At 40.5% G+C, this 121,896-nt stretch overlaps 4 protein-coding genes across 5 annotated transcripts; all 4 read left to right on the forward strand.

The window, feature by feature from the left end:
• The first annotated feature begins 46,416 nt into the window (after positions 1–46,416).
• Positions 46,417–54,548, forward strand: LOC146547828 (interferon-induced protein 44-like). Its single transcript, XM_085265006.1, has 6 exons — positions 46,417–46,543; positions 51,750–51,783; positions 52,045–52,240; positions 52,443–52,595; positions 52,696–52,867; positions 54,538–54,548. Exons 1-6 carry the CDS (start codon positions 46,417–46,419, stop codon positions 54,546–54,548), a joined length of 693 nt encoding a protein of 230 aa, XP_085121132.1.
• Positions 50,332–117,910, forward strand: LOC146547829 (interferon-induced protein 44-like). Of its 2 annotated transcripts, XM_085265286.1 has the most exons (10): positions 50,332–50,373; positions 50,565–50,573; positions 113,067–113,101; positions 113,266–113,286; positions 114,077–114,110; positions 116,213–116,414; positions 116,613–116,765; positions 116,863–117,034; positions 117,123–117,223; positions 117,383–117,910. In XM_085265286.1, the coding sequence occupies exons 3-10, from the start codon at positions 113,074–113,076 to the stop codon at positions 117,554–117,556; spliced, it is 885 nt and encodes a 294-aa protein (XP_085121412.1). In that variant the 5' UTR covers positions 50,332–50,373; positions 50,565–50,573; positions 113,067–113,073; the 3' UTR covers positions 117,557–117,910. The 2 variants fall into 2 exon arrangements, with proteins under 2 accessions (XP_085121412.1, XP_085121411.1); XM_085265285.1 differs by lacking the exons at positions 50,332–50,373; positions 50,565–50,573 and adding an exon at positions 112,813–112,872 and having other exon boundaries at positions 113,059–113,101.
• LOC146547830 (interferon-induced protein 44-like) lies at positions 64,219–69,535 on the forward strand. Its single transcript, XM_085265457.1, has 9 exons — positions 64,219–64,288; positions 64,433–64,468; positions 65,225–65,257; positions 66,065–66,098; positions 67,785–67,980; positions 68,221–68,373; positions 68,453–68,624; positions 68,724–68,824; positions 69,037–69,535. Exons 2-9 carry the CDS (start codon positions 64,453–64,455, stop codon positions 69,214–69,216), a joined length of 885 nt encoding a protein of 294 aa, XP_085121583.1. The 5' UTR covers positions 64,219–64,288; positions 64,433–64,452; the 3' UTR covers positions 69,217–69,535.
• On the forward strand, positions 71,344–74,751 carry LOC146547831 (interferon-induced protein 44-like). The gene is made up of 9 exons (XM_085265287.1): positions 71,344–71,388; positions 71,574–71,620; positions 71,988–72,008; positions 72,544–72,577; positions 73,091–73,286; positions 73,510–73,662; positions 73,760–73,931; positions 74,024–74,124; positions 74,336–74,751. Exons 2-9 carry the CDS (start codon positions 71,581–71,583, stop codon positions 74,501–74,503), a joined length of 885 nt encoding a protein of 294 aa, XP_085121413.1. The 5' UTR covers positions 71,344–71,388; positions 71,574–71,580; the 3' UTR covers positions 74,504–74,751.
• Positions 117,911–121,896: the final 3,986 nt, after the last annotated feature.

The raw sequence follows: 121,896 nt of genomic DNA on the forward strand, positions 1-121,896 counted from the left end.
AAAAGTGACCCCCCCTCCCCCCCAACAGCTTTACTGGGTCATTGTAATACCCTGTTTGTATAGTAACAGAACAGTAACAGAAGCAGAACTTCAATTCATTCCAGAAGACAATGAAGCCTTTCAAGGCTCCTTCGCATTGTATATGTATGCACAGAAGGCCCAAGGCAGGAAAAACACTCGCCTTTTTCCATTGGGAGAAACATAACTGTGAATATACTGTACAGATGAGGAAAACCCCCTTGACCCTTCACCCTAGTGGCAGAAAAATTGGCAAAAAAGGATGAGAAGAACAGTAAGAAAAACCCAAACAAATAAAACACTTTGCATCATATACCTCATTAAAGGCAATGAAGTATAAAACGTTTCTGATTTCAGAAGCAATATGGTGAGTGTTTATAAAGTGTATATAAAAGATGGATGTAGCGTTCAAGTCTGAAAAGTGAAGCCGAAATGAAAGTGGCTTAAACCTGGATTCTTTCTAATGCCCCGCCGGAGGGGTTGGCTGGTGGTGAGCACAAAACCCATATGATTAAAAAACAATCAGATTGTATAGAACCTCACGTTCCCAATAACCTTACGGTCGCATTGACTAGCTACTAGTATTTTTCATTGCAACATCCTTTTCTTTTAGCTGCTCCCTTTAGGGGTCATCACAGCGGATCATCTTCTGTATCTCCACTCTATTTCTAGCATCCTCTTCAGACTTGTCCTCCTTCGCTACATAACAAATATTTGTTCTTTTTCTCCTGCCTGGCAGCTCCATCTGCAACATCTTTTGTCTAGTATATCCACTATCCCTCCTCTGCACATGTCCCTAACAAGCCATCTCAGCCTCTCTTGCCTCTCTGACTCAGTCTCCAAACTGCTCAACCTGAGCTGTCCCTGTGATCATGAAACCCTTCTCGTTCACTCTTCTTCATCTCCCCTGACATTCATCTCCACCCTGCCTGCACTCTTTTCTTCACCTTTAACTACAACTTTCTTTGCTTCTTTCTTGCAAGTTGAAGATAAAGCCACATTTGATTTAGGGCGGGCTACCTTGTGATTGGCAAGTCACTAATGAGCAGAGTGGAGTGTCCAGATGACTGGATGACATCGCAGAGGCTGTATATAAAGTCAGCGTGCCCCTGATGGGGCACATGAAGGGGACACTTGAACGCCAGTGATCTTTTCTCAGCCCTAACTTGAGGTGACCGACCCCATCGCTGCATTAAAATAGGCCTGATTCAGTAGTGAGGACAAAAATTACTTGATGGGCTCAAACACCGATGAAATCACTGTTGATGAACATGGTCCATACAAAAGAAAGAAAAGAGATAAAGGATCCTGAAATGTCATTGCTCCATCTACTTCCAGAATATCCAGAGTTTAACCCACTGGGACAAAAGCAGTATAGCAACACATTTGGCTAGAACTGTCAGTTACATATTCCAGAACTTAATTTATGTAAATCTGCTCCCTGCATTGTTCAGAGGAATCAGAAGCCAAATATTGCTTTGGATGTCACCAGCTGTCACAAACTCACCAGGGAGAAGACTACTAGTCTGTGATTGAGACTGCTGTTGTTCTACCGGTACGACTGATAAAACAGATTCAAAAATTACACCAACGGCTAGGCTAAGGTTGCTACAATCCATGACATGTAGGGTCGTAGGAAGTGCATCAGATAGTTGCAAACTCTTTTCCCTCCTGCTTCCCTCCCTCCCTCTCTCCCTCCTCAGAGCGGTAATCTGTCTGTCAGTGTGTTGCCAGTGGTTCTCTGTGGGCGGCTGTCTGTTTGAGGCTGTTTTAATTAATTTTCAATCAGAGCAAAGTAAATTCATTAAGCACTCACAGCTCTGTTTGAAGACACACAAACATGCGCACATACGCACACATTTCACAAGCATGTCCTGCTCGCAGAAGTGAGCATCAACATGAACCTATGAATGTGATATGCACTAATCATACTGTCTTTTTTTTTTTATGTGTGTACGCTGTCAAATAGCTACACGGCAATTAGAGTGAAGATTATTTGAGTTTAACAGGATGAATAAAAAAGACAAACAGCAATAAAACAATATCACGTCCGACAGGACAAACACAGCTCTAAAACGCGACTGCACTGACATTACACTGAACACAAGCTAAAAGAAAATAATATTTTGATATAGAAATTCAATATTATATCAAAGCACTTACACTGCAGGTGGAAAGAAAGGAAATAAATATATTTGAAATGTTATTATGTAAATGATGACATGACCATTCTGGTTGTTATATTCTATTCACGGCAAGCTCCACACAGCAGTTGTTATACCCAAACAGTCTGCAATATTACCTCATCTAACAATGAGCCTCAGTGTTGTGTGGTATGCAGAATTTGGATGGACAAAGTGTGTTTGTACCAAAGAATCAAAAATTGGTATAAATTGGTCCAATGTATTGCCCTCGAGTTCATCAGTTAAAACTATTTATTTGTTTTGAAAATGCTGTATTTCATACATATGTCAGATTTTTACATTCTTAGAGATTTATCTAGAAGGTCCAAACAAAATGAAGAAAATAACCACAGAGTACCATTCATCTTTGAGTAAATAACTTATTATGTTAAAAAAAACTCTATAAAACTCACTATATAAACTATTAATTGAATGAATTTGCAGAAAATGTACCATATTGTTGTTTTATTTTATTATATTAAATAATTATTTTATATAATGAGAAAAAAGGTAAGTAGTTAAGAAACTGCTGATCTACGAGTTTCCCGCACAACCATCATTAGGGTTTACAAAGAATGGCCGTTCTTGAGGTCAGAGGAGAATGGTCAAACTGCTTTGAGCTGATAGGAAGACAAGAATAACTCAATAAACACCATATGAAGAAGAGCACGTGACATCGGACCTTAAAGTAGATGTGCTACAGCAGCAGAAGACCACAATGGGTGTGACTCCTATCAGCTAAGAACAGGAAACTAAGGCTACAAGGACCTGGTAGAAACTGGTTGGACAATGGAAGACTGGAGAAACGTTTCCTGGTCTGATGAGTCTTGATTTCTGCAGTTTTCTGAGATTTGGTAGGGTCAGAATATGAAGCAGACAACATGAACGCAACTGCCTTACACTACTTCCTCAATAGTGTTTTTGAGAAGTTTCTACTATTTCTCTGATTGGTGTGTTTAATTTTTCACCCTGATGACGATGCTCTGTAACTGGTCATAAACAGTTAGTACAATGTTTGTGTAAATCTCCTTGAATTGAAGCTCTGCACTGTGTTTCATTTCATATCAGCTGCGGTGGTGTGCAGAGGCAAATTTACCCAAACTCTGTCATCATCCTATTACTTTTGGATCCAGATGCTAATCTGTACATCTTTAGTATTCTAACATCACGATTCCCCAGATTACTCAACCTAACATGCTTCATTCATTTTTCATATTTTATCATGTAAAGATTGAGAACAAACCTTTAATGGAGCCATTAACACAGTAGACATGAAATGAAACTCAAGATTTCCCATTATTTTACAGTGTACAAATCATCCAGTGTAAAACTGTTGGCGCAAACAAAAAGGCTTAATTACATCATCTAGCATATAACAGATCCAGTAACAGGGCCATATTTACATTCCAGAACTTCAGAACAGCTCGAACTAAACTTCCAGCGCTTGATGGAGATAAATGTGGAGACATGAAGGAATGTGCACAGGCAGACGGATGCAGAGTGTAGGTGGAAGGAGGCTGACGAAGGCTCGTTTGGTTTAAAAGGAGGATTTATCAGGCCTAATCTCTCAGCAAACCAAGCAGATCAATCTCCTCTTAACACATAGATACACACACTGGTGTGTATATTTAGCTCAGTAGCGCTCTCTCACTCTCGCTCGCTCTCTTTCTCTCCCCTTAACTGGGTTCTTGCTGGTAAAAGTGGCAGAGAGACAGAAAGAGAGAGAGAGAGGAAAAATGTTGTTGACCAAAAATGAGGAAGAAAGAACGACAGAGAGAGAAAGATAAAGAATGGTTTTGGAGAGAGAAAGAGAGCAAGAGAGGGAGAGACTTCTTAGAGGGCTAAAAGGATTAGCCCTCTCGTTTCTCCTGGATCACAATGTTTCCTGGGATATGTTTGATCAGCAGTTGTGTGTGTGTGTGTGTGTGAGGGAGAGAGAGAGAGAGAGAGAGATGTTTGCTCCGATATCAGCGCTGCCTCATCCTGATCCCATTACACGGCAATAAACAACAGCTACCAACATGCGGATTACCGAGTGTGAGAGAGCATGTGGAGATGTGTACGCAACACTTCTGGTTTTTGGCTGGACTCTTTTTTTTCTTCTTTTTTCAAAAATAATAATCCTTAGAGAACGACGGTCTGTGTGTGTCTCTCACAACCTATGCTTTGAGTAAATATTTGTGTCAGGGCCAGCATAAAATCATAAACTGAACCGTAAATCTGTGTTTGTATTTGCTTCTTGAAACGTATTCAGCAAATTTGAGAAGTCATTTTCCCCCTCATTAGGCTCTTGATCGGCATCTGTGGCTGTGGGTACGTTTAGATGCAGAATTCAAACTAAAGCAAAAAGGTGCACCACTCCTTTCGCTAGATTTATAAAGCCATGTGTGTGCACAGTTCACCATAATAAATCTCAAACATCATGAAGCATACCTTCAGCTCTGTGTCATGTGAAAATCTTGTGTTGCATTGTCTACGTCCTGTAAAAGAAGCATGTTTGCACGTTATCTTAAATATGCACAGCAAATATTCTCCAAGACTCATTTTAATGTTTCAAACTAGACCCCAAAGCACAGAGAGGATGTCAGATCATCACCTGTCACAAAACCGAAGAGGAAGAATGAAAAAAAGCATGACGCTGGTGGAAACAAGATACAATCTTATCTAGATTTACGTCAAAACATCCGCCCCGGCCTCCTCTTCAATAAGGCCGAACATCACGGTGCTACCTCGGCCTTTGCTTCAGTGTGACAACAGTCACTCTTTAAAGTCATGGTGCTACAAATGGGATGTTTTAAGCACTTGAAAAAAAACCCAAAAACCAAACAAATGATTGGGCTTTGGAGTATAGGTGGAAACAATAAGCTCTTCCAACATGATGACATTTGATTGTCAAGTAATACCTGGATGACTCATCATCCTGTGATCCGTTTTTGAGAATCTTGACTTTCTGCTGCTGTCCTTTGTGCACATTTGCGCTAAATGACAAACATAATCCAAACAAAAGCACGAAAGCCACTTAGCAGAAGGGACGTGAAACTGTAGGATCAGGCTGAATATTGAATTTACAGCAAAATCTTTGTTCTTTCACGTGTGTTAACCATTGTATAAAAAAAGAGAGATTAACAATTATTGCTGATGTTAAACAGTGGAACCAGTTTTCAGCTCACACTCTGATTTAAAGATATAATAATAGAAAAAAAGGTGAAAGCATGATATTACATGTTTAAAGATAAAGCCAATCGAGCACTGTTTTAAACCAATTTGTTTAATAGCTTTATAAACTTCATTAAAAAAAGGGGGGGGAAATTCCTTAAACCAACCCATTTATCCTCACGCTCCCTTCTTTTGCTCCTTCCTTTGCTCTTTTATTTCTATTCCTCCAAACTATCCCTCCTTCTCTCCCTCCCCCTCCATCCACCCCTATCCCTCCCATCACCTTTTTTTCTTACAGAAAATCTAAAAGGCTGACATGCAAATGGGGCTTATTAAATCCTATTAGGCCGTCTGTCACAAGCCAGCAGCGAGAGGGAGAGAGAGTGAAAGGGGGAGGGAGGGATAGAGAGAAGGAGCGAGAGACATTGCAATTAGAGGACGGGAGAAAGAGCGCTAAAAATTGTGTGTGAGTGCGTGTGTGTGTGTGTGTGTGTGTGTGGGGGGGGTGTTGGGGGTAAGAAAGTGAAGAAAGGATGGTTTTTACAAGTAGCTACAAGCTGTTTCCCTTCAGATATTTACTGTACATATAGATACATATATCTGAATACAGGCGAGTAAGATTTTTAGGATCATAGTTGCTCAACGTTTTTCATTTTTTGTGTGTCATTCCTCCTGAAAGCCTGTTTCCTGCCATGCAATCTATGACTTATATAATTCAAAGACATGTTTACTCCAAAATGATATCATAACTAATGATGCTATATACAAGCCCGTAGCTCAAACAGACCTATTCAAAACATAAATAAAATTAAACGTGATCTAAAATAGGCAGCTTTTCCCGTTTGAATGTGTCTCAGTTATTGTGCACATTCACACAGCTCTCAGTGGTAAAACGGAGAGGAGCAGGTACTGTTCATCCTTTGTGTCTGTATCACTGGAATCACTTTTGAAAAAAAGAACTCAAACCTTTTTCGTTTAAATCAAGCCTCTCAGCTCCCGTTTTACACATGAAAGCAGTTCTCCCGAAACGGAGACTTGCTTTCTTACTTCTAGACACGAAGGTGACAATAACAAAAACACACTTTTCTGCAGCAAGATAATTTTTCTAAATTAACACAATGTAACTGAGTATAAAATGTAGAAAGAGGAAAACGTAAAAAAAAGGAAGGACTATTTTTCATAGTTTTTCATATTTTTTAGGGGGGATATGCAGATGTGTATATATCAGCCATTCTGACAAAATAATGAGGTTTACAAAATAAGAAAAGCACTAATATGTTTTAATAGTATAGAGATGTGTCTTCCTGATACTTGAGAGGACATAGTGCTGCGCAATGCTGCAATTTTTGGTATCAATCCTGCAACAAGTAAATACAGGGCCATTTCTGTCAATACAAATAACATTACCAATACTTATAAACCCAACTTTCCAAAATAATTAGCTAACACAACAAAACACACCTATCATTTTTTTTGAGACCTGGAATGTAATTGTGCCAGTCTCTAAAGCACTTTGGATCAGCGTCTGTTTAAATGCGCTACAGGCCTTAAATAAAAGAAAGGCGACAGTCAACACAAAAAGTTTCAGACATTTTTTGTAGTTCAGCATCGACCCATTGTTATCAATACTGTCAATATTTGGATCAATCCGCTCACCTCTAGTAGAGTTATGCTTTCAGCTAGTGTGTTTGCTGCTGTGTGTTTGTTTGAATGACAGCGACTTTGGTTAAAATCATTTTTTTTTATAATTTCCTTTGGAAAACTGAGATGTGCAACTTTCTAAATAATTCATTTGAGCTTCAAGTTAAAACCTTCAAAATTAATTTGAGATTCACTACAAGGAATGCAATGTGGCTTCACCATATAGACATAATATGCCATCTATTAAATTAATGCTGGCTCAGTATGCATGTTATTGATTGCACAATGTGAAATAAGTTTCAACAGTCAGCTACAGTAATGTATTTTCAAAGTATAATGAGACGTGAGTGGAAGCCAATGGCTGCCCAGAAGAGGAGCGTCTAAGTAAGATTCAGGCATGGCAGACTTTTACCTATGAGATCCCGTTTTTGGGTCACTAGGACCCCTGCTGTAAAACTGCTCATAAAATCTTAACCTTATGATTCAAAGTCAAGTTGTTTGTACACTCATTCTGCAGCAAAGTGCTGTCTCAATTTGAGTCAGCTTTTAAAATGTTTTCAGACACACGGTAGTGTCTCAGTAGTTCTTTGGATATGGTTCAATAGTCCAAAAACTACCTCCTACTGTTCCTCTTTTTCCTAATCATTTTTCCTTGTGGAAGATGTTCTGAAGTCAAGGAGGGTGTAAGAGAGAATTTCTAAAGAGTTGGGAAAAGAAGATCTGTGGTGTCCAACTGCACTAATACTAAACTTCTTGATGTTCCTAACGCTGTTTCATGAAGGTCATAGAAACTAAAACATTTGAAAAGAGAAAAAAAGATGACTTCATTACAAAGATTGGAACAAAAAAACAATTAAAGAATAAAATGAAATAAGTCGATTTTCTCTAAACTTGATTTAGAGAGCTTGTATGAGTTGACATTCGTGAACTGCAACACTTTCTTACAACAGTGTAAAGTAAACAGTTTAGCTTTGGCTTTACCAGCCCGTTGCTGAAAATTCAAAACATATCAGCAGGTTATCTAAATGGAAAACACACTTAGGACCGTTTTCAAGATCTGTACCACTTTGCCACCTCTGATCATTTTCATGAATAGTTGAGTGCCGGTTGCTTCAGTGCATCCTGCTTCTGGGTCACTTCACTCAGTTAGCAAAACAGACTATTCAGTCGAACCTTCTGCCTTGGTAGTTTACCTTTCCTTAAACCCCTGCATATGTTTTAACCTTGTTTTGAACAGTCTGCTGGACTAGTGATATTATAACAAGCAGCAATCAGCTTAAGGATCTCTCACAATCCACACTTCAAGAGCAACTCTTACTTACATTGTAGTGTACGAGTTTAAGACGCAGATTGTCTTGACAGCGAAAATTTTTTGTCCAGTTTTCTGAGATCAATTAGACATCTACACAAATCACCAAACGAAAAGAAGGGTGATCAAGAAAATGAGATGTAAAAAGACAAAACCCTTTGATGCAGCAGTCCCCAACCCCCGGGCCACGGACCGGTATCGTTTGGTACCGGGCCGCGATGAGGCTCAGGTGTGAAATGTATGGTTTTCAGGGTTTTTATCGGTTTTTAGCATTAATTTGTTATCATTTTTAGCGTTAACTTGGTTTTCCTGGGTCTTTTCCCATGTGTTGTGAATAAATCTTCTTTTTTTTCAGTACCGGTACTAGTTTTATTTTGTTGTATTTATCCGCAACACCTTAAAGGCCGGTCCGTGAAAATATTGTCGGGCATAAACCGGTCCGTGTCGCAAAAAGTTTGGGGACCGCTGCTTTAATGTATTTAACAGCTATAAATATGTTTGGTGCCAAGACCATCATAAACACAGCATAATGTGATGATCTTGAATTAGAAACTACTACTTTTGAATCTGTATACTTCTACTCCTAGATCAAATATGTGTCAGATATAAGGCCTGGGGGCCAAAATAGGGACTACAATCTGGCCAAAATGTGATTTTATTTATTTATTTATTTAGCTTTTAAGCTTTTGTTCATCATGACAACCTCCCCCATCACCAGTAGATGAACATTAAAATGAAAGAAAGTTCCAGTCTTTTCTTTACAATCTAGAAATCTCAGATTTTTACAGTGGACCCACAGTAAGAACACAATGTTCTGTCAATTAACAAAACCTCTGTTTTATAATTACAGGACATTTTGGGCAACAAACAAGCAAAACTTTTCCTGTAATTTTACACATTTATTTGTTACAGTTTAAGTCCAAAGAGTCGTGCTGATGGATGTCTTACATTTAATACAGCAGCATTTCTTTATCATGTCTAAAAAAGATAAGACCTACTGTTGAAATTGCATTTCTTTCACTTATCTTAAGATATCTCAGGAATGAAATGTGTAGTTAGACTTCTATACATTGACAGAAAAGGGGAGTTTGTCTGGTCTGGCTCGTATATGGCCCACAATGCAAAATTATTTTAACATCCCTGTCCTAGATGAACAGGGTGTCCAGATTTATAACAACTTTTACCTATTAGTTCAGCAGATAGGGTTAGTCTTTGATAAGGTCAGATTCTCAGCCCAAATCATTGTGTTATTCTTAGCTTAAACTACTCAATCCAACACCAGAAAGAAAATGTATTTCTCATAAGTCCTCACTGTGTGCTCTACATTTCTTTAAAAATTGGTTTATGTGGTATATTCATCTTTGAGGTACAGTAGCTATGATGATGATACATGAGTTATTATAACAATGACCAGGTCGAATTTTCACTTAGGATCATTGATAAAATTGTTTTCTTGTGATTGGGAATCTTGTTTATTAAAACAGCAGAATTCAACCTAAAAGGTTAAAGTGCATCATACAAAAAGTGTACTTTAACTCAGCTGTCTATTCTCGGTGCTTGACATTTCGATCCATTCTCCCCCCACATTGCTACTTTTCATGAACATCCTCCAACTTTCTTCTTAATCACGGCCCTCATTGTGTTTGTCTCTGCTCTGTTGGTGCCCATTTCATGTACGTGAGCAAAACACTTCATGTAATTTGCTGCGGGCAACATATTACAGGTTATTACTGTTCTCTTCCTCTCATCCCTCACTTCTCTCCTCCTCTCCTTTGCTGTGTCTTTGATTTTCTTTTTCAATGATGAAACAGAGAGGAAGAGGCTGCCTTTCTCCTGCCTGTCAATTATCCCTCGTCCGTTTCTCCGTCCAGCTTAATTGGCGTTTGGGAGACGCTAGCGTTGTCCCAGCGGGCTCAGCCAGGACAATGGAGGCCCATATAGCTGACCGGCCCTCGGCTCAGCCCAAATTGAATTGGAAATCTTCCATCTTCTCTTTAGCATAACAAAGAGGGTGCAGGGTTTTTAGACAAAGGGCCCGTTTTAATGGAGAAAATCAATCTCTAGGAGGAAGCAGCGGCATTGTCTCCCATCAGCTGTACAGGTGTGTCTCGCTCACAGCGGCCTTAATCAGAGGTGGCAGGGGAGAGATCTGGAAGCTACATCTCTGTCACTGCGTGGAAGACTGGCAGTCAGAGGCAAGGAGAGGAGGGAGGGAGGAAGAACAACATGTGTCTAAATAAAAAAAATCATATGGTGGTGGCACACAGCAAAAGTTAAAGGCTCATCCTATAGAGGGCGAATTTTAAAAAAGAGAGAAATTTTGGGTTTAGATTGTGATTGTGTGTTTTTCAGATGACCAATCAAAAATGCTCAAAAAGATTAGAAAAAAACACGTTTTAAAACGCACACAATTTCAAACCATCCCTGTGTAACAATTCATTGCATGAAAGTAATATTTTGGATTGCTTCAATAAATGTCACATGAAGCTTCCAAGGGGCTCAAGTGGTTGGCACTGATAGTTTCTGATATAGGTTTAGATACTGTGTGATACTGAACCATTGATTAGAAAAAAGAAAAACTTCTTTTTTTAGTGAAGTCACTTTAGCAGAAATCATCCACCAAGGTAAAACACTGGTATTACACATGCCTACAAGGGTCGCACTGAATCTGTCCCATGACACCACACCACTGTCAGAGAATTTAACCTTGACCCTTACTACACTTTCATACTAAACAGAATGAGTCAGTTTATTAGGGATCGACAGATCAATCCAAATATCGATAGTTTCAATAACAACTATGGTATTGGATCGATACTAGCAGAGTGATTTAGTGATCATTAAAATGTGTTCAGATTTTTCAGATTGATGATGATTCATCTCATGGCACACTGCTGTCCCCTACATAAGCTGCTTTTATAAGTTAAAAGTATTGGCGTCGTACTTTAGCCCCCAAACACTTATTTGTTTTGTTAAATGACATCAGTCTTTGAAACATCTGAGACTTATCTTGGTACTTTCATTAGAAAGCATGCTGTCTATATCTACTACATCACTGCAGCCATCAGCCGTGTGATGTCACGAGCACTGCAGTTTGTATGAAAGAGGATTAGGGCCACTGGGGGGAAAAAAGTGGGTACATATTTTTATCAGGATTCTCACACCGTGTCTGAGTGCTGCATTAACAGATCTTTGGTTCATTTTTAGCAGTAGCCACTGGTGTTAGTGGTTCCATCTTTGGAGAATTTTTGGGTGCTAGCTTTTTTGACACCTGCACTTTTTTAAATTGTTTTTGGTGAAAGTGTGTGTAGAGAGAGAGAGAGAAAAAAGCATATCAGTCAGTGTTAAAACAGTGAAGATGACACTTAAAAACTCTTAGCTTGATTAAACGCGAAGGACTTATTATAGAGATTACACTTGGCCTGTTCTCGAACAGCTTGAGGTTTGCGTTTGACTTGGTCCTAAATCCTTTGGTCGTGTTATTCCTACACACTAATAATTAGTTCTAACCACATGCGCTCTGAAAATCTTGCTCATTTATGTTATGCTTGCTTTAGCAGTATTTTAAGGCTCCATGAAACCTGGATGAATCTTAATGCAACATTCAAAGAGGTAGAGTCTATTCAAAAGCGGTTTATAAAAATCCACAGAGCTCAGCTGCTGGCCCGTCTTCTCTCAAAGGAGCCAAAATGGAAGATTTGGAGCCTCGTGGTTTTAGTGGCTGAGATTGTTGTCTCACTACAATGTTGAGAAGATATAAGTGAGAGCGGTGGACCGCCTCGAGCGGGTAGGATGCCGTGACAGATTACTTTCTTCCCTGCTGCGTTTGTCTTTCACATTGTCTTTCTTTGCACAGACCACAATAGAACTCGAGAAGGAGTCAGTCATTAGACAGTAGAGCGATCTGAAGGTTAGTTTAACCAGAAACACCCATTCCCCATTGGTGTATATGGTTTTCTTGGTGAATTAATTCATTTTGAAAATCTAAATCCGTAATTCACAACATGAACATCTTCACAAGTCTGATTATTGTCATCCAAAGGTGTCATATTCAAAAATATTCAATTTACTGCAAAAATCACATTTCACTAACTTGAATTATTAGCCATCATTCAGAGAAAAAGAAGTTTTTCCTGCTCTTATGGGTCAACACTAGACATCAGATATGATGGATTGCCTGTACATAAGGTGCTGGAGCTCGTTACATGACTATAATATATGTATCAAACATTAGGCTGCCCTCTTAAAAAGCTTCAGAGGTAAAAAGTCTGTGCCTGACGACTCGGCAGCAGCTACACAATGTTCACAACTCACACACATCGCACAGATTTGCATTACATTATTCAGTAATAGCAGACCTTCTGGATATTCGTGTTTTATACAGTAATACTCATGACTCATGCACTGATTGATTACTTAAACAGTATTACAGTGACACATTCACGCGCCCCATTTAAATACGTTAGGCAGCAACATCAAATTTAAGATTTAAGCGTCTGATTCTGTGAGACCAAACTGAGGCCTGTATGAAAGTTTTTTTGTTTTTGTTTTTTTTTTATGTGTTGGCTTAGACAATGAAGTCATGCCTTTTGCGTTAAAGTGCAATATGAAATGAATGACTTCATTGTTTGACTTTTTTTCCCCTGAATAATCTGCTTCAGCTAACTTAGGTTGTTCTCTCGGTTTCCTGTTTCCTGTCAGGGTCTCTCAGCCACTCCGTCGGTGCTGTTAAGGAGTAGTCTCTCAGGTCTGGGTGTTTTGATAAGGTGAGTGTTTGTGTTTATCTGCGCACTCCCAGCTCTGTGCATTACCATGAGAATGGTTTAAGCTCTCTGCTAATCCTCTGTGTCTCTGTTGTAATAAATGTCTTCATTCATACGCTGCAGTGGAGAGGGGACCGGAGTACACAGCTATGGCAAACATGTCACCTTGTTCTGACCCAAAACTGTGGCATCCAGCTTGGAACCACCCACAAAAAAAGAAAGAGGAAAAAATTTGGTGTAAAACATGTAACATGGGTCTTGTAACGAAAGGCAAAAGTTTATTTTTTGTCACGTTTTGGGGTTAAGACTTTTCCCATAATATCAATCATACAGTATTACTGAAAATAACATTATGGTCATTAGGTCCATACTAAAGACTGGACAGCTAGCCTTGGATTACCCACCATGACATCACCCATTGCACTCAAACCTCAACATTAGTCCTCATCATGTTATTTGTTTGGTAACACTTTAATTACATAGAAAAAAATGTCCTTAGGTGCAAGCCGTATTATAAGCAGAATTTAAATGTATTTTACATGAAATTACACTGTAATTATATTTACTTAAGGTTTTAACAGAAAACGAGTACATTTAAGTAGTGTGTAAGTAATATAGCAATTATATAGTGCAAAATTATTCAGGAAAGGAGATTATTGTTTAAGTAGTCATTTTAGGTACTGCATAAGTAACTTTAAGTACTCTGCAATTTCATGGTAATTTTGTAGAAAAACAAACATCCTACATCGTAAGTACACTGTACTTTTTCTTGTGTAACTTCCTGGTAAAATTACTTATGCACTACTTAACTGTACTTACAATGTAATCATTTCTTCTTTCCTGTAAAACACATGAAGATATTATTACTTGCACAGTACTTACATTTACTTACAGTATAATTACTTCTTTTGATAAACAAGTGCAGAGCTAATCTATCAGCAATGGTTAGCAAGTTCAGTTTTCAAGCAGCGTCCACAAACTGGAAGCGTTTAACACACAGATAGACATGTCTACTAATTAGTGCTAACACACTAATACTTGAGTTTGTCTCACCAGAACCAGACAGTATTACAGATGACGTCCCAACTGGTATTTCTTATATCTCATGTATAGATCACAGTAAAAACAGTTAAAGTTACGCTTGAACAGAACTTCCTTAGAGCACATTTTATTGCACAGAGTACATCATTAGTTTCAGAAGCTGAGGGACTTCCATTGAACTCTATTGGACAACTCAGGACATCAAGAACTGAGACTATAGCCAAATATTCTCTGCTGTTTTCACCTCTGTCACCGATGCAGATGGTAATGAAAAGGGTGATGAATTAAAACAAACAAAAAAAGCAAATGAAAATAAGAGGTCAGAAATGAAAGTAAAAGCAAAATCTGAAAACAATTCTGTCTTCTGGATGGAAAATTGGATGGTCTCTTAATGTGGCTAGACTCTGTGGTACCATGTGAGCTAAAAACTTAAGTACTTGGTGGAAGATTAATTCACACGATTTAAAATTTTCTGGTTTCATGCCCTTGCACATCTTATTAACAGCATGGATTCCATTTGAATAGTTTTATTTATTTATTTTTTGTCAGCGCTTAAAGACTCTACTGTAAATATAATTAATAAATAAGAGTACAGTATAAATACAAATGTGGATTTGCTCTTATTTCATTTAACATGATCCAACATACTCTTTTCCAGAAAGGGTATTCACTGTATGTGTGGGTGCATTTAGGAGGAGATAATTCAAGCTATTTCAAACCCCTCTAAAGCCTGAATGTTGTATAATCTCTGAGAATGGAAACCAAATTGAAACAAAATGAGGGTTTGATGCAAACACAGCCGCGAATGTACCGAGCAGCAAATGGAAAGCTTTCCTGGCTGCCATGATTATAGGGTGGGAGAGAAATGTGAGGTTCAAACCCTTTAGCTGACGCCTGAAAAAACTCAAATCTTCAGTGGGACTCGGCGTAATTAGTTATTTGGTCTTCATCAGCACTGTAAAATTGATATCTGCGCCTTCAGCCAATTACTTTTTAGGAAATGTCACAGATGCAACTGCGATTTTTTTGTATTTAAATAAGGTGTTTAAATATGTTTAAGAATCAATAGTCCAGCAAACACCAATTGCCCACATGGTTTTTCAGCGAGCTATTCTCGCTGTCCTTCCCTCTCTCCCTGCCTGTGTCTCCCTGGGGACCTCCCCCCCCCCCCTCGTCACCCACAGATTTCCTCACACAAAGCAGTCTATTAAAAAGCCTTTAGCGAGGCCATTCACTTGGTTTGCTTTTGCAGAGAGATGAGGAATGGGTTTAGGGTAAAGGTCAGAGTGCTGTGTGTGGGCTGTGTGTATATGTGTGGGTTTGTGGATGTTGATGTGGCATGTAAGGTCTAGGCCTTTGGGCCCTTTTCAGTGTCATACCCAAGGGGATTTAGTGTTAGTGCAAAATGTCCTGTAATTCCATATAATCTTTCACAAATACATACGTAAATATACTAATATTAGCAGTACTTTCACTATTGTGTTGCTTTTTTACTAATCACAAAACAATGTTTCTCAGGTGCAGTAGAGCCTGCACCACAGATGAAGGCTAAACAGGAAACAATCTAAAGGATCTAAAGGATTTGAAATTTAACTCTCCCTCTCTCTCACAGTAATAACAATTTTGTTTGTTCATCACCACAAAAGCAGGTGATCATACAGTATAGTCAGCAAACTCAAACATACATCATGTGGGTGTGTATTTAAACTGTAAACAGCAGCTGCCAGGATCCTCTTACACACTTGTATAGAGTCACGAGGAGATGGACAATTCAGCACCTCAAACCAGACGATATCATAGCAGGTTTCTCAATTTGAAAATCCAGAAATCCAAACCTGCTGCCGTGAGATCTGAATACAAACTGCAGATTTATAAAGTAAATCTGCATACAGGCGATGACTGAAGAAACCTGAAACCTGAGCCTTACAGTGAGGATAACTGGTGGGTCTGTTATGCGTTTATGCCTTTATGGTGGCATGGCTTCTAGCCTAATGATCAGAGGGTGAGCCTAACACTTCTTTCCTGATGGAAATGATCTCTTCCAATATGGAAAATGTCTCAGTCTACTGAACGTGAGGCTCACTGAACCATATCATGAGTTTGAAAAAACTGTAAATCATATAACCACATCATAACTAAACTAAACATGTCAGAGAGCATTACTGACTCCCGTAGAGTCAGTAAAGGTGCCCGAGAGCTTTTTAAGACCTTTATTTTGGTTTTTCCTTTAAAAAGGTTGGCCTTGTGACTTTTCCTGCATCGCCATATTCATATTGGTCCAGGATCAACACTACAGCTGACTGACCCTGTTGTTGTGATATCATAGCTTTGTAATGTGAGGAAAAAAGGGGAAAAATGCCTTTCTTTATATAAAAATCTCTTCTGGAACAAATTATCAGGACTTCAAGTGTTTTTTCTTTATTAATTTGTACAGCATTGTTTTTATTATATTGTACAAATTGTAGAGTATTGTACAATACAGTAAATATATTATCAAGTTAGGCTTCCAGTTAACCAGACTTAAGTTACTCGTGTTGGTTCGCTTGTGATAGTTTGTAATCGTCTTAGCTAACTTCTTGGCTAATGCTGACTGAGTGCTAAGATGACATCATAGGTCATTGGTTGTAATGTTGATCTTGGACTAAAATTATTACAATAATATAGAAACAACTCCAGCGTGGGGATGTCAGATAGTGCAAACGTTTTTTTTTTTGAAAGAAAAACAAAGTTGATCAATCAATCAATTATTTGTAATATAATGTGAAAAATTACTGTGGAGCAATTTCTTTTCATTTGATGGATAGCGGGAGTCTATAGACTTGTCTCATTGGTATACATAATGTTTCGAGCATTTCAAGCTAGGTGTTTTAGGCTCATTGTTGGAGATCATTTAAAACATGTTTGTGTTGCTTAAATTAATCCTCGGGTTGAATGATCTAGATCCTGAAAACAGAAACTGCTTTGTAAACGTTGGGATCTGCAAATTCATCTTATATCAGTGTGTCAAATCCTGCCAGTCTGTCAGAGGCTGCTGGTGTCTCAGTTTTACACAAAAGAGTCTTTAGGCATCAGTCCTGGAAACACCGTCAGTGAGAGTACTGGAAGTGAGGAGACTGTGTAGCCTTTTAAAGAGCTGTAGTGTCCACGTTAGAAGGTCAAAGGACTGCATCTAAATGTTAACATGTTTTTTGTTTCAGTTTTTCACCCTGATTTGTTTTTACTTGCCTTTTAAAACCTACCCTCTTTTTCAAGTCTGAATAAATGAGTTTGTTTGTTTTGGTGGGTGGTTATAGTATTATGCTTGTCAATCATTTACACCAAAAGTGTAAATGGGCAGCATTTAACACAACAGACTGAATGCTTGTGTCCTTTGCCAACAGTTTTTCAGATCACAATCAAAATAGTGGAAGGCCAAGAATAGAAAAGCTTCAGAGCAGAGGTCAGCATGACCGGAGGGAAAGAGTTCTAACCCAGTAAATAACAATATCCTAATTCGTGTATTTTTAATTAACGTTTGGAAGAGTAAATTTGGGTAACAGTTTCAATTAAAGGTGGGATTAAATTAAATTACAGGGGTCAGTTTGACCCAGAACATAAAAGACATCTATTTGATTTAACATAATAGCTAAGATAATATTGCCTGCGCAAGGAAACAGTGAAAGTGCTCATCGTTACCATCCTATATCAGTATTTGGAGGCAGTACAGCCTGTACACATTGGTCAATATCTTCATGCTTTAAGCACACTTTAGCAGTCATCCATTTGTTTAAGCAAATTCTGCAGTATTTTAAAATAATAAAAACAAAGTACTATAACTATTACTGTTCCTCACAACAACATTTTACAAAGCATTTACCAAAGCAGGCGTCCTTTTACTCTAAAAATCTGAAGGTTGTGAAGCTACAACTCTTGTCACTCCAGCAAACAAAAAAAACTGAGACTCTTAGAGCTGAGATCTAAGGTCATACAAGTCCAATCTGAGGATCAGCCTTTTCTATACCCAGAACACTTCTGTCAGATACTTTGCTAATAGCAAAGACCGGGACAGAGAAGCAAGCGTGAGATGTAGAGCAATACAAAGATGCTCTGAAACCCACAGTTAGCCTTTGCACTTCCCTCTGTTTGAAGAAGATGAAGGGATCTGTGGGGAGGAAGGTGAGATGGCAAACCTCTTGAATACCTTTGATGCTCAGACAGCAGCAGGAGATCAGAGAAGGGCAGATGGAGAAAAGGGAACAGAGGGAAGAGTAGCAACAGATTGCAAAGAGATGGGAGAGAAAGGAAACTTAGATGGAATGAGAGTAAGTGTTCCAGAGGAAGAGAGGCAGATAGAGATCCGTGGGAGCAATAACGTCAATGTCAGAGATATCCTTCCCTTCCTGTGTTAAGTGCACTGCTATTGGGGTATGTCAAAGCAGTGTATTTAGTTTGGGGTTGTGCTTTATGCCAAAACAAACTTGTGAAAGCTACATAATAGCACAGATCTCCATGCTGTCATGTGTGTGTGTTTACCACAATAAGTAGATTGTCTAGCCAACATGCATCTTTCTGTCCAGCAGCCAAATGGAAAATTACACCCTGGCACGGCTTCAGTACTGAACACACGCACGCGCGCGCACACACATCTGTGTGCATTTCTGCTGCTGTGAAGACTGCCAGTGAGCAAATTCCTTCCCGGACCCTAACCAAAAATAACTTTGGTCTCAACTGTGCTCTCACAACTAAGACAGGTACCAGTTTTTATAACAGTTTAATCACCTTTCAGGTTATCACAGTTGGCTTCTGTTAATTAACGTGAGCGTTAAAAGAAAATGTAGACAAGCAGAATTGCAGAAACTAAAAAACATTAAAAAAAACAAATTCTTTTTAGCTTGTTTTCTACTCCAAGCGGACATTTGTGCCAGATGTGGTGAAATATTATCAAAGTATCCTTGAGATATCACATCCACAAATTGAACTGACATGAGGTCAGAGTGACCTTGATCTAAATCACCGAAATTGAATCAGTTCTTCCTTGAGTCCAAATTAATGTTCGTGCCAGACTGGTTCTCTGGGTATGTGCACAGGATAGGATGGATGGGTGGACCGTCTCGGGCACAATGCTGTAAAAAAAATCTTTTTAAAAGTACAACCTGCCACTGTAGACGTGGTTAATCTTATTACAAGTGGACTATTGTCCAAGCTGCGGATGTCTGGCTGACTGTTAAAGAACAGGAAGATGCCACAGTGTGGTGTGTTTGCTGAGGTATTTGAATACTTTCTGAGTAAATGGAGATAAATGACACAGAGACAGGATAAAGTGATATTCAAACACACTCGAGATGATATGGATTACTGACCTTAAATGGAACACTAGCAGGTATTTTTGAATGATTTAGTCTCATTCAGATGCTATCTTGAATTTATGAGTTCATGTCAAGAGTTTGGCTGAGTTCCTCTCTTCTTCATTAGAATCTGGATAATTTAAGGAGATTAAATTTCAATCTAAAAAAAGGTTGCATTTTGTCAGAAATGTGTGTATTCGCAGCTTGCACGATGCACATAAACATCCAGAACACACACACACACACACACACACACACACACACACACACACACACACACACACACACACACACACACTTTTCTGCAAACACACACTTGTGGTTTGCAGCACAGGGACAAGAGATGGATGGGCAAATATTGAGCTGTGACAGAGTAAACAATGGCCTGGTTACCAGATGGCTGGACACACACACACACATATGCGCGCACACACACTTGACAGCGTCTATCAAAACTGAATAGCTGGTGGCTTGAAAGAAAAATATAGACACTGTAGGGAAGCCATAGAGAGAATGAGAGCTTAGATATCCTCAACCCATTTATCATCGTCTCACTGAAGCTCTGAAATCCTTCTCCACATCCATCCATATCCATATTCTCCCTTACCTAAACATCTCTATTTTTGCTTGTATTTCTTTCATTCCTAACCCAAATTCTGTGAGATTAAATGGAGAGCAGAGGGTTTATTAATAAACCATAAATCTAGCAACTCCTTATCTAAAATAAATTCTTGTGTGCTTGTCACAGATGCTGAATTCTGTAATAGCTTAATGCACGAGAAACTGGGTCCAACCTGACCAGGCTACAACTCTAAGTCGGCGTCCACACCAAAACCAATGTAACGAAATGTCTGGAGCTTTGTTAGCAGGGGATACTGTGAAGCAATGTGAGCGCAGATGGCCATATGTACTTCTAAATTTGTAAAGTACGAACAAAATGAGTTACATAGAAATTGGAATCTGACTAATCACCTTTAGCAATGCCAGACTGACAAACAGCAACATTGCACAATCAGAAAAAAAGTGTCACATAGATTTATCAGCAGGTTTCTTTGCAAACTGTAGCTAAGAGTGTGCTGATGATCAGTAATGAGGACAGCAACTTCCCTGCTGACGGTCTCAGCTTCAGCACCACGGTCAGCAACTCGCCTTCTTCTCTTACAATAATCACTTACCAGTTGTGTATTGAAGGAAAACATTTTTTTACTTATAGTTAGGGAGTAAACTTCTACAGATAATAGGCTCGTTGTCAAGTCGATGAGGTCACCTTGTATGTGTATAAAAACTTACCTGCTGATCACATTTCCTTTCATGTAACCATCATCATTCCCATCCTCCCTTACAACAAACAGTCTGTGCAGGTTTACGGTTGTAGTCTTGTGGTCAGTTTTGATGGTATTAGCATCTAGATGGATGGCAAAACCAATATGGTAGTGTTTTGCTCTCCTTAATAAAATCCAAGGATGCCCCCCCCAGAAAATTGATTATCCAACACATTACTTTTACAGCAAGTCTAAAATCTACTTTCTCAGCATACTTAATGCAGTTCCCACTGGAGAAACAGTGTAGTGCTATTCAGTTATGTATCATATTGTGTTATGAAATTGTATTAAATGTGATTTCATAACACATCTCAGGAGGATTTTACTGACTCAACCAGACCTTCAGTTCTGTTAAAAGAGCAATGCCTTAATTGGTGCAGCAGTACCGTTCAGGAGGTTTCAAACTGATTTAAGGACAAACGCCTATGGTTAGAAATTGTGTCATGCCACACACGAACTCCAGAGACACACAAAAACACACACATACACACACACACACACACCTGTCAGCTATTAAATATGCTGAACGTTTATCTTCCACAGGGCATTGGTCCAGCCCCATCATGAGCTGTATGGAGAGCAGTTTAATAGACCCCTGATTACAGAGCGCATCACCCTCCTGCTCACCCTCGATCTGGGCCTGTCCCACTGTTTTTACACCCCCCCCCCCCCCACCCACCCACCCCACCCTTCACATCTCCATTAATGAACTGACAGAAGCAAGGTCTTAAAGCCGTTTTCTTCCAAAAGATTTCATTCACCCACATTTTTCTTTTCCTTTCACAGAAAACGTGATTCACTCGGAGATTTGAGCTGTCATCGTTCTCTTGTTAAGTTGACTCTAGACTCCTGGATTCAAGTCGGTAGCACTTTCATATCTGTCCAATTTTTAATATGACAATGGAGTCTGCAGCTGGCTAGCTATCTTAGCATTCGGGCTTTCCCCAAATACAAATTTTGTCAGTGGAATCAGACTCAACAGTTCACTATGATTAACTTTCTTTTTAAATGTGTGGAACTGACAGAATAATTAGCTGGGCTTCATGTGTGTCATGCTAAATCATGCTAGTGCTTTGGCTGACCTAACATCCTATATATACATGATCTTACTTTTAAGCAGTTTAACTATGGCTGGTGCTGCTGATAGTTGCATAATGGTACATAAGCACATGCTTAACCTTGCTCAGACCTTTACCATTCAGGCCTGCATCGATGAGGGGGCCAGGCTGGGTGAGAGTATGTCTTAAAGTTGTATGAACTGGGCTTTTACATCATTTGCATACCTGCTACTCTGATTTTCCATATATAATTTTATATATATAAAGACTATGTTTACTAATACAGCTTATTTACCACTTCCCACAATACGAGACTTCACACACATTCCTGCCCACAACTCTCTGCCTCAGATTGCAGCTAAAGTTATAGGTTAGAGCATAAACAAATGCTCAACTTGAGAAACTTTATTCTTTATTCTAAACGTAGAAGCAGTGATATAACCAAGAAATAATTGACCAAACACACATTTCATGCAAAAGACAGAAATAAAACAGGATAAAATTCAAGAACAGTTAAGATACCAGGGAAAAACATCCCCCCAAAACAAAAGCTAATTATAAACTGGTAAAAAAGTACATAAAAAAACTAATTGATACACAAGGAATTATCAAATGACAGATGGCCAACAAGAGGGAGATGGAGAGAGAAAACATCACATGAAAACAAATATAAAAAGGTCTTTCGAATGGACTCGAGTGAAATCACAAATTTTGTCACCTTCTCTCCTTAAGCAGTCATTCCAAAGCCAAGGGCCACACAGCTGTATGGCACACATGTGGTCACATTGATCCTTCCTATAACTGACTTTAATTGGCTGTCCTACCAATGCAAAGACTGAGAACAGGGTAGATTCAAAGCAATAAAATCGGCACCTTTAGTTGTATCTTGTTTACTAAAACTAAGTACAGATAGCACTGCTTTGTAGGTAGTTGATGCACAAGCCTCATGAATGTGATGCTTTTGAGTCCGTCAAAGCTACAGGTGGTTGAATGGTGACCAGTCATTAAAGCGTTACCTTCATGAAACGCAGCAAACTGTGGATAACCAAGCGCCAAACTCCTCAGCTCAAGCAGATCCTTCGCCGCACAGCCGCCTGCCTGCACGTGCACACTCACAATTACCATATGCTGTTTTGTGCGTCTTTGTATTCGTGGTCCAACCTGTATAATAGGTGTCACATTAGCAAGACAACAAATCAAACCAACCTTCATTTCCCAGGCCTCTCCTCTGCTTCCACAGCTGTAGGCCTCTCTTTGTTGTCAGGGGAGTTTCTAATTAATATGATAAATAAGATGGCGGCTTCGACTCCCTGATGCTTTTTAATTGGAGGAAGCCTTGAATGGCACGCGGGCACGGGCAGAGATTAGCGGGTTATTTGTGAGTGTTTTTGTATGAGGAGGGGAGAGAGAATTTTTTGTCCGTGCAGTGATTTCCTGTTTCATTGTGATACCCGACTCAGTGCTTGTAACACACACACACACACACACACTCACACACAGAGACAGAGAATTTGAGAGACAGCTGACAGTCTGGTTGCATGAGTGGCCATGTTAGCGCTTCCTTACAATCAGAACCACATTCATATAGTTCCGCTTCCGCCATCAGCATCACACTATTTACTCATAGAGTTTTGGACCATCTGCAAGTGTGATGACACAGAAAAAGTACGTTTTATTAAGTCTAATGGAGAAAAAACAGTCCTGTGTCAATTTTGCACACTTTTTGAAATATAACCAACAACATCTGGGTTGGATATTTGAAACTTTACTTTAGTTTTTAGTCGTGATCTGCAGGGTTTGATGCAGTGCAGGATCCGTGTGTGTGTATATCCTGCATGGTATGCTATGCACCACCTACGGAACACAAGAAAAATCGGTCGAATATCTGACAGCTTTGCCTCAAGCGTCTACGTATCACCAGCCCACTCCTCTTCAACACACACACACACACACATGCAAACACACTCTGCACACACTGATCTCCTCATCCTCAGCTAATCCTGCTCCATCTAAATCAGAACAAACAGCCCGGAGGGGACAAACCGCTGTTGTTTTGCACCCATCTAATCCTTCTCTCCATCATTCTCATCTCCTTCTTATGTCTGACAAGGCTCCTCACCATGAGTGGAGATCAACGAAACCCAAGAATGGTGAAACAACCACGGCGATCCAAAAGGGGATTTAACTCCAGTTTCTCCAGGCCTATTTTGGTGTCGCGTGTCAAGACTCGACAACTAAGAAAATGTCTGGCTGGACAGTCAAAACCTCTCACTGTCTCCTTCTGAGAAATTAGAGCGTGGATCTCTCCAGAATAAATGCCACTTCCTGGCGCAGCTGATGGCATGAAGAAAGGAAAGAGAAAGGAGGAGAAGGGAAGAGGAGCAAGGAGAAAGCGATTGGAGATGAAGAGAGATTAAGGATGTGAGAGGAGATCAGGTGGAGAAAGCAGCAGGGTGGAGGGAACAAATTAGGAAAACATGGAGAAGGATTACTGAACGACATATATAGCCATAAGAGAGGAGGTGATAAAGACTGGACAAGAAGGTACTGGAGATGAAGAGCAGAGACAAATGAGACAGAGTGGGAGAAGAAATACAGGAAGAACAAATGAGATAATTGGATGAAAGAGAAAGGAAGGTGAAGCATAAGAAGGAATGGGAGAGAAAAGGGATGTATAAAATTAGGAGAAAAGGAAGAGAAAAGAGGTGACTGAATAAAGGAGAAGATACTATATATGTTCTATCTATCTATCTATCTATCTATCTATCTATATATATATATATATATATATATATATATATATATATATAACACCCAGCACGCCCCTGCGGGCGGTTTATCCTTCAAGCTCGGGTCCTCTACCAGAGGCCTGGGAGCTTGAGGGTCCTGTGCAGTATCTTAGCTGTTCCCAGGACTGCGCTCTTCTGGACAGAGATCTCCGATGTTGTTCCCGGGATCTGCTGGAGCCACTCGCCTAGCTTGGGAGTCACCGCACCTAGTGCTCCGATTACCACGGGGACCACCGTTACCTTCACCCTCCACATCCTCTCGAGCTCTTCTCTGAGCCCTTGGTATTTCTCCAGCTTCTCGTGTTCCTTCTTCCTGATATTGCTGTCATTCGGAACCGCTACATCGATCACTACGGCCGTCTTCTTCTGTTTGTCTACCACCACTATGTCCGGTTGGTTAGCCACCACCATTTTGTCCGTCTGTATCTGGAAGTCCCACAGGATCTTAGCTCGGTCATTCTCCACCACCCTTGGGGGCATCTCCCATTTTGACCTCGGGACTTCCAGGTTATACTCGGCACAGATGTTCCTGTACACTATGCCGGCCACTTGGTTATGGCGTTCCATGTATGCCTTGCCTGCTAGCATCTTGCTAGCATCTTGGAGCAGAGGATCGCAAGTTCGATTCCTGCCTGGGGCGTCTGTAATCCAGTAAGGGTCCTAAGGCTAGACCCCTACAGGCCTACCGCAGACATGAGCGAGACAGATAAATATGAAGGCATGCCGGCTCGGACGTCACCCGGATCAACAAGGTCCGCGTCAGGTGTTGAGGAACCAGGGCACCCTGACGAAAAGTAGGCTACTGGAACAAGAAGGCATCAGTGGGCAAGTAACCCCGGCGGAAGAGGCTACATGAATAGGATGAGGGACATATATATATATACAGACAAAAGGGAATAAGATAGAAAAGCAAGAAGGATGCAATGATGAAAGAAAACTTTAACACAAACCCTTCCAGGACATTCATCCAATGCTTTTAGTTTATACAAAGACATGAGTGTTTTTGAACTTAGTGCCACAGTGCAAACTCCCACATCCCCAATTTGGACAGAATTTTGAAAATGGCAAACCGGCAATTCTTCCTGTTGACGTTTCTAGCAGAAAGACTCCTACCATTTGCAGCACTGTGCAATATTCTTGAACATGAACAAACTGTCTCACAGAACTTCACAACAGCAGACAAAAACAGTTGAGCTGAGCAAGATGCTGCAGAGAGAAATGTAAGGCATGTTTGTGAAGCAGGGCTCTGTGCATGGCCTCTGAAACGTCCCCACATGGAAGCTAGCAGACAAATATTTCTACATATTCTGTGACATTAAAAAACAATTATTACTTATTGCTTGGTTAGGTTTAACTAACAAATCTACTCAGTGAGAATTAAGAAAAGATCGTGGTTTGGGTTAAGGTGCCACTTTCAGTCAGAAAAGATTTACCATGAAATCAAGATGAGGAGGCTTGCACTGAGATCTCCAGCTGCCTTACGGGGATGATCTGGGTTCCAACACTTGAAAGCAAACAAGGATCGTCTGCTTAGGTTCTTCAGACCGTACAAACGGTCGGTAGTTTTGGTGCAGAGGGAAGGAGGAGGGGCACGGCAGGAAAAACAATGGAGATTAAAAGAGATTAGTGAAAGAAAAATGATGGAGGTGGTGGTGTGAAAAGAGCGCAAGAAGAGCCAAAAAGTGAGGCGAGGCAAAGACAATGAACAGAAGAGCAGGAGGAACTCAAACAAGAGGAAGGGCAGAGATGAGAGATTAAAAAAACAAGAAAAGGTAAGAAGATACAAGATGTGGAGAGGAACTATAAAGAGGAGAGGAAACATGGAGATGAGAGGAAAAAGAACACACACACGCACACACACACACACACACACATGGAGTTGCCACTTTGCCACAGCAGCATTTAAAGCTGTAATGACAGGCCAGAGAGTGATAAGAGACTCTGAGTGGAGAGGCCACTATAGCTGCTCTCCTCTCCCTGCTAACAACTGTAATTATCCAAACTCCACACTCACTACTATTGATCTCTCCCTCCTCCTCCCCCAGCCTGAGAATGTGTGTGCCTATGTCTCTCTCTCTCTCTCTGACAGGGTGACAGCAGAGTGCGTCTCTCTCAGCACAAGAGTTGTTCACACCTGCTGCCGGTAGCTGTGGAGAGCAGCGACAAGGACTTGGACAAATACGTGACAGCCGCGAAAACACAAATATTGGTGCAGCTCCGATGTTCCCCTTCATGGTGTGTGTTAAGTATGAGCAGTGTGTGTGTGTGTGTGTGTGTGTGTGTGTGTGTGTGTATTTGTTTGTGTGCACTCTCATGTCTCTCACACCTGGTTTGAAGAACATAGCTACAGCTCAACAACAGTGTTGTGTGTATTGGTGTGTGTATGTTCATTTATTTAGAATGTACTCGCAAGGATAGAAAGCTTTGAAGTGGATAGTCCTTGCTTTTGAGTCTGCTTTTGTTTTAGTTGTTCATATTTCTTTATGTATAATAGTTTCCATACAAATAAAGGAGATCTTTCTGCTTCTACTGTAAGTTGTAGGATGAAGATTTGTTTTAATGTTACTGGACTACATAAGCAGGTATGTAAAAGCACTTGAACCGTATTCTCTTTTTTCATCCATGTGAGTCACAAAACTGTGGTCAAAATCATTTCAATCCAAATGCTTACGAGTTTTTCAACTTCTTTCGATAATATCACAAGACCATGTTTTGGAGGGGGCTCCTGTACAACAGTTTAAAAATTGCCCAAATGTATCTGTTCTAGCCAGAAAAGGTTGGTCTTGTTAAATCATGGTGATAATCCAAGCTAAGTGCTACTCCTGCAGACTTTTCAGTTTAATTGAATTCCGTTCGGTTTAAACTAAATAGTGCAAAATCACAACAACAGTCATCATAAGAAGCTTTATAATGTAAGGTAAAGATCCTACAACAATACAGAGAAAACCCCAACAATTACACAACCTCCTTTGACTAAGTGCTTGGGGACAGTGAGAAGGAAAAACTCCCTTTTAACAGGAAGAAAACTCTAGAACATGTGCAATGACCAGTTAGGGGTAAGGTGGAGGTGAGCCAGAGATTAATGATAACTAATAATTAAATGCAGAGTGGTGTATAAACACAGAGAGTGAAAAGAGATGAGTGAAGAAGAAAAAGGGAGTAAAAATCATCACAAGTAAAATATACAGTGGTGTGAAAAAATGCTTTCCCCCCTCAATGAAGTTAAGTTACCCCTTAGCGATAACTGGCCGTGAGTCTTTCGCAGTGCTGTGGAGGAATTTTTGCCCAATCATCTTTGCAGAATTGTTGTAATTCAGCGACGTTGGAGAGTTTTCGAGCACGAACTGCCTTTTTATGGTCATGCTTCCGATTTGATTCAAATCAGGATTTTGATTTGGCCACTTTTGTGTTTCTTAAACCAATCAGATGTGGACTAACGGATGTGTTTTGGATCACTGTCCTGCTGCAACACACAAATGTGCTTCAATTTGAGGTCAGAACAGATAGCTGGACATTCTCTTTCATGATGTTTTGGTAGACGGCACAATTCATGGTTCCATTTACCACAGCAAGTCTTCTAGGTCCTGAGGCAGCTAAACAGCCACAGACCATCACACTACGATCGCCATATTTTACTGTTGGCGTGATGTTCCGTTTCTCCAATGCTTTGTTACTTTTACATCAGATGTAATGGGACTTAAACCTCCCAACTGAGGCAAGTGAGGCCTGCAGTTCTTTGGATGTTGTTCTGGGGTCTTTGTCTGTGACCTCTTGGATGAGTCGTTGCAGTGCTCTTCGGATAATTTTGGTTGGCCAGTCACTGTTCCATGTTTTTGCCATTTGTGGATTTTGGCTCCACTTTCATTCTCATTTGTTCCTGAATTTCCTTGGATCGCGGCATGATGCCTGTCTTTTGAGGAGCTTTTGGTCTACTCCGCTTTGTCAGGCAGGCCCTATTTCAGTGATTTCTTTTTTGAGAACAGATGTGGCAATAATCCGGCCTGGCTGTGGCTAAAGAAATTCAACCCAGCTTCTACCTGCCCTTAGTTAATGTATAATATTATGACAATGTGATGTCATGTGCAAATTCCTTGAGAGTTGTCCACCATATTGGGTGACTGGTTGGAAGTTGTTCCTGGAGCTTGCTGGCTCTCGCTGGGTGAAATCAGTTGCAAAGAAGGCACTGCACCAAAAATCACCCAGTGATTGCTTCGATTGCTATCAGATTGTCACTGTTACCTGTGGTTTTTCATGCTTGTCTTTAAAAACATGCTGACTGCAAGCTGAGCGGTACTAAAACTTTAAAAAGTGCAACAAAAACTGGAAATTGAGAACGTTTTTTTGCTTTAACTTGTTTGTGGTGGCAACTGAATATGGACATTGTCTGCACTTTGACATCTGTTCGTTAGCCTTGCTACTGGGCAGGAAAATGAAGGAAAAAGAAGATGGTACTCAGCCTCCTTGGGCTGAAAAGAGGTACAGGTTAGGTAGAAGAACAAGAGTAACTTGAAACTTCACCCAGCAAAAAGAAAAAGTAGTCCAAACTCAAACCAAAACAAGAATGGATCTCTGGAACTTGAGATGCTTCAAAAGCAGCCATCAGTTGGCATTATTTTTACTAAATCAATAAAGCCAATATCGCAGGTGAACTACAGCCCTGAACATTTCTACACTGAGATGTGTGTGAGAATGCAATCATCAGATTCAGCTGCACTCAACATTAAATGCTCTTTAACCTTGTTAACAAAGTTATAAGCATGACTCTACTAGTGAAGCAGACTGCCATGGTGTCTGCTAAGGGTTTAAAAACTGTATAGTTTAGACATTACTCATGCAATGACCGCTGTCTGACCTTCCAGCTAGGAGCGAGAAAAAGTGTCAGGCAGCTAAACTTCTGATAATCATACTAAAGCTCCACCAACTTTGAAATGAGGCGATAACAAAATGCCTCCCTGACACTGACCAAAGATAAAGACGGTTATTTTTATTAGCACTTAAGGAGACATAGAGGGAAATTAAGCTGAGCGGCTTTTGTTAAAAACACTAACCTTGTCAAATTTTTCCACACAAGCTAAAATATAATCTGTTTCCAAGATTTCTTTTAAGCAGCTGGACTACCTACTGTGCTTTTTTTGTTTTTGTTTTTTACTTTAAAGTTTTATTAAATTTAAACGTGTTTTCTTTTTATTACAGTTTTACCTTTTGATTTTCTTCTAAGCACATTGCTTACTTATGGAAAAATACTTTGGTGCTGTTTGTTGAAAGGTTAAAAAAAAAAACAAGGCTTTAATGTTGGTTTTTAATGAGGAGCCCTAACAACACAAGTCATTATTAAAGAAGATAAAGATGTGGAGAGCATGTTTGTAACAGCCACAAAGACCCGAAGAAGAAAAATAACGGAGTGAAACTGGAAATGTCAGGGCTTTAAGTGTCGAATCTAATCAGCTGAGCTGTCATTATAAAGGCAAGGTTAATAGCAGCTGACAGAATCACCTTCAGCAGACACCGAGATAAGAAAAGGTCTTTTTATTAGCACGCTGGAGCAGATACAAACACACACGTACACAGACATATATACATATAAAGTGTATATATTGTTGTGCGTATGTGAGCACATGTAAACACCGGGAGATCTCGTCTTGTAGCTCTATGTGGAACGTCAGATAGTGCCATTCAGCAGGGAGAAGGATTTACAAGTCGCGTTGTGGCCTTGACACCCAGACAAAACCCCTCTTTTGTTCCCCCCATCACCTGGGCCAGATTTATGACGTCCAATTACAAGCAGGGATGCTAACAGTATTCCCCATTAGCCTATCAAATGCTTTAGTGGTTGTTCCTTCAAAAGGGTTATCTGGCTTTTCAGCAGGGGCGTAAGCAATTTATGGCCCCCCCAAGAAGATCTGAACAAAGACCTCCCTGGCTCTGCTTTTTGTTTTCCTGCGCCGCTCCCCAGGACAGGTAATTAACAGGGAAGGAGTTTGTGGTTAATTTGTGAGATAATTATCTAAATTAAACTGCCTTTCGTCGCACGGGGGCTCTATCGCTCTCTCGTACTTGCCCGCGTGCACGCGATCTCCTTCTATCACTTGATGAGGGTGGTCAGGGTATTGTGCGGCTGTAGAAACACAACCAGTAATGACATGTTCCTCTTTCTTTCCTTTTGTTTTCTTCTGCTTTGTTTTGCTTTTCTTTGTTTTTTAGTTAGGGAAGTAGTAAATGAAGAGGGTAAAAGAGCAAAGAGAGCGATATTGAGGAGCACAGAAAGAGAGGGAGATAATGGCAAGAATCAGTTTAGTTACAGACTTTACCAGATGACAAAGGAGAACAGTGCCATTAACACACACACACTATAATTTGATCTGCTGCAGCTGTTATTTATCAGGTAGCTCTGAATAGCAGTGCTCATCAGCGAGTCTCACTGTGTGCATCTCGGGAAAAGCTGGCTCAGGAGATCAGATTACTGAGGCAAGATCTGGAGTGGAAATCCAAATTCAGTCTGCAGGAGCAACATCCAGCAGTGATTCAAGTGGGTTCCTTGAAGCAGAGATTCCCACAGATTTGTAGCACCTGATAACGATCCTGCTAAAGACCACTGGGCAAAAATATAGTTAACGCTCCGCAACCATCTTTTAGGTATAGAACTTCCTCATCCCTTCAGATACGTCTTATTTTGTTGACCTTAACATGCATGGCAACAAGAGTGAACCCAAACGTGCAGAAAGTTCCCACATGTCCTACATTAGTTTGCCTTTAGCTAGGTAGGCTACCAAGGTATATTTTGTAACTTAATTACCACAACCTGCAACCTTGGGTTAATTGGCTTAGGCACCTGTGATGCTGGAGTTGGACTTACTGCTGGAGATCCAGCTAATTACCCAAATGAAAGAGTAATTTATTGCATGTGTACACATGTGAATCTAATTCTGTGGGAAACATTAAAACAACAACCTTTTTGTGTCTCTTTGTCATTGTTTGACTTGCCAGGAATAAATGTTAACCACCACCTCAAAGAAAAAGACTAGGATAGGCCTGCATTGAGCAGACCGGTTCAGTAATACATCTGTGCCCATACATCCCGATAAAGTATACTGACCCATTTACATACAGATGTTTCACTTATTTGTCTATATACTCTATTTGACCTAGTCCAATCCTAATCATTTGCACAACTTTCTAATATTTACATTGCAATATTTTTAAATTGTATATGTATTTATGTATTTGTCTTCTATCAATTAAAATTCACAAATGGGAAAATATCATATGATTAGATGAAAGACAGCCAGGTCTACAAAGCATAATTGTAAGACTTTCCTACCAACCTGGATTTTTGACCAATGCCTTTGAAAAGAAGCAGGTGAATATGTGAAATCAGCACAGAGTCACAGTGACATGCTGTTAACTTTTACTGTTACAACAAGCTGCAGCAAAAAAAAAAGTGTCTGAATCCACATTTAAATATCATGATAAAATTACAGCAGTCACTTGATGCAAATCAGAAAGAAGAAAAAATACTTTTGATATTAGGTGAATAGCCTTTAAAAGCCTTATATGCAATCTAGACTACAGTGGAGCTGCTAAAACGTTAATTGTTTATTGGAAGAACTGTTGAATTTTAAGCTCTTCTGATTGCACATTCAAAAGTCTTTTTTAAGTGTTGTATGCCCACCACAAATGCTTCTCAAATTGGTGGGAAAAAAACGTCAGCACTCTGAAAAGCCAAGTATGGAGTAGGCAGTAAAAAGGACTGAATAGTCAACTTTAAAAACCTCAAAAATCAGTGAGGAGGGGAAAAGGCAGAAGAAAAGAAAGTACACAGCCACAGCTTGACAAACAAGGAACACACGCAAGTCTTAATACCCATAAAAACTGCAAGTATGCTAGCTACAGTCGGTTGCTGTAAAGAAATAACTTTAGGATTTAGCATAAGTGGATGTATGACTCTATGTGGTAGCAGCTGGGAGTTCAGGGTGAACGGCTCGTATCTCCATGTCGGTGACAACATGGGCTTCAATCTAAAGTCTTAAATCAAACTCCTGGCCTCCAGCAGAAAAAGTTTTTCCTGAGAAAATTTCGTTAGAATTAGCCATTTTTCATGCTGCTTTTCAAATTCGATACATCATAATTTGCATAAAAATGTGCCCGCATGGAAACCCAGCTAGCGCGGCTGTGTCTGTCTTACTCTCTCTGTCCTCATCCATCCCTCCTCACTTCCCCTCTCTCTCTGTACTGTATGAAGGAGGGATGATCGCTCCCTGTCACATCTGTTGGCACGTTGCCATCAAGCCTTGACAGGAAAATAACACTCTTCAGGGAAAATAATACACTCGTTCTGCCGTCGGCGCTCCCAGACACATGCCTCGCTGAGTGTGTGTGCGCGCGTGCGCCTAAAAGCCCTCGCTGTTGCTGTCAACCTGAGCACAAAGGATCACTTTATATGATTAGTATGCATCTCTGAAAAACATACTGAACAAAAAGCCCTGCCCCGAATGCTGCTCCACGCCAATTAATGGATTAAGAAATTATTTTGAGGCGAGGCTTGTTGTGAGACAGCTATGATACGTGGCTGGAGAGGCATTTCTCTTGTGGTTATTGCCAGCTATAAGGCCCGAAAGCTTTTTGATCATACAGCAGCAACATATACAACAAGATATTTGTCTTTGCTGAGTGACAAGGCCCATAAGACATCCCTCTGCTCTATTTAAAGCAAAGAAAAAGAGCTCGGTCCCTCTGAAAAGGTTCACATAAAACACTCTCTGGCAGCCATATCGGAGACTCTCGAGCAGCAGTGCTGGGGCCAATTCACTGTGTAGATTCAAACCGACAACCTTCCAGATCACTTCAGGCTGTGCTGTCCGCCACGCACAATCAGCGCTGCGCGGTTCAGAGGACAAAAGCCACTATGACACGGCAGTTAACCCAAGCCTGACAGAGCCCTGGACCCCAATTTAACCCTCTGCTCTCCCAGCTCTCAGCCCTGTGTTAAGAGCTGCATTTATGGGTTTTTGGAAAAGGTGAAAATAGAGATTGAAATCGACTTGGCCCCCGAGAATGACATTTGATTTCTTACTTAGTGGTGCTCTGGTTTAGGAGTGCATGGGAGTGTGTCTGTGTGTGTATTACATGGGGGAGGTGGGGTGGTTGCTTTAACCCTATTCATGCCTGTACAATGACGTGTTTTTATTTTTTATTTTTACATTAGGAAATATAATAAGTTTCTGACTGTTCTTAACAGCCCCACTGACTGTATAACCAACGGCTTTTGGAACAGAAGGGTCTTTTGTGGAAATATGGCTGATGTTAAAAATGTATTTTGCGATTGCTGTTTGCTAATATGCTGCTGAGGGACTATTCTTCTGGTCAGGCTTCTCTAAAAGGCAAAAATGCTCAAAAGTGGCTCTTAACATTCTCCAGAGGCCAAGGTAATGTTTCCCTGTGTTTACCCAAAATGTTCAGGGTTTTTTTATTGTTGTTTTTTTTTTTTTTTGTAAATTTTCCCCGCGACCCTCAAAAGGATAAATGGATGAAATTGTCAGGCAGCACAGAGGCATGGTGGTTAGCACTGTCGCTGAAGGTCCTGAGTTCAATTCCACCATCAGGCCGGGGTCTTTCTGTGTGGAGTTTGCATGTTCTCCCCGTGTTTGCGTGGGTTCCATCCAGGTACTCCGGCTTCCTCTCACCTTCCAAAAACATGCAGTTTGTGGGGATAGGTTAATTGATTAATCCAAATTGCCCATAGGTGTGAATGTGAGTGCAAATGGATGTCTGTCTCTGTGTGTTAGCCCTGCAACAGACTGGTGACCTCTCCAGGGTGAACTCCGCCTCTCGCCCTATGACAGCTGGGATAGGCTCCAGCGCCCCCCGCGACCCTGAAATGAATAACCGGAAACGGATGGATGGACCATCAACCACCTGAAATTGTCCAGTTTAGAACAATTATCTCAACCAACTAATATAATCATTTAGTTAGAAGCTAACTAATATTGGTCAATAAAATTGCTAAGTTCTGATACTACCTATGGAAAACTTGTGTTATTGAAGTTTTTCAAAGTATGAGGACTGATACAGTCTGCATTAGGAGCCAAATGCACATGACTGAATCAGGAGATTCAAGTTTAGTGATAGATTGAGTTTTAGAATTCATCTCGAATAAGATTTGATTGCTTTGTAGCTAGCGCTGGTCAGGTTAGTGTTAGCCACCTTGAATGAAGTAACAGCATCTTTTAAAGTCACTGGTAGTCACTTCAACTGCTTACCACAAAGTGATGTTACACATTAGTAACAGTGTTGTTTTTTGTTTTGTTCTTTGCCTGGCATTCCCACAACAGCACACATTTTACAGGCATTTCTTAAAACACCCGATAGACACTACTTAACTTTCATTATTGTACAAGTTGTAATAACAGCTTGTACTTTATCTGCAAGCATGTGCATAAAACTAATTTCATTTTGAGAGTTTTTATGTTAAAAAGATCTTGTCACTCTGAAGCCTGAATTTCAAAATCTATAACTTTTTTAAAGTGGTTTAGCGTATCAAAAAAGTCATAGTGGGGAGTGCTGGTTCGAAAAGATGGATCCCCATTTTGATTGCAAAACATGTCTCCTCTATGAAAGTAAGCAGCGTGAAAAAAATAGGACACGTCACACTAAACATTCCCCTCCAGCATGTTTGGATACCAGCATCACTCCAGCCCCTGTGCTGCCTACTTTCCTGCCCTGTGCACTCACTAGCAAAGCTAAAAATACATTTGCTCATGTAATTAGAAATATATTGAAAAGACTTTCTAATGGTGTAAGTACCCAATGTGATACACGGTTTAAAAAAAGAAAAAAAAGAGGAAAAAAAAGAGGAGCGTGTAGCGTTACATCAGCCCGCTGATTGGTATCCTGTCCATTATAGACCCTGAAAAGAGCTCAATTCTCAACAACATGGAAAATGGCAGTCCATTTTCCTCCACTAATTCAAACAACATAGCTCCTCTAAAATCAATGTAATTGGCCCAGCCATTTACTTAGACTGAATATCTTGTGTAATGCTCGGAGTAGAGTGATGATGGCGGTGTAGTTCCTTCATCGTGTAGGGGTATAAGTAGGGCGCGGTGGGGGGGACACCAGCATGGATGATTGGGGAGTCTATTTAAATATATACACAGGCAGATTTGCCTTTATGATGCTTGTCAACAGTTCACACAGCAGCTTTAATCCCACGTTGTTTTTTTTAGATTTATAGTATAAGTGTGGCTACGTTTCACTGATAAAAAGCCAAGCATAAAAAAAATCTTGCTTAGGTAGTTTCTAAGAGTGTCATTTGTCATTTACTTCCCCGTGATTCAAATATCAAATCAGCCTAAACTGATGGGACCCACCTTGCAGTTTCCCCTTATATGATGGCAGCACAAATTAGGTCTCAGACAGTAATAACAATGGATCAACAGAGAACAGCGCATGTTTTGGGGAAGACGGGATCACAGCAATGATAGAGGGGAGAGTAATAGAACCAGGAAATACTTATTATTCCTAAAAATGTGGATTCAAAAATGAAGCCAACTGTGCTGCTTGAGAGTGTGTTGCCCCTGCAGTGAATGTAATGGGACAGGAAGACAAAGCTGTGCTGATATACACCCCAAACTACAGGAACAACACACAACCAACAGCAAAATCACCTGGGCCAAGTCTAAGCCATAAACTGTATGCAAAAGATGGATGTGACCAATGTGCCATCACTCATTTGCTCGTGGAGTCTGTTTTGGGTACCTTCAAGTTACCATTTTGGATTTTAAAAACCTGGATCTCAAAAATGAGGGTTGGATCTGAGTGAGAACGCAAAGACACAACAACTTATACATTACACTTTGCCTAACCCATACACTCGTTCATTATCTATTTTACTCTAACTCGGACCATAACTTTTTCAAAATGAACATAACTATTTATTGAAAAAGACATCAAACTACCTCCCGAGAAATAAAATCACCAGGAAAATGTGTACTCAAGTAGTAAATAAACTCAGAAGTAAGGTAATTCCCCCCAATAAACTTAATATAAAGAAATGGCCTTAAGAGTCAGAGTCGCCACCTACTGGCTATTAGAAAGACTGCAAGTTTAGGGCACTTTAGCGCTACCCTCACATACCCCAACTGTAAGGCAGAAATTAAAGTTTCCTGTTGGTTTTTTGTTTGTTTGTTTAAGTTATGAAGACCCTGGTGTTTGACTCTCTTTCCAGCTCTGAACACAATTTGCCGCTCGCCTCACTGGGGTGTGAAAACTTACTGTGACAGTGTTTGCAGACACATGCTGGTTATATGGTTTCAGCAGGGCAGTAATCAACATCAGGTAAGCACTGGCCATGTGGGCATGAATGACAAGAGCTTGGTTTTCTCCTCACAAGTCTGCACTTTGAGATTCAGTTTTAGAAACACCAAAATAATTCCACAAAAAGTGCCCCTTTTTCAGGTTAACTGAAACGTTGACATTTATTAGGCTAGACGGGCTTTTGGATTATGATAATACAATTTTTTAGACTGACCAACAGTACACTTGGGTCTGCAGTTATTTAACTGTCTCTTCTAAATCTGATCATCTTCACCAAACAGCAATATTAATTTACAAGATTTACTAGAAAATAAAATCCATTTCATAGTATTAAGATAAGCAATTAGAAAAATTTTAAGTTGAGGAATGCATAACTTCCTGCTGCCCTTTTTCCTAATTGAATCAGGTGATCACCATTACACTTTCAGCTTTCAGCAGTCAGGATTTTTACCCAATATTTTGTTTTCTTCACAATGCAGCACAAATGTGTCTTTCGGTTAATTTAAAATATTAAGACCAAATATTAAGACAAATAACTGAAAGTAGCTGCAAGCTCCACGCAGTAGCACCATGAACGTACCCCCCTCTTTCTTATAAAAGCAACAGCTGTTTTTGTTCTCTTGTAAAAAAAGAAGAAAGATAAGGAGAAAGAAACTGCTTGTTCTCTGGATTTTTGGAAAGACTGGGTTTAGGAAACGTGTGTCTGTTTGTATTTGTATTTTTATGTAAAATGTACTTGAACCCAGGCTATATTTGTCGATGCATTAGAGGCGGAGAGGCGGTCGCTCTGTGCTGGAGGCCCTCTCACCAGGATCTGTTTGTCAGCTCCCATGTTTACTGCGTCGAGAATGAATGCATTCGGATATCCATCACATTAGCACGGTTTGATAGCAGGCTGGCACTTTGAGGCAATTCAGTCCACAGGAAGACTCTCGTATCCCACTGGTCCCTGCTTTTTCTGCAAATGGTTTGGAAAGCTTCACACCACTTATATTTCACAGGTTTCTTTTTTAAAATCAATTTCAGTGTAGTTGTTGCTGGTAGATTTTGGCTGTTTTATTGAATTCTGCAGTAAAGTTATTTATTTTGGCTTCATTTCTATAGCTCTCACCTCCTTTTTTTAGTGAAATACCTACTCGAGTTTGCAGACTGTTTAAATGTTGACACAGAGCAAATCTCTCCTCATTTTCAACTGCAACCAGACATTTTTACATTGGCCATACATGCATGCCTTCTATAGCCTTTATTCTGTGAGATTTGCAAATGAAAATAACTAAAAAGAAAAAGTAGAAATGGCAAAACATCAAATGTAAAATTAGAGGACAAAGGACATCACCAATAAGATGTTGTCATAAAATCATTTTTATCAAAGATGTTAAAATGATAGTGGTTTGAACTGCCAATACACCATTAGCCAGCAGCCACGACCAAAGACTCACCGGCCATCAACCAGGGCACGCTAAGAGCTGGAGGTCTGACATCATTAAAGACGGCAAACAGATTAGACTGAGAAGATCCAACACTTCTACAGTCTTACTGTAAACTGTACATTCTGTGGTCAGACCTATTTGCCCGTTGCTACTTGGGATCTATATATATGACAAAGCTTTTAAAACTCATTTCAGAGCAAAAAATCTTAGATTTGGACCAGAGTTCAGAAACAACCAGTACAAAACTGTAAGACGAGCAACTCGAATACCTAACCTGAATTCAGACTTGAAGACAAAAAATAGAAGCGGCAAAAATTTAAAAGCCTCCTCTGAATGTGTCTTTGTTGTTTGGAGAATTGTAAAGCAAAATGAGCATGACTGAGAACATATATAATAAATATATATAAATATGTAAAAATACATTTAAAATTACTGTCTGTAAAATAGTTTTCCACCTTAAATTCAACATATTTTTGTGGCATTTTCAGCTATAGAAAGAAATCATAATATTTTAAAGTAAAACCAAGAACAAGCTAACTGTGTGCACAATCAGAGCTTTAGATGTGCTTTAAATGCATTCTGTGTGTTTAATGTAGTGGTGGACATTCAGCACTTGTGTAATCATGGAAAGTAACTATGAAATATAAAGTTACAACTATATAATTGTTTAAAATAGTGTTTGGAAATGTTTTCAAAATGTCTATACTATTAATATAGTAGAATGACGAGTCAGTCACCAAAGAAATAAACAGATTATATTTTAAAAAGAAATGTGTGTTGTGATACGAGTGCTGGTCACCTTGTATTTCTCCTATAAGCAGCGATAACCATCGGCTGACCATGACGTCCTGCTTTCAGCACTCCCCACAAGCCCAACAGGACTGGGGAGGAACTGTAAAGTTTGACTTTGGGCCTACAGGTCAAACCTGGGATTAAAGGAGCTCACATGCTTCAGTTCAAGAGTGCAGATTTTTTTAAAGACAGCTAAAATCAATAAATTGTGTTTAAATATTTTATTTGGATTTACATTATATGAGTATATTTATGTTATTAGAGTCTTTTTTTTTCTTTTACAACATTTGAGGGAGTATTGTCTTAATTTCATTATGCTTGTTGATGACAATAAAGACTTATGAACTAATTAGCTCAACAGACCTTCCTGATATTTGGAGACACTTACAGTTTTAACCCAACCTGTTTAAATTCTGTGCACAAGGATAAAAATGACAAATATAAACAAATTAATTACATCAGACTTATCAGCTATGGCACATCTAAACAGATAAGTTCTTTCACAGAAAGTTTGTGTTTAGTTTTACACATCAGACTTCCTGCAGCATTTAGAGTCAAACCACCTGTTGTTTTTCTCCAGTCTTCGTACCCAGTTAACCCCGGTCTCAGCGAGGAGTGAACAACAGTTTCACAATCCAGTCACATCTGAGAACTGAAGCTAATGGCGCAGCAACAGGTCGAGGCTCCGAGCTCACATAATGGCAGGCTTTATTCCACTCAAGCTCGTTTGGCCATTATGGTACAGTTAGTCTAAATAACAGCTGAAGAAATGGCATAATGCGCACATAGTGAGGAGAAGTGATATTTCCTACCCACCTATTCATATTTTAATCTCCGAGCCTCTGGAAAAAAACAGGCGCAATGAAAGGTTCTCCTGTGTATGAGCAGAAACTGTGGATTAATATTTTACAGTGTTTTAATGAACTAAAATTGCAGATTTTAAATAAATAAATAATCTAAATTATTCTCACACTGTGGTTGAGCTGCGCAGCCTGTGGTGATGTGACCATTTCTCTGTTCTAGCTCTAATCTGATGCACTTGAATCTTAAATGGAGACATTTGGAGGCCATGCTAAAAAGGTCTACCTCAAACTGAACCGAAACTGCATGTTTAATGAGACTGTGATGCTAATTTTGTGGGGTATTTCATTTCTTATTTGGAAAATTAAAATGTCATCTTCTGTGTTTTCAGTTTAATCACAGGGGTCAGTCCTTTCTCCCCAGAATATAAAAATGTTTTCATTATAAAAAAGCAAATATTAAACAAACACTATTGTAATGTGATGCCTTGTACTGCTATGAAGAGATGGCATTCTCTCAAATTAAGCTGTCTCTTAGCTGAACTTTGACTTACAGTGTGACAAACTTTATTGGATTTTACAGTCGTTTTTCACACTGCACAGCCTGTTAGAGGCACAACAACCAGCTATGAATACCAATTCAGAAGGCTTTCATTTTTCTTCTCTTGGTCAGTTAACGTTATAGTTATATATAGTATTATAGAGTTTAGTACACACAAGCAGCTCGGGTTAACACAACTTCAGAGGCCGGTTGGTGGTTTCAATGAGCAGTTTTGAGGCGGATGTCAAGCTCCCTCTAGTGGAGGGTGTCTACCCTCTTCATCGTAGCAATAAAGAATCTATATTGAGCTTTTCTCTCAGACGCTCAGTGCAACAGGTCCTTATTCCTATATGTTACATATGCTACATGTACCAAACAGAGTGCAAAACTCTTGTTACTGGGCTATATAAATAACAAAAATGGCATTTTAATCTGTGCTGTGCCACTGTTGTGAGAAAAATCAATTAAACTAAATGCAAATATTGGTGTTTTAGCTTAGCATGGGAAACAGATATATCTATACTTCAGAGAAAGAAAGTCAAGTTTAAATGTTCAGCTCATACACAACTTTAACAAGAGCCAGAAAAAGATGCAGTGATCGTATACTTGAATAACCTAAAGATGATTTTCCATTTATATCAACATTTCCACATTTTTAACACCATTTTCAGACTTATTATGATGTCTTATGATAGTATTCTGACCTAAATGAGTTCAAAACACTGGTAATTTTGACAGGAATGTGTATTGTAAATGACTGTTAAGCTAACAAAATTCATGAAGAAATAATACTATAGAGGTTATTGGTGGTAATTATATGTCTTTATGGTTAAATTTGTTGTCTTAGTTCACCATAATGAGCAATTAGCGGCTTTTTCCTCTTAAAGAAAAAAGCATTTAAAAAAGGACACTGGCATGCTGCTAGTTTAATTGTTCAAATCAGGCTCTGTCAGATAAAATAAAACATGCTCACAAACTGAAACGTTTAAGCTGATAGCTCTGATAAAACTGAATGTCTAACTCTGTAGAATAACTTAAAACTGTAAAACTGCAGTTACCTGCCAAAAGGAGTAAGTCTGTCCAGCATGAGTGTGCCGACACTGTCTTCCTGTTTGTTAGACTGTGCTGCCATCTAGTGATCTGATCAAGGTTCACACCATCTGTCAACTCAAACAGAGCAATCTAATCTCACCAGTCTGTTCTCTTCCAGCTTTTGTTAAAAAATTCCTTTAATAATTGTGTTTTAGATTTAGATCAACTTTAAATATACTGCACTCATTTCATTTCCTGTTTGTCCTATTTGATGGCAAATTGATCTCTTCTGGGTAAAATTCCACTGGATGCATCTGCACTTTAAATCATCTAAAACATCCTAAGCATTAGAAAACTGTCTGAAGTCATGCAATACAAGATCAAACGATGTTCCTTCTTTGAAAAAGAACCACTCGTCATCATCTGTGCAAAGGATCACTTTAAAGATAAAACACAGGAAGTGGTGCACTTTAACCTTCTGGTGTGTTTGACCTGAAGCGTCTTGTCATGACGAACATGATTCAGTATGGTTCATCTTCACATACACTGGAAATCCAAACACCAGCAGCCACCAATATGAGACTGTTTCACTGACAGGAAGTCCAGTTTAGAAAAAGTAATAAACAATAATTGAAATACAGTAAATCATATCAGATCTGTGTACACTTAAGTATACGAGGTCTTTAATGCTGCGCTCTGTTATGACTAATGTTGATCTGTAATTAAAGAGAAACCAGGAAGCCTCAGCAATCACAAGAACCAATGTTTCAAAATATGCTTAATGAAGCAGTGATGTCATTTTGAACAGTTAAATTCATCCTGAAGGTTTTAGCCTCAGCCTGGCACTTAAATCTGAAACTTTTTACAAAGTTTGTATTAAAACAAAATAATATGCTGTATAATTTGTTGTTGTTTATATAATTGGTTACATTGAATATCAGAAACACCCTTTTTTTAGAGTCAGTTTTTGAAGTTCTTTCCTCTTTTACACTTGTGGCCTGAACAGCTTGATGCTGGCTATCCAGCAAAGTGAGAAACTTTTAACATTCAAATGCTTTACAGCAGCAGCAGGATTGAAAGACTGTGTAGCTACATTGCACAAAAGTGCAAAACAACCATACAGTAAATTTGCATCATTAAAATAAAATGAAATTCACACTTCATTTGAACACTACACTAACGATAAACCATTATTAACGGACTAATAACAACTTTCATGCAGGCCAGGACAGATTTGCTTCCAGGATACTCAGAATCAAAACAACTATATTAACCATCAGTTTTATGAATGCAATCATCTACACTCTGTGTAATATGAATATGGTTCATAAACAATTCAGAGTGTTCATTCTAATTTAAACATTTCACCAACACACGCATGAACATCTGTATGTCAACACTGCTATAGCTCTGATGTCTGCAAAGTCTCCTGATATAATCAGATTCAAAAGTAGCCACAGAAAGCTTTTAATGTGAAAGGTTGGTACCAGGAAGGATCCAGCATGAAGAAAAGCAGGTAAATAATAATGGAGAAAATGATTCTTTGTTGGGATACTGTTAGTTGCTTCACCTAAAGCAGTCACTCTGATTTGTTCACCATGTTGAGTTCGTGTTGAGTTCTTGTTAGTACCAATAGTGCCGATAAGTCATGTGACTAAATACAAGATCTCTTGTTCAGTCACGATTAAGATGCAACCTATCTGAGTCTGTTCTGTCCTTATTTTGCTGCAGGGGAACATGTTCGATCCTTAGTTTCAAGGATCCCCTTAAAAACTTTTATGAACATCATATAACTTTAGAGTGAGCGAACACACAGCTGTGAACAGATCAGTTCTGTCTGATGCATCTGAACTGCTTTATAAGTGCACATGTTTAATAAAAGTCTGCCTTTGCTCTCTCTGTGTGCTTTGCTTATTCATGGCTATGTGCTACACTTGCAACACAAAAAATGTTGTGACTGTAATATAGCAATGATTTTTAACTAGCTTCACAAACACACAGACATGGATGCATCAGGAAAACCTAAATCTGTTTCCCAAAATAGGATGATGAATGTTTTATTTAGTGAACTTTAAGGCCATTACTAATTAAACAGTATGTAATAAAGTGAACCAATGAAGGAATGAATCATCTTATTTCTTAGCTTAGATTTACACAGGGACTACACAGACAGAGAAGCCAAACATGGACAGAGTAAGAATAATTGGAACAACCGACCAGAATGTCGCAGCTTTGTATGAGGATAATCAGACAGCTTTAAGCTTGTATACAGTGGGTAAAGCAAAGAATATGAAGCTTTTCTTATCCTGCTTTTGGTGTCATCTTTAATGTCAGCTGTGATAACCTGTTTCATGGGCAGAAACCAGCTTAATTATGTTTTCTATCAAATTCATTCTGATCATAAATATGGGTTGTTGTTGTTTTTTTTGTTTTGTTTTTTAAGCTTGGGCTGTTGCTTAACAACTTAACAACTAACAGAAACATCAAGAAAAACACTGAAATATTCCTTCCGTGTGCAACAAGACTTAAAAAAAACATTCGATTCCAAACAAACAAAATATGCAAAAGCAGCACTTGCAACAGATCTTTTGTCAAAAAGTTTGGTCCCGATTTTAAACTGTACCTTATTTCTTGGATGTCTTCACTGTAACACAGCAGGTGGATTTCCATGCAGGAGCAGATGATGATGTCACTGTTCCCTCTCTGTTAAAGGGTTAAACGTTCAGATAAATTATTCTCCAAGCACTGAAGTCCTAGTCTTTTGAAGTTGTATAATTGCCATTTTGTTAGTTTTTAAGCAAAGAGACGCGTTTTTGCTCATTGGTACATCGCTGTGGTCCTGCCATACTGCTGATGCTGAGGTTTGTCATCACCCCTCAACCTGCACCTCCTTGTCTTCTTTTTATTTTGCTTAAAGTCTTCCAACTTTCAGCAGATTTAACAAATTTAGCAACCAGAGAGGTGAAAAAATTGCAAATCCACTTTTAATTTAATGAAGAAGAAAAACCTTCCTCAAATTGGCAAGTAGGCTGTGCTCAGAGAAAAGTAATCCTTCCACACCTGTTGCCTGGCCAAGAAAACCCCAGTCAAGCTAATGTTTTTCTAGCAACAAGTCAAAGAAGAGCAAGCCCCAACACCGTCATTTCTCCAACAGAGACAGCAGAGAAACGGGGTAAAGGATGGAGAGAGGAGGCGAGCATCCTGTCGTCTCTCAGCCAGGAGGATGAATGGAAAGCCTGCCTCTCTGCCTCCCTTTATATTCTCTTTCTCTCTTCCCCTGCTGCCTCACTTTGGCTTTTACCCTGGCTTCAGTATATGTGTGTGTGTGTGTGTAGGGAGAGAGAGAGAGAGACCTCTTTCAGAGCAGCAGGAATATATTATAACCCAAACAAAAGGAGTCGGCTTATTGTTTATGAATTACCAGCCTTCCAAGCCAACAAAGGCCCCTATTTTCATAGAAAACTCCATTTTCATTTCAGCTCCATTTGATTACCAGAGCAAAGAAAAATAAAAAGGCCTCTCCGGTCGCAGCGTCCCAAAGGGATTCATTCCTCCTTCTCTCGCTCATTCAACTCCACTGAAAAGGTTTCTTTATTGCTTTCTTTTCAGGATCGACGTCAAATGGGCTTTTAGGAGTAAACCAATGACAAAAATTATTGCTGGGCTATTTTGTACAATAACAGGGCCGGGGGAAGAGAGGAGTCCTGTGTTGTCTTTGTCATCTTTCTTTCCCCCTTTTCTTTCGCTCCTTTCTGCTATTGGAGAGGAAAATTGCAGAGGCTGAAAATTAATGGTGAGGCTTTTGGAAGGAAAGAGTGAGAAAGAAAGAGGGGGACACGATGCAACAATACAAGTCAAATAGAAATTATCACAAGCTATTCAGCACAATGAAGAGACAGAAAGGTACTGTACGGCTCCAGAGGACTTTGCCTGTGTGCATGTGGGAGTACCTTTCACAAAGCAGACACCTGTTGGACGAAAACAATAAAACTCCAGTGATTCCTTTCACTCTTAGTCAGTATCCTGCATGCATGTGTGGACTCACACTGCAGTCTAGCTCCTGATTATTAGTTTCCTCTGCCACCAGTCGCCTGTCGACTGATCTGTGAACAGTGATGCTTGTTAATGGACTAAATTTAACTAAGTTACATTTGGAGTTAGACAAGTATGGGCAACAAAACCGCTGACACCACTGAAAAAGAAGTCAAAAGTGCTAATGCTGCTGAAGCTTTTCTGTCTAAGTTGTTGTGAAGAAAGAAGAACATTATGTAATATTTCCACAGAACTACCTTTAGTTTAAGATTGCCACTCATACACTAAGTGAATGAAGGGGGCTGCAGTTATTTGGTCATCTTCTTACAAAGCAATGTTCTCTCTGCTGGGTTGTGGTATTACCAACCACCTAATCTTAGTTGAAAACACACACACACACCCAGTGGCAATGGCACGCTCTGACTACAACAGAAGCTAAACTGAAATGTTCTTAGACTTAGACGCAAAACAAGTGAACACGCATCAGCTTTATAAAATATCTGCATCAGCCAGTTTTGTTTTTGTCGCATGCATCAGTGAATGAGATTTGAATCACAGGTCTGTCATGCACCCTTGTTTCTATATAAGTAAATGTTTACTTTGTGGTATGTTAAAGAGATAGTGATGGGGCTGTTGTAAGGGAGAAAAAAAAGCAGACTGAAGGAATTCAAACAATACTGTTCAAGAAGGCAGACAAAAATTAGGCGTGGGTTGAAAAAGCCAAGGTGACGAAAGCTGATTCTAGTGATACGTTTCACTGGCTCACGTAAGTATGACCTGGTCAGTTGGCACAAGATGAGAAACTTACTGCATGAATGAGAAAAAGAAAGACATCCATAAGTGAGCTATTACCGAGAAGGTTGGGTGCAAGTGATGACATGTAGCAAAGATGAACTTGGTGACGATCCTCATACGAACAAGCATCCATGGAGCCCCAAAGCCAGCATCTCACAGGAGGCACAGGCCCAGCTGTCAGCATCTCAGGGCAATAACCAAGCAAGTAAACGAACAAGCAGCCCATGTGATATTAGGCCGTGATTTTAATGTTTTAGATATTAACATTCAGTATTCCTCAACGTCAACATAATTTTGGAAGGCATAGTTTAATGAGGGCAAGTCAGAAGTTTTCTGAACTGACACTTAAGTCAGCACATGAGCACCAAATATTCTGGTATTTTACAAGCTAGACTTGTTGTTTGTTTGTTTTTCAAAGAGAATAGATGAACACTATCCGCACACACTGTGAAACTGAAGATTCTCTTTCATCTTTCACTTTGCCTCCGGCTTTGTCCTGCAGAATGAATATTTGGCTCAAGACAAAAGGTGAGCCGATCAATTATTCCTCTCGCAGAGCCTGGGTGCTGTTGTGAAAAGCGTTGACATTTGAGCTTTCCAGACGACATCTGCAAATTTATATGCCTTCTATTGTGTGAGGCAGCCAGCCTGTATCAAAGGCTGTAAAAGGCCTTGTCAATTTCGTAAGGACAACTCCACAAAGACTCCTTTCTTGTCTGTTGTTATGGGAATAATGCTTTACGCTGGTGTCCTGCCAAAACCTCTTGGCAATCTGGCCATGTGATGTTATTGATTGCATTGATATCAGGTATCTACCATGGAAACCATCACACTGTCAGTAATGTGTTGTGAAACATCAGAAAATGCATATTTGGTGATCAGCTTCAACAAAAATGTCTTCACAGAGGCTCTGCATACAAATTGTGTATGGTAAATATCTTTTCTCTGACTTCCTGAAGTTCAATGAAACCACTGATAATCAGTAAATAAACTCTGTCTGTGCCATGGAGTCTGGAGAGGATGAGGTTAGTTAACTTTTTACCCAGTTGATGTTTCTGGTTTTCATACTCAGGCAGAGATTTTTCCCTAACATCCACACTGAATGCGTCACACCTTGTGTCCAGTTAAGATGTTTGCTTGGGACGCATTTTGATCTTTATCAGGACTCTTTGCTCTTTGATGAAACCTGCTGTAATTAATCTCAAAACATACCTGTGCAGCCCCAGGCTATTCCCACTCCTGTGAAATAAAACTTGGAGATCCCAGAGAGACACAAACCAGGTGTGCTGTGGCACATTGTGTAACAGCTACGTTGAAACAAGTCTCACCCTGTGGTGGAGGCTGGGAAAAGCTGAGTATGAAGGTGAGTCCTTGATGATCATCTATGTCCAATTGCGAGTGAATCCGAGTGAATGAAATTAAATCAATAGCGTCACCTCCACTCTTTGCCTTGGCAGAGGGCAGTGATGTACTGCTGGGACACAATATTTTCACAAGCTTAAGTGAGGCTAAATGCAGGGACGCTTGCATCAGCCACTCTGAGGTTCAGCTTTCCATTTCACCTCAGTCGCTTCCAATTCTTTGTATATCATGTTGGACCAAGCATGAATACCAACGCTAAATGCCCTTTGTGCAAGCACATGTAATGCATATTTAGTGTTTTTATTTTACGTTAAATAATCACTTTAGTAAAGTGTAATTTGACACAGAACCCAAGGATTGACGCTTCAGCTTTGTCGTTTAGCAGTGCCTTTATTGACAGTAGTGATTACTGTGGTTTCGGGCTTCTGCCCAGGACGCCGGCACTCCTCTGCAACTGTCACTCTCTTCTGCTACGTCTCACTGCAAGACAAAAAGAGTTGCCCTTCATCAAACCAGTTCAGCACACCTGCTCTTCCCCGCCTCCACTCCGCTCTGTGAGCTCACTGCATCACCCCTACTCTGCAGCATTCTTGCAAGCAGACTAGCAGTTAAAGTAAACTAAATTCTCTTCTGGGACACCCAGATTATAAACAGATTATAAGAGAAACCCAGGGTTTTTTTCTTCAATAATGAATAGTAAGATGTTCTAGCTTTACGGAGGGCTTTCTCATAAGGCAGCAAACTATTTCTCCATGGCTAAATGATGATCATCTAAATATGTGATATGCTATTCCCTCTCCAGCTTATGAGTTATCTGCCTGAAGTGCGCGTTTGAGAAATATACCTGGGAGTCAAGTACTTCTCATTTGAAACTCTTTTTTTCACAGGAGCTACAATATAAGTACAAGATAGGTACAAGAACAACATTATTGACCTCTGTAGGAGTAGAAGTCAGGCAGCTGCTTTGTGTTGGTACAAGTATGAAATACAAAATCTGGGAAATACTGGAGCCAAGAATAGTTTTGCACTCCTTGCTCTGTGTTCCCAAGTTTATGTACTAGGGAAAACTACGCAGTGCGTAAACTTGGGAACATGGAGCAAGGAGTGCAAAACTATGATGGTAGGAGATGACAAAGGACAGTGGAAGATGGAGACAATAAATGCACACTGGATAACAAGAATTTAGGCACCGAGTGGTACCCAACCCTGCCGGGGAGGTGTCTGAGAAGACTAGCTGGCGATGAGTCACTGGAGTTATTCACTGGAATAATAAAACTAAGTAGACGAACTACATTACAAACTGAAACTACAGAGGATATGATAAATACTAAAGGAAACTCTTAACCAAAGTATGGTCAAACTAAAACACAATAGATTCTCAAAAATACAGGGAATCACAAAAAAAAGTCAGTGAAAAAGAAATCAACTAACAAAACAGTGCAGACATGTAGTGTGAGTTGCAAAGAAGAGTGTGTTGAGTTCCAAGAGGGACAACTACATCAACAAACACAAGATTTTGTCATTTAAGCGAGGGGCTTGAGTGATTTTTCTTCCCCCAGTAGCAGTGCTAGAAATGTGTATGTTTGCAAGGAAAAACAAGAACCTTTAATATGAGATAGTGCTGAGAAATTCTAAAGAAGGTGTTACCTTTCCTTTTTATGTTCGAGTTTTGTTGTATCTGTTTGCAGTTTTGGTTCAAACATAGCTGAACGCCATGGTTTTGTTAGCCACTTCTATAGGGCTGTCTGCAGCTGCAATACGCCTTCTTTTCATTTGTATTGTGTTCTTAATGTTAAGCACCTTAGTCAGAACTTCAAAGGACCATATAAATAAAGTATCTCGGCTGGGCTTGGTGTATCTCTGCTCGTGAATGTGTGTCTTGTACTACCTGTAGAACAAGCTGGCTGGAATTCAGTGACCTATAAACAACTATTTAGATACTTCTTTCACTTTTCATTAGTGAATGACCTACATTTAAAATAAGTCATTGTATTCAACATGGTAAATATTTGTTGTTGCCACTAACTACAGCATGTCTATAAAGCTGAACCATTAGAACCATTAATACAAAAGCAACTTTGTTTGAAAGTGCTTTATAAATAAAGTTAATAATAATAATAATAATATCATCATCATCATCATCATCATCATTATTATTACTATTATTACTGTAAAGTACATAAGTTGAGAGACTATCAAAATAAAACAGGAAGCCTACTCAAAAACTGACTAAACACGGGAAACCTAACAGAAACACAGACTAGGCACAAGGAACATACAGTAGAAGAAAAGGAAAAACTTGAGAATAACAAACAAAGACAACTATGAATACTAAATCACAACAGAGCGGAGGTAAAAAGGCTAAAACTGATTGAGCTGTAAAAAACCCAGAATTATGATACAAGTGAGTTTCTGATTTTAAGAAATAGATGTTAGTGACACATACAAACTAAAAAGCTATGCAGCTACATCTAATCTAGCTGCATAGCTAGATTAGACTGCCATCAGATAGATTAGACTGCCATCAGATAGAGGGAATAATAGAAGTCACATGACCCAAAGAGAAAGTGAAACAGCATTTATAGATCCAAACTCATACTTGAAAGTCATACAAATCCATCAGCTGAAACAAAACCAAGACACACCAACTTCACAGCACAGTTGGACATTCAGGTACGGTAACACTGTGTTAATAATCCAATGCAAGAAATACATTTATTAAATTATTAAATTGACTGGACTGAGTCATCTCTACCATTTGGTTCAGATGTGTCAAGTTAAAAGAATTTAGTTTCTAGAAGAATTTAAATAATTTACTGTTTTTTAAATTTACTGTCTTTTCTGTTTGTTTAATTCACAATTAGTTGATGACAAAAAAAAAACATGGAGAAAATTAAAAATATCTTTTGGGGTAAGCATTTTTTTTCATATCATATTCATTGTTGGTGGTTTTCTTGCCACCCTTTGCCGTTAATATATTGTCATACTTGTGAAGCCCTCAAGGCTTTCAAGTGTAATATTGAGCTACATGAATAAAACTAGCTTGACTTCACTCAACTGTTTAGAAATGAGGAAATGCTGGAGACTCAAGTGATCTTGATCTGAATTTGTTATAGATGTTAAATTATTTTACAGTGGAATAGTTACTATGATGTCCTTTGATTTGAAAGTGGCAAAAAGTAACATTATATTTGACTTGAAGAAAAAAAAAAAACCTGCCCAGAATATGGAAAAGTGTTGCTAACATGTTTTTACTTTGTCATACTTCAATTGCAGGAAATCGTTCATCTTCTCGTAAGAAATTTAAATTATGATGCAAAATTATTTAGCGCTGAAGACAAAACTTGAGGCTGTTACACACTGGACAAGTAAAATCCGTGCAAATATTTCCTGGGTCACAAATATTTTTCGGACTCATCTGTTCTTTACGCAGCTGTTCACACTGACAGTTTGAGCTGAAGAATTCCAGGAAGTTTTTTAAAAAAAAGGTGGGATTGATTAGAGGCAGAGCAACTTTACTGAAATCCCGAGTAAATAGTGGAATTAATTCTTTGTCCTATTTTTCAGATCCAAATACCTGATCAGGCCACTGGGTTTGACAACAACTGTGATCTTAACCCACATGGCACTCGTACTGAATACACAGATGGAAATAGTCACACGATATTATTTATCTTGGACACACAGTTACACGATGCTCTGGTTCAGTCGGCTCTGTGAAATGATTTCTCTGCCTCCTCAGATCTGGTCCCAACTCTACCAACAACACCTCAAACTGTCCCACTGACATCCTGAACTATGTACGAACACACAGCTTCAGCTCCTGGATCCAATCATGAAATTCTCCCTGCTGCTGCTCTCTTAGTTTCCTACTTTTCTGAGCTTGTCATTGTTTGAAGTCGGCTTCATTTTTAGTTTTCACAGTTCGTTTATTGAGGAGGAATTGTCCTCAAAAGCACAACGTGTTCAGTGTGTAACAGCCTTAACACATAATGATGTGTAGTTGCTCTTCCAGTGTGACTCATACAATTAACATTTTCCATTTACAGTGTTAGAGGTAGAAGCAAGGAGTATACCATGGGGGTGAGTATTAAGGGTTACTGCTGAGGTTACAATGCCACAGAAATTCACAGTTTCACATGGTGATGCAGAAATCTATATTTGGTAATTTCATGCTGCTAAAATTGCAGGGAGTAGAACACAGATGTCAGTCTGTCTCAGTAGTACACCCCTTGAAGGGTTTTGTTTGTTTATTTTATTAATTGGTGTTTGTTCATATTAGTATTGTAAAATGTTAAACTGTAAGTGTAAACTGAATGCTGTTGTAATTTTCTGAATGAACAGTGAAAGAGAGCGAGACCTGCAGCTTGTCAGAGATTACAAGCCTCACAAAGATGTCCAGCATCTCCAAATTCTGCTTTATGGACCACCAGGTGCTGGAAAGTCCAGCTTCATCAACTCTGTGGACAGTGCTTTAAGAGGCAAAATTGCAACTCGAGCTTTGGCAGCAGCAAACTCTGGCGATAGTTTCACCATTGCAGTATGTATCTATTCTTATCACAATTGCTTTTAGATGCATGCATGAAAATACATTCATTTCCTTTGAGGTTTTCAAGGACTACAGGGATGCACTGCAGTGGTAACTCCTCTGTAGACGTTGAACTATAAGTAGTATTCAGAAAACTGTTCTCTGAGACTTTAGTATATGGCACTGTAACACCTACACATTTTGCTATTTACAGTGCAGAACATATAAAATTCAGAGAGAAGAGCAAGGAACATTTTACTCTTTTGTCTTCACTGACACCATGGGCCTTGAGAGGGGAGCTAAGGGAGGAATTCATGTGGAAGACATCAAACTTGCCATGAATGGACATGTCAAAGAAGGTTACAAGGTATGACATCTTTATTCAGATGCTTGTACACAGTCTGTGATACATAAACTATATCATGCAAAAAGGTTTCAGTGAGTTTGATTTTTGTTTACTTCCCCAGTTCAATCCCAAATGTCCCTTGTCTGAAATGGATCCTAACTACAGAGCCTCCTCCACTTTAGATGACAAAGCCCACATTCTGGTTTTAGTCATTCGTGCTGACTCAGTGAGCATAATCGATGATAAAACTGTGATGAAGATGAAAGATGTCAGAGCAGCAGCTTGTGACAAAGGTGAGAGCAGATGTTGTTCTACATGTATGATATCACAATTTGAAATAGTAGAAAAACATGAGACAATTAATGATATTTGAGGAACTTTATAACTCCAGTGTGTTCAGTTAAGTAACTCACAAAAAATAATCAGAATACATAACACATAAAGTTATTTTCAGTTCATCATTTCATTTTTAAGGTCTGCTTTCAAGTCACATTTATTTTCTAAAGCCATCCTTAATTTAATGTGTTAGCTGGCTCTAGCCCTCTGACCCGGAGTTGGATAAGCAGAAGAGAATAGATGGATGGATGTTTTATGACTGAGGTTTTAAACCCATAGAAGTATCCAGATATGAAAGTCCAAATCAGGTTAATATTTCATCCTTCTAAGTTTACTTTTTTAGGTGATGGTAGATTGGAACAACTATAGTGCTACCTGTAACTAAAATATCAAATGTATGATTGGTTGAAAAGCCAATCAATTTAACAGTTACTTCTCTCTGTATTCAGACATTGTTGTTGGTGATGAGACCCACCACTGTTGTGTCATATGCAAACTTGATGATGTGATTTAAGCTGCACTGTGCAGTACAGTCATGTGTTAGCAGGATGAACAGCAGTGGAATAAGCACACAGCCCTGCGGCGATCCTGTACTCAGTCTGTGGAGGTTTTATTTCCTACAGAGACAGACTGGGGTCTGTCAGTTAGGAAGTCCAAGATCCAATTGCAGAGAGTGGTGTTTAAGACAAAGGATCTAAAAAATCACCCAAAACACATCAAATCTGAGTATGACATTTTTTTTTTGTTTTTTGTTGTTTTATCTTTTTTTACTGTAAAAGATTTGCAGTTAATATATTGTCATATTTGTGAAGCCAGCAGGGCTTTATTTGTAATATTAAGCTAAAAAAACAAAACTAGCTTGACTTGACAAACAGTTTTGAAATAAGGGAATTCTGGACACTTATAGATCTTTGCTAAATTATTTTATAATGGAATAGTTACCATAATTTACTTAGATTTGAAAGTGGCTAACTTAATATTTCATTTGACGTGAGGAAAAAATCAAATGACTTCTGTTAGAGTGAATTGTTAAATGTTGTCATTTTATGCTTGCCAACTCTGATGAAAGGAATTCCACTGTCCTTCCCCCCAGATTCTCGAGGTTCTGGTTGGGGGGGCTGTAATGTTTTATTGCAGATACCTGGCCAGGTCGCAGCCCCAGGAGAGAGGTCTGCTGAATGAGCGAGTGTGTTATTCGCCCAGTTCCTGTAGCAAGATGGCGCCGGTGTACGTGGCTTGCCGTCCTCGGCTACATCTGCTTCGCTGCTTCTTACCCTCTCTACGCTCTTTATGGACCTTGGCATTGTATTTTTTTATCCTTTTAGTTGTATGCGCATCTAATGGCTGTGCACTGATTACATACGACAGGCAAACACTTTTAAATCTAAGACTCTCTCATTCCTCTCGGCCTGATCCTTGCTGGAACCTGAGTGACGCCACCGCGCCCCGACCGGTCCCTCCGACCGGCTTCCTCCATCTATCTATTCCGAATCTACACAAGAAACGCTATAGGAAACGCGGTAGAAGGAGCGGCCGTCGCGTTCGCTTCAGGCTCTACTTTAAAGCCAGAGCCACTGGCTACCCACATGCCAGCCTGGATATCTTATCTTCTTTCCCTCCTTCCCAGGAGCGCTCTGATGCTAAGTTGCTCACCCACCGTTGGATCTGCTTGGCCGACCACGAAGTCTACCCTGCGATTCCTGTGGCATGTTCTCCTGCTCGGGTTTGGATAACATCGCTCCGACGCGGCGTTTGCCGAAACAACCTAAGTGTCCTACGACGCACCACCCGTGGCGACTTAGCCCCTAGGATACGGATGGCATTGCTTAATGTCAGGTCGCTGGTCAATAAGACCTTTTTTTTAAATGACTTCATCTCCACAAATGGGATTGATGCCTTATTCCTGACTGAAACCTGGATTCGTCCTGGTGAGTTCATCCCTTTTACTGAACTTCTTCCGTCGGACTGTGTTGCTTTTAGCTCACCAAGGCTTACTGGTAGGGGTGGCGGCGTAGCCTCGGTTTTTAAGAATTCGTATGCAGTTCGGCAGCTACCCTCACCTACCTACTCTAGCTTTGAAGTCTAATTATTGGAGATGACTGCATCCACGACCACACTCTGCGTGGTGGTTTATCGACCGCCTAAATATAGCAAATATTTTATCACGGACTTTGCTGATCTCCTAGGCTCCGTTCTTTTTAAGTATGGTTGTGTTCTCATTGTCGGTGATTTTAACATACACACTTGCTGTAAGGATGACTCATTTGCTAAAGACTTCCTTGCCTTAACGGACTCTTTTAACCTGGCTCAGTGGGTTAATGACCCAACGCATGTTAAAGGACATACTTTGGACTTGGTTTTCTCATATGGTCTGGACATTTGTATCAAGGATATAAGTGACACTGGGATCTCGGATCATTTCCCAGTTATATTTGATACTGGCTTATGCACTAATGAACTACATCCTGCGGCTCCCCTTCGCCCGCTACGTGTAATTAATGCTGAAGTGATGTCAAACTTCTCTATGTCTTTCTTGGATTCTGCATCTGTCACTCTCGACTGTTGTTCTTTTCACTCGGTTGATGACTGTGCTAATTCCTTCCTATCGCTGATTTCTTCAATCCTTGATACTGTTGCCCCCATTAAGATGAAGCGCCCTAGAACCTACTCTCAGTGTTGGCTTAATGACACTACGCGCGCCTTACGTCGCGTGTGTCGGCGCGCTGAGAGAAGGTGGAAAAAAGATAAACTTCAGGTTTCCCATGACATGCTACGGACTAGCCGCTTAAAATTCCAAAGTGCTGCTAAAACGGCCAAAGCGTCCTTCTTGTCCAAAATCATCCTGGACAATGACCATAACTCCCGTACCTTATTTAAAATTTTTAACTCTGTGGTTAACCCTTCTCCGGACATGCCTTTAATTCATTCTCAGAGTCTTTGTGAGCGATTTCAAACTCACTTTTAAAAAAAGGTCTCATCTCTTAAGTCCTCCCTTCCCCCTGCTTTATATCCTCTCCCCATTCCTGAGTGCATTTCAACTTTCCACCAGTTTGAGCCTGTGTCACTTTTGACTCTTAAGCGGCTAGTTGCTCAAATGAATAACACCAATACTGTGCTTGACATTCTTCCATCTTGTTTAGCTAAGGACTGTTTTGATGTAATCGGACCTAGTATCCTATTTCTTATGAACTTTTCCTTGCTCTCAGGCTGTGTTCCTTTGTCCTTTAAGCATGCTGTAGTCCACCCGATTCTAAAAAAAAGAAATTCTGACTGTTATGACCTTTCAAACTATAGACCGATCTCTAAGCTTTCGTTCTTGTCCAAGATCCTGGAGAGACTAGTTCTCTCCCAGCTCCAGGCGTACTTGGACACGAACAATATTGCTGAGAAATTTCAATCTGCCTTTAAGCCATTGCATAGCACTGAAATAGCATTGGTTAGAGTTCTTAATGATATTCTTGTAATCACTGATACTGGACGCTCTATGGTCCTAGTTTTACTGGACCTCTCTTCGGCCTTGGATATGGTAGACCATAACATTTTATTACTAAGACTTGAGCACACTGTGGGTATTAGAGGCACTGCCCTCGACTGGTTTAAATCATACCTCGCTGATAGATCCTTATCAGTTCACTTAGGCACCTTCTCCTCTTCCTCCGCTCCGGTCTGTTGTGGTGTGCCTCAAGGATCAGTTTTAGGCCCTATTCTCTTCTCATTGTATTTGCTCCCTCTAGGTGCAATCTTTGAAAAATACAATATCGCCTTCCACTTTTATGCCGATGACATACAGATCTATTTTGAACTTACTGACGACCTTGCTGTGTCCCTGCACTACTTTCAAGAATGCATGCGGGAGGTCAAAGAATGGTTCCTGAGTAATTCCCTCGTTTTAAATGATAAGAAGACTGAGATTGTGGTGTTCAACAGTAAAATCCCTCGTGCCCAACTCTGTGCTGCCCTGGGTTCCTTTGCTAGTTTTTCTTGTGACTATGTCAGTAACTTGGGTGTACTGCTGGATAGCTCGCTCAAACTCGATAAGCAAGTGTCTGCTGTAGTGAGATCTAGCTTCCACCAACTGCGCCTTATCTCTAAGGCTAGGCATTATATTCCGCATGAGGACCTGGAGAAGCTTATTCACACTTTTGTGACCTCCAGGTTGGATTATTGTAACTCCTTGTACTATGGTCTTCCCTCTTCTCTTCTTCTTAGACTGCAAACAGTCCAAAATGCAGCAGCCCGCCTTTTAACTGGTACCAGGAAATTTTGCCATATTACCCCTGTCCTAGCTAGCCTGCATTGGCTGCCCATAAAGTACCGTATTCAATTTAAAATATTACTTCTTACTTTCAAAACTATTAATAAATTAGCGCCAAGTTATCTTAGTGAACTTCTCAAACCACATACTCCTGCTAGAACACTCAGATCTGCCACTCAACTACTTCTGACCCAACCCAGATCTCGACTGAAGTCTCGGGGTGACCGTGCGTTTGCTCTGGCTGCCCCGGTACTGTGGAATACCCTTCCTCTCGACCTCCGCGCATCTGATTCCATTGCACTGTTCAAATCACGATTAAAAACCCACTTATTCAATCTTGCCTTTCCCTCTAGTTAATATTTCTTTTATGATTTTATATCATGCACTTTTATGCTCATTTAAATTCTTGTTTGCTCTGTACCTGTTGCTTTCCTATGTATTAGTGACAGTTATCTGCTTGCATATTTAGTACTTGCTTTGGTCCTATTTCTATTATCCTCCTCCTATACTCTATTTTACTTGTTAAGCACCTTGGTATACCCTTGGTTTTTAAGTGTGCTTTATAAATAAAGTTTATTATTATTATATTATACATCCTATCTGGAAGATCTGTTTCTTGTGATGTTGCTCCTGCTTTTATGACCCTTTGGTCAGCAGGAGGTAACACACACACACACACACACACACACACACACACACACACACATTCTTACAGAAGTTCACACATATACATACGATGCCTTGTCTGGGCGTTGCTTTGCTGTGATGTGTTTTGTGTGAACTGTCTCTCAATAAAAGGCAGCTTTGGGGTCATTTTTTTGGTGGACACAGACGAGGCCTCCCTTGCGCGAGTAATCGATCGATCGACTGTCTTGTTTTCTTCATGACGAATAAGTCTCTAGAATTAGCGGGGCTTGTGGAAACACAGATCCAACAACTTCCTACATTGTCTTTTTTGCATGTACCCCCCCTCCACCTGCAGGAAATCGCTCAGTAAGTCCTGCTTCACCTCTTTGTAAGATGTTTAAAATATGGTACAAAATATTTAATCATGAAGACAAAATTAAATGCTTTTACACACTGGATGTGTAAAATCCATACAAATAATCCTGCACAAAGAATATTTTACTGACTTATCTATTCTCTATCCAGCTGTTCACACTAACTGTTGGAGCTGAAGAATTCCAGGAAGTTTGGAAAAAAAAAGTTTCTGTAATGATTGCAACACCCGTCCCACATTCTATTGAGAGGGGCCCTGGGTTCCCGTTGTTACTCTCCTACTGATACTCCCTTTTTAATACTTATAGTATAAAATGTGCAATAAAACTACGCTATATGGAAATAAACCACACACAAGCAGGTCAATTAGAAAGTTAACTCCACTTTAGTGAACGATTACTTAACAACAACACAAAAGACAATAAGTAAAATTAATAAAGTTCGTTAAACAATGGTAAGGTATCTACCTCAACAGAAACAAAATAATCAAATAATATTGTGGGCCCACACACACTCTCACCAGCACACACACACCTCAAGTGATACAGTCTTTCTGCTAGCAAACCCCTCGTTGCAGGCCTGAGTCGTGGCTCGGGTGCGTTGGGACCTAAAACAATGTGGTCGCTTCACTCATTGCCAAGCAGTAAAATAAAAAGCACGTGCAAACAATAGTACTCACACCTCCCAGCCCCCCCGCCCCAACAGACAATAGAGAACGGGGGTGTGTGAAGCCTCCAAACCTCCCTCCACCCGCTCATATGTAGTGTTGAGCTCCCCTGCTGACCCCAGTAGGCGCCCCCATATTCTGCAACCCACCAGGGAAAGGAGGCCCAGGCCCATCCGGACCAGGGCCCAGTTCAGCAGCACTGCCTGGCTCCACAAAGCCCGGGACAGCCCACCCGCTCCACCACAGAGAAAACTGCACTCACCCCGTCATCCACTCATCTTCCAGACTACACAAGACAATAGACACCCAGACTGAGATCTCCTATATTTCCCCCTCCTGCAGAGTGAGTTTCTGAAGAGAGGAGACCTCCTGCAAGATGTAACAGCCTCCCCCACCAGTCGAAGAGCCCCCCAGGTGGCTCGATGCACTGGCGGCACCCTGCGCCAGGGCTGGGCCACCTTACACCCACCCGCCCACAACCCAGGCGACACACCAACCAGGACCCAAACTCCCAAGGCCCAGCCAGGGCCCCAGCCCAGAGACGGAGCACCCCCAGACCCACCCATGGGCAGCCAGGCTACCAAGAGAGCATGGATATAATTGTCTGGTGTATTGGTTTGACAGTGTGAGCAGTTGTTGGTAGACATAAAGCCTATCTTGAACATCCGATGACCTGTAGAGTGTACTCTATGTAGTATTTTGTATTGAATTAATTGAAGACTGGGCTTTCTAATTAAATGAAAGGTTTTTAAGCATGTCTGAGACCAGACGTTTTGTTCTTAGTTAACTGATAAATCTGCTTCCCATTTCGCAATAGGAAGTGATATTGATTCATCTGTTTTAGAAAGTATTCTGTATATTTTGGAAAGTAATTTTGGGGGGGGGGGGTTCTTACTTTTCTCAGCTTGCCATCGTTTGACGTCGACTTCATTTTAGTTTTCACAGTCCGTTTATTGAGGAGGAATTGTCCTCAAAAACGCAAGGAGCTCAGTGTGTAACAGCCTTGAAACATAATATTTAATAAATATTAATTTAAAATGTTACCCTTCCAGTGTGACTCATACAATTAACATTTTCACTTTACAGCGTTAGAGGTAGAAAAGAGGAGCATACCATGGGGATGAGTATTAAGGGTGTGGTTAGAGAGAGGTGTACTAGAATTATTAAGACTAACCCTTTAATTTCACCAATTCTATAAATCCTAGAGTCACATTTCTTATTATTACAGTTACTGTTAGAGGCTTGCATGAAAAACACATTTCCTGCAATATTTTCTAGAACTACAGGAGTGCAATGAAGTGTTAACTGCTTTGTAGATGAACTATAAGTACATTTACAGTACAGGACATCTCAAACTCAGAAAGAAATGCCAGGAACTTGAGATGTAGGTTGGATGCTGTACACAAATATGTCCGGCTTTCCGACCCTAGTCAGACTGTTACTCATGAAACTGGTAAGTTTACCTTCTCAGCTTTGTGTTTAATTGTTTCCATTTAAAATAAGTTCAGCCAGCCAGGCTGATACTTTGTTACTACTGCCAGTGTGAGAGTCGCAACATTGTAGCAGTAAACAGTGTAATAGCATTGCTTTACAGACTGTTTCAGTTGATTGTTGTTATTGTGTAGAGCTTGTTGTGTGTTGTAATTAGTACTGTAATATCTACGCTGTCTTTGCAAAAAGCCACATATGTGAGCCCACGTGTCACATGTATTTAAATGTATTTAAGTGTATTCTTAAGAGGGCAGTTTCTATACAACAATGACAATTTCATCACATTTAACTATGATTGTGGGTTTATACCATATTGTATTATCTGCCTCTGTCTCACAGTTAAGATGATATTTTCTTGTTTTTTTACCTGAATAATTGAATATATGAATATATTTATATTACTATTTCCTACTTATACCAATTTCATATTTCTACTTGCCAGTGATGGTGCGTGCCTAAAGTGTGGCAGTGATAAACACAGTTCTCCAATACCGTGTCATTATATTATGACCGTACATTATTACAATGGGACAGCACTGAACCACGTTCCAGAGACAATGGGTTATATTGGATCTGCTATAATATGAATCAAAAGCATGTTGGGTGATTCCCTGATAAATGTTTTCTGCTTCCATGTATATTATATCCTTATATGAAAAATTAATATATTAAGAAAACCTTACCAGCTTGTACTGTAAGTTGCCAAGTTGAAGAATACGTTGAGTTCTAGAGCCACAAATACATCTTTAGATGGCAAATCGTTGAAGCTAGAATTTAAGCATGTGTATAGCATGTGATTTCCCTCCCAGTAACTTTAGTGTTTGAAATGTGTTGGATTGTTTGCCACAAAAATTAAGGACATTTAAAATGAGATACTGCTGAGAAACTCTAAAGAGGCTTATAACAGATATAACACAACTATGTTATAGCTGTGTTATATATGTTTGCAGTTTTATTTAAAAAAAAAACAGTTGGCAGGTTTTGTAAGCTGCCAAATGCTTCTATAAGGCCGTGTCTCTGCAACTGCAATAAGCATCATATATTGTTTAATACTTTAGATGCTGTTGTTGATTTTCCACAGACTGCACTGAAAACTTTTCAAATGTCTTTGTGGATAAGGTGTCTAATATGAGAACTCAGATATCACCATATGCCATTTACCCATCATCTTCTTTTCCCTGCTCTGCTGCCTTTTATCAGTTTTTTAAGCCTGTGACTTTACCTTTTTTATATGAGGTTGTTGGTCAACAGAAGTCCTCGGGTTCCCCACAGATGCAGTCCCACCCTGACTATTTAAAAGAGGTGATTTCTGCTTTGGGGCCAGTTCTTGTTAGCAACAGCAGCTTGTCCTTGACTGTAACTCCAAAAGACTTTAGGCTTATGTGCAGCACTTTGTGACTCTGTCAAGAAAGGTGCTATATAAATAAAATTGTATTTTCATTATTTTATTTTATCATGTAACCTAATTAGAAAGTCTGGCCTGGCTTCCAACATGATGTCCAATTTTAGAGCAATCTCCAAGCTACCTTATTTCAAACATTTTGGAAAAAAAAAGAGTCTATATTATATATTATATTATATTATTATAATATCTTTTTAAGAGATTTTAGTCTGGTTTAAATTTTTTTCATAGGACAGTACCTGTACTACTAAGGGTTTTTAATGACATTCTTTTAGCTACAGATGGTTGGAATTATTTGATCCTAGTTTTTACTAGATTAATAGCCTTTGCTACAGTGGGTCACATTATTCTGATATTTTGTTTGGAACATTTTGCACGCATTAATGGCACTACCCTGAATTGGTGTAAGTCCTACCTGGCTGAAAGAACATTTTGTTATCTTTAATAGATTTAAGTCATCATGTTCTCCTTGTCATGTTGGGTACCTCAGGGCTCAACCCTTGGGCCCCTGCTATTTTTATTAAATCTTCTTCCCCTGTGCTCCATGTTTAGAAAGCATAAATGTGCTTCCCAGTTTTATGCTGGTAACAGTCAGGTGTATATGCCCGTTAACTTAGAAAAACCTTAAATGTCTTGATAAAGTAAAAGTTATTACTGGTGGGTCTCCTCCTTTAGATTTGGGCCTTCTTACACAATACAAAACATTTTGTCACTAACCTGGGTGTCAAAATGGACAGTGATTAAAAGCAATTCAGTGCTGTGGTGAGAGCGAGTGTCTTCTTTTTTATTTACCATATACAATTGGTCAAACACAATCTTCCAGACAAAATTTTAAAATCCTCCTAGTCACAAATGTCAGCTAAGTTGTGGAATTCACTGCCCTTGCATATTACACATGCTTCTGCACTGACGTTTTTTAAGTAACTATTTAAAGCCCACCTTTTTTCATTGGCCACAGTGAGAGAGTTGACTTTAAAAAATTTTTATTATTATTAATGAATTTGAATTTCTATTGTGAGCTTAATGATGAGCATTTTAGCCAGCATATTGTTTTAAAGCACTTTATAAAAAGTGCTTTGAAGCAAAAAACAGCTAGGCTTGGCTGGGCTTTGCGTGTCTCTGCTAATGAATGTGTGTCCTGTACTACCTGTAGAACAAGTTGGCTGAGTGGCTGGATTTCACTGACGTATAAACAACTCACGCTCACCTACTTCTTTCACTTTTCAGAAAGACCTACATTTAAAAAACATCATTGTATTCAACTTGGTAATCATTTGTTATAGTCATTAACTAAAACATGTCTATGAATCTGTCATTGTTTAGGGGGGATTAGTAGTAATGGCCATATGACACCGATGCTCCAATACAAGCCTCCAACTCCAATTTGTATTTTCCTTGAACCACTGCTTCAAAGCTTACTTTAATGCCGGAGGGCAGACAAACAAACACTTGGCCCGTGATGTCTCCTCACGTCTACTCCACCTTGAATCTGCTTGAAGCAATTGATACTGCTACACGAGATTCTTTGTAACATTTTATTCCCATGTGAATGTGTGTTTTCGAAAGCTGGAGAAGTTGCTAGCAAGAAACTAAAAACCAAAAACAAACCAATGTAAAAATAATTGTGATTAAAAGTCTTTAAATCCCGGTCCCATGTAAGATTAGTCACACCCCGCTTTAGTTACACAAGCACACCCTATCATCCCACCACATCCTGTTTCCAACTGCTTACAACTGCTACAATGCAATTGCTTTGGTTGTATTTGTATCAATCATAAAAACCGTTATTGCACTCAGCACATGATTATTGAGACATTGTTTTGCTTTGTCTTAATTTGCCACTAAAACCTATTTTCAATACAATTCATTAAGTAGTTCAATACTGATTCATTGCTTCATTTGCGCATCACTAGGAATTAAGAGGCAAATGCAGACTCCAAGACTGATTTGAGGAAATGAAAAATAAACCTTTGTGGGGCGATCATGGCTCAAGAGTTGGCTGTTCTTCTTGTAATTGGAAGGTTGCCGGTTTGGTCCCGGCTCCGACAGTCTCGGCTGTTGTTTCCTTGGGCAAGACACGTCATCTGTTGCCTGCTGGTGGTGGTCAGAGGGCCCGGTGGCGCCAGTGTCCGGCAGCCTCGCCTCTGTCAGTGCGCCCCAGGTCGGCTGTGGCTTCAATGTAGCTTGCATCACCAGTGTGTAAATGTGTGTGTGAATGGGTGAAGGACTGAATGTAGTGTAAAGCACTTTGGGGTCCTTAGGGACTAAGTAAAGTAAAATACAAGCCATTTACCATTTTACAGCGCAAGCATCAAATCCAGGTGGATGAAAAAAACAGGAGACAAAATTACTGAGGCAGACAAACAGTACAACATGACAGAGAACTAAAGAAAGCTATACAGGTACAACTAGAGTAGACTGCCATCAGATAGAAAGAATAACAGAAGTCACATGACCCAAAGAGAAAGTGAAACGACAATTTAAAACCCAAACTCACACATCATCTTCATCAGTGTGAACAACAACCACGACACACCAACTTCACAGCACAATTGGACATTCAGGTACGGTAACATTGTGTTAATAATCCAATGCAGGAAATCCAGTCATTAAATTATTAATTTGAGCGGATTGAGTCATCTCACATTTGGTTCAGATGTGTTAAGTTAAAAGAGTTTACTTTTCTTTTCCGTTTGTTTTATTTACAGGTAGTTGGTAACAAAAAGACATGAAACTTTTTCAGTGTAAGTCATTGTTGTGACTTTCTTCTTTTTCTTTGTTGATTTGCCCTTAACACAGTTTGTTCAGCCCTCTGGGATTTAACATGTAACATTGAGCTACACAAATAAAACTGGCTTGACTTAACAAATAGTTTTGAAATGAGGAAATGCTGGAGACTCAAGTGATCTTGATCTGAATTTGTTACAGATGTTTCCAATATTTTATATAATGGAATAGTTACCGGGGCAGCACGGTGGCATGGTGGTTAGCACTGTTGCCGCACAGCAAGAAGGTCCTGAGTTCAATTCCACCATCAGGCCGGGGTCTTTCTGTGTGGAGTTTGCATGTTCTCCCCGTGTTTGCGTGGGTTCTCTCCGGGTACTCCGGCTTCCTCCCACCGTCCAAAGACATGCAACTTGTGGGGATAGGTTAATTGGATAATCCAAATTGTCACTAGGTGTGAATGTGTGAGTGAATGTGAGAGCGAATGGTTGTCTGTCCCTGTGTGTTGGCCCTGCGACAGACTGGCGACCTGTCCAGGGTGTATCCTGCCTCTCGCCCCATGACAGCTGGGATAGGCTCCAGCGCCCCCCGCGACCCTGGAAAGGATAAGCGGAAGCGAATGGATGGATGGATGGATGGAATAGTTACCATGATGTCCTTTGATTTGAAAGTGGCAAAAAGTAAAATTTCATTTGCCTGGAAAATCTAATGTAACCGTGCCTGAATATGGAAAAGTGTTGCTAACATGTTTGTAAATTGTCATATTTCAATTGCAGTTAAACGGCCAGCACGCCCTGTTTCACCTCCTCGTAAGATATTTTAAATATTATACAAAATTCAAACCTGAAGACAAAACAAGAGGCTTTTACACACCGGATCCGTGCAAATACTTCCTGGTTTACAAATATTTTTCGGACTCATCTGTTCTTTATGCAGCTGTTCACACTGACCATTTGAGCAGCAGAACTCCAGGAAGTTTAGAAAAAAAAGATTCAGTAATTGAACTTTGGGCGAGGTGAGACTGATTAGAGTCAGAGCAACGTTACTGAAACCCTGAATAAATCGCGGCATTTTTTTTTTTCAGACCAACCGATTCTTCCGATTTCTTGAATCTAAATAAAAAAGACCTGACCAACAAGCCCACTGCATTTGGCAGCTCTTAACTCACATGACACCTGTACTGAATACACAACCAGATGGAAATAGTCACGTGATATTATTTACATCAGACACACAGTTACATGATAATCCAGTTCAGTTGGCTCTGTGAAATGATTTCGCTGCCTCCTGAGATCTGGTCCCAACTCTACCAACAACACCTCAACAACAGCTGCCCCACTGACATCCTGAACTATGTACGAACACACAGCTTCAGCTCCTGGATGCAACCATGAAATTCTTTCTGCTGCTGTTTTCTTAGTTTCTTACTTTTCTCAGCTTTGTATTGTTTGATGTCGGCTTCATTTTTAGTTTTCACAGTCCGTTTATTGAGGAGGAATTGTCCTCAAAAACGCAACGTGTTCAGTGTGTAACAGCCTTAACACATGATGTGTGACTCATTTAAAATGTTGCCCTTCCAGTGTGACTTTTATACAATTTACATTTTCACTTTACAGTGTTAGAGGTAGACGAGAGGATCATACCATGGAGGTGAGTATTAAGGGTGTGGTTGCTTAGAGAGGTGTACCAGAATTATTAAAAAATAACTCTTTAATTTCACCAACTCTCTGTGACTCTGTTAATCCCAGAGTCACAATTTTTATATCACGAAATTGATCTGTTTCAACTTGTTATAACAGCAGTCTGGCGAGGAAGGAGCGGCTAGCAGGTCCACCGAGCATGTTGTTGGGGGAGCCAGTCAGTTAAATCGAACAACAGACCTTTATTTGACATTAGCAACATAAGACCATACAGGCTAGGTCTCCAAGGCTCTACTCCGCCCGTACATACATGTGGGGGCATCGGTGCCAGCCTGTTATGTTATGTTATGAATGGTTTCTCTCGGAACAGACACACTAGCAGCATGAAACGTCTGCCACTATACTCACACACACTAGGAGACTCCCACAACTACTACAATAATAATAATTTTCATTCTTTTACATGGTGATGCAGAAATGCTCATCTTTTTTTTTTTTTACAATTATTATAGATGTTTTAAGGCCTTCGAAAAAAAATAAGTCCAGTATTATAGAATGAAACCAAAGATCAAACCCTGTTTTCAGGTCCAGAACATGGGAATAGAGTAGCTGCGAGAGAATTCAACATTAATGAATCAATGGTACGAAAGTAGAGGAAGCAAGAAGAATGAGTTGAGTAAAGGTTGACTTATCTGTTTTGTTTCGCTTAATGCACCTTATAATCTGGTGCGCCTTATGGTCCGAAAAATACATTAACTTCTACCTTCCTTTGTCCAGAAGTCCAACTTTTGTGCGATGTTAGCATCTTCCTCTGCCTTTTGGGTGCTACCGCAGGTGCCTTTGACGGTGCGAAACGTTTAGTCGACAATGTTGGAGAGAAAACTTACAAACATACAGTACAGCACTTCAGAGTCACACTGCTAGCGATCGAAGATTTAAGTAAATTTGGAAAGCTGAACGCATTCTGTACTGGGACGAGACACGGGACGAGATTGATTGATGATCTAAGCCAATCAGTTCACAGAAAACAAGACGTTGTAAAAAAACAAACAAACAAAAAAAGCATTCAAAATTGCACAAAAACGAAAAGGTAAGCCGCGTTATAGCAAGGTACCACTGTAGTAGAAAACAGATTAGAACACTGATTGGTTTATTTGGATATTTATCACAGAGAATCCATCAATAAAATTAATAAAGCTTTGCTGTGGCTTATGTAATTTAGAGGTTTGCCATTAGATGTTAATGTCAGAACAGATTGCAGCAGATAATGTGTAAATGTATCAATACAAAGATTTAATCCTCCACTGAAGAACTGTGCTAGCAGAAAAATGTGTTGAATTGTGATTTCAAAAGATGAATCATTTTCATTATAGATCCACAGCACCTTTTGCTCTAATGTCTCCAACAGTCAGGTCAACGAGCTAGATGACATGTCAAATGCCCCTTTTATATAGCATCACACACTGAGGCAAAAAGCCTGAGTTATCAATAATAACCACCATCACGATGCTAATTTTCTCTGACTCTGGTTTTTGATATTATCAGACTAGACAATTCAAACCTGCCTATGTCAGTCTGGCTTGGTTGTACACCCCTCAAGTGTTTTGTTTGTTTTATTATTTTGTGTGTGTTCATAACACTGTTGTGTAAACTGTAAGTGTAAACTGAATCCTATTGTAATTTTCTAAATGAACAGTGAAAAAGAGCGAGACCTGCAGCTTGTCAGAGATTACAAGCCTCACAAAGATGTCCAGCATCTCAGAATTATGCTTTATGGACCACCAGGTGCTGGAAAGTCCAGCTTCATCAACTCTGTGGACAGTGCTTTAAGAGGCAAAATCGCAACTCGAGCTTCGGCAGACGCAACCTCTGGTGTCAGTTTCACTAATGCAGTATGTATGAGGATGTATCTATTCTTATCATAATTGCTGTTAAATGCTTGCATGAAAACACTCTCATTTCCTTTGAGGTTCTCTAGGACTACAGGAGTGCATTGCAGTGGTAACTGTTTTGTAGACAATAAACTATAAAAAGAGTGAAAAAAGTCGGTACAACTAGTGTGTAAATTATTCTGAAAACTGTTTAGGGTCTTTAGTATATGACATTATAAACACTATTTTTTACATTCACAGTACAGGACATATAAAATTCACAGAGAAAATCCAAGAACCTTTTATCCTTTTGCATTCAATGACACCATGGGCCTGGAGAGGGGTGCTGAGGGAGGAATTCTTGTGGAAGACATCAAACTTGCCATGAGTGGACATGTAAAAGAAGGTTACAGGGTATGACATCTTCATTCAGACACAATCTATGAAACTGTATCGTGAAAAAAGGTTTAAGTGATTTTCCGTTTTTTCCCAGTTCAACCCCAAATGTCACTTGTTTGAAACGGATCCTGACTACAACAGTTCTCCTACTTTAGATGACAAAGTCCACATTCTGGTTTTAGTCATTCCAGCTGACACAGTGAGCATAATCAGTGTTGAAACTCGGAGGAAGATGAAAGAAGTCAGAGCAGCAGCTCGTGACAAAGGTGAGAGCAGATGTGGTTCTAAGAGCATTTATTATGTCTTAATTTCAAATACTAGAAAAACATGAGATAAAATGATTGCATTGCTTTCTGTATTGGCAGGGATCCCACAAATAGCTCTCATGACTAAAATTGATGAAGCCTGTCCTGAAGTCAAAAAAGACATAAAGAACACCTACAAGAGCAAGCACATGAATAAGCTGGTATGTTCAAAGAAGTAACTTTCATGAGCTTGTAGACAGTTTACACATGAATGTAACATCTCTAATTCAGCTGTACATTTCATTTCAGTATATTTTTACAGAAACCTCAGCTGGAATCAGTACAAATAATTCAAGACGTAGTTTATAATTATGTCACTGCTGCAACAATACGATTTCAGGTTTTTTAAAAATGTAATGTTGTTTAAACTTAGATGGACACAGTGAACGTGGACCTGGGTATTCCACTGAACTGCATCTTCCTCGTGAAGAACTACCACAAAGAAATTTACACGAAGGACAACATGGATTCACTGATACTGTGTGCACTGAAAAAGATCATTGACTATGGAGAGGACTACCTGAATGACCAGAATGATCCAGATGATGTGTGAGGGGGATAGAAAAAGGTGATTTTGCTTCACCATCATTACAATCACAGCCACACAAACAGTTAATTTCACCAGAAACTTTATCAAACTCATTTTTTTCTTGTTCTTATTTTATTAAACTTTTTGTTCTTTTGCAAATTAAATCCAAATAAACTTCAAAGAAAACTAATACATGTACTTTTTGTTATTTACTGTATGAAAAATGACAGCTATATACCTGTAACCTGTTGCCTCCTGTGTAACTCAAATAACTGATTTCAAGTCTCGATGTAAGACTGTCCTCTCTGAGTAAGTGATTTCTTGTTTCCAGAACTGTAATTAAATCTGTTCACTGAAAATAATGACGACTGACCAGAGCGTGTGTGTTTATTTGTTCATTGTATTTATTATATTGAAATAACATTGATAACGTTGGCAGTTAATGATATTTTAATCAGAATCAGAATACTTTATTGATCCCTGGGGGAAATAATTTTTTGTTACAGCGCTTCATTATAAACAAACATTAACAAAGACAGACAATACACTAACGAAGAATAGCACAATATATACATGCATATAAAAGTCACTTATTAATAAATAGCTGAAAAAGGAAGAACATGTGCAAGAAGGGTGTAGCTATTAAACAGTGTGTTAAGTGGAGGAGTTGTACAGAGATGGCCACAGGTAGGGATGATTTTCTGTGTCGTTCAGTGGTGCTTTTCAGTAATCTCAGTCTCTCACTGAACCTGCTCCTGTGACTGACCAGCATGTCATGGAATGGGTGGGAGGTGTTATCCAACATGGTCTTTATCTTGGACAACATCCGCGGACAACATCCGCCTCTCCGACACCACCTTTAGGACTTCTCCCATCTTTCTAACTCCAATGTGTTCAGGTAAATAAGTTCCCAAATAAATATTCAGAATAAATAGCACATAAATAGTTATTTTCATTTCATCATTTTCATTTTTAGGGTATGCTTTTAAGTCCCATTTATTTTATAAAGCCATCATTGTGAAGCATGTCAGCCTTTGATCTGTCCATGTTGTTCCCTGCTGTCCACCCTATTACAGCTGGGATAGCACCAGCACCCCCATGACCCTGAGCTGGATAAGCGGAAGAGGATGTATGGATAGATATTTAATGACTTAGGTTATCAATCCATACATGCATCCAGGTAGATATACAAGTCCAAATAAGGAGTTGATGTTATTGTGTTATTGTGTAGAGGTAATGTTTACCAGAGAGTGTTATCTGTAGTAATTACTGCTGTAATATCTACACCTGTTTTTGCAAACATATGTCAACCTACTGTTAGAGTGCCTCTTGAGTATTCGTTGGTCCACTAGAGGACAGTGTTGAGCCTCAAATGATCAATGTGATCCAATAAAGCGTTGATGCTGGAACACAATAAATACAGATGAGACCGAAACAGCAGGGAGCAAAGCAGTATTAGACGGGGAAGCATGGGGGTCAATATCAAGCACATGAGAATATCAAAGTAAAGCATGAACTAAAACACACACATGCAGCAAACAGGAAGTGAAATATGACTGAATGGGAAAACAATGGACACAACTACATAGGAAAACAGACAACCAGAGCACAAAGACACAAGACAGATACAGGGACACAAGTAGGAAACAGAACGGGATCATAAAAGAAGGTAACTTGGAATAATAAAATCAAGTAGATGAACTACCTTATAAACAGAAACTACAGAGGATATAATGAGTTCTAAAGGAAATTAAATAAAACTAATATACAAAAAGCCAGAACAAAACACAATAAATTCTCAAAACCACCAGGAACATACAGTAGAAGAAAAACTTGAGAATAATTAACAAAGAAAACTATGAATACTAAATCAGAATGAAAACACAACTGGAGTGGAGGTAAAAAGGTCATTAAAACTACATCAGAGGCTAAAACTGAAAACGCTGGTTACAAAACCCAGGATTATGACAGAAGTAAGTTTTTAATTTTAAGAAATAGGTGTAAGGGACACATACACGTTAAGAAGCTATGCAGCTACAACTACATTAGACTGGCATCAGATAGAGCGAATAATAGAAGTCACATGACCCAAAGAGAAAGTGAAACGACATTTATAAATCCAAAGTCAAACATCATCTACATCAGTGTGAACAACAACCAAGACACGGCAACTTCACAGCACAGTTGGGCATTCAGGTACGGTAACACTGTGTTAATAATCCAATGCAGGAAATCCAGTTATTAAATTATTAAATTGACCTTTATTGAGTCATCTCACATTTGGTTGACGTGTGTCAAGTTAAATAATTTAATTTCAAAAAGAATTTAAAGAATTTACTGTTTTATAATTTACTGTCTTTTTTTGCTTGTTTAATTCACAGATAGTTGATGACAAAAAAAATGTTCAATATTAAAAAAATTTTTTCGGGTAAGCAGTTTTTTTCATTTCATATTCATTGTTGGTGGTTTTCTTCATCCTTCTCTTTTGATTTGCCCTATATTGTCATGTTTGTGAAGCTCTCGTGGGTTTAACATGTAATATTGAGCTACACAAGTAAAACTGGCTTGACTTGACTGAACAGTTTTGAAATCAGGAAATACTGGAGACTCGAGTGATCTTGATCTGAATTTGTTATAGATGTTTGCAAAATTATTTTACAACAGAAAAGTTACCATAATGTCCTTTGGTTTGGCAAAAAGTAACATTTCATTTGACTGGAAAATCTAATATAACTGTGCCTGAATATGGAAAAGTGTTGCTAACATGTTTTTACTTTGTCATATTTCAATTGCAGGTAATCGCTCACCACCTTCTCGTAAGATATTTTAAATATGATACAAAATTATTTAGTCCTGAGGAAAAAACTTGAGGCTTTTACACACCGGACACGTAAAATCTGCGCAAATATTTTCTGGTCTCGTCTGTTAGTGCAGCTAATGCAGCTGTTCACACTGACAGTTTGAGCAGCAGAATTCCAGGAAGTGTAATCATGTCATACTATTTACCTCAGACACACAGCTACTCAATGCGGCTTTCTGAAATCATTTCCCTGCCTCACCTCAAACTGTCCCACTCACATCCAGAACTATGTACGAACACACAGCTTCAGCTCCTGGATCCAACCGTTAAATTCTCCCTGCTGCTGTTTTCTTAGTTTCTTACTTTTCTCAGCTCGTCGTCGTTTGATGTCGGCTTCATTTTTAGTTTTCACAGTGCGTTTATTGAGGAGGAATTGTCCTCAAAAAAGCAACGCGTTCAGTGTTTAACAGCCTTAATACATAATGTGTAATTAATTTATAACGTTGCCCTTCCAGTGTGACTTTTATACAATTTACATTTTCACTTTACAGTGTTAGAGGTAGAAGAGAGGATCATACCATGGGGGTGAGTATTAAGAGTGTGGTTGCTTAGAGAGGTGTACTAGAATTATTAAGATTAACCATTTAATTTCACCTGTGTTAATCCTAGAGTCACAATTTTATATCACAAAATCCATCTCTTTTGACCTGTTTGATCATCGTGGTAACTTATGTTTAATGTTCGTTCAATTTGACTTTAAACCCATCTGTGGGTGTCACATTTTTGCTCATTCTGATGTCACTGTAAGTGATTCTCTGCTGAAGTATTAAATTTTATACATTCAAATTGTTACAGCAGCACAAACCTCTGAGTCACAATGTGGAATTCACATAGTTTCACATGGTGACACAGAAATGCATATTTGGTTATTTCAGGCTTCTGAAATTGCAGGTAGTAGAAAACAGATGTCAGCCTGTCTCAGTAGTACAGCCCTCAAGTGTTTTGTTTGTTTGTTGTGTTATTTTGTGTTTGTTCATAGCGCTGTTGTATAAACTGTAAGTGCACACTAAATCCTATTGTAATTTTCTGAATGAACAGTGAAAGAGAGCGAGAACTGCAGCTTGTCAGAGATTACAAGCCTCACAAAGATGTCCAGCATCTCAGAATTATGCTTCATGGACCACCAGGTGCTGGAAAGTCCAGCTTCATCAACTCTGTCGACAGTACTTTAAGAGGCAAAATCGCAACTCGAGCATTGGCAGCAGCAGCCTTTGGTGAAAGTTTCACTAATGCAGTATGTATGAGGATGTATCTATTCTTATCATAGTTGCACACTCATTTCCTTTGAGGTTTTCTATGACTACAGGAGCGCACTGCAGTGGTAGCTGCTTTATAAGCATTAAACTATAAACGAGTGAAAAATAGTCAGCACAACTAGTGTGTCAATTATTTTGAAAACTGTTAAGATCTTTAGTATCTGGCACTAATATAACAACACCACATTTTTTTATTTACAGTACAGGACATTTAAAATTCAGAAAGGAAATCCAGAAACTTTTTACCCTTTTGTCTTCACTGACACCAAGGGGCTTGAGAGGGGCGCTGAGGGATTAATTAATGTAGAAGACATCAAACTTGCCATTAGTGGACATGTCAAAGAAGGTTACACGGTATGATGTTTTTCATCCAGATGCTTGTACACAGTCTGTGATACAGAAACTGTATCGTGCAAAAAGGTTTAAGTGACTTTGCTTTTTTTTTTCCCAGTTCAAACCCAAATGTCTCTTGCGTGAATCGGATCCTGACTACAACAGTTCTCCTACTTTAGATGACAAAGTCCACATTCTGGTTTTCGTCATTCCAGCTGACAAAGTGAGCATAATCAATGATGACACATGGGAGAAGATGAAAGAAGTCAGACTACATGCTCGTGACAAAGGTGAGAGCAGATGTTCTACATGTATGACATCACGATTTCAAATAGTAGAAAAACATGAGATAAAATGATTGCATTGCTTTCTGTATTGGCAGGGATCCCACAAATAGCTGTTATCACTAAAATTGATGAAGCCTGTCCTGAAGTCAAAAAAGACATAAAGAACGCCTACAGGAGCAAGCACTTGAATCAGCTGGTATGTTCCAGGACTTTCATAACTTTCATGAGTTTGTAGACAGTTTACACATGGATGTCACATCTCTAATTCAGCTGTACATCTCAGTATATTTGAACAGAAACCTCAGATATAATGAGTACAAATATTTGAACAAGTAATTTATAATTATATCACTAGTGGAACAATACAGTGTCAGGTTTTTTAAAAATGTAATATTGTTTAAACTTAGATGGACACAGTGAACGTGGTCCTGGGTATTCCACTGAACTGCATCTTCTTCGTGAAGAACTACCACAAAGAAACTGATACGAATAACGATGTGGATTCACTGATACTGAGTGTACTGAAAAAGACCATTGACTATGGAGAGGACTACCTGAATGACATACAATCCTGACCTGTAATCAATGTGTGAGGGAGCTAGAAAATGAAAATGTTCAGTTACTCTTCAAGTGATTATGCTCATGTTTCATTTGCCATCGTTACAGTCACACAAAAAGGGTGTGAAAAGAAACTTCCTTTCTTTTGCAAATTAAATCCAAATAAATATATATATATTATATATTCAAAATGGTAACTGCATGAAGAATGACACATATATGCTTGTAAACTGTTATCTGCCGTGTAACTCAAATAAATCATTTTAACCCTTGATGTAAGACTCTCCACTGTGAATCAGTGATTTCTTGTTTAAAGAACTGTAATTTAAGTTGGATAAGTGGTAGAGGATCGATGAATAGATATTTAATTACTTAGGTTTTCAACCCATACAAGCATCCAGTTAGATATATAAGTCCAAATCAGGATATGTACTTAGTCCCCCCCCCTTGACTATGCATTTGAGAGCTTAATCAGATGGTACAGATCATCTGTCCTCTAGTCACAGTCGGACTACTATTCATGAAACTAGTAAGTTTTCCTACTCAGCTTTTTGTTTAATTATTTCCATTTACAGTAAACTCAGCCACGCTGATACTTTGTTACTACTGTCAATGTGAGAGTAAGAACATTGTAGGAATAAACAGTGTATAAGTATTGCTCGCTGCTGTTTAAAAGTTTGAGAGGAAAGAGTAGATATAAAAACAAACATCAAAGATGGGCTCAGTCTACGTATACACTTGATATCAGGTCAGCAATTACAGTGTCTGTGTCCTGGTTTAAGATCATATCTGTAAAATAGTTTTTAGCCAACATGAGGAAGTTAAATAAAGTTGTGCCTATGACTTTATTACTGATGCTCATCAGGGAAAGACAAAGTGAGCTGTGTGGGAGGCTTGGTTAGGATCCAAATACTGGGCTTTGACACAGAATAATTAATGAAAGGCAGCAGCTTTATTGTTGGAAAATACATGCTAACACTAAATGGTAAATGGTAAATGGCCTGTATTTATATAGCGCTTTACTAGTCCCTAAGGACCCCAAAGCGCTTTACATATCCAGTCATCCACCCATTCACACACACATTCACACACTGGTGATGGCAAGCTGGCAAATTGGTGGGGCAGCTGTAGCTCAGGTGGTAGAGCAGGTCACCTACTGATCGGAAGGTTGGGGGTTCAATTCCTGGCTTCCCCTAGTCTGCATGCCAAATATCCTTGGGCAAGATACTAACCCCAAATTGCTCTCCGATGCATCCATCGGAGTATGAACGTGTGTGAATGTTAGCTAAAAGAAGCACTTAGATAAACGTGCTTGTGTGAATGCACAAGTTGTACAAAGCGCTTTGAGTGCTCAGAAGAGTAGAAAAGCGCTATATAAGAACCAGTCCATTTACCATTATTACAGAGAACGGCATGTTCTTTTTGTTTTCATATTTTAATATATGAATATATAATATATTTAATTGTGTTGGGATTTTGCGTTGGTTCATATGGAACCCAAAGGGAAGAAATGCTTCACCATATTTTCTAGTCTTTGGCTTAAAATGAAGTTGGTTTGGAAACATATTCAGCTATGCTTCATCACCTGCTTTGCGTTTGTGTGGGCACCCGTGCTAGCAGTGTCCAAGCCTTGTTTGTTTTGTTTTTTTTTATCCTTTTCAGCCCCCCCTCCCCCCCAGGGGGCGGGCCCCACACTTTGGGAAGGTCTGGCCTAACATATGAAATAGGAAATTACCGCCATGTAATCCATATATTTCAGCATAGTAACTGTATTCTCAGCTCAAAACACATCTGTTTAAACTGGCTTATTCGCTTTAATGCTGATTTTATCTGTTGTCACGCTCTGTTTTGTAATTTTAACTTATTTTATGTATTTTATGACTATTGTTCCTTTTATTAATTGTGTTTTTTGTAAGGTGACCTTGGGTTTCTGAAAGGCGCCCTCAAATAAAATGTATTATTATTATTATTATTCTGAATATCACCTATTGAATGGTAACTGTAACGGATACATTTACTCATATTTTGTATTTAACACTGCCTGTTGATGAGATCTTGTGCCGCTCCTAAAACACCGGCCTCCAACTCCTAAAGAGACACGGTATCACTAAATTTAGCAAATATTAGCTTCAGGCTAGCTTGCTACGACAAATAGGCTAATACCAGTATTTTACCAGAACTTCACCAGATGTAGTTAAAAAAACTAAACTAATGTCCAGTTCAGTGGGACAGCAAAGAAAGATAACAAAAAATTATTACTTACCCGCGGTTTAGAGGGTCAAGCTGAAATTGAAGCAGCCATTGAAAGACGGGAAGAAAGAAGGATGGCAGCTTGGTCAGCACTAGTGGCCTCTATAATGTCTGCAAATACATACGGGTCGGACGGCAAAACGGTGCCAGCAGAGTGAAACCGAAAAACGGTTTGAAACCGAAAAATTGATTGAAACCGAAAAAAATTGGAATGAATCTGAAAAAAAAAAAAATAAGTGAAAACAAAAAAATTTGTTTCAATTAATTGTTTTTCACTATCATTTTTTTTTTCCAGTTTCAATATAAGATTTTTCAGTACATTTATTTCAGTTACTATATTTTTTTCGGTTTCATTTCAAGGTGGCATCGTTCTGATCCCATAAATGACCGGTTCTCTAAAAAGATCCGGAAATCCCATCACTACAATAAATTGACAGGACACGGACTTTCAAAGTAAAACAGGAAACATGACACAATTCACAAAGATGCAGAATTGACATTGAGACACATAGCGTGTCCATATTCATGGGCTGCATCCTCCTGAGGCCGCATTTGTAGACCGATTACGTCACAGCGACGCGCCGAAGGCTGTCCAAATTCGTAGACTCCTCCGAATGCAGCCGACAAATGCGTCCTCCTTTTCCCCGAATTTGAAGGATGGGTCGGGTGTGTCCTTCGTGGCCTACCATATCCCAAACTCCAGTTTCCAACAATGGCGGCCGCTACTAAGTTTTAAAATTACTCTTACTAATCTTTCTGGGTCACAAAATAAACTTTTAACATATTTTCAGGCGAGAAAGTAGCAGTGTAAACATCAAATATCTGCTCGGTTTATCAAGATATCGCATATTTGCAAAAGTGTTTCGACGTTTTCGGAGACGTCTGCTACCCACCAGCTCAATAGCTAGTCGGGAGCTTGAGGGTCACTGAAGCCGCCGAGAACGGCACAACTCCCGGTACATTATTTTCAGATCACCGAGACCTTCGCTACTCAGGTTAAACGTAATATATAAGTCACTTAGATAACCTAAAAATGTTATTGTTGGGCTTTTTTCAGTGTTTTATTTGTTCGTGAGTCAATCGGTTTGGCTGAGATTAAAGTTATTAGATTAGATAAAAGAAAACTTTATTAATCCCCCTGGTGGGTTCCTCCTTGGTTTTTACACAGCTGAATAAACATCAAACAGAAAACTGATTAAACAGAAGTATGAGACGGTCGAGAATTTACGCCAGTGTCCTGTTATATTTTAGATAGCAAGGAGCAGACGGCCGAGTTTATTAAACTCCACCGAGATAGCGGTGACACTAATCAGAAGGCTAGACCGTCCAATTTCCCCAGCCGTCTACTTCCGGCCTACTACCCGGCAAACGTAGACCACGAAGGCTGGGTCCTCAGGAGGATGCCCCATGAATTTGGACACAACCACAGGCTGAATGAATATGACACATGGAACACAGGGAAGATACAGTGACTTTAACTAAAAGCAGGAACAACAAATATAACATGAACAGAAAATCATCAAGAGAACTCAAAACTATGAATAGCAATAATCAAGGAATATAAATTAAACACAAACACAAAACAATGGGTTGCTGACCCAGTGCCGTGACACAAAGAGAGATGAGGGATACTTCCCAGAGTCTGACCTGTGTTGATCCAGCTGCTCCGTGGTTACCATGGTTACAGCATAAGGTTGTGTGAATTAAACAACTGGCACTGCAGTAACTTACCGGCAATATAATTGTTTACATTTTCATTACAAAAAAACTCTCTTACTTGGTTACCTCAAGTTAACTTAGACAACTTATACTTTAGGGGTATCACAGATAACGCCCACGTGATCTCTGAAATCTGGCCTCGTGTGGACTTTCCGAGAACACCACTATACTAAAATAAATAGGCTATTACCAATATACACATGCTATATTATAAACTATGATAGAAATCTAGAGGTGCTATTAATGTTGGGGATTTTTCTATGACATATATATACATATATACCACATACTGTAATCATATGTACTATGTAATCATATATACTGGTATACACAACATACACCTACACCGGAGTGTTTTATATATTGGAATCTTTGTGTTAAGCATTTAACCTACATGTTCAAATCACAAGACCCATATATTTAGGCCAGATATTATCTACAATTATATTAATAAAGTCTGTGCCACTTGTTGTATGAGCACCTGCTGATCCATACTGTTTGAAATATAGTAATTAGGATCAATAAGTAACCTTTGATCGTGTTATGGCCTGTGGTGACAAGTCCAAACATAGGGTTAAATAAACTTGGCCCTGCTGAGGATGCGCCTGGGGCTCTGTCCATCTTCACTAGTGATGTGTCATGTGCAAATGTGCTTTGCAGTGAATCAGAAGAGCCAGCTGTACTGTTTACTGTTCATAGGCCACTGTTTAATAAATCCTGTTTTAAGAATTCTACTCCTATTCCAGAGGATTTCTTTGAGTGATTTGATTTTAATAGCTTATCATATTGGTTTCAAAATTTGCAACCCGACATTAACATTTTTAGTTATAAAGAGACACCTTCCCGCCTTTAGTCCTATTCATAAACAATATAAATTGCCTTCTAACATCCAGAAGTCTGCATGTGTAACAAGCCACTAGTATGTGTCAAGTTAAAAGACTTAATTTCTAGAAGAATTTAAAGACTTCACTATTTTCTTCAGCTTGCTTTTTATTACCAACATGTAGTTAGTACAAAAAAAACATGAGCTTCGTTTGGAAAAATATAAAATCTGTTTGGGGTAAGCAGATTTGTTTTTATGATGATTTGATTTTATAATGGAAAAGATACCATCATGTACTTTGGATCTGAACATGGACATAAGGAAATAAATTACACATAAAGTAATAGTGAATAGGAAAAGGTGTTGCTAACATGTTGCTACATTGTCATATTTTAATTGCAGGTATTCCACCTCCCCCTTCACCTCCCTGTAAGAAATTAAAAATATGAAACAAAATTGTTCAAATGTTAAGATTAAACCAACACATAATAATGTATAATGAATTTGAATCCATTTCCTTCTGTTGGGATTCACACAATTAACATGTTTGCTTTACAGTTTTCGAGGTAAAAGAAATGAACATACCATGGATGTTAGTGTTACGGACGTGTTTCCTTCTTTGAGTTATAGAACTTTGAAAGTGAAAGTGAAGTGAAATTTATTTGGGTCAACAACAACAACACAGATTATCATTTTACATATAAGTACTCAATCATACAGTAACCAAAAAAGGAATAGGCTGAAGCCTTGTGGATTATAATTGTCAGGGTCCTGGGTCTCCTGACCCAGCGTTTTTAGTTCTTTGTGATTTTTGTATTATTGTACTTGTGTGTGATTTATTCTAGGGTTTCTAGTTTTGATCCCTTGCCCTTCATGTCTCTCTGTGTCCCCTCTGTTCTGTGTAAGTCTGTGTCTGCAGGTTTGAGTTTCCCTCTGTGTCTTTTGGTTCATCGAGTCCTCTGCCTTACTGGTTATGTCTCTGTGTTTCTTAGTTGCTGTCTCTACCATGTCAAGTTCGCATCTCTGTGTCATACTTCCTGTTTTACTTTGAAGGTCCGTGTCTTATTTGAATGTGTTCAGTTTACGCTTCCTTGTCTCGTCAGTTCTTATTTCCCCCGGCTGTGCTCTCCTTCTGTGTCTCATTCCCCTCGTTACTTCCCAGTGTATTTAAACCCTGTGTTTCTCTGAGTCAGTGTCGCGTCGTACCCTCAACAAGCTGTGTGTTTTGGCTCCGTGTTTCCAGTGTTTTGTCTCCAGCTCCAGTTTAGTATTTCTGCTACAGTGTTTTAGTCCACCAGCGTTTTTGTTTGTTTTTTGGTGAGTTTAGTTTAGTAAGAGGTTTTTCCCAGCAATAAAGCTCCACTTTAAGTTGTACTTCTGTGTCTGAGTCCTGCATTTTGGATCCACCACTCCTGCTTGCCTGCCTGCCACACAGCCAACCATGACAGAACGACGCGACCATCAAATGGATCCAGCGGACTCACGGTTTCTGTATCTCGCACAGTTGTGGGATTACTGCCGGGGCGTAATCCACGCTGAGGACACTCCCAAGAGACTCATCCAGGTAGTCTTTTTTGACAACTTTTTGTCTTCCACCCTCTGCACAGCTGGTTTTTTGTACATTAAAAGATTAAAACAACTAATAACAGCTCTGAGAGCCAGGATTTGCTTCGAACTGTTTGGCATGGGCGGTCCAGGCAAGGAAGGGTCAGCTGCCCTCCTGGAAGCCCTCACCGCCTGGTATTCTCAGCATCAGCGTTTTTTCCCATCAATATTTATCACTAAATTATTCGATCCTCCCTTAAGAAAGAGACTGCATCCTTGCTACCTTCACCCCACCACACCAGTGTCACCTGTGTCTCCAGTAGCTCAGCTCCCACTCCCACCTGTGTCTCCAGTAGCTCAGCTCCCACTCTCACCTGTGTCTCCAGTAGCTCATTTCCCACTCTCACCTGTGTCTCCAGTAGCTCAGCTCCCACTCTCACCTGTGTCTCCAGAAGCTCAGCTTCCACTCTCACCTGTGTCTCCAGTCGCTCAGCTTCCACTCTCACCTGTGTCTCCAGTAGCTCAGCTCCCACTCTCACCTGTGTCTCCAGAAGCTCAGCTTCCACTCTCACCTGTGTCTCCAGTCGCTCAGCTTCCACTCTCACCTGTGTCTCCAGTCGCTCAGCTCCCACTCTCACCTGTGTCTCCAGTAGCTCATTTCCCACTCTCACCTGTGTCTCCAGTAGCTCAGCTCCCACTCTCACCTGTGTCTCCAGAAGCTCAGCTTCCACTCTCACCTGTGTCTCCAGTCGCTCAGCTTCCACTCTCACCTGTGTCTCCAGTAGCTCAGCTCCCACTCTCACCTGTGTCTCCAATAGCTCAGCTCCCACTCTCTGCTCAGTCTCCTGTGTCGCCAGTTTTGCTCATTCACTCTATGCAGGGAGGTAACTTAATTTCTACTCAGGGTACTCTTCATGGTTTAGCCGCCGTTGGCACAGTTTGCCACTCCAGGGCTTCCCCAGAGGCTAGGTCTCAGTCCCCAGCTGATTCTGGACCCCTGAAGTTTAAGCAGCCCCCTAAGAACTGCACCATGTTAGCATTGGCTGGGCAGAGTCAGTGCTCGTTGCAGCGCCAGTTGTCCTCATGTCAGCCAAAGGACTTCATGCCTGTTGGCTTTGTTTTGGCCTCTGCTGGAGGGTCCGAGGGACCGCTCCGGCCTTTGTCTCCTGTCTCCGCTGGAGGGTCCGAAGAACCGCCCGGCCTTTGTCTCCTGTCTCCGCTGGAGGGTCCGAGGGACCGCTCCGGCCTTTGTCTCCTGTCTCCGCTGGAGGGTCCGAAGAACCGCCCGGCCTTTGTCTCCTGTCTCCGCTGGAGGGTCCGAGGGACCGCTCCGGCCTTCGTCTCCTGTCGTCGCTGGAGGGTCCGAGGGATCCGTCCAGCCGGCAGAGCCACCACCTCCGGCTTCCACGCCTCCGCCTGCAGCGCCTCAGTCTCCGGCTTCCACGCCTTCGCCTTCAGCAGCCTCCGAGTCATCACCCACGCCAGCTGCAGCCTCTTTATCCACGCCAGCTGCAGCCTCTTCATCCTCGCCAGCTGCAGCCTCTTCATCCTCGCCAGCTGCAGCCTCTGCTTCTGCCTCGCCAGCTGCAGCCTCTGCTTCTGCCTCGCCAGCTGCAGCCTCTGCCTCCGTGTCTTCGCCTTCAGCGTCGCCTGATCCAGCCTCATCTGGATCTGCGGTTTATCGGCCACCTTCCAGGCTACTGGTCGGGCGTCATCGCCGTCGTGGGCGGCCCCCTGAACTGTTTCCACGTCGCCGCCGCTGCCGCCCGAACGGCCGGCCGCCTGAACTGTTTCCACGTCGCCGCCGTTGCCGTCCGCACGGCCGGCCCCCTGAACTGTTCTTTTTTGGACTCATGTTTTGTTTTGGGGCTTTCTTGTGCTTCGGTGTTTTGTTTCGCCAACCATGACAATAATTATCCTATCCTTTACCCCATAGGAATAATCAAATCCTTAACCAAATAAGTTATATAACAGGTTGAAAAGAAATCAATGATAAATCAACAAATTAAATCAACACAAAGTAATTCATCAAGCCAAATTTCCGTAACGTTGAATGATACAAATGTTTAAATTCTTCCTGAAAGATGACAAAGAAAAACACAAACTGACACACATCTATACTTAACATTGGTTCTCACTTTAGGTATTTCAAACTTATAAGACCCCCTCCAATCATATTTTCCATCTCTTAACTTTGATGTGACTTATATTATTGACTCGTGCTTGTTATTTGATGTCAGTGTCATAGCAGATTATAAAATGTGTAAATCTATCAGTAGAAAGATTTAAACCTTACCAATGTGCAGCTGTCTTATTGGCAATAAATCAGTGTTGATCATGCACTGAGTGCTAAACTAAATCTATGAAATTATGAATTTACAAGATTAATCGTTTTCTGCTACCACTTCTCACTTGCCTCTTGCTGTTATACTTCTTATAATCTTTATAGATCACCATCACATTTTCCTCTTCCTCTTTCCTCTTTGTCTCTGACGGTCCGGCCAGTGAGTTATGTGACATGTCAAATGAGCCTTTTATGTAACTGAGGCAAACGCTAGGGTGTTTGGCTGGGATGAACTTACAATGGCCCCACTGTGTGTGTGTATGTGATACAGCATAAGGCCCATTTGTGGTGTTATTCTAAATGCATATAACTAAGTGAGAAAGTGATGTTACAATTACTAAAGCGATCGATAAATAAAAGAAATCTGCCAGGACACCTGGTCATTCTGAGCAAGAAACCCTTTCTACCTAGACTGTTTCTGTTGCCAAAGAAATGGTTTTTAGAAAGACTGAAACTTCCCCTACCGCTTCCCCAGAGGCAGAGCTGCCAAACTCAGCTGATTCTGCACCCCTGGAGGTATCTGCACAGCCTGTTTCACCTGGGAGCTCAGCCGGCCGTCTCTGCTGAGAGTGCAGGCGAGCCAACCCAGCCACCTCCATTCTCTGCTTGAAGCTCCAGTGAGTTTACTCAGCCAGCAGCGGACTTTTTTTTTTTTTTTGGCTGTTGCTGCCTGAACAGAGCAAATGGTCTGCACAGTTCCAGCCAACTCCACCTCAACCAGAGGTCTCGCAGGTACTGGTCCTGCTTCTGTTCCTGCTGGGGGCTCTGGAGAGCTGTGCTAGTCGTTTGTTGCCGCTGGAGACACTAGAGAGCCGCTCCAGCCATCTGTCTCTGTTGGGGTCACGGAATACTCACTACAGCTGTCCATGGCTTCCACGCCGCCATCAGTGCTGGCTGGGGGCTCTGATGAACCTGCCAAGTTTTCTTCTGTTCTCAGGAGGCTCAGGAGGGTCCATCCAGCCATCAGTGCCACCATCAGCGTCAGCTCAATCGCCAGCTTAACAGCCTTATCCACCTACAGCAGCCATGTCGTCACCCGTTCAGGTGCCAGGGGCTGCTCTGCCACCATCTGGTCCTGCTTTGTCTGGCTCTGCGTCATCTTGTCCTACGCCATTTCCCACACGGTTGACCTCTGGACCTGTCTTCTTGTTGCCACTGCTTTCCGCACGGCAGGCCTCCGAAACGGTTTCAGTCTGAGTTGTTGCCTGCACTTGGATCCTCTTTTTCCTTTTTTTCACACGGCTCTTCTCACTTGCCGTGACAGTTGTTGTGTCCTTGGGCAAGACACTTAACCTACTGCCTACTGGTGATGGCCAGAGGGGCCGATGGCCGATATGGCAGCCTCGCTTCTGTCAGTCTGCCCCAGGGCAGCTGTGGCTACAACTGTAGCTTGCCTCCACCAGTGTCTGAATGTTAGCGTGAATGAATAGTGGAATTGTAAAGCACTTTGGGTGCCTAGAAAAGCGCTATATAAATGCAGTCCATTATTACATCACTGGTACTTTCCGGGCACTCAGCCACCGGATTTTCTTTGCCCACACCACTGCTGCTTCGCTTTGCACATGGCTGGCCCCTGAACTGTGTAATTGCCACTGCTGGCTTTGCGGTCGGCCTCCAGAACTGTGTGCTGAACTTAACACAACCAAGGCTGGAGAGCAATACTGGAAGATTATATGGTTGAATGGTGCAACCCATTAGGCAATGCTCAGTGGATCTAAAAGGGACCACAGCAACTTCCCTGAACAGGATCCAATAACTATCACCAGCATCAGGCCCTGGCCTAAATTTCGTTCTTTTAATTCTTTTGGCGGAAAAGAAAGCCTGGGCTCAGGGTGGTCAAAGCTCAAAAAATGATCTTTATTTTACATTCCCGGGAACAGAGAGCTGTTAGAATCAGAATCAGAATCAGCATACTTTATTGATCCCTGGGGGAAATTATTTTTTGTTACAGTGCTCCATTATAAACCAACATTAAGACTAGACAGACAATACACTAACTAAGAATAGTACAATATATACATATATATACATACATACATACATAAGTCACTCATAAATAAATAGCTGTGTAGTTATAGCAGCAAACAGTGTGTTAAGTGGATGCGTTGTACAGGGAGATGGCCACAGGCGCTATCATGCACCCACAGTTCTGAAAAAAATCACAAGCTGCATGTTGTATTTAATATATATATATTCTTAGTGCTTATTTACTGATTATATTGTTTTGTGTAGGCCTTTATAAACCAGACCCAGATGAGACAAGAACTAGGTTAAGGATGACAAGTTGCCCCTTAGACAGGGGAAGTAGAGAAAAGGGGAAGTTAGTGCAAAGCTGCACTGGAAATCTGACACTGTGGAGGTAAACACAGGGGGTGGGCTCTCGGGCAAGAATTCCCCGGGGACCCAGAGGGGCTTACCGAGGACAAGTTCAGCCGGGGAAACCCTGAGGTCTTCTTTAACCACGCAGCGCAACCCCAGTAAAACCCATGGAAGGCGGTCAACCCAGTTGCCAACTGTGAGAGAAGCACGGAACGCGGCCTTAAGCGACCGGTGGAAACGTTCGCACATCCCGTTGGCCTGCAGGTGGTACGCAGTGGTTCGGTGGACCTTGACCCCCAGGACGTCAGCCATGGCAGACCAAAGCTTGGAAACGAACTGGGGGCCCCTGTCTGAGGTGATGTCGGCGGGGGGACTGAAACGCGAAACCCGCGTTGACAAAAATGCCCTGGCCACTGCTGCTGCTGTAGTGGACGCCAGAGGCACTGCCTCGGGCCAGCGGGTTGTGTGGTCCACTACAGTCAAAAGGTGCGTGAAACCTTGTGACTGCGGCAGAGGACCAACCAGATCCACATGCACATGATTAAAACGCCTCCCTGGAACGCGGAAGGGTTCGAGGGGCGCCTGTGTGTGCCTATGGATCTTAGCACGTTGGCATGGGATGCACGCGGCAGCCCAGTCTTTCACCAATTTACGAAGGTCCGGCCAAACAAACCTAGAGCTGACCAGCTTGACCGAGGCCCGGACGCCTGGATGAGAGAGGGCGTGTATGGAGTCAAAATCGCGACGACGCCACGAAAGGGGAACTACAGGGCGTGGACGGCTGGTGGAAACATCAGAAAGTAGGCTAGGCCCGCCGTTCCACACGGGTCTGTCCTCCAGTACAAGGCCCGTTTGCGCAGACCGAAGGGCAAGGACGTCCGGGTCGGCCTGTTGGTCAGCGGCCATAGCCTCAAAGTCTATGCCAACATAAACGGGAGAAACCAGCACGCGGGATAGACAGTCAGCCACGCAGTTGGACTTACCAGCCACGTGCTGAATGTCAGTTGTGAACTCGGAAATGGCTGCCAACTGGCGCCCGCTCCACGGATCAGACCTTGGACATCGCGAATGTCAAGGGTTTATGATCAACGTACGCGGTGAAGCTCCGACCCTTGAGAAAAAAACGAACATACAGATTCTTTTTGGTGATTTGTTACAGAGCTGTTGGGGCATGAGAGCGCCTAGCAGCTCCCTATTCCCGGGAATGTAAAATAAAGATCCTTTTTTGAGTTAGACCACTTTTAGCCGTGTTTTTCTTCACCGCCAAAAGAATGCAAAGAACTGAATTTAACAATGTGTATATATAGTTCTGCTACGTCACATATAGTTTCGATCAAAACACTATGCTTAGTTTCACTTTCTGTCTGCACCTCCTGTGCTCTGCAAAAGCATGCAGTTTCCTGTCAGCCTGCGACCTAGTTTACACTCAAAGTTGGCTATCTCTTATTAAAATACATAAAACAATATAATCAGCAAATAAGCACTAAGAATATATATTTAAATCCCAACAACGTCTACTGACCGAAGAAGCTGACTGCATTCCATGAGTGTCTGGCAGTACAAATGAACCAGCTGCTAGTTGATGAGCGATACCCAGAATGGCTAACTAAAGGCCGGAACAGTCCTGATCGTTAAGGACCCCAGAAGGGACCGGTCCCATCCAACTACCAGCCAACAACCTTCCTCAGTACCATATGGAAGGTCCTGTCAAGCATCATAGTAGACTTATGTCATGAACATGGAACAGAAAGGAAATGGTAGAAACACCAGAGGGGCAAAACACCAGCTACTGGTAGATAGAGCAGTTACCTGAAACTGCAAGACCAGACTGACCAACCTGTGCAATGATTGATCACTGAAAAGCCTATGATTCAATGCCTCACACATGGAATGCCTCGAACTATACAAGATCAACAGGACCATACTGTAAGAGCCTTCATCGACTGGGATGTGGTGCAAAGGCCTAAACCATGTCAGCCAAATCATTGACAAGACTGGCTACAGATACCAACTACAAAATGAAAGAAATGTTACCCACCTCTTCTATATGGATGACAGGAGTAAATGTGACATTGATTTACTAATGAACACCACTAAGATGTACAGCAACAACACTGGAATGTCATTCGTACAAGAGAATTGTAGTTGGATGGCAACAAAGCGAGGGAACAGCTGTGCTTAAGAAGTCCTGAGACATGCCCTTCAGGGTGGTGACCAGAACCACACAAGATCAATGAATTAATCAACTTAGAGCAAGGGGGGGAAAACAAACAAGAACAACAAACAAACGTTAGTGATGCAAATACTAAAATAAACTTTTCTCAGCTTTGAGGATAGCAACTGATTGCTTTATCCTGTCTATATGTCCTCAGAGTAATTTTCACTGTACACATTTTGTTTTTCTGTGAAGCAGGCGACCTAAAGCTCTTGGGGAAAGAAAAGTGGAAGCAGTGTACAGGCTGAAGAAAAAATTTAAAAAGTATTTTTTTTAATGACCATAACAACACAAACAAGCAAAAAGGAAAAAGAAATGAATTTACAGTATTTAATTTTATAAACTTACAGAATTGCCCTCATATAAAGCTGTCAAATTTGAGCACTAAGCAACAAACATTTTTTGACGGAACTTTTAGAATTATTTGTTTGTCAAAGACACATCATACTGTGCTGAAAAGTAAAGCCAATGCCAAAGTGCCAAAAATTGCAGTACCCCCAATGACCTCTTGAGGCTTATTCCAAAAGTGTCAAATTTTACAGCATTAAAGAGCACGTTAAACACCTGATAGAAAAAAAAAACTCTTGTACTTTGAGGACAATTTCCTCCATTATAACAAATTTAAGGAAGGTGGGATTTTTTTAGTACTCCTAACAGCTAAAACATTAAATTGACTCATATAACTTATTGACGGCAGAGATATTAATTACCTGGAAAAATCTGATTCAACATTTTATTCACTCAGACAAATGGGTGAAATTAATAGGAGGGTGGGGTGATTTTAGTCACAGCAACTACTGTAATAATCTTCACTGCTATAATATCTGAACACACAATGAATTTAATTTTGAGTATCCAGTACTTTGGCTTGTGTAATGATGATGGCTGAGTTAGGAAGGAGACAATGAGGAAGATAAATCCAGTATGGTTTGAGATATTTATTCATGGGTGGGTCTCCTCTCTCCCATGCTACAAAGTGAAGACACATTAAAGGTGACTGGTTTGTGTCATAGTCCTGGGTCTTCAGCAGGGTTTTACAGTGTATTGTGATTCATTCTTTTTATTTTAAGAGATTTTCATATAGTTTGGTTCTGTATTAGTTCTGTCTTTAAGTCTGTGTTCTCTAGTGCATCTGAGTTTGTTTTTTCTAGTTCCCGGTTTTTGTTTTGTTATATGTTACATTTGTTCTCTTTCGTGTTTCTGTTTTTCCTTTGTCGAGTTCACTTGTGCAATTTACGCCCCAGTGTGTGCTTTTCTTTTGTTGCTAAGTCTTTTTCCAGCAAATAAAAGCTGTGGTTTTTAGCTAAACCTCTGTCTCATGAGTTCTGCATTTGGGTCTGCTCTCTGCACACCACATGCTCTTTTCATGACAGTTTGAAATAAAGAAAAATACAAAATACAAACAAAGTACAATCTCTAGAACAGTATGATGTCTTTTTTTTTTTTTTTTTTTTTTTTTTTAACGTGTGTGTGTTTGTGTGGGGGGGGTCATACCTACTCAGATCCCTACATTTTTCTTTTCTATGGATTTGGGGGCTAATTCTAAAAAGAGTAACATTCAATAACACAAAAAGTACCACTTTAAAGCACACACACACAGCCATGCTAGGACCAGAAAATGTAGTGTGATGTTGTAACAAAAATCTGAACGAATGTCTTAAGACTTGATAAAAACCAGTAAGTGAAATATGTCACAGTGAAATACAAGACATTATGATCAACATTTTTAATATGTATTTTTTTCCACTTGTCTTCTCATTCAAGGTCTGTTGTGTTTGTTACCGTAATGTTATCAGAGACTGAGAGAAAGAATATTACTAACAGGATGGATCAGACAGTGTGTATGCAGCGTATAGCCCCTTACACAGATACAACATTTTTATGATATGTGGAAGCCAGTATACTGTTATGGTAAATGGCCCCAAAGGACCCCAAAGCGCTTTACACGTTTAGTCATTGTAGCTGTAACGGAGCGGAAAGGCTGATTTTATTTCCAAGATGTTTTGTGTTTTTAAAAGGAAGGAAACCTTCCTCCAAACGGACAGAGCAGTGGAGCCGCCAAGGGAAAGCACACGATTAAACTGTAAGATTAAAAATATAATTTATTATATTTAAATAGTTAAAAATGTAAGATAAATTAAAACAACCTTGGCCAAGGGATAACACAATAAAAATCAATAAAACACAACATTAAAAGTCCAGTGGAATCCACCACAGCATAAAAGTCCCAGGGAGTTAAGAAATCCAGCGAAGTAAAAGGGAAACCCAGCGGAGTCCTCTCCTTCCTTTCCGCATTCGCGTCTTGATATGCTAGAGAAAGGGAGGAGCGGCAGTCACTATTCTTCCGGCAGTTTTTATTCAATAAAAGGGGATAAGTCAAAGACTTACCCCGGGTGGGCAGAGCTCTCAACTTCGCCCGCCGCTTCTTAAAAACTGCAAAGCCACACAGCCGTCCCGTGCCTTCCGCTGGTGCTGTCTCCGCTCTCCCCGCTGGTACTGTCACTCTCTGCACTGGTGCCCTGTGCGCTGGTGCCCTGTGCGCTGGTACTGTCCGTTCTCCCCGCGCTGGTGCCTCTGCGCGCTGGTCCTAACGCCCAGCTCCACCAGCCCCTTCGGCTTGCAGGCGCTGCCGCCTGGCACCACTTACTCCTGGCCGTCTCTCAAGCCTCTCGGTCGAACTGCTTCCTTTGGTCTGCCAGGCCCTCTTATTGGCCTCTCTGGGATCTCTCGCAGGTGTGAACAGTTTATTATCAGGTAGGGGCGGAGTCTTTCCAGGACAGGTGTTCAATTTAAATAAGATAAAAACATGCAATAAAGCTCATACAAACAAACCCAATATACAATATTAAAATATTAAAACAGATAAAACATTGCAAAACATGCACAATAAAACTCTAAATAACTTGTCCCGTTTCACCCCGTGACATAGCCACAGCCGCCCTGGGGCGCACTGATAGAGGCGAGGCTGCTGGACACTGGCGCCACTGGGCCCTCTGACCACCACCAGTGGGCAACGGGTGAAGTGTCTTGCCCAAGGACACAACGACCGAGACTGTCGGAGCCGGGGCTCAAACTGGCAATCTTCCGATTACAAGACAAACTGCCAACTCTTGAGCCACGATCGCCCCACAATGTTGTGATTGGTTGTCTCTTGGGTATTTACTGATAAGGCAATAGTCTCCGGTCTTCTTTGTGTTGGGTTCACCTCACATGGACACTTGCCTGCAAAACAAGATAACGCACATACACTCTTCTTTTGTCCTTTGTTCCGTCCATTAGATACATTTTCTTTGTTGCCTCTTCTCTAATCTAGTTTCTAATGTGCTCTGTAAGTGTGAGCGGTGTCTTTCCTTTTCCACCTGTATCTTTTTTATGCAGTCTTTCACACCGTGAGACTGCTGTTTTTATCCTTCTGAACAGGGAGCACATCATTCTGTTAGCAGAGCAATATGTAAAGTTCATCTAAGCATCTCCCATTAATTTTCAGTGATTAAGCAAAATTCCCACAGGTCACAGGGGTGTTGGAACCTATCCCAGTTGTCATAGAGTCGGGATACACCCTGGATAGCTCATCTGTTCTGGCTGTATCCCAAGATATAGAATTAGACTACCTGGGCAAGGGATTTCACTCTCAAAGTGCTTCTTGTTTATTTTGCTTGCTTGTTTGTTTGTTTTGTTTGGTAATTTCTTTATTTGGTTATTGTCATTTGTAACCATTTATCTTGCCCAGACGCACTTTACTTAATGTGTCAGTCGAATAAAACTGCCCCTATATCATGTACTGTCAGATGAGTTACTGCTATTTAAACTGAACACTTTTTAAGATAGTTTTACTTTCAATCAACTACGCAAGCTTTAACAAATCATTCAGCTGAGGGGTATAGCTCAGTAACATATCCATGTTGTGGGCTTTTGTAATTACTGGGAAATGATAATAATACAATAATAACAATAATACAAATATATATACAAATTAGAATTTGTATCACTTAATTATATTTGTTCTCTCTTAAAGGGGAAATTAAATCCTACACATGACACATGAATTTAAGAAAAACACAGACAGTGTTACATCTCTGTCAGCTTTTAAGAGCAGGGCTCAGTGATGTAAATTAACCTTTATGTGCGTTTCATTTTCCCTTTAAATCCAGCCAGCAGTTCATTTGACTAATCCTGCTTTTCATATTAGTACTTTGCTTGCTCTCCCAAGTGCCTACCAGGTTTCCCTTCACTTGTCACCCTTTGTCCTCTGACAGGAATTAAAAGCTATATGAAATGGAATTTAATGTACTGTTTATAGACATCAGCAATGTCAATAGATGCATATTTTAGATGGGAAATCTGCCAAAGCTGGAAATTAAGCATGGGACTTGGCTGATTTTGTACCTTTCGGCAGTCTGTCCTCACGAAAGGAAAAACAGGCCTATAAAATCTGGTGTTAGGTAGAGCTCTTTCTGTCTCTCCCTCTTTCTATCCCTCTCTTTGTCTCTCTTTCCCCTCTCTTTACTTCTACAGGCTTGACAGGAGGACAAGAGACTGTTGTCATAGTGAAGTTGGAAGAGTTATCTCCTATTACTGGTAGATGTCCAGAAGGTGCAGAAGATGAAATATGAGCCAGACACAGTACTTACTTAGTACTTAGTTCCTCCTACGCCGAGCGGCGCATCGGGCAGCTAGTGATCTCCATCGATGTCGGTCAGCAGCGACTGCTTCAGCTTCGTCCCAGGCAATGTCGACAGTTCTCAGATCGTCCATAAATGTTCGACGCCATGTGGTCTTTGGTCGGCCTTGCTTTCGCTTGCCAGACACAGACCTAAGGTCAAAAATGGAGGACCAAGTTTAAACCGTAGGCCTTCTCCCAGCTATATTGACCAATCACATTAATAGTGTGTTTTTATGACACATAATAAAAGTGTTTACTCCCTGGGTGTGGTGCTCTTGTGTTCATTCAGTTTGTTGAACGGAGGAAGAGACATAGTGCTGTTATTAATTTGAACCTTCAATCGTTTAATTAATAGAGGAAAATTTATACTTTGAGTTTCTTTATCTTCTCTAATAAAATGAATTCAACAAGACCTGCAGAACATTTAGGTTCAGTGGCTGATATGCAAACTTTATACAAATTATTTAAGCAAATCGTGTTTAAATACTTTTTTCTTTCACTTTCAGTAGTGTAACACTTAAATGCAACTGGCATATAGTTCAGTATCCTAGTTATCTATTTATATAGATACAGACAATATTTTTACTTTACCTGAGGATGAGTCACATCCAACCAAGAAAAGGAGAACAATGAGCAAACACCTGGGACAGTGTTGTGCTCTCAACTTTGGGCCATACAGACTCTGGTAACCCCACCATTTCTCCCCATCACTCTCTGAAAAGATCCCTGCTCATCATCCTTGATGGGGCCATTTAAGAACTGTAAACTAGATTTTCACACAAGAATAATGACCTGATGAGAGCCATATCTAGTCTGGCACCCAAATCTAGCACATTTTTAGATCCCACCCTGTTGCACCCTCTGGCTGTGATGGCTGGTACTGTAGCAGATGTTGTAAATCTGAAAAATGAAGTTCTTGTGGCAAAACAGATGCTGCTCAAAAAATATTCAAAGGAAACAGACCTGTCCACTGTGTGTAAAGTCCTACAGGAGTACAAGGTAATCTTTCCTAAATTGTGTGTAACAGCCCTGGTAATTGGCGTGTCTTCAGCATTGTGTGAGAGTTTATTCTCCACTTTGTCAATGGGTCCTAACCAGAGATGGGCAGTAACGCGTTACTTGTAACGCGTTACTGTAATCTGATTACTTTTTTCAAGTAACGAGTAAAGTAAGGGATTACTATTGCAAAATCGGTAATTAGATTACCGTTACTTTCCCGTAGGAACGCTGCGTTACTGCGTTACTAAAACCGTGATTTTTTTGCGAGAATGTCTCATGACAGTGATGTAAGCGAGTGCGCCGTTGGTGACAACAATGGATCATATATCGATTGTGGGAGAGAGTATGAGCGTGCAGCGTTTAAAGCGTGGAAGTACTGACCTTACTTTGAGTTTGATTCCATAAAAAGTGACAAAAACATTAGATTACATTAAAAGATTAAAACTAATAAAACAAGTTAAAAAAAGAGACTTTTCCATTTGATTAACAATTTTTCCACAGAAAAACTAGCTTTACAGCCAAATACTGCATTAGCGGGCAACATATTACACAAAAACAAAGTTGCAACTTATACTTCAAGTACATACTGGCGATACAACCATAACAGGAGATGTGGACAATATTTTCTCCAACAGGACACCATAAACTGCGTGCCAATATGTTTCCCTTCTTTTTTCTCACTCGCTTTCTTGACTGAGCGGACTTCCTGTTCAATAAAGTATTTTTTCAAAATAAAGCCGTTTCTAAAGTGCATTGCTTGAAGCAACCACATTATGTGTAAACACATAATGAATAACAACTGACTGAGAATTATATTTTAGTGATACAACATTTTACAACTTTTAGTGATAACCGAACACACACTGTGTGCTGTCAATCTTACATGCTGCACAATAATGTTTAATATTTAGTATTTACTGTTATATTCACATAGATTATCGTGTTGATGTTGTTTATTATATTGCTCTCTTTTTTTTTGCTTGTTTTCTTTTTGTTTCTTTCGCAACAGGTGATCCAGGTGATTGATATATGTATTTGTCTGTTTGTTTTGTTGGTTTGTTTTTTGCTCTTTATCACTGTTCCTCTTTTCCGCTGTTTTTCTTTCCCTACCTCTCTTTCGTTCTCCCTTTTCTTTCCCCCAGTCATGTCTGTCCCGTGTGTAGCAAGTGAAAATAAAATAAAATAAACAATAAAACCAAAGGTGGATCAAATAGACCAATGCGGCAAGGCCGGGATGGTCCATTTGGTAAAGTAAATCTGTTGGGCATCTTTCTTTGCCTTTAGACAGCAATTCCGATGGCAAAAGAACCAAACGGTAGAGGCGGGAAAAAAAATTAGGCCATCCAGTTAAATTTTATGTTGTTTGTTTTAAAGGCCTGGATCGATATTTTATTTTATTTTATTTTATTTATTTATTTTATTTCTTTATTCTATTTTTCAGATTCATTTTTCAAGACTTGGTCAACTGACTTTTTTTTTTATGACTTGGCCTACCCTTTTTATTTTTTTTTAATATTGGCAATAGTGACAAATGTTATTGTTGGGTTTGGATATATTTGATATAGGTAATTGAATTAAGGTAAATGTTTTTAGTTGTTATAATCTGATGAGGAATATTTTATTTTATTTTTTGTTGCTTTATTTTTCAGTTTTCCCCTGAGGGATTGCCACCTTAATGTGGTCAGGGGGTTTGTGTGCCTCACTGACCCCTTAACAGCTAGACCAGCAGAAGCTTAGCCTTCAGTTGGGAAACCCAAGTGGAACAGGTCTTAGGGTAGAGGCCTGACAAAGTGCAATCCAGTTACATAACAAAAACAGTTATCCAGAGCACCCCACCCCTTCCCTGCCTCCGTTACATTTCTGCCTGCCCCCTCATATGCCTGTCTAGAACCAGCCCAAAAAACTAATGTTATTGTACTTGGCCCTAAAAATCTTAGAAATATGGTATCTAATCAGGTAAGTACTCTGGGTGGCATTACTTTGGCCTCCTGTGAGGGTTAGGAGTCATTTTTGACCTGTATATGTTCTTCAATGAACATATTAAACAAATGTAGGACTGCTTTCTTCCATTTGCACAATATCTCTAAAATCAGAAATATCCTGTCTCAGAGTGATGCTGAAAAACAATTTTTTGTGTTTATTACTTCTAGATTGGACTACTGTAATTCCCTATTCAATTCAATTCAATTCAATTTTATTTATATAGCGCCAAATCACAACAAAAGTCGCCTCAAGGCGCTTCATAGATACAGAGAAAAACCCAACAATCATATGACCCCCTATGAGCAAGCACTTTGGGGACAGTGGGAAGGAAAACCTCCCTTTTAACAGGATGAAACCTCCGGCAGAACCAGGCTCAGGGAGGGGCGGCCATCTGCTGCGACCGGTTGGGGTGAGAGAAGGAAGACAGGATAAAAGACATGCTGTGGAAGAGAGACAGAGGTTAATAACAGATATGATTCAATGCAGAGAGGTCTATTAATACATAGTGAGTGAGAAAGGTGACTGGAAAGGAAAAACTCAATGCATCATGGGAATCCCCCGGCAGCCTAAGTCTATTGCAGCATAACTAAGGGAGGATTCAGGATCACCTGGTCCAGCCCTAACTATATGCTTTAGCAAAAAGGAAAGTTTTAAGCCTAATCTTGAAAGTAGAGATAGTGTCTGTCTCCCGAATCCAAACTGGAAGCTGGTTCCACAGAAGAGGGGCCTGAAAACTGAAGGCTCTGCCTCCCATTCTACTTTTAAATACTCTAGGAACAACAAGTAGGCCTGCAGAGCGAGAGCGAAGTGCTCTAATAGGGTGATATGGTACTACAAGGTCATTAAGATAAGATGGGGCCTGATTATTTAAGACCTTGTATGTGAGGAGCAGGATTTTGAATTCAATTCTGGATTTAACAAGAAGCCAATGAAGGGAAGCCAAAACAGGAGAAATATGCTCTCTCTTTCTAGTCCCTGTCAGGACTCTTGCTGCAGCATTTTGGATTAGTTGAAGGCTTTTCAGCGAGTTTTTTGGACATCCTGATAATAATGAGTTACAGTAGTCCAGCCTGGAAGTAATAAATGCATGAACTAGTTTTTCAGCGTCACTCTGAGACAGGATATTTCTAATTTTAGAGATGTTGCGCAAATGGAAGAAAGCAGTCTTACATATTTGTTTAATATGTGCGTTGAAGGACATGTCCTGGTCAAAAATGACTCCAAGGTTCCTCACAGTGTTACTGGAGGCCAAGGTAATGCCATCCAGAGTAAGAATCTGGTTAGATACCATATTTCTAAGATTTTCAGGGCCGAGTACAATAACCTCAGTTTTATCTGAATTAAGAAGCAGAAAGTTAGCGGCCATCCAGGTCTTTATGTCTTTAAGACATTCCTGCAGTCTAACTAATTGGTGTGTGCTATCTGGCTTCATGGACAGATAGAGCTGGGTGTCATCGGCATAACAGTGAAAATGTATGCTATGTCTTCTAATGATGCTGCCTAAGGGAAGCATGTATAATGTAAACAGAATTGGTCCTAGCACTGAACCCTGTGGAACTCCATAATTAACCTCAGTGTGTGAAGAGGACTCTCCATTTACATGCACAAATTGGAGTCTATTAGATAGATATGATACAAACCACTGCAGTGCAGTACCTGTAATACCTACAGCATGTTCTAATCGCTCTAATAGGATATTATGGTCAACAGTATCGAACGCTGCACTGAGGTCTAGCAGGACAAGCACAGAGATGAGTCCACTGTCAGAGGCCATAAGAAGATCATTTGTAACCTTCACTAAAGCTGTTTCTGTGCTGTGATGAACTCTGAAACCTGACTGAAACTCTTCAAATAAACCATTCCTCTGCAGATGATCTGTTAGCTGTTTGACAACCACTCTTTCAAGGATTTTTGATATGAAAGGAAGGTTGGAGATTGGCCTATAATTAGCTAAGACTGCTGGGTCTAGAGATGGCTTTTTGAGTAAAGGTTTAACTACAGCCAGCTTGAAGGCCTGTGGTACATAGCCGATTATTAGAGATAGGTTGATCATATTTAAGATCGAAGAATTAATTAATGGCAGGACTTCTTTGAGCAGTTTTGTAGGAATGGGGTCTAAAAGACACGTTGAAGGTTTGGAGGAAGTAATTATTGAAGTTAACTCAGAAAGATCAATTGGAGAAAAAGAGTCTAACTTAACATCAATGGTACTAAGAGTAGCTGTAGATAATATTACATCTGTGGGATGATTACTGGTAATTTTTTCTCTAATGATAAAAATTTTATTTGTGAAGAAGTTCATGAAGTCATTACTAGTTAACGTTAAAGGGATGGTTGGCTCAAAAGAGCTCTGACTTTTTGTCAGCCTGGCTACAGTGCTGAAGAGAAACCTGGGGTTGTTCTTATTTTCTTCAATCAGTGATGAATAGTAAGATGTTCTGGCTTTGCGGAGGGCTTTCTTATAAAGCAGCAAACTTTTTCTCCAGGCTAAATGATGATCCTCTAAATTTGTGACACGCCATTTCCTCTCCAGATTACGAGTCATCTGCTTTAGGCTACGTGTTTGAGAATTATACCACATAGTCAGGTACTTCTGATTAGAGACCTTAGTTTTCACAGGAGCTACAGTATCCAGAGTCGTACGTAGTGAGGAGGTGAAATTATTAACAAGATAATCGACCTCTGTTGGGGTAGCGTTCAGATAGCTGCTCTGCTCTGTGTTGGTACAGGGCATTGAAGATGATAACAGTGGGTGGATTATATTCTTAAACTTAGTTACAGCGCTTTCAGAAAGACATCTACTTTGATAAAGTCTACTCTTCACCGCTGTGTAATCAATTATTGTAAAAGTAAATGTTATCAGGAAATGATCAGACAGGAGAGGGTTTTCAGGAAACACTGTTAAATGTTCAGTTTCGATGCCATATGTTAAAACAAGATCTAGAGTGTGATTAAAGTGGTGGGTGGGTTCTTTTACATTTTGAGAGAAGCCAATTGAGTCTAATAACAGATTAAATGCCATGTTGAGGCTGTCATTTTTAGCATCTACATGGATGTTAAAATCACCCACAATAATTATTTTATCTGAGCTCAGAACTAAATTAGATATAAAGTCTGAGAAATCAGACAGAAACTCTGTGTAAGGCCCAGGTGGACGATAGATGATAACAAGTAAGACTGGTTTCTGAGTTTCACAGCTGGGGTGGAGAATGTTAAGCATCAGGCTTTCAAATGAATTAAAAGTCTGTCTTGGTCTTTCATTAATTAACAGGCTGGTGTGAAAAATTGCTGCCACACCGCCCCCTCGGCCTGTGCTTCGAGGTTTCTGGTAGTTAGAATGACTCAGGGGTGTTGATTCATTTAAACTAACATAATCATCCTGCTGCAACCAGGTTTCTGTAAGGCAGAGTAAATCAATTTGTTGATTAATTATTAAGTCATGTACTAACAGAGACTTGGAGGAGAGAGACCTAATATTTAATAATCCACATTTCACTGTTTTACTCTTTGGTTCAGATGTGGATACTTTATTGTTCTTTCTTTGTAATTGTTTATGTTTAAGTTGTTTGTTGCTGGTTTTTAGTTTGTTTTTTGTCTGTTTGGGAGCTGACACAGTCTCTATGGAGATGGGGTTTTTTTTGGGGGGGGGGGGGGGGGGGTAGCAGGAGGAGAGAAGCTGCAGAGAGGCGTGTAAGACTGCAACTCTGCTTCCTGGTCCCAACTCTGGATAGTCATATTTTGGGGGGTTTAATAAATTTGTCCATATTTCTAGAAATGAGAGCTGCTCCATCCAAAGTGGGATGGATGCCGTCTCTCCTAACAAGACCAGGTTTCCTCCAGAAGGTTTGCCAATTATCTATGAAGCCCACATCGTTTCTATTATCCCTATTATCAGGATGTCCTAAAAACTCTCTGAAAAGGGAGAAAGACACAATCTGTACTTTTAAAAGGAGGCTTTCCTGTTTGCTAAAGCATATATTTAGGGCTGGACCAGGTGACCCTGAATCCTCCCGTAGTTATGTTGCAATAACTGTAGGCTGCTGAGGAATTCCCATGATGCAATGAGTATTTCCACTTCAGTCAATTTACCATTCACTATGTGTCAGAAAAAATACTGTGAATTAATGTAATTTTCAATTTTAGATTTGAAGGAAATGTCTGTAAATACTGCAGATGATTTACTGTCAATCTACAGAATTTTCTGTTTTACCACAGAAAAGTCTGTGAACCTCTGTAAAAAACACAAAATCTCCTGGCAAAAAACTACCAGGTCATTTTCTGACATTTTTATGGAAGTTATTTTTACAGTTTATAGTGCTCGCTCATTCCTAGGTTAAACTCTTTTCCCAGTCTGGCGATTTGAGGAGACAGATGATGCAATTGGTCCAGCAATTTTTGGTTTGGCCTGGGATAGGTTGGTTGCTCTTGAAGCTTGTTTTTCACAGTCAGAGTAGGGTGGAAGTGAAGCTGTGGAAAATGTGTTCAAATCTGGCCCTGGATATAAGTCTGATGATGTTGACCTTGCTGGTCTGTCATTTTGCTCTGGCCTTTTTTGTCAATGTGGTCTAGACTAGTGTGGACAAGAGAGGAGGGAATTCATCAAAGTGACCCAAATAAAACTGAAAGCATGCTTATATAAAAAAACTTGGTCTAGATCAGTGGAGGAAACGGAAGAGAACCACTTTTTTATAGCACAATGGATATTCAGGTATGCTAATGTGTCAATATTGTAGGAAAAACAATGATTAAATACAACTGCCCTACATAAAACAATATAATATAAGAACAAAGAATATATATTTTACCTTAACACCATATAGTCCAATATATAGTCCATGTAGCACCACCTACCTGCTTTATTCACAGGTAGTCGGTGCAAAAAATATGACCTTCATTTGGAAACTCATAAAAATCTATTAGGGATAGCCTGACCTGTAATCAATGTGTGAAGGGGATAGAAAATGACAATATAAGTAGCTTCGGGTAGCTTCAGCTTACTCTTTGGCTGATTTTGCTTTGCCATCATTACAATCACAGTCACACAAAAATACTTTACATACTTTGAAGTTTCATCAGAAACTTTATCGTACAGATTTTTGTCTCGTTCTTATTTTCTTTAACTTTTTCTTTTGCAAATTAAATCCAAATAACCTTCACAGAAAATCAATACATGTACTTTTGTACTTTTTGTTATTTACTGTATGTTAAAAATGTTAACTATAAGAAAAATGAAAGCTATATCCATATAACCTGTTGTCTGCTGTGTAACTCATTTCAGTCCTTGATGTTAGACTGTCCAAAAAAAATTCTGTTGTTTGTTTTAAGTCTTTAATTGGCCTTGCCCCACCCTCTTACATGTGCACTCACCCTCCTAGTCACACAGGTCAGCTAAGTTGTGAAGTTCGCTGCCATTGCATATTAGACTTGCTTCTGCATTGCGTTTTTGTACTTAAGAAACTACTTAAAGTGCTTTAAAACAGTAAAAGGCTAGGCTGGGCTGGGCTTTGCATGTCTCTGCTAATGAATGTGTGTCCTGTACTACCTGTAGAGCACGTTGGCTGAGTGGCTGGATTTCACTGACCTATAAAGAATTCATGATTAGATACTTCTTTTACTTTTCAGTAGTGAAAGACCTACATTTAAAAAGAGCCATTGTATTCCACATGGTCATTATTTGTTATAGCCATGAACTACAACATGTCTATGGAGCTGTCATGGTTTGGTGGGGATTAGTAGTGATGGCCATATGACACCAATGCTTTGATACAAGCTTTGAACTGAAATTTGCATTTTCCTTGAACCACTGCTTCAGAGCTTACTTCGCTGCAGGAGGAAAACCCAACAAACAAACAGGTGGACCATGACGTCTCCTGATTGAGTCGCATGAATGGTTGAACCCATCTTTACTGCAACGGAATGCAAGATTCTTTGTAACGCCTGCTTCCCACGTAAACGTGTATTTTTGAAAGCTGGAGAAGTTGGCAGCAAGAAAAAAAAAAAAAAAAAAAAAAAACCCAAGACAGTGGAAAAAAATATTGTGATTAAAAATCTTTACATCCCGTCCCATGTACATAATCATACCCCGACCTAATTACACAAGCACACCCTACCATCCCAGCACGTCCTGTTTCCCCCAGCACAATTTCTTTCAACTGCTACAATACAACTGTTTAAAGGATCAACTTACAAGTCAATCCAGCTCTCCAAAATTGTATTTGTATCAATCATAAAAAACATTGTTACATTCAGCACATAATTACTGAGACATTGTTTTGCTGTCTCCCATTTCGCCGCTAACCTATTTTCAATACAATTGAAGTAGTTAAATGCTGATTCATTGCGTCATTTGCGCATAGAAATTAATACCAAAATGCAGACTCCAAGACTGGTTTGATGAAAGGCAGCAAATCCAGGTGGCTGAAGAAAACAGGAGACAAAATCACTGAGGCAGACAATCAGTACAACATGAAAGAGCTTCTTTTTCTTCTCCTACATATAAACGGCGGTTTGCAAACAACTTTTAGGTGCATTTACTGCCACCTTCTGGACTGGAGTGTGGGTTGGAGCAGTTTGTCTACAGTCATGGATACACACCTGTCGATCTTAAAAATCCAAACACTGCCCTATAAATTACATCCCCCGCATTCCTTTGAAATATGTCCCTTACCCTTAGGTGAATTCTATTTTCCTGCAATTCAGACTTCAATATTTCCCTTTCTTGCTTGTACTTATTGCACTCCAACACTAACTGCTCAAATGTCTCTTCATGTCCACAGAAGTCACAATTCCCTGTGTCATGTTATCCATCTTTTTAAGTGTGCTATTCAAGCCTGTGTGCCCAACTCTTACTCTCAAGATTATATCCTCTTCTCTTCTATGACAGAGCGCTAAAGAAAACTGAGGGCTTAAATAGACATCACGCAATCATGGAAAGAGACACAGCTGGGGAAAACAAGGCGCAGGTGAACAGAATCAATTAACTAGCAAGAGGGGACGCTAAACTGAACACAACGTACATGAGATGAGAGACTATCAAAATAAAATAGGAAGCCTAAACACTGAGACACAGACTAAGACACAAACTGGACTGGCACAAACTGGACGGACCAAAGTAAAATCAAAAACAACTGATTCCTGACTAAACACGGGAGACTTAACAGAAACATAGATTATGCACAGGGAACATAGAACAAAAGAAAAAAATAACAAAGAAAACTATGAATACTAAATCAGAATGAAAACACAACCTAAGTCAAGCTAAATTATGTTAAATTTGGGCGAGGTGAGATTGATTACAGACAGAGCAACTTTACTGAAATCCCAGGTAAATCGCGGCATTTATGTTTTGCCCCATTTTTCGGATCCAAAAAGATCTGACGAACCAAGTAGAATAAGTCACGTGATATTATTTACAACAGACACACAGTTACACGATGCTCCGGTTCAGTCAGCTCTGTGAAATGATTTCTCTGCCTCCTCAGATCTGGTCCCAACTCTGCCAACAACACCTCAAGCTGGCCCACTGACATCCTGAACTATGTACGAATACACAACTTCAGCTCCTGGATCCAACCAGGAAATTCTCCCTACTACTGTTTTCTTAGTTTCTTACTTTTATCAGCTCATCATCATTTGACACCATTTTTGTTTTCTGCCAGTGTGAGAGTAGCAACATTGTAATAGTAAACAGTGTAAAAACATTGCTTTACAGACTGTATTTTAGTTAATTACTTGATTGTTCTTATTGTGCTCAGAGCTGATGTTCACTAGAGAGTGTTATCTGTTGTAATTACTGCTGCTATATCTGCACCTGTTTTCGCAGACAGCCCCATATGTGAACCCACTGTCAGAGTGCCTCTTGAGTATTCTTTGGTCCACTAGAGGACAGTGTTGAGCCACAAATTCAAGATTCATGTGTCCAAAGAAAAAAAAGCATTTCTCTGTACAATGAAATTCTTTCTGGATAAAATGATGGATAAAAAAATAGATCAAATACAAATAGTATTAATAAATAAGATCTTGTTTGTTTTTTTGCAAGGTTATCTGTAGTGACAGGCATCCTTTCCTGTGTTAGGACTTCTGGAAGTTCATAGAAGGCATTGTTGCCCAAACCAGGAATTTCAAGACCAGCAAGTTAGTGTGTAGAGACAACCTTTTCTTGATCCATCGTTTTGTAACAGAAAGTGAGTGTCAGCGGTTGGGTGGAGGCGAGGAAGAAGGAACCCAAACGCAGGACTCGCAGGTAGGTGACGATTTATTATAAGGAGTGGATGAACAGAACAAAGGGAGAAAATGGCTGGCTGGACGACTGACTGAAGCACTGACTGACTAACTGAACATACAGACGGAGAGACAACATCACAATAACATCAATGACACGACATTGGACTGGTTGAACTGAGGGACATAAATACACAGGCTGAGTGATGAGAGATTAGAACCTGGTGAGTACACAGCTGAACATAATGAACTAATGATAAACGGGAAGAGGAAGGAACATAATGCACATGGACCAAGGCTAACACAATAAAACAGGAAGTGGAACAGGCAGAAGATAAACAGTGAACGTGAACTGAAAATACCGGGTCACCAACCCAGGAACCCTGACAGTACCCCCCCTCCAAAGGCCGGCACCCGACGGCCAAAAGAGAAAGAAAAAAAACCAGAACAGGGCGGGCGGAGGGGGCCCAGGACGGAGGGACGGAGTCCACACCGAGACAGTTTCAGGTGGGCGCCCCCGTGGCCCGTGGCCGAGACGAGACAGTTCAGGTGGGCGCCCCCGTGGCCCGTGGCCGAGACGAGACAGTTCAGGTGGGCGTCCACGCGGCCCGTGGCCGAGACGAGACAGTTCAGGTGGGCGTCCACGCAGCCCGTGGCCGAGACGAGACAGTTCCGGGGGCCGACCGCGCGGAAGGCAACGGCGACAGCACTGGTCCGGGGGCTGACCGCGCGGAAGGCAACGGCGGCGACGTGGACACAGTTCGGGAGGCCGGCCGTGCGGAAGGCATCGGCGGCCACTCAGGCGAAGGCGGTCCGGGGGCCGGCCGTGCGGAAGGCAACGGCGGCGGCGAAGGAGACGACGGAGCAGTTCAGGGGGCCGACCGCGCGGAAGGCAGCGGCGGCTCTCCAGTGTTAGGCGTGCTGGCCATGGCCTGGTGGGCACAGGACCAGACGAGGCAGGACCAGGCGACGACGGGGCCGGACCAGGCGAAGCACAGGCTGGAGCTGCAGCAGGCGAAACAAAAGCCGAAGACTCTGAGGCTGGGCCAGACGAGGACGAAGACTCTGAGGCTGGGCCAGACGAGGACGAAGACTCTGAGGCTGGACCGGGCGTGGGTGCAGCTGATGCAGAGGCAGGGCCAGTAGGCGCGGGGGCCTCTGGCTGGAGACAGGCAGGGCCAGTAGGCGCGGGGGCCTCTGGCTGGAGACAGGCCGGGCCAGCGGGCGCGGGGGCCCATGGCTGAGGAGCGGCCGGGCCAGCGGGCGCGGAAGCCCCTGGCTGAGGAGCGGCCGGGCCAGCGGGTGCGGAAGCCCCTGGCTGAGGAGCAGGAAGGCTCACAGCTGGCTCTGGGTGCTGTGGCTGCAGGTCCGGGAACTGAACAGGATGGTAGACCGGCGACTGGGAAACAGGGGGCGACTGGACTGACTGGACAGGGGACTGAGCTACAGGAGGTGACTGGAGGACAGGAGGGGACTGAGCTACAGGAGGTGACTGGAGGACAGGAGGGGACTGAGCTACAGGAGGTGACTGGAGGACAGGAGGAGACTGGACAGCAGGTGAGGGAACTGACTGGAGGGAAAGCTGAACAGCAGGTGAGGGAACTGACTGGAGGGAAAGCTGAACAGCAGGTGAGGGAACTGACTGGAGGGAAAGCTGAACAGCAGGTGAGGGAACTGACTGGAGGGAAAGCTGAACAGCAGGTGAGGGAACTGACTGGAGTGGAGATGCTAAGGGAGGAACAGAGGCAGGCGTGGCTGCTGGCTGAGCTACAGATTGAGCTAGTGACGGAGATAAAATTACGGCTTGGGCTCGTAAGGCTGGTGCCTGGGCAGGGGACAGTTCAGCTAATCTAACTAGGGATAGTGCGAGGGCGTGAAAGGCTGGGTCAGGAGGTGGATGAAGTGGTGAAGTAGCAGGTGGACCGGTTAGCTCCTCCAAGCCTCCAGGGAGGTTCTGGTTGCCCTCAACCTGGGCGCTGGGACGGGCACGGAAGGTGGCTGGACACTCAGCGACCTGAGAAACAGAAGCGGGTGTGGAGGTAGACCGGGTCGCAGCTGCCCTCCTCCTGGGAGCTGGCACTGGTGTGGGCGTAGACTGGGCCCCTGTGCTGGTGGGAAATGGCTGAATACTGGGTGTGGAAATAGTGACGGTGTGTGTGTTACTGGCAGGTTTATTGGAGATTGTTCTGATTTTTCTGCCACCACTATTTACAGTCTTTGGGGGAGCAGAGCAGAACAAATCTTCCCAGTCCACAGAATCCTCCAGGAGGGAAACATCCCATGAATGAGAGATGGGTTTATTGTGCGTTTTAAGTGAATAATCAGATGGTGAGTGCGAAAAACAGTCACTGGAGCTCACCATCGGGAGTGGCTGAAAGTAGTCCGTTCTATGGCGGCGTGTGCGCCGCTTTCTCTGGGAAGCGGAAGCGGCCGGGGAAAACAGCAGAGCCTCTGGCGCGGTAGCCTCCGTTGAGCCGAGGTGGGAGGCGTAGCCGTTGTGCCGCGGCAATGGTGGAGGTCCGGCGGATGAGGCGGCGGGTGTGGGAGCGAGGAGCGGAGTGGCGAGAGAGGGAGTGGCCGAAGCGCGGCGTGGAACGTCCACTCTCCACGGCAAATGCTCCGGTACAGGTGAGGCAGCAGGTGGGGGAACGCGGCGTCTCCGAGGCCCGCCCAGAGCCAAGCGAGTGCCCTCGAAGACGTGCTCTCGCTCCGCGAAGAGCCGCTGTCTCTCCTTGAGCTTTTCCGCCCACAAGGAGAGCGCTACCTCCTGCCGCTCGTAGAGGTCCGAGTCCGCTGGGTTCCAAACGTGTCTTCGTGGCACGGGTCGTGTCATTCTGTCAGCGGTTGGGTGGAGGCGAGGAAGAAGGAACCCAAACGCAGGACTCGCAGGTAGGTGACGATTTATTATAAGGAGTGGATGAACAGAACAAAGGGAGAAAATGGCTGGCTGGACGACTGACTGAAGCACTGACTGACTAACTGAACATACAGACGGAGAGACAACATCACAATAACATCAACGACACGACATTGGACTGGTTGAACTGAGGGACATAAATACACAGGCTGAGTGATGAGAGATTAGAACCTGGTGAGTACACAGCTGAACATAATGAACTAATGATAAACGGGAAGAGGAAGGAACATAATGCACATGGACCAAGGCTAACACAATAAAACAGGAAGTGGAACAGGCAGAAGATAAACAGTGAACGTGAACTGAAAATACTGGGTCACCGACCCAGGAACCCTGACAGTGAGTTTGCCCACAGGTTTTAGCCTTTGCATATGCTCTGAACAGACACTAGCTGAACTGTCAAAATCTAAAATTGCATATATCTGTATGACATGACTACCTTTAACGGACTTTATTTGAACTGGCAGAATGGAAAGCAAACCACTGTCTCTTCTGGCCCCTGTATGACCACATGTTTTTATAGGAGTTATATTCTTCTGTGTGGATTCTGGATTCTGGACTTAAACTATTTGTGTCTCTGTTATCAATATGGAGGACAGTGAGATGACCTTTACCACATGTCCTACATGTCAAACACTTGTACAGTCTTTACTTATGTGCCTAGCACATAAGCAACCAAAACACAGCCCTTTCTTCTTTAGAAAAAGCATTATGTCTCTGTGCTTCTTCCGCTGAAACTGTTGGCACTCCTCCAGTGTGTGTTGTTGAGTACAGCAGACAAAAGATGCCTTTACTGTAAAGTCATGGTTTGTTGTGGTAATTAACCTTCCTGTGCTGTAAGTTTTATCCATGTTCATGGGTGTGACTGTAGAAGCAAAGCTGTTCCCTTTAATTTGTTTGGTTGGGTGTAACTTCCTTCAGTTTGTTGTTGACCTTTCAGACAGGGATTGTTGATCTTACATTCTGAATGTCCCCAAATAAAGGACCCAAAAGAATTTGAAAATTTTTAGAATTTTTCAGTATATCATATGCAAAGGCTCCATTTCTCTCTCATTTTGTATGGCAGTTTGCATAAAATGATTTTCATGTTCTTTGGCATATCCAGTTCCTGCATACATTGCAGGGTTTTCATGACATTACAACTCCCATGTAAGAACAGAGAATGAGCTTTCAATGATTTCACATCTTCTTTTTTAATGGCAGGCCAGGATAATGTCTTTTCAATGTACGCAGTTGCGAGTTTATATTCATTTCCAGTGTTCTTTGAGCATTTGCTTTGCTTGTATATAGCCTTTTCCTGCAGCCATATATTGGCAACTGTGTACTAGCTCTCTTGGCTGTCATGTTGTAAACTGTTCCAAACAATACAGTACAATACAATACAATTTTTTCCACTCCTTGTTCAAACGCGCCGATGAAAGAGATGTACTGAAGAGGATCACCATTGAATACAGGGATTTTCCTAGATGGTATAGATCAGGGGTCTGCAACCTTTAACACCCAAAGAGCCACTTGGACCCGGTTTCCACGCAAAAGAAAACACTGGGAGCCGCAAATACTTTTTGAAATCTAAAATGAAGATAACACTGTATATATTGTTTTTTACTTTTATGCTTTGTGTGAACAACTAAAGTAAGTAAGTAAAGTTTATTTATTAAGCGCTTTTCACAGACAGGCAGTCACAAAGCGCTGTACACAAATATTAAAATAAACAATACAATCAATAGACATTATACACAATGTAAAAGATCAAATGTAAATAATGTAAAGAATATAAAATACGTAGATCAACAAAAGGCTTGTTTGAACAGAAAAGTTTTTAACTGCTTTTTAAAAGAATCCATAGAGCAAATAAGGTGTGTTACTTATGAAATCCATGAAGTGCTGCAGAGAAAATTACATTTTATTTATGTAATTAACACATTTTGAACTCTTAAAGAAATATAACAAAAAGGAAAGACACCCAGCTGAACTAAAATGATCCAGCAAACAAAAACTGTTGTGTGCCACCCTTATATCGCCTTTGGGCTTTTGGAGCCTTGACCTGACTTTTAAAACGTAATTGGAAAAAAAGCTCTATGCTGCTAACAAAAATATATATACATTTGCAAAATTCTGCCTAAATATGTATTTTACCTGGTTAATGTGTGTGGCGGGGCGTGGTCTGCAGCGCCGCTGCAGGGGAGGCGACGCACCTGAGCGGCACCCGCGATCACGCCTCGCCGCCTTAAAGTCTGTGCTCTCTCTGCTGTTGTGTTGTCGGGCTGTGAGCTGAAAAGCTACAGCCGGCTGTGTGCGTACAGCAACCGTGTGTGAAAAGTGGTCAATAAAGAGATGCTGAAAAGCCTGTTCATGCAAACATCGTCGGGTCTGCCGTGATATGTTTACAACGGGACTTCTGCTCCTGAACCTCTGCGCACAGCGGCTGCAAATCGGGGTTGTACGAAGTCACTTTCATCTTTACGCAGGACTGTAAGCTGTCATCTGTGAGGCGTGAGTGGTGTTTGTTTTAACATAGTTCATGGTGGAGCTGCTGACATAATGTGGATCCGAAGATCCATAACTGGCCTACCTGGGGTCGAAAGTCTCGATAAATACACGGCGTTTCGGCGGGTACACCGGCTTCCGCGAGTGTGACACTTATTTTGAGCAGTGAAAAAATAATAAGATATAATTTTATTTTTATATTTCAAAATCACAATAATCTTCCGATTTAGAACTACAAGTTAAAAAAAGAACTAAACACAAATAAAATACACTTCAGCGAAATACTTCTAATTTATTTTCCCAAACCACGCGGAGCGCCGCAGTATAAGGACAAAAGAGTCGCATGCGGCTCCAGAGCCGCAGGTTGCCGACCCCTGGTATAGATTGTAGCAGCCTTGGCATCAAGAACGACAGAAGAGTCTCTAACGGGTGCAGCCATTTATTTCCTCTCCACACACGGCTGATTCTCTTGACATTCAGCACCGTGAAAACTATAAAATAAGAAAAAGTTGATACCGTACAGTACTTTTTGAACTAATAACAATGAGCAATAACAACAATGAGCTTAAGTTAATTCAGGTAAGTTCAAAACAAGTAATTCTGAGATATACAGTCACAGATTAAATAAAACAAAAGGGGTTACTTCAAACAGCATCAAGGGGTTATACAGTTCAGTTAAATAAAATATAACAACAGATCACCTCTCATCACATACCTCAGTCCGCTTGCCAACTGCCCTGTTACTGTAAAACCTTAATAAACCACGGTGAAGCAAAATGTCTTGTGCTTAAGACTCTATGTGAAAGTTAAAATATATATGTTCAGTGCACATAGAGATATAGAGTATATAGTTACATAGTTATACATATCATACAAAAATCCTCCACACGGAGAGTATCCTGTCAAACTCCATCACAGTGTGGTACGGGAACTGCACCACTCAGGACAGAAAGGCTTTCCAGCGTGTCATTAAAATGGCACAACTCATCTGTGGAGTACCCCTCCCATCACTACAGGACATTTACAACACTTGGGTCAGGAAAAGGGGTTCATCAAGGACCGCACCCACCCACAGCACACATTGTTCACACTCCTGCCATCTGGCAGATGCTGCCTAAATGTGAAAGCAAGGAGCACCAGACTAAGAAACTGTTTCTATCCACAGGCCATCAGGCTACTAAATCTCTGACTTACTGTCGAACTGTAATTATCCATAACTGTAAATCTGTTGTGTGAAGGGAACCTGCAAGGTAAGAATTACATTGCTCTGCATAACCATCTGTATTTTGCAGTGTACATCACAATAAGCTTCTTGACTCTTGAATCTTTAGTTTACTACCTTTTGTTTCCGAGTCCTGCATTTGGGTCCTACCTCTGCTTGCCACACAGCACCACCATGAGCAGCAAGTGTTTTTGTCACAAAATGTACTTGATAATGAGGGTCGGAAACTGCAATAACATCTCTCAGGAGTCCCAAAGGCCGAGAGGTGTAGCTCTCTTCACTACAACACAGACACAGGTCGGTTCTTTGAAACAGGGGTTTATTACTTGGGCTTTCTCTGCTCTTTAGTTATACCATCGAGTCTTCAGGCCTTAACCCCAGTACACCATTATGCCAATACACAGTGAGAACTGTTTAAATTGAGTGAACGGTACACACACATTAGCAATTTTACAGTACATATATTTAGTCCAAACATAAAATAAAGACAGAAATACCTCGTTGACCGCTTGTCCTGAAAAGAGGTCCTGATGTCTTTGTGTTACTTTGCCTTGATTTCAATAAACCTTTAGTTTAGCTTAGCAGAGCTTCATGAGTGACATCTGCTCACCCGCAGTCCAAGAAAGAAATATACTCTCTCATTGTACTCTCTCTTGTATAATCTCGCTAAGGGTGTTCTCATGAGACATTAGCCCTTACACATTACACATATACATTTTAAATGAAGACATTTTTAACATGAAATTACATATTCATGAAATTACACAATCCATGATAAATCAGTCATCCACATCATGAGCTCTAAATAGAACATTGTTTAACAGCATTTACAAGAGGCAATGAGAAGCCTGGTATGCCAGACTGCTAGACCCTGCTACGTATGTGTCAAGAACAGGGTCCCAGGTGCTCCACACTATATCTGTGCAGTTTTATCTCAAACGACTGCATGATTCCAGAGAACTTAAATGACCTTTATGCTCAAATGAAACAGGTTCAATAGAATGTGATGACATATCAAAAATTCAGTGAAAATCTTTGTGTTCTCATGAAAATCTAAGTGTTTCTTCTTCTTCCTCACCTACTAAACATTTGTGCAGATGTTCATCTGTTTAATGTCAAACTGCTGCCATACTCTTGAGAAATTAAAGCACAACTCTGCTCAAATTGAATAATTTGAAAGGAATGTGATAACTTAATAAACAAAAAATTACAAAACAATCATATCTGATATCACATATGATAACAGATATCATAATGATATGAAATTCTCAATGAATTTCTCTTTTTTGTGACTCACACTACAAGCTTAAAAATTGTCATCTCAAACCGCTGCAATATTCTTTAGAAAATAAAAAACAATTATGCTAATTTCATTATATCATTCTGCTAAAAAGTTTATTAATATTCCTTATCACAATGTTCCTTTCCAGTTTTGAAGATCAGTTCATTTTATTTCAATCAATAACTTTTTTTGTTCATTCCTATTAACACAAACTTGCCAACATGATGTTTTTTACTTTTCACATACATTATATACCATATGGAGTACAGTTGAATGTTTATCATTTAGTCCTGTGTACAGAAATGGTTGCAGAACTTGAGAAACCAGAGATGAACTTAACAGCTTGAATGTTTCATCAAAACACAGATGCAAAATCAGAGGAACACTGGAGCCAGGAATAGTTTTGCACTCCTTGCTCTGTGTTCCCAAGTTTTTGTTCTAGGGAAAATTGCGGAGTGCAAAAAATTGGAAACAAGTAACGTAAAATTATGACGATAGGACATGACAAAGGACAGTGGAAGATGGAGACAATAACTGCAGAATGAATAACAAGACAATGGGGTTAACTTACATAGAGGAGAACAGGAGTACGATAAATGGGGCGATAAATGCAGATGAAACCGAAACACCAAGGAACAAATCAGGATTAACTAGATGAGGGGAGTAAAATTCAATATCAAGCACTTGGACTATCAAAGTAAAGCAGGAAGTAACACAAACACACATACAGTCAACAGGAAGGGGGAAATGACTGAATGGGAGACAAATAAATAGGGAAACAGACAACCAGGGCACAAAGAGACAAGACAGATACAGGGACACAAGTAGGAAACAGAAAAGAATCATAAAAGAAGGTAAGTTGGAAAAATAAAAACCAAGTAGATAAACTGCATTATAAAGAGAAACTACAGATGATATAATCAATTCTAAAGGAAACTAAACAAACCTAATATACAAAAAGCCAAACTCAAACACAATAGATTCTCAAAAACATCAGGAACATCCAGTAGACGAAAAGGAAAAACTTAAGAATAACTAACAAAGAAAACTATAAATACTAAATCAGAATGAAAATATATCTGGAGCAGATGATAAAAGGTAATATTCAAACTGAAAACTGCAACAAAGGCTAAAACTGAAAACGCTGGGTAAAAATCCCAGGATTATGACGGAAGCAAGTTTTAGATTTTAAGAAATAGATGTTAGTGACACATGCAAATTAAGAAGCTATGCAGCTACAACTACATTAGACTGCCATCAGATAGAGAGAATAATAGAAGTCACATGACCCAAAAAGAAAGTGAAAGGACATTTATAAATCCAAAGTCACACGTCATCTACACCAGTGTGAACAATAAACCAAGGGACGACAACTTCACAGCACAGTTGGACATTCAGGTACGGTAACTTTGTGTTAATAATCCAATGCAAGAAATCCAGTTATTAAATTATTAAATTGACCGGACTGAGTCATCTCTGCCATTTGGTTCAGATTAAGTTAAAAGAATGTAGTTTCTTGAAGAATTTAACGAATTTACTATTTTTTAATTTACTATCTTTTCTGTTTGTTTAATTCACAATTAGTTGATGACAAAAAAAATGGAAAAAATTATAAATATCTTGTCAGGTAAGCTTTTTTTTCATATTATATTCATTGTTGTTCATTGTTCATAACGTCCTTTGATTTAAAAGTCAAAAAAACATTTAATTTAACTTAAAATCTAATAGAACTGAACTGAATATGGAAAAGTGTTGCTAACATGTTTTTACTTTGTCATATTTCAATTGCAGGAAATCGCTCACCACCTCCTCGTAAGATATTTAAAATATGATACAAAATCTCGAAGACAAAACTTGAGGCTTTTACACACCGGACGTGTAAAATCTGTGAAAATATTTCCTATCTTAAAAATATTGTTCAGACTCATCTGTTCTTTTTGCAGCTGTTCACACTGACCGTTTGAGCTGAACAATTCCAGGAAATGTAAACAAAATTCCTGGACTGGAACTTTGGGCGAGGCGCAATTGGTTACAGGCAGAGCAACGTTACTGAAATCCATGAGTAAAAAGCAGAATTGATGAAATTATTTATTTATTTATTTTTGCAATTCAAGATCGATTTGTCAGATTTTTTGGATCTGAATAAAATGACCTGAATAACATATAATAACTGCGTCAGACAACGAGTGCCCTCTAAACTCACACGGCACGCCTACTGAATACACAATCAAATGGAAATAGTCACGTAATACTAATTACCTCAAAAACACAGCTACACAATGCGGCTCAGTAAAATAATTTCCTGCCTCGCCTCAAACTGTCCCACTGACATCCTGAACTGTACAAACACACAGCTTCAGCTCCTGGATCCAACCGTTAAATTCTCCCTGCTGCTGTTTTCTTAGTTTCTTACTTTTCTCAGCTCGTCATAGTTTGACGTCGGCTTCAATTTTAGTTTTCACAGTGCGTTTATTGAGGAGGAATTGTCCTCAAAAACACAACGCGTTCAGTGTGTAACAGCCTTAACACATAATGATGTGTAATTAATTTAAAATGTTATGCTTCCAATGTGACTCATGGAATTTACATTTTTACTTTATAGTGTTAAAGGCAGAAGAGAGGATCATACCATGGGGGTGAGTGTTAAAAGTGTGGTTAATTAGAGAGGTGTACTAGAATTAATAAGAAATAACCCTTTTCAACAACTCTGTGTTAATCCTAGAGTCACAATTTTATATCACAAAATCAAAGTGCTGCTCCACATCGAAAGGAGCCAGCTGAGGTGGTTCGGGCATCTGACAAGGATGCCCCCTGGGCGCCTCCTGGGTGAGGTGTTCCAGGCATGTCCCACCGGGAGGAGGCCCCGGGGCAGACCCAGGACACGCTGGAGAGATTATATCTCTCGGCTGGCCTGGGAACGCCTTGGTATTCCCCCGGATAAGCTGGAGGAGGTGGCTGGGGAGAGGGAGGTCTGGGCCTCTTTGCTTAGGCTGCTGCCCCCGCGACCCGGCCTCGGATAAAGCGGATGAAGATGGATGGATGGAAAATCAAAGTCTTTTGACTTGTTTGATCATTTTGTTAACTTATGTTTAATGTCCATTCAATTTTACTTTAAACCCATCTGTGGATCTCACATTTACATTTTGATTCTGAAGTGATTCTCTGCTGAATAAATTTTATACATTCAAATTGTTACAGCAGCACAAACCTCTGAGTCACAATGTGGAATTCACATACACTGAACAAAAATATAAACGCAACACTTTTGTTTTTGCTCCCATTCCCCATGGGATGGACGTAGAGACCTAAAATTCATTCCAGATACACAATATAACCATCCCTCCCAAACAGTGGTCACAAATCAGTCCAAATGTGTGGTAGTGGGCACATCTGCTATATTGAGATAATCCATCCCACCAGGTGTACCTCAGACTGCCCACAACAAAAGGCCACCCTGGAATGTGCAGTTTTGTCTCACAGCAAAATGCCACAGATGCCACAAGCAATGAGGGAGCGTGCAATTGGCATGCTGACAGCAGGAATGTCAACCAGATCTGTCGCCCGTGCATTGAATGTTCATTTCTCAACCATAAGCCGTCTCCACAGGCGTTTCAGAGAATATGGCAGCACATCCAACCGGCCTCACAACCGCAGACCTCGTGTAACCACACCAGCCCAGGACCTCCACATCCAGCAGGTTCACCTCCAAGATCGTCTGAGACCAGCCACCCAGACAGCTGCTGGAACAATTGGTTTGCACAACCAAACAATTTCTGCACAAACTGTCAGAAACCGTCTCAGGGACGCTCAACTGCATGCCCGTCGTCCTCATCGGGGTCTTGACCTGACTCCAGCTCGTCGCCGTAACAGACTTGTGTGGGCAAATGCTCACATTCGATGGCGTCTGGCACGTTGGAGAGGTGTGCGCTTCACGGATGAATCATGGTTCACATTGTTCAGGGCAGATGGCAGCTGAGAATGTCCCAGTTCTTGCATGGCCAGCATACTCACCGGACATGTCACCCATTGAGCATGTTCGGGATGTGCTTGACCGGCGTATACGACAGCGTGTACCAGTTCCCACGAATATCCAACAACCTCGCACAGCCATTGAAGTGGAGTGGACCAACATTCCACAGGCCACAATTGACAATCTGATAGACTCCATGCGACGATGTGTTGCACTGCATGAGGCAAATGGTGGTCACACCAGATACTGACCGGTTCTGGGTCCCCAGACCCCCAATAGCGCAAAAAACTGCACATTCCAGGGTGGCCTTTTGTTGTGGGCAGTCTGAGGTACACCTGTGCACTACTCATGATGTCAGATCAGCATCCTGATGTGGCACACCTGTGAGGTGGGATGGATTATCTCAATATGGCAGATGTGCCCACTACCACACATTTGGACTGATTTGTGACCACTGTTTGGGAGGGATGGTTATATTGTGTATCTGGAATGAATTTTAGGTCTCTACGTCCATCCCATGGGGAATGGGAGCAAAAACAAAAGTGTTGCGTTTATATTTTTGTTCAGTGTAGTTTCACATGGTGACACAGAAATGCTTATTTGGTTATTTCAGGCTTCTGACATTGCAGGTAGTAGAAAACAGATGTCAGCCTGTCTCAGTAGTACACCCCTCAAGTGTTTTGCTTGTTTGTTGTTATTTTGTGTTTGTTCATAACACTGTTGTGTAAACTGTAAGTGCACACTAAATCCTATTGTAATTTTCTTTAGAAACAGTGAAAGAGAGCGAGACCTGCAGCTTGTCAGAGATTACAAGCCTCACAAAGATGTCCAGCATCTCAGAATTATGCTTCATGGACCACCAGGTGCTGGAAAGTCCAGCTTCATCAACTCTGTGGACAGTGCTTTAAGAGGCAAAATCGCAACTCGAGCATTGGCAGATGCAACCTCTGGTGATAGTTTCACTAATGCAGTATGTATGAGGATGTATCTATCCTTATCATAGTTGCACACTGCAGGAGTGCACTGCAGTGGTAGCTGCTTTATGAGCATTAAACTATAAAAAGAGTGAAAAATAGTCAGCACAACTAGTGTGTCAATTATTTTGAAAACTGTTTAGGATCTTTAGTATTTGGCACTAATATAACAACACCACATTTTTTATTTACAGTACAGGACATTTAAAATTCAGAAAGGAAATCCAGAAACTTTTTACTCTTTTGTCTTCACTGACACCATGGGGCTTGAGAGGGGCGCTGAGAAAGGAATACATGTGGAAGACATCAAACTTGCCATTAGTGGACATGTCAAAGAAGGTTACAGGGTATGATGTTTTTCATCCAGATGCTTGTACACAGTCTGTGATACAGAAACTGTATCGTGCAAAAAGGTTTAAGTGACTTTGGGTTTTTTTTCCCCAGTTCAAACCCACAGCTCTCTTGCGTGAATCGGATCCTAACTACAACAGTTCTCCTACTTTAGATGACAAAGTCCACATTCTGGCTTTTGTTATTCCAGCTGACACAGTGAGCATGATCAGTGATGAAACTTGGAGGAAGATGAAAGAAGTCAGACTACATGCTCGTGACACAGGTGAGAGCAGATGTTCTACATGATGTCACGATTTCAAATACTAGAAAAACATGAGATAAAGTGATTGCATTGCTTTCTGTATTGGCAGGGATCCCACAAATAGCCATCATGACCAAAATTGATGAAGCCTGTCCCGAAGTCAAAAAAAACATAAAGAACACCTACAAGAGCAAGTACTTGAATGACCAGGTATGTTCCAGGAAGTAACTTTCATGCTGTACATTTCAGTATATTTGAACAGAAACCTCAGCTGGAATCAGTACAAATAATTCAATAAATAATTTATAATCATGTCACTAGTGCAACAATACAGTTTCAGTTTTTAAATGCAATATTTTTTAAACTTAGATGCAAACACTAAACAGGAACCTGGGTATTCTACTGAACTGCATCTTCCTCGTGAAGAACTACCACAAAGAAACTGACACGAATGACAACATAGATTCACTGATACTGTGTGCACTGAAAAAGATCATTGACTATGGAGAGGACTACCTGAATGACCAGGATATAAATGATTGAATGAATGGTTGTATATTGTTGGGTTGAATAATCCTGGCCTGTAACAAATGTTTGAGGGGGATAGAAAATGAAAATGCTCAGTTACTCTTCAGGTTATTTTGCTTTGCTATCATTACAATCACAGTCACACAAAAAGTGAATTTCATCAGAAACTTTATTGTACTGATTTTTGTCTTGTTCTTATTTTATTTCACTTTTTTTCTTTCGTAAATTAAATCCAAATAACCTTCAGAGAAAATCAATATGTACTTTTTATTTACTGTATATTCAAAATGGTAATGGCATAAAGAATGACACATATATGCTTGTAACCTGTTGCCTGCTGTGTAACTCAAATAAATCAGTTCAACCCTTGATGTGAGACTGTCCTCTGTGAATCAGTGATTTCTTGTTTTCTAAACTGTAATGAGAGTTTAGAAGCGGAAGAGGATGGATAGATATTTAATGACTTAGGTTATCAACCCATACGAGCATCCAGGTAATTATACAAGTCCAAATTAGGACTTGTATATGTCCTTAGTCTCCCCCTTGGCTATGCATTTGAGAGCTTAATCAGATGTTGCAGATTATTTGGCTTCTAGTTAGAGTCGGACTACTATTCATGAAACTCGTAAGTTTACCTTCTCAGCTTTTTGTTTAGTTATTTCCATTCAGTCTGCGGTGTAGCGGCACATCCTTCTTTGCCACTTCTGCAGGACGTAAAGTTTCTGACTCATGCTTTTCTTAGATTACTTGTATGCTTTTCAGTAGCAAAAATACCAAAACACAAGCCCTTTGCTTTGAGGAAATAAAGACTGAAAGAAATGTCTGATGGAAAAGGAAACACTGTGTTGTGCTGCTAAACTTTGAGGTTATAAGTCATCAGTGTTTAAATAAGAAAATGCCAAGAGGAGACTTGGAGCCCCGAGTCTGCATGCAAAACATGAAAACTCCATAGCAGTGATACTTGTTCATACATAGGTGTGGGCTACTTATTCTTTCTTATGGTGCTTTGCTGTTCCAATGAAACAAGAAGATCTCATTTGAAAGTACATTTTTGGCCATCCTGTGATCTCATTTGCTATATTCTCTTAATATCTTAGAGTTATTTCCAAGGGAAAGAATGTTTATGCTAGATTCTGTTTTAAATCAGGTTGTTATCTAAAAGTCACTCTCATAAAAGTGATTTTAGAGTAATGTGCAGCTATTGTAATGTCTTCTTGATGCATTCTCAGTCATCCAGGTGAGTAAATCTCCAAAAGTCGATTCTGTTCATCTGGACGTAGCGTTTTCCGTAGGAGAAACAACCTCCCAGCCCATTGTTCCTTCAGTGGGCTGGTTTCAGTCATTATGCAAATGTACTGTTTATAAGATTGGGGAAACCTGCAGTCAGCTGAGACTGAAGAAATCACTTGGATGAGTGACGAAACATTTTTCCCACGGAAAACGCTAATGCTAGATATTCACAAATTTCATTTCACTAGCTGGGCTCACATCCTCATTTTATGTTTGACAGCTTTTTAGTAGGTAAAGATGAATGATTGGACATGAATTGAGCTATGATTTGGGGAAGGACTGTTGACGGTTCCCGGGCCTGGCAGATCCCCATGTACTAGAATTGAGAACAAGGAGGGAGGGAGGGTGGGGCACGTAAACGAGAATGAACAGCTTGCAGAACTGGGGGAACCAATATAGATGACAACCGGAAGGAGCGTGTTAGGAGGTGTGGTCCTGCTCCTGAAATTCCGATACATAATCTCCAACTTTAACAACTTAAGCTGTTTTGTTTTTATGCTTTACACTTTAAACTTCAACATTTTATATTTTCAAATGAAAGCACAGTGATGTTGCTGCATCAGTGTCAAATATTAATTATTCTGGGATTTGATGGTCAAACTATGTGATTTTCCAAATGTGTGTGGAGTAAAATGAACTTTCTCTGATGATGCAAATGTCATGACCAAGAATCATTCAGGATTAACAACACAAACTGTTCTAATAGCAGAAACATAGTCTTATAGTTCTTGGACGTTACCACTAGTTTTACAAACACATTCTTTTTCATGTCTGTCTATGTGGTTTTTATGGATAAAGTGATTTTCAATAGTACAAACATCATCTAACTTTTCTTTGCTCTCCAGTATAAATGCAGGAACCTGCAGGCTTTATTAAAACTGTCATAATTTAACACTCAATGCCGAAAACAGGGTTGATCCATGTTTCTATGAAGACCACTTCATATATCAACAGCTCTGAAAATCCCTTTTGTTTTTAAAAAAGTAATGTAGAACATGATTTCTCTCACTCTGTGTCTCTAAAAACCGCAGCAAACTGGTAATCACTTCTAAACAATGGGTTAGTTTATGGCTCTTTATCAGCCGCAACACCACGTAGCACCTGGATGTTAGAATCTTTTACAAAGCGGCATTGTGTCTGACCTCTAACCCTTGCTGGCATATGGCCCTCTGAGGCACTTGTGCAGTAGCAGTTGCAGTAGCAGTAGTAGTACTAGTATTGTGCAGCAACCAGGCTTCAAGAGCGGTCACTCTTCTGGCTTGCAAATGGTGAAAACATATCACATACACATGTCACAATCTTAACTGCAAATCAGAAATGCTGCTAGGTAAATTATAAAAGGGGTTTAAACTTTAGGTTTGGCATAGACACAGACTTTATTAGTCCCACTCTGGGGAAATTCACATGTTACAGCAACACAAGGGTCAGCAAGAAAAAATGAATCCGAGATATATTAGAAAAATACAAAAATAAATAAATAAATACTGCACAAATTTAAAATGAGTAAAAAACCTATGTGATTAATTACTACTGATCTACAAATGGTGGTTATATACAGCAAATACGCTCAGAGAATTTTAGCATTTTAGCACACAGCCCCTTCTTCTATAAAGCTGAATGTAATTCCTGGTCAGTTCATGCAGTAATAATAAATTAAAGTTGCACTTCAGTTAACTCTTTTTTTAATAATTAATAACAGGTTTGTTTCTTAGATCTAATGATACAGCCAAAACATACTGCTTGTATAATGCTGTATGTCTCCCAGCACCACAGCAGGATGATTCCGAAAGTATGACTCAATAAAAAAAGACTCTAAAGCCAGAACAGAAAGATACAGTTGGAAGATCAAAGATTAAGGACTGTGTTTTTATAGGATGTAGTAAACTATCCCTTTGTCTTCTTGGCCTTGTTGTGTGTACTTTAGAAGTCAAATTATACATTTGCCAGACTTTGAAAAAACTTTTGAATTTCATTTATAACTGAGATGGCAAGCTCTTATCAGAAATCTTATGCTCACCAGAAGCATGTAATCCCACTTTCAAAACCTTTAAGTGTCAAATCCACAAACCCAACATGGGGTCAGAGCGAATGTCAATTTATCTGCACAGCCCAATGTGTGAAGACGCATTTTGTCAGTGTTAGGGAGTTTTTATTGTTTTATTTGTTTATGCTTCAAAAGTTATGTTACACATATTTCACCAGACACAGTTTTCTGTTGAAACAGGAAGCTGACCCTGTGACCCTGTGACATTTAACGCAAGAGATCAGTACAGAAATACACATCTGCAGAAGTTGACTCGCAGTATATTATTCTTAGAAATTGACTTGCAACACACATACTTTGTGACACACACACACACAGCTTACACACAGACAGCATCAGGACCTGCGTAACAGGAAATGTGATTATATTTGCATATTGACGATGTAACCTATAAAAATAAACGAAGTGTCTCAGTGTTGTTTACTCACCTGACTGTTTGTTAACTGTAAATCTCTGACAGTCAGGGATCCTGGGTCTGAGCAACCCAGGATCCCTGAGCAGTTATGGATTATATTATTATTGTATGTATATTTGGTGTTTCTGTCCTTCTCCCTGTTTGCGTGTGTGTATATGTGTTTCTGCGGGCGCCTTCAGGCCTGGTGGGTGTGGCCCTGCTGGCGGACTGGCCACACCCGAAGCCACGCACCTGCTGCTGATCAGGCCTCGTCGGGGGAGCTACTTAGGAGAGTCTTGGAGCTCCCACTGACGCGGGATCCTTCCATGAGACTCCACGTTAGTCATCCAGTTGAACTGAGTTAGTGTGTGTATGCCCGCGGTTATATGTGTCCTGACGGCTGCGTCTATTGTGTCCCCATGAGAAGTGTGGAGCGCCAGACAGCAGCCAGCACGAGGAGTGCTGAGACACGGGAGCGGAGAGCACTGAGACACGACCCTGTGACTCAGTGCCATGCCAAACCGTGACACATTTTTACTTTTCTCGTTTGTAAGGCCAATTTTGATTCTGATTTCCTTTTTCTGGCCTAAACAAAAGCAAATACAATGTAATAAAGCTGTCCATCGG

The sequence above is a fragment of the Mchenga conophoros genome, linkage group LG23 (genome assembly GCF_057382185.1).
Source record: "Mchenga conophoros isolate Kocher_MC1m ecotype Shallow Benthic linkage group LG23, M_conophoros_male_GT1.1, whole genome shotgun sequence".
NCBI classification, from domain to species: Eukaryota; Metazoa; Chordata; class Actinopteri; order Cichliformes; family Cichlidae; genus Mchenga; species Mchenga conophoros.

What these genes read in the sequence shown, in the direction of transcription:
- LOC146547829 (XM_085265285.1), top strand. Translation starts at nt 113,062, where the DNA reads ATGACAAAAAAAATGGAAAAAATTATAAATATCTTGTCAG. An exon ending in AAATCGCTCACCACCTCCTC is followed by an intron (nt 113,287 to 114,076) that starts GTAAGATATTTA and finishes TTTACTTTATAG; the next exon opens with TGTTAAAGGCAGAAGAGAGG. An exon ending in GAGAGGATCATACCATGGGG is followed by an intron (nt 114,111 to 116,212) that starts GTGAGTGTTAAA and finishes AATTTTCTTTAG; the next exon opens with AAACAGTGAAAGAGAGCGAG.
- LOC146547831 (XM_085265287.1), top strand. Translation starts at nt 71,581, where the DNA reads ATGACAAAAAAAATGTTCAATATTAAAAAAATTTTTTCGG. An exon ending in GAGAGGATCATACCATGGGG is followed by an intron (nt 72,578 to 73,090) that starts GTGAGTATTAAG and finishes CTGAATGAACAG; the next exon opens with TGAAAGAGAGCGAGAACTGC. An exon ending in ACTACATGCTCGTGACAAAG is followed by an intron (nt 73,932 to 74,023) that starts GTGAGAGCAGAT and finishes CTGTATTGGCAG; the next exon opens with GGATCCCACAAATAGCTGTT.
- LOC146547830 (XM_085265457.1), top strand. An exon ending in GAGAGGATCATACCATGGAG is followed by an intron (nt 66,099 to 67,784) that starts GTGAGTATTAAG and finishes CTAAATGAACAG; the next exon opens with TGAAAAAGAGCGAGACCTGC. An exon ending in ATGTAAAAGAAGGTTACAGG is followed by an intron (nt 68,374 to 68,452) that starts GTATGACATCTT and finishes GTTTTTTCCCAG; the next exon opens with TTCAACCCCAAATGTCACTT.
- LOC146547828 (XM_085265006.1), top strand. Translation starts at nt 46,417, where the DNA reads ATGACATGTAGCAAAGATGAACTTGGTGACGATCCTCATACGAACAAG. An exon ending in GCAAGGAGTATACCATGGGG is followed by an intron (nt 51,784 to 52,044) that starts GTGAGTATTAAG and finishes CTGAATGAACAG; the next exon opens with TGAAAGAGAGCGAGACCTGC. An exon ending in GCGATAGTTTCACCATTGCA is followed by an intron (nt 52,241 to 52,442) that starts GTATGTATCTAT and finishes TGCTATTTACAG; the next exon opens with TGCAGAACATATAAAATTCA.